This window comes from Scatophagus argus, chromosome 21, assembly GCF_020382885.2.
Source record: "Scatophagus argus isolate fScaArg1 chromosome 21, fScaArg1.pri, whole genome shotgun sequence".
Classification (NCBI taxonomy): Eukaryota; Metazoa; Chordata; class Actinopteri; family Scatophagidae; genus Scatophagus; species Scatophagus argus.
This window is the reverse complement of record NC_058513.1, coordinates 15,266,488-15,377,958: the sequence shown is the minus strand read 5'-3', so window position 1 is coordinate 15,377,958 and position 111,471 is coordinate 15,266,488. Positions and strand designations below refer to the sequence as shown.

Genomic DNA, 111,471 nt, shown 5'->3' with positions numbered 1-111,471 from the left:
GTAGAACGCTTGTGTGGATCAGAATGCCTAAATGGGTTTAGAAAGCCAATATTTCAATTGACAACTTATCTCAGAATATACAATACATAATTATTAAACAAAACAGGTAGGCTACTTTAAATATATCCAATAACTGAAAACACTGTTAGCTTTTGGAAAACGAACAAACAGGTATGGCGACATGCACACACTTATGTAATGTTTGTGTACGTAATGTTTAACGCTCATTTAAAGTAAACTACTCTCTGAACGCAGTATACCAATTTAAACACAAATACCATTCGACTTTACTACCATACAGTTTCTGGTCATACGCTTTTCTTTTTTTAAACATTGACCCTCCGTGCTTTCCGTAGCGCGGTATAAATACTTTCCAAACCGGAAGTTCCACCCCTTTTCATCCCCTCTGTGGCAGACTGAGTGAGTTTCTTGTTCACGTATAAACAAAAATCATGATTTCTATCATCATCCATCCTCTTTAACATTAGTAATTACATCCTTGTATCTGCTATTTTTTGATTATTCCATTCAGGTGCTAGATGACGAGATAATTATTTATTTACCATAATTTTTCTTGCCGTTGGTAAAACCGGTTTAATGACTCCATCTTTTCTTGCTTTTCCCCAGCACTCAGTCCGCTGACACGGCAGCATGGTAAGGATTTTTTCTCCTTTAAATAACTCAATATATGCGTCTGAATAGCTGACATTTCTGTATCCTATAGATGTGGGCTCGTTCTAATGTAAAATGTATTTCTGTGGTTCTGTATCATTCGACGGAAGACGTTTTGGAGTGACTAGCATAGGTTGTTAGCGTTAGCATAACGCTGCTAGCGCTATTGGGCCACCCGGCTGTGTCCTGTTTGAAATAGGCATGTTAAGTGGCCCGGAGTCGTAATTTCCTAAATCTAACAGTTAACGTTAAAACGTGTGTATTGTAGCCGTTGCGAGCCGATGCATGTTGTCATTGTTTTTTTCCCCTTGACATTAGCCGTGGGTTGGTGGTGACAGCTTGTTCACCTGAATGAGGCCATGCCTTTACCGTCAGCAAGACGTCCAAACATCTCAGGCTGATGTGCTCGTGATGCATTCTGTCTTGCTAGAATAATGATGGACCAAGTGCTGAGTTTCGCTTTGCAACAGAAACTTCAGTTCCACCGGTCCCCTGACATTAGTTTGCTCTTCGCTGGTCATCTCTTGCGTTTGATGGCGTGAATTTTAATCGTCTGCATTGTTCCCTAATTGTAGCCTCGCAAGATTGAAGAAATCAAAGATTTCCTGCTGACAGCCAGGAGGAAGGATGCCAAGTGTAAGTTAAACGCTTAACTGTCTCACCTCGCTGTAATGGTTGTTGTAAAGGAAAGCGATGTATGCTGTTAAAATGTAAACATATTTAAAAGATTGTGCATGAACATTTTCTTTTAAGGAGATTCGTTTTTCCTTCATCTTATTCCAAACCTCACAAGTGTACAAGTGCATTACCACAGTTTGTTTTGGAAACTGTACCAATGCCCATACATTCATTTGTGTCACTGATGTTTGAATTGTGATTTATTTTCACCTAAGTACGTGTTTCTGTTGCTGAGAATCTGAACTGGCTTGTTTGTTTTCCTTCAGCCGTAAAGATCAAGAAGAACAAGGACAATGTTAAGTTCAAGGTGCGCTGCAGCAGGTACCTGTACACCCTGGTCATCACAGACAAGGAGAAGGCTGAGAAGCTCAAGCAGTCCCTGCCCCCAGGTCAGTTTTTAAAAAATGACAAGATGACTGAGATGCAGCAGTCATGAATATCTTACTTTGTTTTGTTTGTTAAGAAGTTTGCATCTTTCATGGGTTTAATATAAAATGCCCTGTTGGATTTTGCTTCTATGAGTGGACACCTGAGTTTACTTTTCCATTCATATGTGCACAAGACTGCACAGGCATGGTATGATTGCATTAAATGACTAGTGGTAGTCATGCACTGTGCAAGAAAACGATATGCAAACACAAAAAGAACTCAAATGGAGGTAAGCAATCAGGTTCCAGAGCGCCGTCTCACTGTGAGAGACAAATGTTCAAAGTGTGGTTTTTCCACAATGAAAATGCAACTATTTTGTAGCATTTTCAATAGGACTCCACAGGGGGTACATATTAATTTCTCCTGGAAAATGACTAACTGCAGCTTAAAGCACAATTGCAGACACTGAAGGTATTTATAATATTTGAACAGTCTTGATACTAATGACAACACTCAAACTGAGGAAGAAGCCGTTTCAAAATGACCAAAATCCCCATCGGCGTATACAGTATATAAATTGGAGACAAGTATTAATTGGCCTACAGCAGGTTATGACTCACCTTGTAGTGATTGTGTGCTGTGTCCCAGAGCTGACACCCAAGTCTGTAGATATAACCTGTCCTCAGACTTGAATATTATTTCAGCTATGATTATTGACTTAACAGATTTTTATTTTTAAAGGTCACCTGTGAACCTTGTGTGCTTGTGGGGGATTAGCTGTTGAATATTGAAGCCGTTTTCATTCTGTTGATCTCATTGAGCTTGTGACAGAGCTGTTTTTCCAGGTTTTAACTGCTGTGTTCTGTGGTTAAAAATAGCGTGTGGGCTAAAACTGCATCACAACTGTTTGAGTTTCTGATAATGTAATTCTAGTCTAGAAGTGGTGATGCAGAATTAAGTACTAGAAGTCCATTAATTTGATGGTAGATGTTGATATTTGGAATAGTGTGTTTTTGAGTTGTAATTCAGTATTTTACAGCAAGTTTTAGGTCTCGGTAGTAGCAGCCTACCTGTTCAACTTAAAGTATTTCATGCAGCCTTTTTATGTAAAACCGAAGCCAGTCAGGATTGTCAGATGTTCAGTGAAGTTGCATTGATTGTGTTTGTGATGAAGGGTTCTCAGCTGTTCATTAGTGAGAATAGTCATGACACATTCCTTCACACAAGCAGTTGGCAGGTACTTTCACAAGAGGAAGAAATGGGTTGAGAGTGCTGGATGCAGAAAATGAGTGCACTTGTCTGAGCTGGTGTGATGTTTTGTGCCAGTGAATATTTTCTAACCTGTCGTCTTTCTGTCTTACAGGTCTGGCTGTGAAGGAGCTGAAGTAAATCCGTGATGTACAGATAATTGTAATAAAAAATTGGAAAACAGAGTTACTTGTCTGTACTTCTTCTTCTTGCTGTATTCTCATGCCATAATGTGAACATGAGAGATTGAAAACTTAACTTGCATCATGAATTATTAATCAGTATAATTTGTATATATATGTTGCATAGACAGCTTGTTAAAACAACATGTATAATCTACCCTGTTTAAACATCTTTCCACAAGATGTCAGATTTGAGCTATAATCAATGAAAGGTACATTTAAGGCACTGCCCTCCTGTACTAACACGTTAAGATGTAAGCAAATAAATTCAGTCCTCCTTCATACTTCATGTGTAAAATTTAAGTGCTTGTCTGTGTAATCAACAGTGTGTGTGCAGAAAGTGTATAAATCAACAAGCATACCAGTGAAAGCATTTTCTGTGCCCGTGCAGCACCACGTAAACGTGTCTTTAAAACATCAGTTTGTGCACATGGACACCAGAGTCAGTGAGGACTACAAAATGAGTGATGTGTGTTCACAGTGATGAAATTCAATATGAGTTGACCTAACCAGTGTGGTTACTGAGGATGTACGGATGTGGAACGGCTGCACAGAGACTCGCCGCCTTCAATTTTCCATAATTTGTGAAGATAGAAGTTACCCGTGTTTGACTCGGACGTCCCTTGTGAGGACTGCAGGAAGTAGTCTGTGTAATTGTCTCAACTGGCCACTAGGTGGCAGTGCGGCAACAAATTCCGCAAATTAATAAAACGACGCCTAAACAGTGAAACGCCGTGATGGTGTGATTTTATTCAGCAGTGAACGCGTGTGGTTTGAACAGTCATACCACAGACAGGTTTGCCAGACTGATGCCTCCAAAACTCCCTTGAGGGGGTGTCTCTGCGCGCTCCCGTACCTCCTCGTGTCCACAGTGCGCGCTCCCGCCGGTGACTGTGTTGGGAGCGTTTGAAGCAGCTGTCGGTCGGATAAGAGCCGTGGGTTGTGGGAGACATGGGTGTTGTGTGATTAAATCTTCTTTTCATGAAAAGTCTGTGTTGGATTTCACTTTGCGGCAAAGCTGCCGGCTCTGCAGGACCTCTCGGACGTTTTGCGCTCACGTGTGGCTCAGAGTGTGTTTCCACAGACGAGCATGCTTTTATCATTGTCTTTGTTTGATATGAGACGGGATTAAGGTCTCCGGCAGCGGACGCGACAGCTCACATTAGTAAAAGGAAGCTAATTTCGGCTGTAGCCTAACTTTTTTCCACGGGGCAGGGATGTCTTCGGCTCGGGTGGATTACATTGCGCCCTGGTGGACTTACTGGCTTCACAATTTTCCACATATCAACCTGAGATTTCAGCCCATTGACAACAGCTTCCAGCCTGAAGAGGAGAACTACCAGCAGGTCAGTAGTGGATGGGACAGGAGCCCAGTTGCTCACAACATAAGTTAAACAGTAGAGACATGTCATTTACTCACAAGAGAGTTTATGACGGTTTTGTATTGTGGGCAACCTCTCCTAATCCTTTAATCTATGGTTTATAATCTTTCTGACACTCCCGTGGTGTCACTTAAATCAATTGCAGAGTGTTAGTCGTCATTATGCTTTCTGCTGCCTTCAGATTTAGATCACGTTTTGCGTTATTGATGACAACAGTGATGTCTCTGTGAGCACACCTAACTGGCAGCCACCTCGAAGAGTTAAATCCAGTCCCACAGCTCAATGAACCCAGTCAGAAAGTCTGGATATTGATGTGGGGTATCAGTGCGGTCTGTTCAGTCTATAAACAATAATCAAGGAGTAAAACAGGAATATTGTTTGCCAGTACTCGACTGGCAGGTCACTTCGCCATTTCATTCGGCCTCTGTAAACCTTTTAATTCATTTTTAGGTTTGGTAAATAAGTTGTCTTTGTGTCAGTTGAAGAGACACAGAGAGAGGATCAGGAAGCACACATGTGGGTGGGCACAGATGTGCTTCACCCAGGGGAGTAAAAGTGGTTCCCATCTAACTCCAGAGGCGATGACTGGACTGTTTCACAGATCTGAAGTGGGTTGGGATCAAGTGCTGGATGACTAATGACCTGCTTGTGAACACATGTCAAGCGCAATGAATGTTTTATTATTTCACTGTTTAATTTTTCAAGGTTACAGCTTAGGCTCCGTCAGTTCACGTAGGTACATCACGCTGAGAATAAATGGCATTTAAACTCACTGCTGAAGCGTTGAGCACAGGGGTTTTCAGGGTGAGGTCAGAGGGCCTTCGGGGACCACGGCGGTCAGAGAGAAGACTCATGAAGATGTGGAGGTGTTTCATTTCAGAAGTGAAGATACAGACAAAATACTGTAGGGTACTTTTGGCTTTGACAACTGTAAAATACTTGATTTTACAACCCTACGGTTTGGTGATATTGTTTGATAATACTTTGCAATCATGCTTTTTTTGATAGATGGATAGATATTTTATTGATCCCGAGGGGAATTCAAGGCCCAAAACTGTACAACAGTAAGTTTGTTGGCATGTCTTCTGTAAAAATAATATCTGGAACTTTTTTGCCACTTGGGGACAGTGGAAACAAGCTATAAACACAGCACTGTCATATTAACATCTTTTAGCAAACAGTGGCCAGTGTGGAGTAACATTAACATTACCAGGGCTGTAGTGGTTCATGTATTTCTGCAGAGCCTTCAGTGTGCAGAAGTCATGGTATGTCAGAGTAATGATAATATAATGCACAACCAAAGTTCATAGGTGCAAAGTCCGACCATAATCTTTTTGTTGTAAGTGGTCAGTGCAGAGATTAGCACAACAAGCTAATTAGGGTTCGAACCCGAACCGTATGAGCCCAGCGATGGCTCCCGTCTTCCATTACAGCCCCACCACCAGCTCCTGAGGGAAACACGAGTCCCTGAGCTTCAAAAGACTCCGTTAGGCTCCGAATTTGAGGCTTCTTCCCAGATTTTTGGTGTTTGTCAGGGTCATTGCCTTCAACATTAGCTGTGATGTTACCCATTGCTTTCAGTTGCCATGTCTTCACTAAAAATGAAACTATTTTGATGCATTCATGCTTTACAACATATCAGATGGTCTGAATAATCAAGTTGGGCTTGCTGGTATCAGGAAAGAGAGAACAGAGATAGAAGTGAAAGAGATTTTTTTTTCTCCTCAAGCTGCCAGTTTTCATTCTGCACAGCATTGTGGAAGTAGACTAAGGGCCATGGGGCGTGGGAGGTGAGGGTAGTGAATCTCAGCAGAAGAGGAGCACTTCCTCCAGAGAAACTGTCAGCCAAAATCTGACATTCAAATCACAGGTTGGTCAACCCCGTCATCGCAACCATTAACCTCTCCTTTTCTCTATGACTTTTGTTGTTCTGTCTCTCTCGCTGTCTTGACTCCGACACAACAGTGCTCCGGCTCTCGTTGTCTGTGTTTCACAGATATAGGTCAGGCCCTTTGTGCTCCCACTTCGCAGAACAATTCTGTGTAAAGCACCAAAGCTAATGACTCAGTTCCAAGCTGATGCAAGGCTATTCAGGCCATTACATTTTCTGTCCTTTGTGGGCCGGAAAGCTTAATTCTGATCGCTACCTCCTTTTTTGCTGCTTCTAATGCATTAATAGCAGCGATAATATGTTGCATTGCAATCAAGGAATGAAAATCTGGGAAAACGAGTGATTTATTGCCCCTGTACTTGCATAGCTGTTAAGTTGTGACTAATACTTAAATTACTGAGGGACAGTGTCACTAATGAAGTGACTCATGCCAGTGTAATCAGTTTAAAAAGGGTCAGCATATTGTAAATTATATGTACACTGCAAAGTATCACACTGTGTGCATTTATAAAGTTTTTATCCAATTTGTTTCTTGCGCTGGGATGATTGCAACTGATATTTTTGCCGAGTTTCATTGAACAGAATTCAGTTTAACCGAACTGAAATCAAGCTTTACGGTCGAGCCCTGTAAATTGAATCCTTGTGAGTAAAATGAATCCACTCTTTTGTAAATAAATCACTGAATCGATGTTTAGTTGGCCGCTGCTGTGGACAGTATCGAGCAGTTGAGCCATGCCTTTAACCCAGACTGTATGCTTTTTCAGAGGAATTATAATTGGCTAGTTGTAGTGTGGGCAATCCTAGTGAATTCCTCTGTTGGCTTTGGGCCAGCAAATGTGATGGAATGCTTGGGGTTGCGATCTTTCACTGTTCTCTGTGTGCGTGTGTGTGTGTGTGTGTGTGTGTGTGTGTGTGTGGGGTACTGTGTTTCTCACCCTCTGTTGGATGCTGGTATTGTCAGTGAAGGAATGTCTATCAGCTGAATCACCTGACTTGACTTCTCCAGTTTATGTCCTCAGACATGAAGCAAGCTATTCTTCTTTATCTTACAGTCACAAAATCTCATCTGGTGCTGCAGTTCAGTGCAGCAGTTCAGTTAAGGGGTACCAACTAGAGTAGGTGATACAGCTTGTTGTGTACTAGAGCCAAAAGTGTTTGTAATTTCTATACCCGAAGGCGAAGCATGCATGAAGTCTGCCTCCTACTGGCTGCATCCCTGATTTCTGTCCAAGAACTCAGGACAATGTGGACATTTTTGGACATTCTGTCTGGTTTTGCACTCAGATATAGAGAAATCCAAACTGTGCCTAATTTCACTCTTCCATGTACATCTCCCTGGCCAATCAGCGCACGAAGTGAACATGACAATTGTGTGCTGTTTTTCAGTTGGAAAGGTGGCTTCAGGCAGATCCGATAAGCACTTTTGTTTTAAGCATACCAAGACCTGTACTGCCCTCTCACTCAGAAAGCAACACCCCTGCGTTGTTGGTGATTGCTTTGGGGATGCACACACTCCTCTGATAATCTGCTGATCTCCTCTGCGAACACTCAGTCCTCCTTAGCCAGGTCTGTCTAACATGTGGAACATATTTCTCTGCTCCTCATCTCCCTTTCCTGCAGCCTACAGGATGGAAAGAGGGCAAAAACGGAAAACTGAAAAAGCTCTCCACAAAATAGGACAGGGGCCTAGTTTTTATAATATTTGTGTGTGTGTGTGTGTGTGCCTGCCTGTGGGTGTGTATTTTAGCCAGACGTCATGTGTAGGTCAGCAGGTCCAAGTCCATCTGACTTCCCTTCACGTTTCCATGCTTTGTGACCCAAGCAAGTTCTTGCCAAATACTTCTTGTGTCCATCACATGGACATGCTGTTCCTCATCCAGCCAAGAGACTCTGACTATCCAAAGAGAACCAGAATTATAGCATTTTACTGCTGAAATAAAAACTGATCCTATTATGAAGTTTTTTGGGAGATATTGTGATTGCAGTGAGTAAATTTTGCATTCCCTTTTCACAGAAAAGTTTAAAAATGATTATGATTGGGATCTGTACCAAACAAGCATGTTCCTTTATGTCTGGAGATTATGATTTGTAAGCCAGGGCATCACTGTAGCACCACAGTGCTTCATTCATAATGGTATGTTGTGACAAATTTTACATTTAGGAAAAAAAAGAATACTGCTGTGATTTGGATCTTGAACTTGGCCATATTGTAATTTGCTAATATTTGTGATTTGAATTGCTCTGCCGTAGTTGCTTTTTCCAAAATCAATGAATAACGGACACTCTGCTCAGAACAATTCTGGATCCTGAGTAAAAGAAATTAATGTTGTGTGTTGAAATATCTCTACCACTGTGTTACAGACACTTTGTTAATGAAATAATTTGACATTCTGGAAAATACACACCTTTGTTTGCTATCTTGAGGAGAGTTTCAATGCTCAGTTTGCTTTGTTTTTTTGTACACATTAAACAAACGTAATATAGTAATTAGATTAGATTTTGTTACCTTTCAGACAGAGCAAAACTAGCTACTCAGATCTTTATGCTAGGCTAAACTAACCCTCTGCTTGTTCCAGCTATGATTCATTTCATTCTTGGTGTGAAAGCAAATATTATTTCCTGAAATGTCAGCTGGCTTTATTTCTTCCATTCTGTGTTGAATTTGGTTTGCAAATCTACGTGAAATCAATCTAGTTTTTAATTTTGGGCAAAAGCTTTACTCATTTTATAAGGTTAACGAGACCATGTTGCTGTAGCAGCAGACATTTCAACAATATCAAACATCTTTTTTAATTACTGAACATTCAATATTTTCTTGTTATTCTCTGTGCGTGATGCAGTATTTACTGAAAATATAGTGGGTGTATTGGTATACTCAGCTGTATGCCTGTCCAAGCACAAAGTAACGCAACATGTGCTGTGCTCTTGCTGAAAGAAAATGTGCCATGTTCTGCTCTCGCACCACTAAAACAGTCTGTGTTGTCAAAGAGCTGCTGTAATTTGGGTTTATGTCCTGAACATTAGAAAGCATGAAAAAAATGCTTTCATATACAAATTTATCATGTTTGTCTTTGTGTTTCAACTTCAAGACACTTTGTAAAACTGAGAGAGTAATGACTGTAACTCAAAAATAAATCAGTTTTATTACCTGAACAGCCATGGACATCATGGTAGATTTCACACATCCTGTACATAATTGCGAGTGATTAAAGAACATTTGTCGGTCCTCCTGCACACGAGAACAAAGACCTTGCCTTAAAAGCATCACCATTTGTCCTTGACAAAACAGTATCCACTTTAATGTTTCACCACTGATCACTTTAATGTCCAGCTCAGACGAGTTTCTTTTGAAAGCTTTTATCTTGCTATTACCCTGGCCAGGAACAATATAGGATAAAATGAATAAGACTGACGTGGTATTCAGTTACATCAGCAAATGCACAAACACACATACACACTCAGTCTCCCTGCTTCAGTGGCTTTTCTTACAGAGATTCCCTGGGAACAATGTTCCACCCGAGTGCCTGTAAACAGCCTCCTCCTCCAGACCGTTCTGTTTTTTTTTTCTGTTGTCTTTGTTTTCACTGTTTCTTCCTCTCTCAGTTTAAATTTCTTCTCTGTTCCTCAGCATTTCCTTCACCTTCCACTCTCTGGTCTTGATGTTAGACCTCAATCTGAAGGGATGTGCTATTGTGTGAGGGCTGCTCATGTGTGCAAGAGGGAATTTACATGAAATAATGAGTATAGAAGATGTGTTTGTTTCACTGTTAAGATAATTGATTACTGTGCATTATACTTATGTCATTATACTGATTTTTTTCATTTGACTTATAACATTTATTAGTTTTCAAATCTTAAACATTTGATTGTGCCTTTGCAGGAATCCATCTTCACATGATGTCGCTACAAGCGGCTTCATTTCACTGATCACGGGGCTCATTTTGCAGGTGTATGTGTGAGCTGTTGTCATGTTTGCTGTATTTAGTTTGTGTGATTTAAAATAAAATGGAGAATTATGCATAGCGAGGGCTGAAAATCCATTATCGCTTCAGCCATCACAAACCCTCTGATTACATTGGAAATTTACCAACTCCTGTTGCCTCCTCCTCAAGAAAATCAATCTTGAATGTTGCTCTTGATTTCCATGCTTGTCTCAATTCACTCTCTTCCCATTTGTGTGAATGACTGTGCAGCCTTATTGTTAAAACAGTGATTCACTTCAGCTCAGCCTTAATAACAATCATGATGTCTTTCTTTTCTTACGCAGGCATCTACTTTGTCCTGGTTTGAGTCATGCATACACGTAGAAAGACACGCTCACAGTGTCCCCTCTGGCTTTCCAGAAGGTCATTAACCCCAATCTGTCTCTGTAGTGCTTCAGCCAGTAATTAGCATCACCTGATTGGCTAGATGGTATGGCCAAAGTCTGTACTAACAAGGCAGCATGTCCATCCCCCATGCTGATATAACAACATGCATAATAACAGGATATGACAGCACAGCATGACTGTCCATTGTGCTGAGGGTTTGTGATTGTTTGTTCTGCTTTTCCTCGTGTCATGATTTTGGTTGGTGATGAAGAGCGCAATGAGAATCTCCAGCAGGTCACTTTGAATGTTTGTACCCACCAAAAGCTGCATGAACTGGGACGAGTGGATTCACGCAGCCACATTCCCCTCCGGCAGAAACAACAATGAAAGTCTGCTCCTCCGTGGAAGCGGAGGGGGGAGGGGGGGGGGCTCTCCTTAGTTGTGGGGGTGTAGCATCAAAACCATGACCCCTGACTCCCCTGAGGCAATGGTTTGGGCACTGGGTTCACAGAGGGTGTTAAGGAAATAGGGAGATAACACGCTTTACTGCACTCCAAAGATGTCCCAGTAAGCGCGGTCTGCACAGGAGCAGTTACTAGAAAGAGATTCATGGCGGTTTTACAGAACCACAAAAGCAAGCCAGACAAGAAAATCTTCAACAATGAGCAAGCGCTGCACCTGCCAAAGCTCCTGAGACCTTCAGTTTGTAGTAGCAAAGTGTTAGGGGCAACAAGGCGGCACAGCGTAACAGATTTAAAGTATCCTTTAGCATTGAGGCCTCCTCCTTCTTCTATCCATTTCCTCCTCCTCCTCTCATCCATAACCCACGGGTCACTTTGCTGGGACTTAATGGCGTCCCAGCTGTGAACACGGGCAGGCCCAGCGAAGTGCACTCTGCCGGAAAGAGCCCTGGTCCCCGGGGCACTCACCCGAGTGTCAGACTGGGACGGGCAGCAGCGGGGAGGGAGACAGTGACTGCTCCATTGATCTTTGGGGAGGGAGGCATTTCTTAAGGCGCTCAGAAGGCTTCATTCAACCCTTCATTATGGTACAAATTGATTATATATGGTGTTGTAATACAATGTACAGTGTGGTAAATGCATCACAGAAGGAAATGTCATAGGAATAAGTCTGGGCTGCTTTACAGTAAGATTCCTAAAAGGAATCAGTGCTCTTTAAAAGGGGCATTCCACCAGTTTTGAACTTGAAGTTCAGGTTACTCCCAGGGAGGAGTGCTGACAGTCTTCTGCGCTTCTAGATGAGTTTTGTTAAGTGTGAGAAAATAACTCTGATCACGTCATCAAGGATATTTCAGCTCGAGCTTGGGGATTAGAAATTTTACCAGAGCTCCTGCATTAACCACTGGGGGTGAGAGATTTGAGCAGCATTTTTAAAAAAAGTTGCTATTTCATTGCATTATGGGAATTGCATACTTGAATCTTGGTATCTCTGCCTCTGCTACGTTGATTTTAACCATTCAGTCCTCGGTGCTCCCCAATTTTACGGACGAGTAGTATTAAATCTCTGGAATAACCCTTTAAAAAAAAGTGGAGGGAATTCCAACTGTTAGAAAATAAAAAAAACTAAAACCATCTCTCAGGATTTCCAGCAGCATAAAGAGGCTCCCTGCTGCTCACTAACACGTTTGACTTTTAAGGTGGACTTCCTTTCTCTCTTTGTCCATGTCTTCTTCTTTCTCTAACTGACCTGACACACGTTTAACCCCCATCATCTTGAAGGAATGTCGCTGTCTGTTGAGGACACACTCGTATGGTACATCGGTGCACACTGCGCCTGGAGACCTTCTCCACCTACGCACAGCTGTCTGCCACCTGCTGTGGAGCAGCCATGTTTCCACAAGACATTTCATATCTCTTAGTGTGCATTTAGTGCCACTCCAAACTTGTGGAATTCCACTGTTACATGCCTTAGACCTGCTCGCTCATGCACTGCAACAGATGGAGGTGCTTACCATCTCCATGTATTAATTATGGTCACCACTCGTGTATTAAAAATGTATTTTCTTTTTATGGGCACTCAGCATAAGGCACAAACAACACACCACTTAGACTGACAAACAGCACATCATCTTCCATCTCCTGTGTTTTCTGTCTCTTTCCGTTCTGTTCCGATAAAGGACCATTTCTAACAGTGGAGAGCTTATAAAGAGGTACACAGTATTTTCAGGTCAGATTTTCTGGGTAAAACACTTTCTTTGTACATGGAGTCTGAACCTTTTTGAAACAAGAAATCACAGAGTTCCTATGATGAAATGTTCAGTTAAAGTTGCGTTACTGTGAAGATTTAAGCATCAACTATTGGAAAATATGGTTGGATTTATTTCTTTTCTGTTGAATTATAAATTATTAGCTTAATCAGTTAGATTAATCAGTTACTCTGCTGAGAGAAAATTAATCGGCAATTATAAATGATTAATTGTTAGATTGACATTTTTCATTACTCTCCATTTTATAGATAAAATTAATAACTGATTAATTGAAAAAGAAAAAAAGAAACCTCATTATTAAAATGATAATTAGTTGTAACCCTAACTGGATTACATTGGATTTAGTCCGTGAACTGGCAGCTTTGCATATTGTTGAATTCATACAGGGGCTGTGTGAGAGTGTTTGTGAGTAACAGACTTAAAACTTTCTTTCTTGTGTTAACCTTTCATTTATGTGTCATACCTTGAATTCATTTATGTACATTCAGCAATGGGATTCTCAGGTTTGTTCACTATTTTGGGAAAGTCGTAGCATTATGTAACGTTCCAGCCTCAGGGCGAAGCCATCAACAGTGGACTCGTAATATGAGAGAAACTGGGCCGTGCCCTGAGTAGGGAAGAGTCTGTCATGTGGATGAGTTAGCTGTGTCTTTGTCTTCCCTTTACAGACACAGACATGTGCAAACACACACTTTGTCATACAGGCGTTGTTTGCCACCCTTTTTTTTCCCCTTATTTCCCTTCGCTCTTTCTCATCCACACCCTGACGTCTCACGTTTTCATTCCAATATTCCCTACATAACTCTGTCACCTTATCTTCCTATTTCCCTTTAATCTACTCCCCCTCTAGTCCCAGATCTCAAGGACTGACTTTCCGCTCAACTAGATCTTCCTTCCTTTCTTTTGCCTCCAGCCTCATGCTCACCCCACCCCCTGTCTATAGGGACAATTGAGAGGGAACAAAGCAGAGAAAACAGCGGAATGGGCCTCTTGAGTTGGGAAAGAGTAAGTAAGGAGAAGGGTGTTAACATATCGAGTCTACTTTTATGGGAAACTACTCAGAGCTAATTTAGGTGGCAGTTAAGTGGTCAGAGCCGCCAATTTGATTTTTACCAAAGAGCGAATGCGTGCACACTCTGCTCGGTAAAAGATAAATGGTGTTTTTAAACTTAATGGAAGGTTGGAACACTGGGAAGTGATGGTTCCAGGATGGGGTTGTGGCATGTGTGTTTTTGTGCACATTCAGTCTCTGTGCGCGACCTTCCACTGAATGGATGCTACATAATTCAGAAGCCATTATTTTTGTGCCCTACTACTGAGAAGAAAAGACCGTGACGAGAGAGAGAGAATGATAGACAGGAAGTGGAGAGTGTTGTCTTGCCCATAGCTGCTTTTAAAGAAACCTTGGAATAAATGTCTCTCGTTTTTGAGTTCTTTCTCAAACCCCATGCAGTGTTTTTTTTAAACAGCGAATTTCAAGAGAATTTGCAGACCTAAACACCATGAAACAAACCAAAAAAAAGATAATATAAGCCACTCTTTTGATGCTGAGGTGCCTCAACTGTCCACCATTTTACTCACTCGTTCTCCCCCTTCTGCCACATTCCCTCCTTTCTCTCCATTGCCTGGCTGCAAGGGGGAAATCACAAGACACAGGCATGGCAATTTAAGGAGGCCTGTCACATGCTGCTTGATTCAAATGGGCTGTGGTAATTCGGCCTTTCACACGTCCTCCCTCCCTGACGCAAAGGCACCAACTAACCTGCACATTACCATGAGGACAAGAGCGGCAGGGTGGCCCAGTGTTTGTGTGTTCAGCAGGAGTCCCCCCTCCCCTTTCTCCTCTGTTGAGCAATCTGAGGCTGTCTCCCACCCATCCCCCACGTTCATATTATCCACCTGCGTCCCACATCTCCATCTCATTTACCGTGTTCACCTCAATTACACCCAGTTTATGCCAACTCTCATAGCGCAAAACCCCCACCCCACTTTAAGATGAGAGGAAGAGCTTCTCTCCTCCAGTCTTTGTCTCACCTTGGTGCTCGCTGTCATCCATCTGTCTGAGCACACCCATTAAGTCATTTACAATCCCATCTCTTAAACTGCAGCGCTAAATTTCTTCTAATTTCCACACCTATTTGATGGGGCACTGGTGAATATGAGAAAGTTGAGGGGTCAGTGGGTGTAGATTGCCCTGTCCTTCCTTTGACACATCTCCTGCATTTTCTTTTTTCCTTTTTTTGTTAGCAGATGTGCAGCCTTTTACATGAAAGGCATGCGGCCATGAAATGGGACAAGATGAGGCAATGCACCCCAACAGATGGAGCGAGGGAGAGGAGTGAGAATAGAGAGATTGATTTTAGGGGGAGGGAGCAAATAATTAAAACAAAGATTCATGGTACAGTAAGTGCAAAATGAGTAAACACACATAATAATTGTAATCAGTCATATTTTCACTCTTTTATTAGCAAGGTTGACAGCAGAGAGAGCGTCAGATGATATAAACAGCTGTGTTTAGGCTTCTGAAGGGTTTTTTTTTCTTTCTTTTTTTTCAATTTGCGATTTACATGTCTCTTTCATAGCAATCGTTGACATAATCCTGTGGATTCCTCCATTTTTGAATTTTAATCCCACTACTTGACTTGTGAGACTCATAACATCCCAGCATGAGAACAGATGGCTCAGCACCAAAAAGATTTCAGACAAACTAAAAAGGACGAGTAGGAGAGGAAAAAAAAAAAGAGGGAGCGAGCTTGAATAAACCCATCTGCTCACAGATGGATGCAGAATTCATTTGTGGCTGTTAGGACAGTCTTGTTGCTATTTTTGTCACAGCACTCAGTTTCTTGCAGAAGGTGGGATGGGGGCTAAAGGAGGATGGAGAGGGAAAAGTAGATGCAGAGATGTATGAGGAGGTGTCTGCTCTCCAGCTGGAGACAGTGGATGCAGCTGGCCTAGTTAGCTGGTGCAGACATATTTGTTTGTTCTTTATGTCTTATTACCGTAGTAATCATAGTAACTGTTGACACCGTAGCTTGATATTATTTGTTTGGAGAATACTTGACATTTAGCAGATGTCAGGAGGGTAGGATTTTTATTCCTCTGATAAGGTAATTTTTTTGTCATTTTGATATTTGGTACGGCCAGACATGTCAAAAGGAAGTGAAATAAATGTTGATGACTATTTTCTTTTGTGACACTGGCCTGTGATCAAATTAACTGTTCAGTCGTTGGAAAACATATGCTTTTAAGTCATTAATATGCCTCTGGTACGTCATGGGATCCAGTGCTTCATGCTAACACTTAAATTGTCTACACGTTAATACATGAATGAACTAATAGAATAAGCCCACTCTTCTTTATAATGAGTAATTTTACTTTTGTCACTTCAGTACATTTTCCCAACAGTATTTTTACTGTAATTTCACATAAATAGACTTTTGAGGGCAAAAGTTTTTAGTATTTTTATATGACTGTATTGCTAACTTTAGTTTTTCCACCACTATGTTAACTGTTATGCTGAATGCATTTTAATATAAAACTTAACTTTATTATTTACTTAAATGTGCTACACGCATGTATGTGATATATCAACAAAATTGCATTGTCTTGCCTTCAACAGGCACCTGAAACATCAAGCAACTTTTAGTTTCATTAATTTCCCTACGTTCTCAGTCAAAATGGTTGTTTGTTGCTCGAGGGAAAATTTTGCATCGTGTCATGTCCTCCAACTTGTCTCTCTCTCTCTCGTCTTACAGTCTCTCATATTCCTGGGCTGTGTGGCGGCTGCAGGGCTTGGCCTTAACCTGCTGTGTCTGGCCATCTACCTGAGCTGTTTGTGCTGCTGCCGCAAAGACGAAGAGGAGGAGAGCAAGAAGCCCAACTCTTGCTGTGTCACTTGGTCCGCCGTTGCTGCTGGCCTCATCACATGGTGAGAGGATCTAGATGTTACGGTTAACTGCTGATTGTAGTCCACACTTTGTTCTCCCATTTTCTTTACTCATTCGGTATTCTTGACGCGGAGTTGTAAACAGCAGGATGTTTTCTCTGCAGCGACTCCCAGTCTGTTTCTGCACATTCTGTATTCCCGCATGAGAGCTATGCTTATTAGTTCATGGTGCACAAGCTCTCTGTATGTTTGCCCGTACTCTGTCTGTTTGTCTGTTTCTGTTTTCCCATTTGTATTCTCAAGGTGTTCAGGTTCTCTCTTTCAGCGTCAGTCCACTTCTCGTTTGAAATACCCTAAGCTTCTATTAGCAGTACTGCAGATGCTTGTGGTTTGGATTCTCAAGAGCGTTGGCTTCTTATTTCCTGTCTTCTAATGAGACCAGTCTCTGATCTGTATTGGCTAAGACTCTTTTACCTCTGTGAAGACACTAATGTGGTTGAGGTGGATGAAATCTCTCTGATAGACCTTGAACTTATATTTTTGTATGATTTGTGGGTCGAAAACCAAATGTTTTTTGACTTGACTGGAAGGTTTTTGCTGTTTATACAAGCAGTGTTTTTCTTGGAACATCATTGTGGACATGTGTTTTTCAACAACTGCTTGATAAGCTGCTGCCTCTGGTTTGATCATTTCATAATTCACCAGGCCTGCGTTGACACTGGCTTAAAACAAAATAGCATTATTTAGCGTTCTGACTCTCCGGCAGCATCCTGACGGGGGTATATTATGAATATTCTGTTGACGAAGTGCAAGTTTGATTGTGCATTACTGCCTGTGACAGCCATCTAGCAGACGAATCTCTTCACAACATTGCATTGAACCTGTGAACAGGATGTGGCAAAGTTGACAAAACAAAATAGAAACATGACATATAGGAAGATAGGCTTATTATACACAGTGCAGTATGAGATAAATGCCACACACTGTCTAAGTCTCTTTTTCGAACCCTTACAATACTGGTAAATGACATTTCCTCCAGCTTTGTGCTTGCTTGAAGCAGCAGACTATAAAGTTTATCAAGCGTAGCCTATTTATGTTGTTGTTCTATTTTAAAAAACCTGTTTACATCGCTGGCTGAATAATGCAACCCACATAACAAAAAGCAGGTTACCACTGGTGAGTGAAACAACATTTTTCATGGGTCCCATTAGTGCAGCTCTTGTGTCACCCTCAGAAGACAGAAGAAATAATAATCTATGATGAATTTCAAGCTTTCTTCCTCACGTCTTATGCATTAGGATTTGTTCACAAAATTAATTAAATGAATGGCATGAGGATGTTTTAGAGGAGGAGAGATATTACCTTATTTTTAAGATGATATCTGACCCAGTGTTTGCCATCAGATTTCATAGTGAGGAGCGTTGCACTGGATGTGATTTGTTTTGGCTTGAGGCTGCTGGATCTCATCAAGTCTATGGTGAACTGAAAACTTTCCTGATGTGAAATGACATTATATTTAGCTTCGGTAAAGATTAATGATATCATTTTTATAGCCGTTAGCTGGTACACAGACAACCTGGAGCAGCTCATTATTTTTTTACTTTACTAACTTTTCATTCTGTTAATATTCTGCTGCAGTGTCAAGCTTTGAAAATCAACCCTCAGTGCAGCTGACAAACAATAACCATCACATCCCTCAAACTATAGGGGTGAAGACTCGCTTACAGCCTGTCATAAAGATTCCAACAGTGTAACACAGTCAGTCAGCACTTTTTCAGATAGAACCTGTTAAGTCACTCAGTGAAATGTGCTCTCCCACAAACTGGCTAATTGAATTTGTTGCCGCTAGAGTGGATACTTCTTTCAGCCATGTGACAGTCATGTTTAGAAAGCAGGGTGTATCATTAAATTAAGTCTCAAGCAGTATACTCGTACTTCTCGTACTTCTGTCTCTTTTCAGAAGAGGTTCATTGTGGAATGGGAAATTGGCGGTCTCGTGGTTTTGTAAAATATCCTGAATGCTCAGCTATGCAGGCTAAAGCTTGTGCTCTGTACCATCTCTCTATTACACTGAGATAGTGGACAGACTGGGTGTTCACCTCAACCACAAACTGGACTGGTCACATAACACTGATGCCCTGTACAAGAAGGGCCAAAGTCGCCTCCACCTTCTGAGGGGACTGAGGGCCTTTGGAGTGTGCAGGGCCCTCCTAAGGACTTTTTATGACTCTGTGGTAGCCTCTGCTATTCACTATGCTGTGATCTGTTGGGGACCGGGCAGCACGGACCGGGACAGGAAGAAACTAAATAAGCTGGTCAGGAGGGCCGGCTCTGTCCTGGGCTGCCCACTGGACTCTGTGGAGGAGGTGGGTGAGAGCTGACATCCATCATGGACAACAGCTCTCACCCTCTGCATCAGACAGTGGAGGCTCTGAGCAGCTCCTTCAGCGGCAGACTGCTACACCCTCAGTGTAGGAAGGAGCTACAGCAGCTCCTTCATTCCCACTGCTGTTAGACTACATCATTCAATGGTCTGGTCCTCCTTTCCTTCCTTATGAGGACTTGTATATAGCTGTATATTGTACTGTGTTTACTGTACTTGTAAATTGTTAATTTATTTTACTTCTATATTTTTTTGTAATTGTTTTTGCACACTTTTTGCTTTTTGCACTCTTTCTGTTCTTGTGAGTGAATTTCCCCACTGCAGGATCAATAAAGTTCATCTTATCATCTTATCTTATCTTATTAATCACAATGATTATTTATGTCACCTTTCTTTTTTGACATATTTATGTTCCACTGCCCACAGCTACTGAGCACAGTTTAATTAAGTGCAAATGGAAAAAGAATATAAATGCTTGTCACACAAAAAGACCTCATCCAGAATTCAAAAGGAAACATTTAAAATATTTCACCCTTTCAATCTAAACGCTGTTCTATAAAAGCATGACGATGAACATGCTGTGTGTCAAATAACCTTTGAATTACCACTCGGGAAAAGCATCACTAAAACACTAATCGTACAACACTTAGCTTGATGTTGCTCACATTTATTCAGTGGCTTCTCTCTGGTTAACGGCTGCTAATGGCTTCTGTTCCCACCAAGTCAAACAGTCTTCACTTAATCATTCATGTGCGCTTTCTGAAAATGTCGCCTCACATTAAAGATTTATGTTGCAAAATCAAAATTAGAATAGTGAAAATACAGCGGCAGGCAGCAGCTGGCGGAAGACAGGAGCTGTGGGTGCTGTTGTGTAATGACATACAGTATTTGCATACAGTACATTCAAGTCTGGTTGCATTTTGACTTGACAGATTTGGATGCTTATTTTGAATTGAACACCGGAAGATTTTAAACTTTGAAATGCGTCTTCGCCTCAAGACTTTGTGGTTTCGTTAAGCCCCACCCCCATTAGTTACTGTATGTCAAACCTAATGTTCTTGCACAGTACAGATGCGGTTGGCAGTCTTGTTGGGGGCGGAATTACAGCTCGAAATAGTGCGACTGACAAAAAAATGGTTGGTAACAAGGCCTCAGGCTGGTTCTAAATATAATGAAATACAGACTATAAATATAATCGCCAGAAAACAACCCCATTCTTCATAAATTCCATACTTTTCACATGTTTAACCTCTTCATGTATCAACAATGACTCAGTGTGTTGCCAAACTCATTTTGTGCAGTCACCATCCTATTTAAGACCACAAAACTAAAGAGCAGACTTTGACTTTCTGTCATGTTATATACTGTGAAAATACTGGGAAATATGTTGTGTGCATGTAACTCGAAAATCGTTTTTTCATGTGCACAAATCTTTTTTATCTCAACAGTAGTCCCATAAGAGCAGCATGTTTTGATCTGCAGTACGTTTAAAGATCTTACGTGGCAGGACTTGATAAGTTGTAAGAATTAATATTGTGAGACGAACGAAGTGCAAGGAAAACATCCTGTGGGAAATCAACTCTCCTTCATGTGATTCCCAACTTTGATTATGTCAATCTGGAGGATATGCCAGAGTGATGTCCCACTGGATTTTGTGTTGGACTTGGAACAGGGAAAACTGGCTTCGTTTTCCTCCCCACTTCTCTTCACTATCCTTTTATTTTACTTCCAGTCTCCCCCTCTTCCTCCTGTCTTTGCTTAAAGTCTCCCTCTAATCCTCCACTCTAATTATGTTTGACAGTGGCTGGAGCGGATACGCCGTGATGTCCATCCCAATTAACGATGGTGAAACGGGAGCAGATGTCACTCAGCTGTGGTTGCAGGCCTGCCGTAGTGAAGCACATTAACTGTGAAATTATACTGTAACTTCTTAAGCTGCTCATGCCGGGAACATCTGGACTGTAACGTACAATACTGATACAGTTTACAACAATACAGTTATCATGAATTACAGTTTATAATGTTACGATAATAGTTTGGCATTAATTGATTTCAGACTTGGAATTCTAACGCAATTTTGCTTTCTCGGAAATTAACATAATTAAGTAGAGTATTTCCAAAGCAGATTGCAAAATTAATCTTAGATCTTAAATCTTGAATGTACATTAAACATTTACGGTGTCCTCAGTTCCTCTCAGTATGGTGTGCTTCAGCCTAAACATATTGATCCCATGATGGGACAAACAATCCCGAATACCTCATTTCTCAAGGGGCACTTTGAGGGAAGTATGTTCACACGTGCAAAACCCCACAAATAACTGATTCACACGTATGAACTAATCAAAAAATACAAAATATGATAAAGGGACACAGGCCAACAATCAACACCAAGTATTTATTAATCTATTCACAAGATAAGACGACTGTTTCTTCTATACTGCAAAGTTTTGGACTTCTGGACTAAAACTTCCTTCTGGTTGTTCCATAAAGTAGTCATAAAACACATGTGGGGTCAGTGACAGCTTTACACATCTTTGTGAGGACTTGTTCAGCTTTAAGCTATGCAAGGGATCATTATGTTTTGCCAGTAACTTTAGAGCTGAGGTTAATGACGCCTTGCGGTCACTTTTGACTGACTGATGTAGGCAGGGAAGTAAATGAAAATGTAAAATACTTTTAATGGCAAGCCTTGTCAGTATTCTTCATTGTACTCCAAGTGGGCTTGATTTACACAGGCGGCAGAGACACTGCGCAGACTTTCTCATAAGGACAGCAGAAGTTCTTTTCCTCTCCTGGAAATATTTATTTGTGTTTGTTTATCGCTGTGATAGGTGTCTGTTGCCAATCAGAAAGTGGGAATGAGGATGGAGGACACGGAGAAAGGTAGAGAGAAATAAAGGAAGCCAGATAAACTGTCTGTTTACATGATATCAGTGTCCTCCATTGGATCTCGTATAGAAATGCTCTGGCACACGAGCAGCTTTTTATTGGATGCCTACAGTATCAGCAATAAAAACACACCAGCAGTGGTGGCTTTTTTGGGGTCATTTATTTTTAGTAGCTGACGATTTATTACTTGTTTTTTCCATCCCAGGCCTTAATTTAACTATGTTGGAAGTTTTCTAGCTCTGAAAAGAGACATGTGCATGAAAATTTTACAACGGGACTATTTATGTTTTATATTATAGGCCTACTGCATATGAGGGGGAATTTTGGGATTGTCCTTGTTGTGACTTCAGGAGAGCAAAGTGAAATCTAAAATTCTCTATCTGTCATCTCAGGAGATTCATTGCTGCCATTCAGGGGCAAACTCTCAAACATGACTGAATATATTCATAGTGGCTAAGGGCATTTTTCTGCTGCAGGCTAAAGCTTTTGGTTCCTTTCCTGCATTCTCTTCAATGTCTTTTGTCCACTTTGTCATTTATCAACATGACAGTTTGGACTTTTGCTCAGTACATGCCCACCCCAAATCTATGATATTCTTTCTCTTTGGATTAGACTATAGATATTTCAGAGAGAAGCTCTGAGGGAATTGGAAGGATTGAGAGAGTGAAAGAGGGCTAGAAGAGGAGAGATGCTCTCTCTCTTTGCACATGCCTATCTGTCCTAACTAGTTTCCTTATATCAATTATATTCTACCCTTAAAAAGTCTGCATGGTTCAAAGAAATCTTTGATTCTCTCCTTACTTTTATCCAAAATGTTCTCTGTGGCTGCGGCCTTAAAGGATCTGTTTAGACAGATGAAAGGATTGCATCTCCTGTGGTATGTTTTCTTTTGTAGATGATTTTTTTTTTGGTGAGGGACAAAAACATCCAACAAATAAATCATCATCAGTGCATTAATATTAAATGTGGGTGCACGAGGCAAGGCAGTTTGTGTTTTATTTGTTTTCTGCTTTTTCCTTTCCTGTCTTGCTCTGTTTTGTCCCTTTGTCTTGCTCTCTGCTTTAGTGTCTTATCGTTTGTTGCAAACCGTCTCTTTCTCCCTGTACACAGTATACACTGTCTGCTTGCATCACTGTCCGTCTGTCTCGTTTGCTCTGTGTCTGTCACTTCCTGTTTCTCTACAAACTGATTTTTCATGTCTGCTCTGTATTTAATGTATCTTCTTTTCCCTTCTTCCATGATGGTTATGTTAAAACCTGCAGAGTGGGTTGTTTACCTGCTGGGGGTCAGTTAATGAGAGTGTGTCCTTGTTGTATTAATTAGCCAAGTGGACCCTTACTCTGCTCAACGCTGCACTCAGTATTGACCATCACACTGCTGCACAGCTACAGCAGCTCTGTCAGGCTTCGGCGATTCCAGCCGAACGCCGCGGGAAACATTGTCCACTGTGGCTTTATAGGCCGTCTTTCCTGCTTAACACTCATCCAGAGCATCGGGGAGGACTCCACAAGGTTAAGGATATTGTTCTCGGTCTCAATTAGACCGACTCCTGCTTACCTTTCCTTTGGCACTGATCTGACCTGACTCTGGCCTTCATCTGAAGCACCTTTTGTAATGGCACAGTGGTGGTTTATAGCGTTTCCCAATCAGTTAGTAGTTGAAATGTTAGCTAAAAGTAACAATAATGGATACATGACATTTGTAGTCATGGAAGTAATGGATAAATTGTTGAAATATTTAGCTAAATAATGGATTTATCGTTTAACAGCTGAAATATTTAACTATATGCTAATGGATAAATGGTGACAACACCAGAAGTAGTGGACATTTGGTTGAAATGGGGAGCTGAAAGTGATAGACACATGGTTTAAATCTTGATGTTTTATGGTTTATGGGACCATAAACCCCATACTTATAAAACCTTGTAGAAATAATGAGATCATGAACTATTGATCTTTGATAATAAATTGAAATAGCCATATGCTGCATCTGCTCAACTCCAGGGAGCAGTGATCCTCCATGTTTTATATTAACTGACATTGATTATTAGATAATGTCCTGAGTTCTGTGTCAGTCTGAGTATGAGGTAACTATAGAATGTTATCCAGCACAACAGCTCTACAGCAATGAAGCTTATAGATGAGAGGTCAGCGTTCAGCACATAGTTTTTGCTGCTGATAAACTATTTCATCATACTGAAATGTGTTTGCTTATAAATAATGAAGTCAAAGGAAAAAAATGAATAAATTTGTGGGTAAACAATGATTGCAGATGCTTGTACTTTGTTTCGGTTCATCGCTGGATATTCTAAATTTTGACACTAAGATCCACTTAATTTCTTTTTGTCAGTATTGGCCCTGAACAAAAATATTGGAAGATGCCTCATACAAAATATTAGATTGAAAATTCTGTGAATTGTGTACTGCATAGTCACAAGATCTCAAACCAGTTTAACCAGGCTTTGGAGGTACTCTCCCCCAACCATCAAGACATCAGATGAGGTAATGCTTTTAGAAGAAAGTTGTTCATCACTCACATGGAGTTTCAGACTTTGTGCAGGATCTCAGCCAAGCAGCACTTCAATGAGCCTGGAGGCCCATGGGGACCAAACACCTTACTAAGACACTTGACACCTTACAAGTTGTTAAGTTCTTAATTTGTCGCCCATGTTAAGCTCAGTCGACACTTATGGAAATGAAGAGCATCTTAAAAATAGGATCCACTGCAGGGATGTTGAATCGGATTGGATTAAGTGCACTTGATAAACTGGCGACTCAGTGTGTGAATAGTTTCCCTCGGGAAATATGTCAGCAGAGGTTCTTACAGATCCTGACTGCATCTCATTTTATGATCAGTTTTGTGTGGTTGTGTGATGGTCTAACCAAAAGCCTTACTCATTACAGTACATTAATGGCCTTTGCTGTGTCATTTAGGGACTTGTTTCCCAAGGAGGTTAATGTTTTTTGTGATAAATGAGTAATAATTTCCTCTGATGTTAACATAGCTGGTCTTTATTTCAGACGAGGCTGCCCACTTCTGCTATAAAACACAGCAGCAAACCTTTCATTTTACTGAATCAGAACTATTTTTATTTGCTGTACAGGTGTGGCTTGTGACCTTCTTTACACAAGCCCTGATGTAACATCGCTGTCTTGAACCACATGTAGGGTTTATGTAGAGCGAACGATTTCCCAGCTGCTGTCGAATCTCATCATGTGGCTAAACTGTGCCACAGCATCTTAGGGGGAAGAATGAGCTCAGAGAGACCATTTAAGAGTGTGCGTTGATGTTGGTGGTGTTTTGTTTGTGCCAATGCTCCATCTGAACAAATGAAATCCTTGGATGACTAAATATGCAAAAACTGTTTCAAATTATGCACACACATTGTATTGTGGAAGTTCTGGTTGGCATAAATGAACACAGACATGTAAACAGTTTCTCGTTGCTTCAGTTCTCTATAGATACAGAATATTTGTTTTGCCTGCTGTAGTGAACCATTCAGTTCTGAGGTTTGCATAAACATGTCGATCAAAACGGGGTTCGCCAAACACAGATTTCAGTTTTAGTCATGAATCGTGATGTTTTGTTTTTTTTCGTAAAACAATGTTTTATCACATTGTACAAAAGGTAAAAGAAACACATCAGTCTTTGTGTTGGACACAGTGGTTAAATGTGAAGCACAAAAACATTTTATGGAAGACTCGCAAACTCTGAATGGGTCTAATTTTGTCTCTCCCACAGCCTTAATTGTCTGTGAAGTCGCCAAGATGCTCCCACCAACACACACACAGCAGCTCTGCCTTTCCAATCTACTGTCATTCAGTCTGTTTGAATCACTATGTTTACCTTGACAATTAACTATTGAAGGGACAAAATAACGTTTCTGTCTGATTGTCCCAAAGTGCCTTGTTACTTTTGATTTTTTCCCTGTTTATCCAAAAGTCAGGGTTGGTAAACAAAAAAAATAGATAATACTACTTTATGATAATGCCCAAATGCCCATGGTGAAAAATAAGACATGAAATATTCATAAAATGTTGTGTAGTTTTATGTTGTGCCACACTCCTTGTAGTTAGTATGTATCTGCCGCAGGATGAAACAGTATTTTACTACAGAAAGGAAATCCTTATTTTCAGGTTGTTATGCATTCATTTTTAATTCAGCAAGGCTTCTAATTATGGCTTTGAAGCTGACAAACTTTGAATTCAGTGGCTGAAAAGCACATCACCTCGGACGTATGGGATTTACAAGCCAAGCGGCGATGCTCGCTGCTGTACTCTGTTCCTCTCATTAATTTAACAAAGGCTTACCTGTCCCTCCGTGCCTTTTCTCTCCGCAGCGTCGCTGTGGGTGTGGGTTTCTATGGCAACAGTGAGACCAATGACGGCGTGTACCAGTTGACCTACTCCCTGTACAATGCCAATCACACGCTGGGCGGTGTGGACAGTCTGGTAGGTGAAACACAGACCTCCTCATATACGAAAGCATTCAGTTCACGTTGTGCCCTTTCATAACACACACAGTTTGTAGGTGAGAGATCCACCTAGCGAGAAACAAACAGCTCATGAAGGCTTCAGAAAAGCTGGTTGTGATGTATTCACATACACACACACACACACACAAAACACACTCAAGAGAGGAAGAAAGCCCAGAGGACTCAATTTAGTATGCCTTTAAATGTTTTTATGGTCTTTTTACAGCTTTTTACCGCTGCACACAAATTGACAGCATCTCCACACAAAAGCTTGTTCCTCTCAGACAGAAAACTCACACACACACACACACACACACACACACACACATACACTCACCATCCCTGCTCCACCTTCTCCTACCCGTCATGGCCACAGCAGAAATAAAGTGTCATCTTGTGTCTTTGTATGTATGCATGATCCTTATCTGTTTTTATCTGCCCACTGCCCATCTGGGAGACGCTCATCACACCGAATCAAACTGCAAATTTCACACTAATGACAAGGCTTTTTTTTTTTCTGCTTTTGGTCAAATGTCAAACTCAACCTGGCATCACTATCATTTAAAGGACAGTTCACCCCAAAATCAAAATTATGTATTTTTTTTCTTTTACCTGTAGTGTAATTTATGCATTTAGATTGTTTAGGCATTGCTGAGTTACTGAGTTTTGGAGATATTGGCTGTAAAAATGTCTGTCTTCTGTCAAATATAATTGAACAAGATGACACTTGACTTGTGGTGCTTAAAGCACCAAAAATTCATTTAATTCATTTCATCATTCTCTTTCCAGAAATCATGACACTGTTACTCAAATAATCCACAGACTTCTTTGCGAACAGTTTCATGTTGGACCTATTTTATACCGTACGACTGATCAGAAGGTAATGGATCTAGTTGTAGATGAGAGGTTAGCTAACTAAGCTAACTAAGGGAGCTAACAGCTTGGCTGAAGAGGACACCATTAATGCTCATGCCTGGTTGAGGCTTGTGCAGACTGATCTGAATCTTTCCTTGTGACTTCTACACCTTGACTTTAGACTTGACTGAAAACCTCTGCAGGTTAATGTAAACTGACTTGACAATAGAGCTGAGACTTGTAAAGCTTTTCTACAGACTTAAAGATTAACTTGAGACACACACATGATGATTTAAGACTTGGAAAGATGGGCTCAAAACATGAAAAGATGACCTTTCGATTTGTATGGATTGACTTGAGGATTGACTTGAGACCTGGCTTGTGACTTGACTTTCGACTTGCAAAGATTAATTTGAGACTTGATTTGAAACCGTGACAAACAAGATAATAATTTTTTCCCTAGTATTTGCAAACATTAGCTGTGTCTTGGCGGAGCGCAACCAGCAGTGGTCCTGTGATGATGCCAGTGCAGATCCTGGGTGACTTACTGTCAAAGAGTAGGGATTAAGTCTCCATCCGTGTTGATGGAGATTAATGTGGTCGTATGCGAGCCACTTAGTGTGGTGACTCGACGTGGCCTCAGTAATAGACACTTTGCTGAGAGGGTTTAGAGCCCACGGCTCACTCACTGCAGCACTGTGTGAGGACTTCTCAAGCTGATGATGAAGAACAGCAATCTTACATTTTAATGGAGAGTCAGTTTTTAGCTGTCTGGCTGTGATTGGTGCACTTTATAAATAATGTAAAGCAGAAACATGGAAGAGCTCCGACGTTACTGATGTTGGAAGGGCAGTAGAGAAGAGATTGTCAGTTGGGATTAGTTTTCACATGATGTGCGTTAACCAGCTAACAATTGCACACCTTTTTGATTTACCCCATTTCATCACATGTTAAGCTCGTACCGCATTAATGCACAGAGGTAAATGCATCTCGAGATACTATGACTCGTTCACCGATTGTCTGCTCTCGTGAAGCACTTTACCACATTCATTTGTCAAAGTCACATTAGCAAGAGGAGATAAATCATTAACATACAGCATATCTGAAAACTTGTCAGCGTGCACCTCTGAGATGTGTGAACTCGTGCAAACACAAAATTGGACATGTTGACTTTTATTTTAGTTCATCTTGTACGTGTCAGCATGCTCGTCTGTGTGTGTGTGCGTGAGTGAGTTCATTTCACTCTGCTATAGACTGTTAAGGAGTCTGGTTCTCGAGTAGGACAAAGAGCCCAGTGTGCCACACACAGTTCACAGACTCCCCCCACCTAATCAACCATGAGCCTGGGAGACAAAGCCATTTGGTAGTGAAGAACAAGGAGCAATGCTAGCCTGTCTGATTGGCAGAGTCGGGATTGAAATAAGTATTGAAACCATTGACAATGAAGGCCTCACTGTCGTTTGGCCCACACAAATGCCTTTTAGCTGAGTTCCAAGAAAGTTAAGAAGTGAGTCTGCTTCCAAGGAATCAGTATACAAGAGGTGGAAGGAAGGAAGTTGGACTCATTATCAGTGGATGTTTTTTTATTTTTTTTGTCTCAGACCTTGATTAGTTACGGTCTGGAATATATGCTTATGATGTGTTCATGAACACACACACACACACTCTCTCACACAGAAACACATCGTCTTTCATAGTGATCATGTGCATTAAACAAAGCAATTTCGTACTGACTGAGCTACAATTTGGAGACATTACTTCCAAGCAACAAGAAAGGGCTGTAAAATCTGAGCACTGGCCAAAGCAGATGTTTTTTTTCTATGCTGTAATAGACCTGATGTGACATTTGAAGTATTTAGCTACAGTAATAATAACTATTGTTTTGAGATGGGTCCTGGGTAAGAGTTTTGGCAGCCAGCAGTCACCCATTGGACTGGTTTGATGTCTGGGTCAGTCACTGAGCACATTTGGCCAGAACTCAAACTCAGTTTGGAAGTTGGCCCACTGCTTAATCACAAACATTCGTATTTCCACAGCATCCTCATAATAAGCTTTTTGTAATGATACAAATTAATAAGGTTTTCATAACATGAGGGAATGGTTATTAATTGCAAAACTTGACTGAATGGGTTTTGGGAGAGGTCAAATTATAACAGAGTGGGATGGTGATGAATTTTCTCCGCTTCTTTTTTCATACGGGAGGGAATTTGCACCAAAATGTGGAGAAACTCTACTCAGACAGTCCCCAAGGGACCAGGTGGACTTCAGACCTTCTTGCTGTGAGGTGGCAGTGCTAACTGCTAGCCTGCATGCTGTGTGTGTCTGTGCACATGCACGTTCACAGTCTGTTGTTGTTTTTTTGTCCAGGAAAATAAAAGATTTCTGAGAGATGGCACACCTCAAAAGGAGGTCAAGTAAATAAAGTGTGTGATCAACAGACAGATTGTGTGGCAGAGCTCAGATTAGTGATGGAGAATAGATAGAAAGTTGATGTGTATCTTCATCTCTCCTCTACCCTACAATTTGTTGTAGTTAGGAGTGTGCTGTTTCACAAAGGAGAGAAATTTGTCACACACTCAGTCTTCTCCTCAGTTGTTAAGCAGCTGCCTTCCCTGAGTGCAAATGTAAAACTATTTTGACACTAGTACTTCTGGATATAACTTCCTTACCCTCACATGACTGGATGGGCAGCCTCTCCTCTGTGTGAATTCCCATAAGAAATGAACAACGGACATTCATAGAGTTGTTGGAACTGCTGTCATCTGGTTGTGCATTCAAACACTTAAAGCAAACCATTTTTAGCGGGACAATTCCACTTCCTTCCTTCACTGTGTGGACCACTGAGTTTTGCGAAGGTCTCGATTTAATGCTTGCTCTGTGTTTTATCAACAAACCTATAAACACCTGCAAGTCCCTGTGCAGGATAACCTCTGAAAAGCTCTGTGGTCATCAAGTACCCGAGAGGATAAAAAGAGGTAGGAAAGAATATATTTTTAAAGAGATGTTCTGCTCAGCGTCATTAACCAGCGATGAAGATGGTGTCTATCTTTGGGGTGCCCGAGTTGCTGAGGCACTTCAGACCCATGTTCCATTTCATGCTCTAGCTCCCTCATTCAATTTTAATTAAAGAAAGTCTCTGCACTATCAAGCAGAGACAGTGAGGTAGAGCAAGGGGGAAAAAAAGGTCTAATCCTATATATCAACCTTTGTTTTCATTGAACAAATATGCTCATTGTTCGTTATTTATCAAGCAATTATGGGACGAGTAGAAATAGTTGGATTGTTGCTCAACAGCTAAATTCAGTGCAAATTGTTTCGTTGACTGAGAATTCAGTGCAGACGTGGGATGAGGAATTGTGTGTGCAATCGGTTGGTCTTTCACATACTTTGTAAAAGATCCCAAGTTAGGCTGTTTTGGAGACAAACAAGAAGGAACATGAAAACTTTGGAAAGAGATTTTCTGTTTCAACTCTGAGGTGGACGCTCTCTGTCCACGCTCTCTTTATTTTGTTCTCCAAGAGTCACCTCTGAAGCATCACTTTCTCCCAGGCTGTATACCAGCCCCAAACAGACTTAAAGATAGAGATCCAATTTTAGTGAAGGAAGTGGGATTTATGTTCTGTGGAGCCTGAGAGGGAATATTGTAATACTGGGGCTCAGACACACAGATAATTGAACAAAGAACCTAATCCTGATCTTGCCATATTAACTCTTATTAATGATAATACAATTAAATGGGATAGGACTGAGTTTAAGCCTCTGTGCAAATTTTAAAAAAATAATAAATAATTAGAGGTCAGATTTTGGCATTCGATAGTTCAGTCAATGAGGCAAGGAAGTAAGAATGTGAGGCTTACACACATTTCAAAATGAATACAAGTAAACAAGAATCTTAACATAACAATGATCTATATTTTCTTCCCTTTCCTCAAGCAACGATGAATTTGACAGAACCTTTTTTTCGGCCCAAGGCCACTTGTCATTTGTCACAGTTATGTAATTTTTCACAATTTGCGATTCGTGGTTTTTTGTGTGTTGTAAGCCCTCCTGTGTGTAGAAATGAATACCCTACAGTAAAGTAGCTTTGCACCAAACACAATCCACTGCAATTTGTTTGTTTAGAGATGTGAGGCAGAGAGCGCCTCTCCGTGCCCTCAAAGCATTATCCTGTGATAAAGACCAAAAAGACAGCAACTAGGATTCATATCTTCTTGATCGGTGCGGATCACTTACACGGCGAGGATCAGGCCAAAATGGAGAAGAGATGAGCTGGATTGGTCGTCTCCCCAGGCATTTTAGATAAGATTCTCTCATAGGAGGCAACGCTCAGATAGATGCCTTCATTTCTCATCTGCGATTTCATCTGCTCAGTCTGTGGAGGAAGCAGTTTTGATGAGTGATCAGATAACATGCAGAGCACCACAGGGCCGTGACTGTGATCTCGCTGTCTGCTTTGGTGCGTTTCTTTTTTTTTTTTTGTCATCTAAAATATTAAAGCCACTGTGTGATTATAACATGTTGACAATAATTCTGAAGGATTAATATTTTCTTTGTTGAAAAGTGAGTCATTTCTCAGTGATAGATCATTTCACTGTCTTTTGTAATACTGCTACTGGGGTCTCCACAGCCGGTTTTTCAGCTTCTACACATAGTGCTAATGTATAATGATTTCTGTCAGTGAAATAATGATCATAGGTGATTTTTTTTTCTTTTTGATCTAGGTGGAGAGACTACATTTCCAAACACGTGAAGCTTTTTTAGCACCGTCAACCCATAGCAAGAATATTCTTAGTGTGAATCTGCCATCCAATTGGGCCATTAAATTTGGTACACACATTCATGGTCTCAAGAGGTTGAATCAAAACTGATCCCCTGGCTTTTTCTTTGGCGCCACCATGAGGTTTGTGTTGCACGAAAGAGGCTGAATGCTATTTGCTATTGAAGGTCCCTAAAGAAAATGTATTAAAATTTTGGTGAGCCTGGAGCTTTCGAACCTGGTAAATATTACTTGCTAAACACCAGCATGTTAGCGTTGTCACTGTGAGCATGTTAGCATTTAGCTCAAAGCATAGCCGTGCCTCACAGAGCTGCCCGGGTGACTGTAGACATTCAGCCTTGTGTGCAGCCATCTAGTGTGGGCAGCACTTTGAATGCAAACCCAACTAATTACTTCCACCCAACCTCTCCTCGCCTCAGCTTCAGCAAAACCCATCCCTGACAAACGCAGCCACAATATGAGTTTTCTCTCCTGTGAATGTCAAGTACCCAGAGCTGAATGAAAGCATTTATTGCCCTTTTTTAATTATCAAATAGCAGGATGTCTCTGAATGCCATTTCCCTGTAAACAACCTCTCCCTTCGAGAAAAGCACAGAGTAATTAAACCCAAGAAAAGGGTTAGCTTCCACACAGGAGATGTTCACTCTTCACACATAATCTGTTCTTGCTGTATTTGGCCAACAAGATAAAAAATGTGATGTGTAAAAATAAATGACTGTGTTAGTTTTTTACTGTTTGCCTTAGAGGATCACACTCTCCTCTGGGAAATTGATTAGTTGCTATCTGATTACATGGCTTAAACGAGTAAATAAACTGTCAGTGTCATTAGTAAGGTATCAGTTTAGAAAAAAATCTCTGACAAACAGCAGCAGTCATGGAATACTAAACTACAGCACCAGCAACCCTACTATTTCACCTCTGAGCTCTCCAGTGTTGGCTGTTTTCCAAGCTGAACTGTTTACTCTAAATGGACCTCTTCACCGACACCCACATTCAGTATTCCAGCGCTCCCACTCGGGCCCCTCTATCCTCTCTCTGCTCTGCTGCTGATTGGCAACACAGACCGGCCTCATGTTAAGGCTAATCTCACCTTTGGCCAGTGTGCTTTTTTGGCAAACTTTCACAGCCAGAAAGGTTGTGAGAAGGACACCGTTCTGTGCTGAGCCTGACAAGTGTTATTTTAGTATAAGAGGCTGAGGATATGAAAACATTATTATCTGTTCAAATTGGTACATTGTACTCCTGCCAGCTGTACAAAACTTGTGCCTTACTGTTGCCAAATTGTTACTCACTCACAAATTATTTTACCTGTTACTTATCAACGCGTATTATAGCTCATGAATTGTTCATTTAATTATGTCATGGATTGAGTTTTGAATAAGTGATTTTCCGTCTGCTCTGGGAGGCATCGGCATGTTAATATGCTCACAGTGGCAATGCTAGCACTGATGCTGATGTTAAGCAGGTATAATGATCACCTTGTTCACTGTCTTGCTGTGGGTCCGCAAGGTTCTGCGCGATGTAAATTTTGTCGTTGGAGGATGTAAGCTAAGGAGCTGTGCCATCATCGAACCTCCAGGTTTTTGTGACAGTCACTCTGCTACAACCAGCTGCAGAAAAGGTTTTGGGCGCAGTTGGACCTGGTCCTCTAAGCAGATAGCAAGAAATCCTATGAGTTTGGATTACTGTGTGCCACATACACTCATATCTTAACTACCGTACATATCCTCTATACATCAGGCAAAAACTCTTCATTTCATGCTGAATGCGTTTTATAATTCTAAACTGATACTCTTGACTTTCATGTTTGATATTCCAAATCCGATCTCAGTACCATTGAACCACTCAACTAAACCTTCTTCTGTCCTCTTACGCCCTCCAGGTGACTGGCACCATGGGCAGCATGAAGAGCAACCTGCACCAGCACCTCGCAAGGCTGGACGAGATCTTTGCCACGAGGGGCGACTACGTGCAGACCCTGCAGTTCATGCAGCAGATGGCCGACAACGTGATCAAACAACTGCTTGGTTTGCCCGACTGGGAGGAGGCTAAAGTGGACCTGGCATCCATCGCTGATCAAACAGCAAACATTGAGTACTACAGGTGAGGAACAAAAAAGCAGAGGCATCAGGCTCGTGCGGCGCAGAACGCCAGGGGCACAATGCAGGTGATGCTACAGATGTGCAGGTTTCTAGTTAAACTGGAGAAAAACATGTTACTCATCTGAGAGCTGAGAAGACAACATTAAGGATGTTAGATATCGTTTACTGGTTCCATGAAAATACTGAACAAGAAAGTTCATCCACAGTTTGTTTTGGAGGCAAAAATGTATACATGCATTTCTAAATACAAATTAGTAGAAAGCAGATTTACAATTACCATCACTGTGGTGATTTATTTTAATGTGTGAGCATGAAGGATAATACATGGTCATGTATAAATAATAAAAAAGTAAAACATAGATATATTTGCTTATTAGAGACAAGCAAAAAATACACTTAAGCAGATACACTTAAGTTTATAATATCATGTCTCTTTTGTCAGCTGAACATGTAACTAAATAGATAATTCATGTGTCAGTAGTTACATTTTGCATGTAGTGACCTGAATATATCACATGATATTTAGTGGATGGGATGAAGTAATGTGGTTGCATGTGTTGGATCATCCACTTACGCCGCTGTGAAGATTGTTGCAGTCATGGCTCTGCTTGAAAATAGAGGAATCCTGTTAAAGCATGAGCAATCGTTACATCAATACTTACATCACGTCTACCCTAATGATGACAGCCTTAACGACTGCGTTCCACTGAGAGGCATTATCTTCTTTCTCGTCTCATTACCATTAAGCTTTTATTGTCTTGTCATCATAGAGAAACGACGTATGGCCAGTTGTGTTACCTTGATGAGTATTTATGCGAGTCTGCAGTAACAGGCAGGCTGGTGTGGTTGTATTGATCTGTAATGTGATTCTTCTGCTCTGCCGATAATTCAATACTCCACACAGCTCAGTGCTAACAGAGTAGGCAGACCGGAAGAAGACAGGCGGACATCGTAAGCTTTTAATGGTCTCATTATCACTTGTCCCACCACAACAGATAGTTTATGTGTGGCCAGGTGTGTGTGTGTGTGTGTATTTGCACAGTTAGTGATTTGGCTTTAAAAAACTGTAAGTGTGTCCGTGTTTAAGTTCGATATCTAGATTCAGTGTACTCAAACTGCAATGTTTTCTTTACCCTTCATGTTCGCTCACAAGTGTTTGTCATATTACTTTAAGGAATCACAAAAATGCAGAGCACTGATGCAGACCAACATTCGCTGAAGGAATCGGCCCAAATTCATTTCAACAGGAAGCTAACACTCTTTCTATTCTCATTCATTCTTTAGTATAATTTTCCCTCTCTACATTGAAATTTAAATACATTTTACATTTACATACATTTTTTTTTTTGCAAGAAACATTTTAAATTTCGACGCTCAGGTACCTTAAAACATGTTCTGTTTATTTTTTTAATACTCGCACATTTTTCACTGTGTTAGATATTTACTCTGTTTGTAAATGTAGATTTGATACTGAGGATCAAAATCTACATCACTTGAACTGTTTTAAAATGGATTTTTAAATTACTTGTTGGATTTTTAATATCTTTTGGACTATATTTGTACCATTTCTGTTGTATTTATTCATTATTTCATTTGATGCATGTCCATGTGGAGTAAAGGGTGCAGGAGATATGATGGATAAAGAAAAGATGAACAGTGATGGAGATAATATAGAAGTAAAGAGATTAATTTTATTAAATATATAGATAGAGAGATCAGAGTGTAAAGGTGATACACCTGACACCCCCCCCCCCACAGTTTATTGCCAGCATACACCATTCAGCCATATGGATTTGAGTCCAGGCATTATTAACCATCTGGACAGGCTCTCTGTGTCCGGTCACAGACTGACCACTGTTCACATAACAGATGGATACACTGAGGAGGGCAGTGATGGACAGGAGTGTAGCCTCAAGCACAACACACTCACACACACCTCAGATGACAGTTTGTGCATCTGTCGAGGTGGCAAAGAAGTGGGACACACTACCCTTCTGGCTTCTAGCTGCCATTTGTTTTCTCCGAGCCATTTCTTCAGTCATAGCGCTTTAATAAGTTAAAATGGAGTTGGTAACATCCAGTCCAGTATATTGTTGTCATACAGCTACTTCATCTCTCATTTACGTGTAAGAAAACACCTAACATGATATCAGTACTCACAGCTGTCAAGCATGTTTTGGCTGCACTTTCTCTCTTGTGCAAAAAGCTTGCTTATAGTCTTAGTACTATATCCACTGAGCCTTGTGGAAGACTGGTTATGTGGTTATGTGCAGTGAGGGCATGGGCAGAGTGTGAGTGGGTAAACACACAAGTCGTCCAGTTATTTGATTGAGTCATTTCGTCCAGTCATTTTTTTTTCTGTTTGTCAGGGCATTTGATTCATCAATTGCTGTCGGGATGTTGAGATCTTCTACAAATGTTACAACAAATGTTTCCAAAATAAATTAAGAACTGGAGATCATAAAGTACAGTGTTACTATTCCTGATAAAAATGAGGGCAAGAACTGCACCAGTAAGACCCAGGTTACATGTAACTGGAATAACCAACCTCTTCTTAGTTTGCCAAAACAGGCATTGAACAGAAGCAGTTTAATTTTCTGTCTCCGTCTGTCTCTGCAGGTGGCTCACCTACCTGCTGCTCCTCATTGTGGACCTGATCATCTGCCTGCTGGCCTGTCTGGGGCTGGCCAAGCAGTCTCGCTGGCTGCTCACCACGTGAGTCTGACTCGCCCTGTGAAACTGGGCTGCGAGAACTATAGGTTTTTTTTAGCAAAAGCAATCTGTTGCACGTTATGGTTTTTATGTGTGATTTTCTTATCTTCTTGTTTTCTCATATACACTTAAGTATTGGGACACCTGACCATTACACCAACAAGGACTTCCTGTTCCCAAAGGTGATTGGGGGGGTGGGGGGGCGGTTGAGGTCAGAGCTCTCTGCAGGCCAGTCAAGTTCTTTCATACCAAACTCATCTAATCATTGTTTTTATGGATGAAAAGTCATGTTAGATTAGAGAAGGGTCTTCTTCAAACGGTTGCCACAAAGTTGGAAGCATTGTCCAAAATATCTTGGTATGCTGAAACATTAAGACTTGGCTTCACTGGAAGTCAGGGACTGAGCCCAACCCCAAAACATGACCCCATGCCACACTGAACTGAATAATTAAGAGATACGTCCCAATACTTTTGTTCATTTCGTGCAATTTTTAATGGCAAAAAAACTTGTTCTTCTTCATGGCTAAACCCAGACCGAACCTCAAGTTTTTCTTCCAGTTAATCTGATGTAGATATGAAAGACCACCTGCACCGAAGAGGCTGAAAGCTTTAAAAACTGGTGTCTCTATTTACAAGAGCAACATGATCCATGCTTTGCTTTGCTTTAATCCTTTATATCAAACAGGAACAACAGATACGATACCTTTAGTTTTTGTTTAGAATTAGCATAAATTGATGTAGACGGAGGGAACTGGAGGCAGCAGTTTCTTCTCTTCCCGTGGGAAATTGCCAGTGAACGAGGCAGCTAAGTGTTGGATCACGTCCTTGTGCAAACACTGCCCTGATAGTTCTCTTGTGTTTCACCATTTGCCCTTTTAGCTTTGCCAGTGGTAGGTTGAATTCGCTTAGAGTGTTGCCGTCTCAATAGCTTTGCTCTACAAATTGGACAGGAGAGCTGTGGACAGATGTGAGCTGAGCCATTTGATTTTATCAGCAATGTAACTTCCTGATGATTGTTATTCCAATTTAACACTCGACCTGCTTTAAACAGCTTCAGTCATGAATTACATTCGATAACAGACACACCGCACTGCATACGGACTCTTGTATGGCATGTCATTAATTATTCAGCTTTGTATTTTTAGACCTTTTTTCCCAGATCAATATTTTATTGACTTTATCTTTTAGGAGTGACAAGAAAGCAAAAAAAAAAAAGAAAGAAAATAAAGGCTGGGTATATCAAAACATAACCAAACATAATGTAATCTAGATTACATTTAGGTAGGAAACAGTAATCGAATCAGTATATTTTTTGTTTTAAAAACAGGCAAGGAGTGAAGTAAATTTCAATGAAATGGGATGTTGGGATGACAGAATTATATAAAAACGCTCCCACACATCATAATACAAGTTAAACCGAAATATGACAAATGATGATACATTGCACACAAGCTCTGTACTGTATGTATGGTACAGCACAGTGTATCCAAGTAGTGTCTCTGCTTTTATTTAATCTCCTTAGCTTAAGTGTATCCATCTCCCCTGGAATGTTATTTTATTTATTTATTTTTCTTCCTGCTGTAAAGGAGCTTTCACAGGGCATGAAATCCACCTTCCATTCATCCAGCAGAGCTTCACTCCGTCTCTCTCAATCAGTCAGTTCAGGGTGTGAGCCGCACTAAAATTGCCCCACTAACCACAAACCCACCCCCACCTCATCCTCCCACCACTCTGCACACACAAGATGAGTCAGTGTCAAGAGTGTCTGCCCTCCCAAGGCAGGCCCTCTTCCAGCGGAGTGGAAGTGGTTGGAGGCTTTCGGGAGCAGATTACACTCCGAGGGCCTACCGACTCTTCCTGGTGCTTATAACTGGCTGGCTCGAAGTTAACGTGACACACAGTAACAGCTTAGACAAGAAGATACGCCCACACGTGTGAGAGGGAGAGCTATCCAAAGACCTCCCTGTCAGCGTTTCTTATCTGGATTTTTTTGTGTGTTTGTTCTTGGTTTGTGTTGCTGCAGAATTTTTCACCACTGCAAAACAAATTTTCCATGCACCTCCATTGTTATCAGCAGAAATCTCAGACAACTGACATTTCAGAGCTTGAATACAAAACACTGCATCTTTTGGGTGACTTGAACCTTAAAATGTCACGATGTACGTACAACATAAGCCCATTTCCAAGCTCAGTGTTACAGATTGCAAGATTGCATGAACAAGAAGAATTGTCATTTAATGACTGGGATTCGCTGAAATTATAATTAAACAAAATTAAAGTAAACGGAAATGGAAGAAAAATCTATATATTTACTGCCTGCAGAAAGGAGGTGGTAGTAGAAGCCCCGGGTGTAAAACAGTTTTACAGAAGAAACCAGTAACTTCAGTTCATTTCAGTCCCACTACCATTGTGGAAATACCTGGAGAATAATATAGATGTGCAACATATAAACTTCATGACAGTGAAATGCTTTGAATTCTGTTGAGGAAGAAAGGGCTCAACCTTCTCAAAATTCAGCCTTTTCAAAGCTCAAAGTTAACCTGTTTAACCATATATTTATGGTGTGCCACAGGGAAATGCACTTGTGCTTCTGAAGTTCAGTGCGTGTGGGTGCGTGCGTGTGCAAATGTATATATACCGGTATATGACCTTTTAACATGGTCTACATGGTTTACTAAATGCAGAAATCATATGTGTGGAGATGAGTCACTTTAGTATTCATTGAGTCAGCTGGAGGAGCAGGGCCACAGTTGAATAGCTGCAAATCCAGGTCAAAACAGATTGTTAATTTGAAAAGAAGCTGAATGGTCATCATCATATCAACTGAAGCTAAAGCTAAGACTTTGAGGAGATTGCACAGTGCTGTAAAGTGATATGACAAGGATACAATTTCTTCTAGTATACATGAAGTCAGTATATAGTGAGCACACAAACCACTAACAATTGTGCTGTTAGGAAAGGAGCCAAACGATCATTACGTGATTTAAGTCCATGTGTCCAGTTTTATCTCGATTGCAAGTCAAAGACACAATCTGAGGAAGCCGTTATGATTTGCTTTAGACACATGAACACAGTATGATGATGTGCATTCTGTTTGGCCTAATGGTGTCTGTGATGCCAAAATTAGAAGTTAAGTGAATGATGTTATTATGGCAAACTAATTGGTGATATGTTCCCATGTCTCCTGCGTTTGTGCTTTGAAGGTCACATCACTTACATTTCACTTGGTTTTAATTGACACATATAGTACAACAGTGCTTTGTATAATCATATAGAAAGCCATCACTTTCCATATCTTTTGCATTGATATTATCGCAGTTAACAGCAAAAGACTTCAGCTTTTTTCTTTCTTTTTTTTCAGCTAACAAGAATATCTTCCCCCCACTGATTTAACTCAGAGTGACTTGACCTCATCCTTGGTGGGTGTATTTGCCCTGCTCGCTGGCCTCTGTGACTTTTTCACTTGATGTGCTTTGCGTCAGGTTTACACCCGATTTGCTGTTATTCCGTGTAGCTCAGCAAATCCCCTTTGCTCACCAGAGCACAAAACCGAATACAGTTGCACTTGGTCTGGATGTGACCTGCCAGCACTGAGGGGGCGATCAGAGGGCATTTATCCCATTTATCCAGTCATCCAGTGTCAGAGTTAAAGAATCTCATGCAGTCCAGTGTCACAAACTCTGCAACAACAAGTTGTCAAATAGACACGACCTGGCAGACACATCAGCTGTGTGGTTCCCAACCTTTTTAGCTCATGACCTTTTAAAACAAAGCAATAAACATCTGAGAGCAGTTCACAGACATATTTTCCCTGCTCAATTTGTTTCATTGGAGCAGATGTTTAGGAGCTTAATGAGGTGATGAGTATTTCTCAAGAAAAAAAAACAAATAAACCATAAAATATGTAAAAGTCCAAATATGTGATACCCACCCCCCAGATTGCCAGTGGTTGGGAAACACTTCCATAAATGTATGTGTGATAGATACATGCACACAAACAAGTGGTAGAGACAAAAATAGCAAAAATGTATGGAAACATTTAGTACGTACTTATGTATTGTTCTCAGAAAAGATACTGGGCAGCTTTCCATGCAACCGTATGGAGAAACATACGAACATTACTGTGGCAAACCACCCTGAACCAGTAAGACAGTGGAGCAACTTTTGCTTTCCATTTTAAAATCAAGATAGGAAAGAAAGCAAGAATTCACAGAGTCCTTATCTGTTTCCTTGGTAAGTGTCAGGGCTTGTGAGAGGGGCTTTGTATCCAAAAGAAGGAAGGAGATAAAGAGGGTGGCAGAAGGCAGAGAAAAGATATGGGAGAGAGTGGTGAGGGAACAGAGAGAGTAAGGAACTGGGAATAAAAGATACAGGAAGAATGAGTTCGGACAAGAGGTGGCTTGTAAATTCGGTGTTGGGAACTCGGTATCTTCTCAGCACACTCAGTGTGTTGAAAGGTGGCCTGGGCCTGGACACGCATACCCAAATTAAATGTAAACGTGGGTTGACATGCTGTAAGCGGAATATCAGGAAAATGCGACAATATTTATATCAGCAGGAGCTCATCAGATTCCCTGGAGATTATTTCACCTAACGAGAGACGATATATGATAGGACCAGTGTTCATCTTTTAATAGGCATTGATCTTCTGTCTTATTGCATACACACACAGACAGGCACGTCCCCTCCATGCAGAAATGCTCGTCCAAATCTTCCCATCTCTCCCCCTTCATTGTGTCATGTCTCTGATGTCATTTTCTGTAACCATGAGACCATCGGGGAGGGAGCCCACTGGAAAAACAAAACCACATTTTTATGTTCTTATGGGTGCAGGGAGCAGCCATCCACCCAGGGGGCCGTAATCGAATGTATGCCAGCGGAGTGGATATGCTCTGATGCTCGTTCCTCGGTTCATAAAGCCGCAGCTCTGCAGCTGCGTGTTATGGCTGCAGAATCAGCTCCCACAGTAATAAACATAACCTCTGACTTTTTCTGTTGATGACAAGCCAATGAGCTCACCACTCCTGACCCTCGGGGCTCACTCCATTTCCTTTCAATGGTAGAGACTGTTGTGAAAATAGCTCTATTTGTGACACTGTACTCCCTCTGTAGGCTGCTGATAACGACATTAACACAGTTTCAGCTTTTTGTGCTTTAGTTTTGAGATGGCCCACACATTTGTTATCCCTGTATATTACATTTGGTCCTGCATCCTACATTGTGGTATTTCTTTCATGTTTATGAAATTTTAAATTACTACTGCTAATACTATGGTACTTGGATGTTAAAGGACTCATTTGTGGTGACGAACCCATTATCAGCACCTCTGCCACTTGTACCTTGCACTACAGACCTTTATAACATGTTTCAACACATTGTTTTGATATTCCCAGCTTGCAGTTTCCTGTTTTGATACAACCTCTCAAATGCCAGGCCTTAGTTGGCGTCTAGTTCACACAAGGCAGAGGAACATTGTGCAGCATTTAGCAGCTACAATCCCTGAAGTATGTTTGTGTTGATGGAGTACAAATAAGAGCAAAGAGAGAGTGAATGTTGGACTTAAGATGTACACAAACACAACTTTAAATGAATATTATTATCTATAAAGCAGCATCTGTTTAGTAGCAGTTTTGCAATATCAACTGTTACGTTCAGCCAAGGGGGAAGCTGTGCATGGCACAACAATGAAGTTCCCTTTCCCCAGCTCCCTCGGAGCGACCAGTTCACAACAAAATGCAGTCCAAAGCAAAATGGGTTTATCTTTCAATTTATCTTGCAATAAAATCAAGAAAATGTCAGGATGAGCATAGAGCAAAATAGCAAACAAAAACGATCTAGTTAAAGCCAGGGCTAACTTCCCTTGTTCACAAAATAAAACAAAAGAAAATCCAGTTCAGTGACCTGAAGAGAAAAAATGAAGCAAAATGAAAGGGCTTCCCACCTGTACCATTAGCTGAACTGCTTGCTAGCACAGGACTATTTATGGTATTTACAAAAATATATCCAGCTCGAAGGTTTCTGCAGTACGAAGTTCGCACATGAATCACAATCAGCTGGGTCATGTTGGGAGACAGGGAGAAAATGGAGTTCATCGCAGATGCTGACAGCTCCGTTTTAAAAGGCCGATCAATTTACGTACCCACCAATGACCATCAACCTCCTGCGGCTCCAGAAACAGAATAAAGAAACACACAAACAGCACCACCTCTGGGCAGTGAGGAGAATAACATACAATACTGTAAATACTATATTATGACCCTGGGTCCTAAAAAATGACCCTGGGTTCTCTCCACTTTTCTGACAATGTTAATTAATTAACGGCAGCCTTTACAATCAGTACAGATTATTGGAAAGAACTTAAGGCAATGTGGAATAAGTGTTGTAAATCATTAATCATTGGGTTTCAGGCTCGACAAATGACTAACTCCACTTCATTCTGATAAATGCCCAGCTTTCCCAAACCATCACATCCTGCTGGCTGAGGTTTTCAGTCAATCTGCATTTGACTCAATGATTATTGTCCCGAGCTGCACTCTGAACTTGCTGTTTCTTTGTGTCCCTGCAGGATGATGGTGTTCGGAGTGCTGACGCTGGTCCTCAGCTGGACTTCCCTGGGAGCTGACCTGGCCACTGCTGTGGTGAGCTGCTTCGTTTTCTCACCCGTCACTGGCTGACGTACTCCAATGTAAACCAGCATAAACTGGCCTGCAATCAGTTCTTGTCTTGCCTGACAGTGGTGATAAATTGATTTACCTACACGCACACTGCACTTGATAAATGTGTTTCAGTTTGTGAGTGTGAAGGAGAAGATTATACACTGCTGCACATGTGCATACACCTGCATTTATACACCAATGCTTCTAAAAGATCTACAGAGTGTCATTACAAAAGGATGGAAAACAATTCCCATCCAAATGACTGCATGCATTTGCTGCATAGCCACTAATCCAGGGCCTTTCCAGCCTCTCCTGCTTTAATCTAATTTTTTAGCCTAAATTTAAATTAATCTCAGTAAAATGTGTGTGAGCTAGAAACACATTGCAGCAATTCAGTGTCATCTGACTGCCCAATCTCAACCTCTGCTTTTGGTTTGTCTTTCTGTCACCTCATGCGCTTTTGATCTGTGCTGTGAAACGGCACACCTCCAAAAATATACCAACAAAAGAACAAAATCCCAAATCCACACCTTGTCAGCATCGTTATACAAGCATGAACAACTTGATTCAAAGTCAAGGATTGTGACAACTGGGATCCAGTCGTGGCTTTTAAAGTCTATCCTGCTGAAAAGGTGAATAATTTGTATTTTGCTCTGTTATGGACTGACACATAAAAAAACGGGGGGCAGCCGTGGCCGAGAGGATGGAGAAGCGGCTTGTGATCGGAGGGTCACTGGTTCGATTCCCCCACTGGACGGGCAGGAAAAATTAGCGGGCTGATGTGCCCTTGAGCAAGGCACTTAACCCCCAATATGATGCTGCCCACTGTTCCTGTGTGTGTTTCACTGCATGTAATTTGCCGGGTGTTGCATGTGTGTGTTCAACTAAGGACGGGTCAAATGCAGAAGACGAATTCAGTGTGCATATGTAAAAATATATATTGTTAATAAAGCTGATTCTTCTTCTTCTTTTTCTTCTAAAAACACAAAGTTTAAATGACCTCAAGGGTGTGGGTTAGAGTGATAAGTGAATATATACTTGAAAGAATGAAGATCAGATGGTTGAGCACCGGTGCTCGACTCACCTGCCTCAGGCATGATGCCGTTTTTCTCAGGTTTGTTGTTGGATGTTGTGTTTTGTCTCAAGGCTGCAGAGGACTGTTAACACGTGTGAACTTAAGTAAGAGATAATGAGCACCGGGTAGAGAGCAGCAGGAGGTGCGTTCAGTTGCTACACATGAGTCTCTGACTCCGTCTTCTTTTTTCATCTACCGGTTTAATGTCTCCTTTACAAATCTGCACTCTCCTCGGTCTCCGTTTGCTGGATCAATGTTGGATTCCTTATGATGTGACACACGGGAAAAGCATGCAGAGTTCAATAGACTGCAAAATGAAGAACTTTTCAACAAACATGTAGATGATTCAAAGTTCAGTTTATCTGCTACACTATGACAGATTTATGTTGTGCGCAGGTGGAAATGTGGGTGTAAGGATCCTGCTATAGGAAAAGAAATGAGATCACCAAAATCAAAAATCATAAATATTCATGAATGTTCAGTAACAAGTTGAGAGCTTAGTCTCAGGGAGCCTCTGAGGAGCATGAACGCATCCAGTGTTTTTCATTGTAGGTCAGGACAATGAAATGAAATAACTCAAATAAATAAATAATGATCTGTCCTGAGGCAGGGTTTCTAAGACTAAGGCTTAAAAGGCCTTAGAAATTGATTGGATGCTGTTTACTTTTATAAAGTTGCATTAATTTCAGTCCTACTTTTAAATGTCATTTTGGTGGGAAAAAATGGATTAATCATGATCATGAAACTACAATATAAAACTAAGGTGAAAAAAAGTTATGGACTTTGGGTCTTAAAGTTGTAGAGATCTTAAATTACATTCCTGATATGGGAAGACAGTAAATATCCACCATTTGGCCACCATTATTTTTCTGAATGCATTCATGACATGGGAAAATCATAACCATTGGGAAATGATCCTGTGGGGACCATGAATATTTAATATGCAAAATTTTACAATTTGACCAGCAGTTGTTGAGATATTTTATTCCAGATCAAAGTTAGTTGTGACTTGGCTCCCTGTGTTCTGCATCTGCACTTGATGAGTGATTTGGCCTGACTGCCGTTGCTTCACAGGAATCATTTTCACATTTTGTCCTCTCGGTGTGTGTTGCAAAATCGTGGCTACGTCGGCCCATTGCATAACCTGCGTGTCACGTGGTGTTTGGCTAAGGCTGACCCTGACTGGACTCTATGTTTGACGTCCATTCTGCCTTTAGTCTGCTCGAGAGCAAACATCACCTGAGCCTAAAAAGAGCCAGCAATTAGTCAGGCAGGGATACAAACAGTTGTGAAGTAAGCACTCAGATTTCTTGATTTGCTCCTTTGGATGTCACTTTTGTGTGTGAACAAATGTATGAGTTTGTGCCCATAAAGTAGTGGTACAGGAGTGTGTGTGTGACCTGCCCACATGAAGGTTATACAACGTGTGTTTGTACCTGTGTGGATGTTCTGCTCTGTGACTCAGGACAGTCTGCTCTGCTCTGCTCTGAATAACAAATGGCATTTTTCTGCCCATTAGACATAATGCTAGTGGGCTGTCAGGGTTGGTTTTTTTTTTTTGATTAATCATTCAGACTATAAACTTAAAATCCAAAGATATAAAACAGAAATCTCTCTTTTCAATTGTTCTGAAAGATTTTGCTTCGATCCAAGCTGACAATTCTTAGGATTTTGCTCTTTTTTTTCAATTTAGTTTTGGAGTTGTAGTTTAACTCTGACTTATGGCTTGATGTATGAAATAAACACCAGTCAACCATTTTCTTTTTGGGGCTTTCAGCGGCTACACATTATAGCAAACGCTAGATGAGTTGTTCAGTCTATTACGGGCTTAAAAGAAGCAGGCATTCACACCTGTGTGCAACTTTCAACATCAACTGGCTTTAATGGTTTTGCACTGTTGAGGAGAACAGGAGCTTGGGACTTGCCAGCTCTTACTTCACTCTCACCGAGCTGACTGAGGCCTGAGCCAGTGATGATGTTTTTTGCTGCCAGACTGCTGTGTCCCACTTTAGAGGAGAAGTTTGGTTGCTGTGCTCTAATGATGTCACACAACAAACCTGCATGCCAGTGTGCAGAGAGTGTGTTTGTCCTTCTGAGGATCTTCGTGTGTGGCTCTGTGTTGACAGATGCTACTGTCGGATGCTTGGCTGCAGATGTTTGTGTGTCTGCATGGGAATCTTCAAATTTCATGTGTGCGTGTGGGTGGGTTGGCGAGGGGCTACAGATACATTGGCGCCTTAGTTAACAATAAATGAATGCATAATGAATGCACCCCGTTCTCAGAACACTTAATTACAGACAGTGGGTAATCAGATCTCCGCGTTCTCACTGCTTTCCCTTCAGGAATGCTAACAAAACTTCCTCTCAAGTTTCAGAGCTCCACAGTGTCCCTCATTTCCAGCAAACTAGCTTGGGTTTGTTCAGGGAACTCTGCTTGCTTTATCTCATCTGTACACGGGGCTCATTAGCCACCCCCATAGAGGAGGCTGAGCTACACGCAGTGTGCTTGTCCTGAGCCCAGGGGACATTTAACATTCAGGCAGCACAGTTCAGAAGAGACCACCGCTCCTCACTTTTGTTATTTTGCCAAGGCAGGTTTCTTGTTAGCACTGTGCGGTGGAGTAAAATTGGTTGTGAGTGACGGAATAGAAAAGTATTCCTGTCTAGACACGTTAAAGGGGATTGAAAGAGCAACCCGTCCTCTTTATTTTCCCCTTTGTGTCGAGAAGCGATAAGGATGATAGTCATAGTTATTATTCGGCCTTGTCAGGAAGACTTTCAGAGTGTCAGTGCACCATTAATGACAGGTACTCAGTACTTATTATTTGACAGTCTAATTCATTACCTCTCTGAATGGTCCCTCTTGAATTTCTGCTTTTAAACCTCCTGATTTCGTTTGTCCGTTCGCGGCTCTCACACGTCTGCTGCTTTATTTCAGGGCACCAGTGATTTCTGCGTGTCTCCTGACAAGTACCTCCTGAGCCAAACAAAGGGTATCATCGGCGCCGGTGAGTGTCAGCATGAGTGATACAAATAATGTTGCCTTAATGGAGCTGTAGTTAATAGAGCATAAAGCTGTGGACACTAATTGCACTTTAGTTAAGTAAAGAAATTATGCTTGGAAATGCATTTAATCAGCTTTTTCTTTTTTTTCCTGTTTGTGCTTTTCACAGATATTGTTCATTACTATCTTTACTGCAACCAGACTCTCTCCAACCCCTTCCAGCAGGTAGGAAACAGGATGCCGTGAGTTCCTACTAAATGATGCCTGATGCCACTTAGTCAACATTAGTTTGGTGAATTGCAGGTCACATGACATCTAAATGTGTCAGTTAAAGCCAGGTATTGATTTAGCTGGACATTAGTTACCTCTGAGGACTATTTTTCTGGGATTTGGGAACATTGACGGGCAGACTGAAGTATGTTTGCACTCAGTATACTCATATTTGACTTATTTTAGACCAACAAAATGAATAAAGGACTTGGAATTTAGGGAATATATACTGTACATGGGGGAAAATGGAAAATGGGGCAGAATGGACAACAAAATACATCAGTGGGAAATAGAAAGTTTGATCAAAGTGCTTTAAATGTTTCCTGATTTCAATCAGGAAGTAACTGATTAAATCAAATCAGTTTTTGATACTTGATGCTATACATACATTTCGGTCAGTATTTAGAGTGTGTTAAGATTCGGTGTAAACAGTTAACTTCTTAAAACTTCATCATCAACAAAGGCGTTTCGTTCATTTTTAGACTTAATGTCTTGACATCTTTTGACCTGTAATGTATAAAAATCTGCACGTGATGGGAAGTTCATTTCTCTTCCCCTCAAGCCTCGTTTCTGTTACTCACTCTTTCTGTTCAGCCTGTCCATCTGATTTACATCCTCACTTCACCTCACAAGCCTGGAATGTCGCTTCAGCACTGTCTCTTTCTCCTTTATTTCTTCATTCTTTTGCCCGCATCCAGCAAACAAGCCAAAACATGCCAAAAATGGCGCTCTGCTGCTGAGACGAAGGCGATAAAATGGCATACTAGATGAAGCAATTTGGTGAATCTTCTTTGTCCTTGTTTTCTGAAGTTCTGTGAGGTTACTCTTCAGAGAGCAGGGACTGTGGGTAACATCGCTGACTTCTCCTCTGACATCAGTCAGCGGAGAAGTCAATTTCTGCAAGCTGTGGCCCAGCGGAGCTCAGATCTTATTATCTGGCTCCTGTAGACATGCCCTGAGGATAACAAGAGCACAGCAGCAGAGGGCACACAACTGTCACCCTGCCTGGTAAACAAAGTCAGCACTCCTTTCTCTGCCACACTGATACCCAACAGGTGCAAAGTTCACAAGCAAGCTGGCGGATACATGAATTCACACTGATTGGCAAACATACAAGCTCTCCCTCTCTTTCTCTTTCATGTCTCTGATGTATTCTCAGCTTGAACCGCAGCAGTGCCCTGCAGTTCCACCCTTTGTGCACTTGTGTTTCATGGCTCTGGGCATCACTGCTGCTTCTTACCACAGCTTCTTTTTCTATTCTTATCGTCGTCATTGCTTCTCCTTTTCTTTACTGTCTTCCTCCATCTACTTTCTCTGCCCTACTTTATTTGGCTCGGAAGAAGCTCACCCATGCGAAAATAAAAAATCTGATTGTGAAGCAGGGAGCAGTTTGACCCTGTATAGTCATGCTAACCCAGAAAGAATATGTCAGATCAAAAGGAAGCAATTACATTTATGGATGGTTAAGGTAATTGACCGTATCCTGTTTCAATTGAACACTGTGCCACAGGCCACTGGGGGGGTTCAAGGCTACGCTTGTTAGGTTGGGTGACTATGAAGATATAATTTTACTTTGGAGAAGTGGCAGATTAATTCATTTGTGGTTATACTTGAATGTGAATTGAAAAAGAGGCATGAGGTAGAAGGTGCCGTCTCTCAGGTAGGATGTGATTATTCACCCAAGTCGGGCTGATTGTGGAGGCTTATTTTGCCCCCTGTTGGTGAGAGCGTAAACCTACACGACCACAGTCAGACTCAAACTACATGTCGTGCGTTAATAGGACATCTATATGAGATCACTGCTGTGCAAAGCCATAGCCTGATAGGCCCAGTGTATTTGATTAAAGACCAAAATCTGACTGTTAAAAAAGAAGAATTTCACGAAACCTGAAAGCAGATGGAAAAACCAAACCACAGTAATACCAACTGAATCATGATAGTAAATAAGGTTAAGCTACTCGTGACTGCACTCCTGTTAGCCTGAGCTGAAGATACTCTAACAACTTTTTCTCCTGTAATTACAAAATCACTTTGGATGCTCCAATATCTCGGTAACTCACTTCCACGTCCAACCAAATGAATACCCACCACCTGTGTTTCATTAGTGCATGTGTTTAATACACACATACTTTGTGACAAACATCCATTTTTATTTGATTTTTAAGATTTCTGATTACAGCATTCATAGTATTCAAGACTAATTGGCCCACTTGTTGTTTTTGCTGTTAATTTATCTGTAATAAATGAACTACCAAATGAAATCACAGAAAAATACGATCCATTATGTAAGCTATTATGCTTTCATCCATGTGTTTTCAGTTTGTGGAAGGGCGAGAAGTCTGCACGGTCTTTTAGAAAATGCATTCACATTATGTCATTTGACAATAACTCAGTTAAAGAGAGAGAAGATTTACGTTCTTTCATTATGGTGCTTCTCTTAAGACTTCCATTAAGATCAATATTCATTCTTCATTTGCGTCCTCTTTACTCTGCACTCTCTTGTTTGCAGCCTTTAACCATCTTTCAGAGGTCCCTGACCACCATGCAGATCCAGATCCAAGGTCTGCTGCAGTTTGCTGTGCCTCTGTTCCCTACAGCTGAGGTATCACACACACACACACACACGCACACACACACACAATCACCAAACTTTTCTGAGTTTAGTATAACAGAGTCAGATTACTTTGGGAGCAGCAGTGGAAGGATTTTCTTGTATAAATAAGTATTTTTCAGTGATACTGCTTGTCGATGTCTCCACAGAGAGACCTCCTGGGTATCCAGCATTTGCTCAACTCTTCAGAGGCCAGTCTGCACCAGCTGACCGCCCTGTTGGACTGCAGGGGGCTCAACAAGGTTTGTTCACTTTATCCTAATTGGCATCACAGCAGCACAACTAGGTCAAGAGGAGAGTAAGTGGCCATGCAGGATTTCAGCATCAAAATAAAAGTGGAACTGGGATGAGAGGACAGCAAGTCAAAACAGAAGGAGTTTGAAATTTAATGAGATCCACTTTTCTGAGCAGTTTTTTTCTTACTGACATATATGTGAGTATACTGCACAGTGGAACTTTGCTATTGTGGCTCAAAACTGCAGCGCAGTTTACATGAATAAATTTTAACTTCTCACTGAATGTGGGATGCAAAAATGTCTTCCTGGAGACGACAGACACCAGCAGGACAGGAAGTGACAGGAAGTGTCTGCCTGTACAAGCAGTTTGTTTGTGCTTCTGCCTTTTTGTTTGTGTTATGTTGCGTGTTTGACCTCTTTAGGACTACCTGGATGCGATGGTGGGGGTGTGCTATGACGGGGTGGAGGGTGTGCTCTACCTCTGCCTCTTCTCCACTCTGGCAGCCTGTGCCTTCACTGTCATGCTGTGTGCCATTCCCAGGGCGTGGAGACAAATTGCCTGCAGGTCAGTTCGTTCTCTGCTTGTCTGCCTGCCTGAGCGTCCTCATTTCCTCATCCTGCAGCCATCACTATGCAGCTTCACATACTGTGTGAGCCAACCAGTGCATGTGTGTGTGTGTGTGTGAATGTAGGTTTTGTAACAAATACCAATTCATTTGTGTGAGTTTAGTACTTTGTGAAGTAGGTAATAATTCAGTCTAATTAATCAGTGTTTACTGCATGCTCCCTTCCCAAGGCTGATTTTGCACATTTTAACCCATTCAAATACACTATATAGACAAAAGTATCCAGACAGACCTCATTATGGGGCTGTTTCTCAGGGTTTGGGCTCGGCCCCTGACTTCCAGTGAAGGGGCCGAGGGAAATCTTAATGCTTCAGCATACCAAGACATTTTGGACAATGCTATGCTTCCAACTTTGTGGCAACAGTTTGTTGAAGGCCCTTTTCTATTCCAGCATGACTGTGCCCCAGTGCACAAAGCAAAGCTCCATAAAGACATGGTTGGATGAGTTTGGTGTGGAAGAACTTGACTGGCCCACACAGAGCCCTGACCTCAACCCCATCCAACACCTTTGTGGTGAACTGGAACGAACATTGCTAGCCAGGCATTTGCTCCAACATCAGTGTGTGACCTCACAAATGCTCTACTGCATGAATGGACAAAAATTCCCACAGAAACACTCCAAAATCTTGTGGAAAGCCTTCACAGAAGAGTGGAAGCTGTTACAGCTGCAAAGCTGTCTGTGTATTTAGAATGCAATGTAATTAAAGTCTGCTGGTGTAATGGCCAGTTGTCCTAATACGTTTGTTTATATACTGTTTATTATATTACCAATGAATACCATAGTTTTAGAATAATTCCTGTCCTTGTCATGTCACCTGCATGCACCAGTTTCACCAGTTCACCTCACACACCTCATGCCTTTCGTCTCCTCCTCCACGCCTCATCTGTCTCCTCTGCTGTTGTTCCTGTAGGGAACGAGATTACGACGACATCGACGAGGAGGATCCGTTCAACCCGCGGGCGAGGAGGATAGGCTCTCAGAACCCCAACCTCACCAACATGCACAGCTTCTGCAGTTACAGCAGCAGCATGGGCAGCCAGAGCAGCCTACACCCGCCCGCCCCAGCCGTCTCCAACGCCCCCATGTCTGAGTACATGTTAGTGAACGGAAATAATGAGCGGGGCAAGGTGTCGTTTCTAAATTTTATTTACTCGTGATTCCCCCAGCATCTGACTGGAGTCTTTGCTTCTTTCTCAGGAACCACACAGCTCTGTTCGGGGGAACTCCGCGGTACGAGAACGTGCCTCTGATAGGACGAGGCTCTCCGCCCCCGTCGGTGCGTTGGGTCCCAGAGGCCAAGTCTTTCCTATGATGTTACTTCTCTCTGAGCTAACCCACAGATTTAGCCTTTAAAGCACAGGAAATAGTTTTATTATAAATAACTGCTGATTATTTAAGACACATTTGCACTCTGATGCCTCAGGTCACTTCTTTCCTCAGATTTCACATTTACATCACTCAAATGTTAAGCCATATCTAATAAATTTTCTTTGGTTTGGTCAACTTTTTTAAGGGTTTCTTTTACAGACTATTTGACTGTACACTGTGCCTTCTTCTGCCACACATAAGTTACAGGACTCACAGCACCAAAGCAAGGAGAGGAGAAGTAATGTAGTTAATATTTAATCATGAACTGAACATCATTTAGCTTCCTTCGGGCCACATCCCCAAGAGGGAGTGACACGGGTCTTAACCCACAAAGGCGCTCGCTGTTGACACTAACGGTTTTCTTCCTCGTTGAATAAATTCAACCCCCCACTGGGCCACTTGTCTCCTGTTACTGTACATCACAGAGATAAAAATAGAAACCTTTTGGATTAAATATTCATTGGGCGCAGCCTCTTGATAAAACGATGCACAAGTGTGTGATGACGCTGAGCAGTTGAAGGCATTCTGTCGGAGCCTAATGCACTTAGATCAGTGTTTTGTAACCTTCTTTTTAAACATAATTTGGAGAGACAGTGTTGAGACCTTCAGATCCTGAAATGCAAACCAAATGCATTATTTTATTTATGATCAATTTTATTGGTAAAAATAAAAAAAAATGATAGCAGACATACACATCGATACATTCTCAATTTTTTTTTGTTAGCATTAGCCAGTTTTAGCAGTTGATTGAGAATATTTTCCAACATGAGTTGACCGAAAAATATGTGCTGTACTTTGCCTTACGATTTGAGTCCTAATTAATACCAGCAAGTTAATGTATAATTAAATTCTCCCTCATGACTACAAATGCACTGCCTCATGCAGCAGCCTGCAGCTAACAGCTTCTTTTATATATTTTTTGTTTGTTTGTCATGTGTATGTTTGTTTGTTTGTTTGTATCTTTCATTTCTATGCTTCCTCTTTTTCTTTTAATCAACTTTTGGAGATATACTCTCAGCAGTATAGAAACAGAGTAAGTCTTTTCAACTCTTCCTCGGGATTAACTCCTGCACTTTTCCTCCGTTTCATTTCTGTCGTTTACCTCTCCTCCACCTCACGTCACGTTTTTGGGGATTTTGTGCAGTCTTTTACTGTTTGGCATGGCTTTTACCTCACAACCTGTTGTCCTCGCTCCAGGAAGTCTGTCTGCGTTAGCGAGGGTTTGTCTGCCCCTGCTGTTCACAGGGTGGTTCTGTAGTTATGTCCCTGGATTTCCTCACAGTTTGCCTCCCTGTGCATGCAGTCCTGCTCCAGCCATTCGATTCTATAGCGTGTATGCCACAAGGTGTTAAAAACCAGGTGTGATGAGGTGCTATAGAATTCATTTTATCCGTGTACTGACAGATTTGGAGTGATGTTACACTTGCTCTCAATGTCAGGGTGACTGATATGTTGCTAATTGTGCATTTCATGAGTATTGAATTGATTTGTTTTTGAATTCGTTGAACAAATTCTGTCCCCTGGGCGAGTCTCTTACGTATGAGTTAAAGGAATACTCCGTAGAGCATAAACCTCAGCACCTGTAGGCTTGAAGGTGGCTCTATAAAGTTGATGATGGAGATTCAGATTCACAGCGCTTACAATGGATTCCAACTGCAAGCCAGACCCATGATAAAAAGGTCCAAAGGAGGCAAACAGCTAGCGTGGCTCTGAATGCAGGGATCAAATTCAGGCTATTAAAGCTCACATTTTATCTGTGCAAAAACCGAAGTATTAAAAGAACAAGTTTTGTTTTCATAGTGTCATTTCTCAGCCATGAGCTGTGACATCCTGTGCCTCTGTGCTGTAATTAGGTACTTACCTAAGTATTTCCATTTCATGCTGCTTTAGACTTCTGCTTCATTAGATGACTTATTAAAACTACTAAATCAAATTATGTAGTCATGCTAGTATTTGCATGACATCAATTTTGCCCAGTACTTCAAAATTTAATATCAATATCTGTCCAAAATGAACCTTTCTGCTAATATGATGATGTTTTACGAAAATAAGTGGATTTCACCATCGCCACTGGAGTCCCTTGTAACTTCTGTCAATCAGAGCTGAGCTTCAGTCTTTAAAGAGCCAACTTTCAGTCCAATGTGAGGACTATTCCTTTAAACTGCCATGACATTTTCTTTTCATATATGTATATATATCCTCACACGTAGCTCACAGAAACAGCTCATAATGTCCTCTGTCCTTGTCTGTGTGTTTGCCTTTCCTCCACAGTACTCCCCCAGTATGAGGGCCACCTATCTGTCCATGACTGAGGAACAGAGGAGACAGTTTGGGAATGACTTCCAGGCATAGAGACTTTCCACATCTGTACGAAGAGTGGAAACAGCATGGCACACAAACATACAGACAAAGGAGCATCGCAGAGGACGGTTCCAGCCTGTGCAGTCTCAGGACAGTGGGTCCACTTCTGTGCTGTCCTCTCTGTGTCCTACACTCATAAATGATTAATCACACTTTTCTGTCATTTGTGGGGGAACTTGCTAAATATTCCTGACGTGCACTGTCGGATTTAACCTGCTCTTAATACGTGTTGATGTGCTGGGGGAAATAAAGGTGTGAGGGCAAAGATTTGACTGTCTTGCTGAAGATGAAACTGAAGATTAATAACTTTGATGGAACGCAGGTGATAGACGCGATTTTGAGGATTCACTTGTCAGTGCAGTAATGCAAAGAAACGTGTTCACAAAAACGTATAAAAAGAAAAAAAAGAAAATTTAAAATTATTCGTCTCTTCTGTTCAAGGACTCTTTTTTTCCCCAAAAGTTCTTTCAGGTCTCCAAAGAGAAAATTGCATATTATTTTGTATGTATTTGTGAAGCACAAACACAGCACACAGCAGGAGGTTTATTGAGGTATAATTTATTTACATTCACCCACAGACATGCCTGCAAGTGAAGCTTTATGTGTCCGAAACCTCCCGAAGACGAGACTACCTGGACACCACGGCTTCTGTATATAAATGGTACAATAACAGACTGTTGTCTCATTCTGATGTGGTTTGTTTTGTTTAAACTATGTGCCATTTTTATATATTTTTTCTAGTTTCATGTGGCAATGCCACATAGGATCACTTTTTTGTATTTTCTAAAAGGGCCATTAATTCATGTTCTCTGGCTATCTAATCCAGCTAATGTAATTAAAAAAAAAAAAAGAGAGAGTTTCTGCCATAACCTGGAAACCTGTGCTGCTCTAACTACGATTACTGAGAACATCGAGGCAATTACTTCCATCAGTTCAAACCATTCAAAGAGTGCATTTTTGTAGTAACTAACCATGACTTTCTGTTGAGATTTAATTTTGTTTATTATTTTCTGAACTGATACTTCTTTCAGCATGTTACAGTGTACAGGCACTGAGAGTGGTGCTTAATTTTGTGTGTGACCTTAAACTGCAGGGTCTAAATGTGCGCTGAATAAATCGGTTTTGAGTACAACTTGACGTGTTTTCATTTTGTTGCTGTTCATCTTCCCGTGCTTATGTATTCTAAAAACCAGACTACTGCTTGAACTAAAGCTTGTTTGGTATTGATTAATTTGTTAGTGCTTAATAAACCGTGATTGGCTCCAAACAGGCCCTGAGCTCACAAGTCACGCTCCTAAATGCATGTGCTTCAACTCGCACAAAGAGATTTTCCCCTTCGGCAGACGAATAAGAAAACAGCCTTGTGCTGTCAAACTCTGCACAGTGAAGCTCAAACATATACATAATACATAAAGGAACAGCAATAACCAACACACGTTTGACTGAAGGCAGACTAAGAGATACGATAAATTTATGCAATGCAAATCTACACTATTAGAATATGAGCGCCATTATAGCACAACACAGCAGTCTAATATGGACAAAGTGTGGCTTTAAAGCTTCACAGATGCAAAATTTTGTCAGTTTGTTGTCATTATACAATAAAGGTTGATAGTTTAGGTCACTGAAGAGATCCTTAACGCCGTGAGGGTGGTAGCTCTTTCAGTGTGCTGCATATGTTCTTTTTGTTCTTTGTTTTTTAACATGTTCCTTTTTTTTTGTTGGTTGTTTGTTGTAGGAGTTGTTTGTGTAGGAGCCCACTTTTGTGGGTGTTTGTTTCAATTTAAAGGCATAACATGCAGGATTTGTCAGCTGTTGTTTTTAAACACAAACAACCCAAGACTGCTTTTCCACAATGTGCGATGCCCAGAAACACCTCCTGCACACAGCAACATAATGAGGAAGTAAAAAAAATACTGAGGGCTTTTTTTTATTATTTCAAATTTCTTTCTATTATACCTTTAAATATCCAATGGGTTTGTTTTGCTAACTGTAGGCACAAAGGAAAAGCAATTTTCGTTTCTTCCAGCAGGTGTCAGCAGAGTCTTGAATAAAGTGCTGCTCAGTGGGAGCTGCGTTAAAAACGCAGTACACCACAATATTTTTAGATTGATACGGAACGCCACAGAAAAACAACAAAGAAAACCGTTTAACTTAACCAACGGTTTGTAATTCGTGTAGCTGCGTTTGTATGTGTGAAGGAAAAGACAATCGCCTAATTAAAGGGGAAAAAAACGACAACAACATAAAACAAAAGTAAATCAAGGTGATATGTTTTTCAGGCGTAACACTTTCTAAAACGTTAAACAAAAAAAAGAGGAGTTCCTCTCATGTCACAGTCGGAAGTGGTTAACATTGTTTACTGTGACGTTCGCCTGCTCGCTGCTCGGCGGATCTCCAGGGACAACAGGTACGCACACACGCGCACGTTAAAGCCAACAGCAGCAGGACGGCGTACAGGAGCGAGGACAGACAGGCAGGTGGAGGGTAGATGGTTACCCACCTGTCTCTCTCTCTCTCTCGGCTCTTGAATTGGCCTACTCTTCGTGTTTCTAACCTGCGGAGACGAAGCGAAGCGGGGACTCGGCTCATACTGACACAGCTCGTTTAATGTTTAGCTCGGTTGTAGCTGCTGGTATTCTGAGGAGACGAGGCAGAGACCATAAGAGCCGAGTCGACGGGGACCTGAAGGTGGTGTTTGTTTGTTTGTTTGTTTGTTTGAGAAGAGGTGGCATGCAGGTGGAGACAGCGAGGAGGATGGTCCAGTGTCCCGTCCGGTGTTGACGCTCCGTACTCTCCACTGGGACCGACAGGGACCATGAAGGACACGGGGGAATCAAAGGACCACCAGCTGACTGTGAGTCCACACCGCAGACGGTCATTCGGGTGTTACTTTTGACTCCTGGGCGGGCAGAAACATTTTTATCGTTCAGAAGAAATCTGCTTCTTATTGCCCACTTCGTCCAGCAGTACAGAGTAATCTGTCGCGGCTGTTCTGCCATTAAGTTTACTTTTATGATGCCTGTGATGTTCAGTTGTTGTGAATTCACTTGTAGCTTTATTACTGGAGTCATACCTAAAGGTGTTTTTGTACTTAGTTACATTATATCAGAGGTGTTTCTAAACGCCTGTGCTTCCGATCAATGCACATAATGTAATGCAGTGCTGTACCACCTGTGTGACCCCAAAACCTAACTTAATTTACACTTATGACATGTCAAATGAAAAAAAACAACAACATTATTAAAGTACCATAAAATGAATGGCAGAAGAGTTGAGTATCTGATAAAGGGCATTTGTGTGTTTGTTTTTGAATTACTCGATGTTTGTTTTCATAATCCCTCACAGCAGGCACTTTTGGTGTTAGAATTTAGATTCTCCAGCCCTGCGTTGCCTTCACTGCGCTCTGCAGCCTGTGTCTGAATTATTGAAGTGGCTGTTTAAGTTGCCTGGCCTCTCACTCTCCTCTCTCCTGCCCAGCATGTTGATACGCGAACACAGCACACAGTGGTCTGGTATCTGCAACATGCTGACCAGTGCTCATAAGGGGAAGCTCATTTACCCTCCACAGCTACAGGTGTCTGTCTCGCACTTGAGACGAGTGCTACTGATTGTGGGAAAATGTCATCACTCCGGTTTCTTTCTGAATTTTTGCTGGAGAAATTGATTGTGAAGTGATTAAGAGTGGGATGTGGGGTTGAATTAGTCAGTCCGTTCATTAATCCTTCTGTTTTCTTTAACTTCTTATCACATTTAGGGTGCTGGCAGCATGTAATCCGTTCCACAGATCTAACACACATAGACAGTCAAACCTTTTTGTACTCAAATATATGGACATTCATGTATGTGGGCTGGAAACTAGAGAGACAAAAAAGTGAAATTTATCTTGTCGACCTTCTGAATGTGAGTGTTCATTGTTCGGCATGTGTGGTTGAAAAGAAACTTATATCCATTGCTTGACATATAAAAGATTATTATTCATGTCATTTTTATATTGCACCTCTATGAGTTTGGGCTACTGTAGAGCAATCAAAGATGTCAAGAATTTAATGATAAATTTCTCCAGATAAAAGTGCATGAGCACAGACTCCACACATCCTGTGCAAATGAGAACAAATTTACTGCAGGAGCTGGAGCGCTCGAGTGTGCTGTCAGTGTTGTTTATACCCATCAAGGCAGAGTGCAGTTCATTTTCTAACTTATTGTGCCGGGAAACTGAATATTCCTGTGTTGATTAAGTTCAAGGATGACTAAACTCAGTTTTCTCCCTCAGGTTGCTTTGAGGATTCGACCTCTCAGCGATGCTGAGCAGGAGGAGGCGGCTACGATTGTGGCCCACAGAGTGGACGACCAGGTGAGATGACCGCCCTTTACTCTGCTGCAGTGTGTGTCAGTAACCTGTTTACCTCTGTGCACATACAGTATGCATGCAAGTGTGTGAGTGATGGGGTCAGTGTGTATGTGCTCGTGTGGTGGAGTCTCTGTTTCAGAACTTCCTGCCTGTCATGAGGCTGCACAGATAAGGTATCTGCAGTGGCCCTGGTAAAGTCAGCTGCTCATTTAAAAAAAAATAAATTAATAAAAAGGTTATGTTCATGAAAATGACACATTTTATTATTAAATGAATGCTGATGAGTCAGACCTGTAGCATAGAGAGTGACCTTTCTGACAACTAATAGAAAGCTGAAAATTCTTTCATAAGCTGCCGGCTGAAAGCTTCGCCATGGTGAAAACCTGGGGTTTAATCGGACATCAGCAATTGCAGAGCTGTGTTACACTTCTGATAATCACGTTGATGGTAGTTCAACCCTGATGGATAAAGTGTGTATAGAAAATGGATGGATGGATAAATGAACGGTAGTTCAGTCTCTCAGTGAGTCAGTCTGAGGCAAATGCTCAGGCGTTACGACGTGGACAGTAAGTAGTAATCGTTACTGTGGTCGATTTGTTTAACCACGATGCTGTAATTTGTCCGTGGATTTAGCGTTTTACTTGACAACACTGTCAAACCGTCAAACTTTTTCCCTTTTCTTTCTTAAAAAAAGAGAACAAAGTGATGCAGCAGAACCAGAGATATCATCCTCTTTATTCTCAAATGTTGCTTTACACATTACCCACAATGCACCGCAACAGACAATAGTTCTGCCCGAGATCTTGTAAGATCAGTATTGAAAAGCTTTTGAAATGAATATGCTTTTGAAGTCATTAATGTCCTGCTGTGCACCAGCTAAAGACGCTCTTATAGAACAGGCAGATCAGCTGGAACCAGTGCCCCGTTATGGCCGTATGATACGATTCAATATCCTGCAGTTTGTATTGCAGACGTTCCATAGGCAGACGTTGAACATGCTTGTATCTTTCAATCATGTCATATGTTAACATTTGAAAGCAACAACTCTGTGCCTGACTCGGTTCACTCTCCCCTCTTGTGTCTTGTTTTTTTTTTTTTTTTCTGCTCGATATGAAATGGATTTCTGATTTATTTGGCAAATAAACTGCTTTGAATGGAGACATTATGCTAATTGCACTTTCCATTAGAGTAAAACACGACAGAAATGCGTCTGAATGAAGAGTATGTAGACTGGCCCTAATGGCCACATGCACTACAGTAGAAAGCTAGTGTTACACGTATTTATATAAATTACACCGGAGACATGGACTCTGGATTTGTTTTTTTTTTTTAAATAAAACAACCAGACCTGGATCCTGTCTTTAGGGCACGACCAGTGTGAGCGGTATGTAATGATGCTGTTACCATGTGACCTCTCATGAGAACAAGAGGATCGTGTTTACCAGCTGCCTTAGTTTTTGAACTGGTCCCTCTTGGAGACCATTTAGCAGTGCCAGTGGTGAGCGTGTGATGATGATGAAGGTAGTGCAAATGATAATGAGCATCGTGACTGGGAACCTGCTGAGGTGTCTCCTCGCTCAGTGCAGGCAGACTGAGGCAGTGGTGGGCACACCGGTTGGTGGGTGGCCTTTCTTAATTAACCAAGAGGAAGCCAGAAATGTGACAGCATAGCAACGACTGACATCGTGATTCAGTCGTGACCGGTGCTGGAGGGAAACATTATACTGATGCTGTGTTAGTTCATGCTGCTGAAGGCTTTTGCTTTCAGCGGCATGAGAACACTTCCAGAAACAGATAATCCACGGCGCTGAGACCTGACTTGTTTGTCTGTGGTCTTATGTTGTAAGAAGTAATTCAATTACACCAAGTCTTGAGCACAACATCAGCACTTCTGCCTGCCATGACATCATTAAAATAGGCTTGGACACAGGGGATTAGAGATAAGGTGCTGACACAGCCACCATAACAAGACTTTGTTATTGTCCTCAGCTTAACCAAACCTCAGCTAGGAAAAAATGTTTTTGTGTGTCTATTGCTGAATAGCTCGGTTCATGCTGTATTATGTCTGTGGAGAGAATTAGAAACTGACAGATATGTTGTCTGGTCTCTATGGGGTTGTATCATGTTCACCTCCCAGCAGAGGATTACAGGAGAGCACACTGTACAATACATGCTAGACAGAGGGATTGGGGGAATCTGCTGTTTACCTGTGTCTTGAGCTTACCTGGGCTTCCCTGAGATGGATTTATGGGATACAGTGAGTAAGGTCACAACAGCACAGGGATGTTGTGCAATTGTAGGCCTCGGGAAAGGCTGAATGTGTTTACCTGTATCTGTCAGTCCAGGTTCAGCCATGACATTCATACATACAGCTTGAGTCCTTTGCTCACTCTGCCCTCCCACAAATATACTAGATCATGCACTGAATACTTTGTTTGCGAGGCAGACACACATGCGATGACCATATGGCCAAGAGGTAGCGCTCAGACAGATTAGCGGGGTGCCATTGGCTGACTCGACCGACTGGGTAGGAGTACCCAGATCTGGCTTTCTTGGCAGAAAGCAGACAAGTCGAGTCTGAGGTAAGCCTGTGGAGATGAGCTCATTGGATGGGTTTTAGCTCAGGTTAAACCTCTTTCTCTCTCTCTGGCTTTACTCTTCCCCCACTCAGTCTCAGGGGATTCAGCCACTGCTTTTCATGGACCACCTGTTGCCTCTTGCGCTCAATGGGCTTTTCTTGTCCTTGAGTGAGTAAAACACAGGTCAGAGTTGTAAGGAGTTGGATTTGTGAATGAGATATGAAATGGCTCAGGTTTTATTTACTATTTTTAGATCATAATATTATGGCAAGTGCAGAGAAAAGTGGTGTTTATCCAAAACTGTGTAAATTATACAGGTATGATAAAAACAAAGACCTGAAGCACTATAATAGTTAAACATCTTAAGCAGGTTATGAACCTCGGCTAAAACTCATTTTTGTAGATTTCTTTCATAGTTTTGCCTGAAAGAAAATCATTTTAAAACTTGAAAAGGTTGGTGGAACCAAGATATTGAAATATGGTCCTTAAGTACCAGACTGATACCTAATTTACTGTAATTTTAAAACCTCTCATTTGTTATTTTTACAAAGTCTTGGTTTATACCAGCTCATACACAACATCTCCCACCCCACACTGGAGTACAAGACCATGAGGGGTGTTAACAACCCTCCTTAAGAGGCTAACAGGAGTGCTATGTTTATCCTCCGTGAGATAAAGATGGTCACTCAACCTTGTGAATGAGAAACCGGAGAGGACAATTTTATCTCACTACCAATTACTTACAAAGGACTGCTGAAGCCTTACATAGACGTGGAAGGAATCAAAAGCGTCCATTGTGTAGGATAACTGGTCAAAATCAGCTACACACCACAGAATACACTTAATTCTTCAAAGCATGTCGACTACATTAACACAGATCCCAGATTTCTTTTTCCTGAACAGTCTGTTTTCGAGTTTGTTTTGTCAGTGGTGATGTATCCAGTTAGTAGTTAGTAAATGTTTTCATACGCATGTGGATGAAAATACCTTCCTTGTAGAAGTGAGTGTTTACACCCTGCAGCATACGTCTCACTTAGCCCTCGAACTTGTTGGGCATGTCTTTGGCAGGACTCGCCTGGCAGTAGCACACAGTGGGGAGTGCTTTATAGCGAGGCCCCGTCTCCATGGAGACACCTCGACAAGGTCAGGGCCATTGTTTGTATTTGTTTTGTTGTTTTTTTTAACTCCTGGGCCCTACGGTTGTCCATATGGGAGAATAACGAAATGCAGGAGATGGCTCCTTTGTGTTTGTTTGTTTGTTTGTTTTGATAGAGCGTTTTGGGACTAACTGTAGAAGCAATAAATACATCACACAAAGTATTGATGGTGGCGTTTTCATGGACATTTCTGTCGTGTGCAGGTAATGGGAGACTTAAAAGCCCTTCTTCATGACAAGAGCAGCAGAGACTCTTGAAAAAAGAAAAGACTTGCCTCACATGCATTCATACGTGTGTTTAGGTGAAAAGAAAAGACTCTGAGCCAGGTGCTTCATTCTGACTCCTGAGAGAGAGCAAACAAAAGTGTACCATTTAGCCTCTCAGTTCCTCTGTAAAGGTCAAGGCCTTTAAAACAATACGCAGCATTTAGCCTGGTCCAAGTACAAGTCTACTTGATTACAGTATACAATGAATTTTCCTTTTTTGTGGAGTACAAAGCGCCTCACCTCAAGTACTCAGTGTAGAGTTTCCTCCATCCCCCTAAACAGGTCTGTCAGTAAAGGGAGATTCGAATTGCCTTCAGCTTTGAAGAAAACAAAATACTGTGAATGAGAAAGGCACTGCACCCCAAACAAAATCAAATTAAGTGCACCTGAATATATAGGAAATGCATTGGGGGGGGTCACTTACACTGACTAATTCTAGGCGGCAGTAAATTCAGATTTCATCTGGAGAAAGCTTACTGCTGCACTCAGCTTGAAGGAGAGTGAGTAACATGCTTCAGAAATGGTCAATATTTGCTTTAAAATGACCCAGTTCCCGTATTGTCATCATGTTCCCACACTGTCAGCTAATGGAAATGTTCTGTTCTGTGCACCGCTGCCCACTGGCATAATGGCCTAGTTAAAAATCTGGAGGACAACGTGAAAAAGGGCAGTTTGTCCATTCAGAGTCTTTTTTTAACGGGTATTTGAATGGGTTCATGGTTGGACAGAACTACAAACAGCCATGTCCTTTTTAGCTGTGAAGATTTAACCTCCACACACACAGAGACAGAGCCAATGGAGAGTTTATTTTGGGTTGCACACTGAAGGTAGTCCTACTTTCCTTGCAAAGCTAGGTTAATATGTCAACACAAATAGGCTGTCTGACCCCAGGAAATGGATAATCTTCACTTTCCTCATTTTCTCAGTCTCCACCGTGGCTTCCAAGTGACTCTGATTCCCCTGTTCTCTGACCCTCTCTCGAGTCTCTTTTACAACAAGGGCTGTTGTGTGCAGGTCTGTCCACGTTCGTGTTGAGTTGTATGCAGTCCCTCTCGATGCCCTCCCTGCTCTTCCACTCCAAATCTCAATGAAAGGGCAAGGCGTGGCAGCTCACCACAAGCAGTTTCTGAAGGAGAATACATGCTGGAGAGGCCCTGGTTGGTACTCAAGTAAACACACATTGACGTCCCCCTACTAACCCTTCTGGGCTTACAGCAAGAACGGCCAGAAGAGACTTAGGAATCAAGATGAGTTCATTATGCAATTTGATTAAAAACAGTGTTATATAATTGTGTTGTTTCCTAAAGATCGTATGTGGCACAGATGGGAATTACTCACACCATGCTGTGTCCTTGGGTGTCTTCTGAGTCAGTCCCCAGTCCACGGAGCGTGGGGGGATTGGTGGTGGTGGTGGTGGTGGTGAGGGGGGGTTGATAAAATGAAGGAACCACCCAAAGGGCTTTTACTGTTATCTCATTAACTGTGTTTCAGGTTATGCAAGCAGAACATCTTTTCCATTTCATGAAAAGCAAAACTGTGATGAGAACACACCCTGTGCTGTTCTATGTTCTGTGTTCCCCTGCTCACTGGCCACCTAATACCTCTTACACAAGCAGGAAGTTCAGGCCAGCTGTAGGTCCACCCAACGTGTTGTCTTTAATGGGCCTCTGGCCAGAAAGACAAGCAGGGATTGGTCCATTGTAACGTACTTATTAAGTCCTCAAGGTGATTTTCACAACATCCATACATCCACCAACAGCCCACAGACTCTCGAAATCTAGTAAGACACATCGAGACAAAAACATTTTGAGAGAAAATCAGGACAGGGGAGAGACTGGATTGCAGTTAGAGAATGAAGGGTGTTTACAAAGAAAACGTTTCTCATACGTCTTGGGCTTTCGGGAACTAGAGGGAGTGTGTCTCTAAGGGTGTTTTAGTGTAATACTCCAGTCATCACAACATGTTGTTTGTCTGGTAAGGCTCATCTGAGCGGCTGCCTTTCCAGAAAAATGACAACACCTGTGAAATCTGGAAATGAGGGAAATGTTTACTCATGGTACCTGAGCAGTAGTGTTACCCAACCATGCCTTATCCACAATATGGCAGATCAGAAAAAGCTGAGTCATCTTTAGAAAACTGATATGAGTCATGTTTTTTTTATATATCACTCGTGAATGAATGTAAATAACCGTGCTTGGAAATCGGAACGTCGTTTCGGAAGACGTTTCTCCTCCAGAGTTTGCCTGAGAATCGTCATATTTCTAACTTGTCTCCACAAGCGACTGTCAGACTGAAAAAAATCCAGTTTACACTGATTAGTACTTTTTCGTTAGAAAAAAATTAAAAAATGAGCAGTGTGCCAGTGGGGATGGATGATGAGTCCTTGGAACATGACTGATAATTAAACTTAGAAAAATATTTTTCTAATGCTTTTATACTGTTTGTTTTGCTCTCTCTGGTCTTCCCAGCGCCGTCTCATCTCTATTTGTACACAAATAATATTAGCAAGTTCAAAAATCAAGTAGATTACTCACATCTAAAGGTCTTTAAAAACCCACTTTGTGCGTCTGTTTTTCATCTGTACGACAATTTTGTTTTCTGTGTAATGGTCTTCATGGTCTGGTGGGGCCGTTAGCATTCGTGGCGATTCCATATTTTTCCTTCACTCTACATGAGTTCTTTCATCTTCAAAAAACACAGTACAGTGTATTTTTAAAACCCAGTGGAAAATTCGTGTGCTGTGGCCGCAGAAGACTTGAAGCCTACTTGGAAAGACTAATGGCTGCTTTTGTGTTTCGCACAGAAGACCTCTCCCATTCTGTAACATCTGATGGAAGCAAAATGGACTAAAATGTGTGGAAATAGCATGTTGTTTAGAACCATCCTGCCATTACTGATGTCATTACCTGTGGACATGGGCGTGAAGTTAACTTGACACTACTAAATGGATCCTTGCACAGTGTGCTTCTGCTTCCATCTGAAAAGAACCTCTTCCACACGGGCATTCATTACTTACCAAGGGCTCAACGTGGTTTTTTTTTGTTTGTTTTTTTGGGGGGGATTTTTTTCTGGCAACTCGGCAATGGCCGACTAGGTTGCCTGAGATCATTAGGAAACACAGACATGTATACAGTTTAACTCGCATGAACATGAGTGCAGACAGACAGTCAGACCCCGGGAGATATACAGTAAATATTTGCAGTACACCGTTGATAAGAAACCAGCGAGTGAAATTTGTTTTGGACTGATAAGCAGGGCTGAAATTAAAAATTCTTCCAAATTCCTTTTTAACCAGAATTTTGGAAACAGTAAATAGCATACAGATTTATTTCTTCCAAACGGATGGATACAAAATTTACATATAGCATATTTCTTAAATTCTTAATTTGCCTTAATTATATACAGTTTGAATTCTTTGTAACTGTAGCTCCAAGTTTATGGAAAGCCCATGGAAGTTATTTATTTATTGTTTTATTAATCAGAAAAAAAGTAAGTCTCTTTCTCTGTTGTCGAAATGTAAAACTGTCACCTTTTTTTGCATTCAGTCGCCTAGCAACAGCGTTCTCATGACTTAAACCACCTGAACGTCAAAAATAATAACTTCCATGTCGAAACTGGAGCCTCAACATGTTTCATTTCAAGGCAGCAATTATCCTGGTTCAGATGTGTGAGCGGACTCACGCAGCTGCTCTGCTGAAGCTTGTTGCAGACTCCAGCACCACAGGAGATACCTTTAGGTTTTGAAGGATCATATGAATCAAGGTCCTAAACTCACGGTATCTGAAACTCACTGATATGTCTGATGCATTTTTAAAGAGGACTGTTTCACATGGTAGCGGGCATCCACAAACATTTTGAACGAGGACATGTATGAGCCTGAGTAAAGGCGGGCTTCTCTTTAAGTTTCCACTTGACTTGATATTAACCCTGAGATTTCCTTTTGTGATCTCATTCTTTTGTGCCAAAGGCACAGCTGTACAGCTTCCTCTGTACTCTTAAGTTGTTCCTCTGGCACTCAAATAATCAGCCTGTGGCTAGATCTTGACCCAGAAAGACCACAGGGCTTTAACTCAGTTCTTTGTGGGGTGTGTTTGTGTGCATGTCTGTGTGTTGTTGTCCGGGTAATTGGTGATTGCCCTAGTTTGTGTGTTAGTGCCGATCTCCGGCCTCTGGCCTCAAGACTACCTCTGACCTTTAATGGCCAGCACTTTGAGCCAGTCTCCTGCATCCAGCTCCTGAGTTTTCCTGCCACTTGGCATGCCCTTGGATGTTTGTTGTTTGTGATGGATAAGTAATAGATTTGCAGGTAAACGGCCTAATTACCTCCGTCATAGAGGTTGTGCTTTTGGTTAAGCCTATGGTTCATTGGTGTGCAGGATATCACAAAAAGTTGTGAATTATGGTATGTTATAAAGACAAAAGATGTCATAAGATGTCATAACACAAGCAACAAGGATGAGGCGATTAGATTGTGGTTTGAGGTTGACGGTTTGATTTTGTGTGATTTTTGCACTAGTTTGAAAGGAGAACATCTAAAACATGAAAGCTTTTTCTCATTTCATGTTGAGGTCGACATTCGGACACGCTGCACCCTCCACATCTTCACACTTCATTGAGATTCGGGAGTTCAATTAATTGCTTTCATGGATGACAAATTGGTGCATTGTTCGTCTTATCCTTTGTAACCATCTGTGCCTGCGCTGTCCAAGAATACATCTGAGCTGCACGCCCTCCAAACTGAACGACTGACAGATGGTAGAAAGAAAGAATCTCCCGTCCAGTTCTTGATCTATAAGGCCACTTGTGTTGCGTAAGAGGCTGAGAATCCTATTGCAAGAACCCGTGTGTCTCTCTGCAGGTGCACATATGAGTGTCTAAGTTGGAATTACAGTTGTGGGCGTCTCATTATACTGATCTAGAATTCGTTTGCCACAACCAGACGTCTTATGTAACCTCAAAGGAAGAGCAGGCCTTGCTATCAAGCACGCTGTATCAGATAGACCATGATCCAACACACACCTCGATCATGGAGAGCCCCTGAAACGGGATATACTGTAGCATTGTTGGGGTGCAGAGAGGGCAGCTCTGAGGTTTTCTATCAGATAACCAGCCGCAATTGTGCCCGTTGGACTTTCCAAAGCTTCGGTTGCGTTTCTGAAAGACCAGCTTGAAAGGTTGCCCCGGTAAAGGTCACCGCATAGACCTGATTGTTTTCTTTTAGTGATCTTGATCCTTTGTTCTCTGTAGTATTTCTTCACGGAGCACACCGATGCCTTTGTTAAATGACTGCTATGTCATTGTGCAACCTAAAGATAAGCCAAGGGAAACGGTGAAGCATATGCAGATAGAGCCCAGCTGACACCACACACACACACACAGTCTGCACAAAAATGAAAGAACATTAAAGTGGTCTTCATGTATGTGTTGCAAACCCTAGTGGCTCACAACATGTACTTAACATGCTCATAATGTCTTTGCTAACATGCTGACGTAAAGCAGGCATACAATCTTCTCCATCTTTGTTTTACATTTGTTAATTAGCACTGAACAGACTGCGAGCTGCATGTGGCATTTCTATGGGAGTTTGCCTTCGATAATTATCAGTTATTATGATAAAAATGATTTTCCTTCACCCTCGTTCAGAGAGAGAGCACCGGAAAAATGCTGTCTTTCACCTCATGTTGGCACTGCAAAGGAAAAAAAAACAAAACAAAAAAAAAGAAAACATGGTGACCACGAATGTCTGAGCCAAATGGCAGAAAACCTTCCAGTAGTTGAAACCAAAGTGGTGGACCAACTCCCGTCTCTCTGCTGTCAATAACCAGACATATTTTCATGCTGATCGATATCGGTGGAGGTTTTTAAAAGTCTAAAAATTTTCTAGGGTTAAAATAACACAGTCTTGGTGGAGGCATGATGATGATGATGATGATGATGATGATGATCCCCGGTTCATCCAAATTCGTGAGGCAGTTGAAACTGAATTGGAAACATGCTTCCATGGTAACAACAAATGTCACATGGAGATGAGGGCTAACTGAGGATCGGTGTCTCAGGGGAAAAATAACATGTAGCTGGACATGCACTTTAGATGTGACACACTGATACACTGACCCACAAATACAAGTCTTAAATACCTTGTCTTAATCTCGCCAGTACATGCATGGTCAACCACTGTGAGCGAGGTAAAAAAACAAAAACATTAAAAAAAGGTTGTAACCTCATGACCTTTGACACCAGAGCAATAAAGAGAGGACACAAGTGTACATAATAAAAGGTGACATAGAGGTGGTTTGACGTGTTTCAGCCCTATCGCTGTGATTCAGACGCCACCTTCAGGTTTTTGTTTCAAGAGGGCTTATCTTTGTCCATCTGCTGCTGTTCTCCTCTCTGTGCGTTACTTTTTCTTATCTTATTGGTCTTTACTGTAGCTGTCCTCTTCATCTTCTTGCTAATTGCACTCAGCATATTAAAATTGTTTAAAATAAACAGGATATTTTATCAGTTTCCTCTTTCCTCTCCTGTCTTACCTGCTAGAATTGAGACCAGACGGAAGCTTGTTTGTGGTGACCATGAAGAATAAATACTTTCCACTTCAACAGTCTTCTCGTGAAACTTTGTTATTACACTGTCTGATCCAGCCAGTGAACTGTGGAGCCTTTATATGATTGAGATTTCTAATTGGGCTTTTAACATTTTATTAGTGATTCAAGCCATCATTTAGACATAATGAAACCAGTGCCTATAAAAAAGCGGTTGATGTCTACACAACTGATGACTTTTGTTAGCCACCTTGGCAGCATTTTCCACTTGGCACACGACAGTGGAGCGAGTCAGGGAGAACCAACCAGGGCAGGCTGGCCTTTGAAACAGTACCAGATCCAGGCCTTGAATTATGGATCCGCGCAGGGAGCTAGCAGTGCTATAATCAGCAAGATGGCCAAGCAAGTCAGCCCTGCTGCTTTAACGACCAGAACAGCAGGTGCTGTTGATTAGAAAACCCATAAGCCAAGAAGGGCGCCGGGCAAGGGTGCTTCATCGCACCCCATTGCTTTTTATGGTGTTTAGATAACTCCATCACGCTAATTGGTTTCATGTCGCTGCATAAGCAAGCTGTTGTTTTGACTTTGGCTGATCTTTGTGAGGATATTAATTATTTAGGAGCCTCGCTTTTATCATAGCCACAGTGTGTAAATTCACACTCTGACTACTTGTTTTGTCAGCCCCCCTGCCCCGGGGTCACGTTGAATCGAGTCAAGCCCTGCATCCAAATGAAAAGTGGATGGAGCATGTGATGTCCATTGTGAAAGGGGACAGCGTGATTAAACTGTTAAAAATGACACCTTGTTTACAGAGGCTGTCAACCAGGAAATTGCTTTCCTTTTCACCAGTTTCTGCGGTTCTTGAGTCCGTCAGGCTTCTGGCCCCTCATGTCAAAACTGACGTTTCCTTTAGTGGCAGCCATGAATTAGTAAGCGAAAAGGGGGGTGACTGGTCCCAGCAGAGAGAGCTCCATGATCCAATTTAGACCCCAGTGGAAAACCTCATCACTCACCGCTTCATATGTAATTGAACTGGACTGTTTCTGTCTTCTGTCTGAATTAGTTTCATCTGTCAAATCATTATTGATTGGACTGGCATTCAACATCAGAACTCGTATAATAATAATTATCGTCATAGCTACAGCTTGCCTCCTACTTTGTTCATTAACTTTGACACCAGAACCAGTCAGACATTTCTATTAACCTTATCAGGTTCTGTGTGTTTTGCTGTATTGCGCCTGTAGTGTTTGTAAAGCGGTTGCTGTGCAGCAGTCCACTGACTCACAACCCACTTCTGAGCCTTCTGAATTCATGATTCAGGCACAGTACATAACAACGATGGATTGATCAGCTTTTCTATTGCCAAATCTGTCAATTCTGACTGCCCGATGACAGTTTGATCAACTGGTCTTTGTGTTCGACTGCTCGGATCTCGCTGTGTGATAGGGTTGGTTAACCCAAAGTAAATATAATCATAGTCTTTACCCAAACAAAGAAACGACTTTGTTGTGTGTGTGCAGATGGACCTTTTGTTGCTTGTAGCATATGGCATAACACTTAACAAATACAAAGAATGAGGGCTGCAACTAACGATTGCCAATTAATCACTTAATATGTCAACAGATTGTTTTTAGAATCTTCTTTAGTACAATCAACATGTCAAAACCCAAAGATAACTAGTTTGCTATCATTAAAGAATAAGAAAAAATATTCACAACTGAGATGCTAGAAACAGTAAATGTTTGCTATTTCTGCTGCTCAAATGATTAATCGATTCTCGAAATGATAAATGCAACTAGTTCTGTAGATCAGCTAATCGACTGAACACGTCGAACAGTTGCAACTCTGTAGGACTGCTGCGCTCTGGATGATAAAATAAAATGTGTAACTTCTGAGGATGTTACAGCAATTTCTTCTCATGTTCATCTCAACATTTTGCCATTAAACTGTGCCGCTGCCTGAATGTTCTCAGTGTAAAACACCCATCAGGCGACACCTCGTCTCATCCACGCTACCTCAGCACACTGAGTGGGAATGTGCTGGCCTCAGCTCTTGTGGTCAGTCATGCCACTTGCCACCCTGCTTGCACAGACTTGCTCCTTCTGAGGACTTGAAATGCTGCTCTGTTAGTTGCTATGTGTTTACGAGTACATGTTTCCATGCAACTGTGTGAGAAAGAGAGGACGTGTGGGAGATTTGCTGGTTTCCATGAGACTGCCATGTTTCCAAAGGCTCCTTAACCTGTTCTGTACACTGGACATCAACACTTGGCAGCTAAGACTGACCTGTACTTCACCCCAGAGGCTTTGTTTCTCAGAAGCCTAACTGAACTCAGAGGACAGTCTGCTGTGAAGGGCACCTACGTTGGCAAAGTCTTAACTCAGAGAGGTTACCTGTAGTCCATTACAGGCATCAAAACCCTGAGTCACATGCCCAGACATCCAGTCTTATGTTGCCACACAGTGTACTGTCATTAGAGCCACACCTTAGAGTCTTATCAGCAGACTTTAAGAAAATTAGTGGTATAGAATCTGCCTGAGCAGCAGCTGCTATGTGCGAATGTTCAGGGGTGGAGCTGTGGAAGATATTGTAACTCAAGAAACACAGATGACAGCCGGGACAAGAGGTGTTATCAACACCCCCGGGCTTTAATGATTTTCCCAAGTGTACACGCACGGACACAACTATGCACGGATGCACACACTACTTGATACCCACTATACATGCATACATTGTGTAAGAGCATCGTGTCATGCCCATCAGCCCTCTCAACGAACACAATTGCACACAAACACACACACACGTCATGCATATAGTAGCAGGCGATGTTCACACTAGGCAGTCTAAATTGCCTCTCTGGGTGAGCCTTGCATCCTCACTTAATTGGCATTTTTCACATCACAAATCTGCAGTGGATGCATTTTTAAAACACCATTGTCATCTTTTAATGTGAACGAGGACTTTGTTGCCTTTCCAAAACGATGACGCGTATTCTAGACGCTGGAGGATGTCGCCTCCAGCTCTGTGGTGCAGGTCTCGCCATTGATCTGCATTTATGCTGTCAGATGACTTCATAAACATAAAATACTGACATGATTAAGGTCTTAATACAAAAGAGGATTACTGCTTGGCTTTATTTGACTTGCTGCGTTGACTCACTGTATGAGCCATGCTACATTACTGCTTTATGCTCTGATAGCAAAAACAACGATGGAAATAGCAAAATGGTGTTTCCTGTCATAGAACAATACATGCATTGTGGTGAAACAGAAGTTTACTAAAAACCGCTGAGACCAGTCAGTGCTCACCGGATGATGGTGGTAATTTACTGTTTTTTTTGTTTGCCAACTTGATTTTTAGGAATTTGTGGTTTTATCAGCAATCGAAGATTTAGGAAATGATTGCTAATGCCTCTGCTGATTTTATTTGTTTGGCCTGTTTGGCTGAAATTGACCCTGATCAGTCTTCTGTCGTAATCCACTAAGAACTTCCTTTATGTGTGTCTTTACACTTTACACAGTCTGATTTAATAGGCTAAGATATAATAAAACGGGCTGAGTTTTAAATGTGTTCTCTTTGCGTCAGTACCATCACACATCTGATAATGAGGTCCTGCAACACATACGATGATTCAACTCTACCTGGTTGCCCCTCTCACAAAGTGCTGCGAAGACAACATTTTGGGAAGTCAGCAGCAAACTCAGCTGAAAGATTTGGATTAGTCCTCATCTTTCTCTCTCTTTGGCCATTTTTTGACAAACAAGGTCTTCTGATTGTACATGTATTGGTTCTGAAGGGGTGATCAGATCGGCTGAGATTAGATGGCTTAAGTGGCTCTGACCTTAAGTGCTTCTGATACTAAGACAAGTGCTCCCTTGTTCACAATATCTTTCCTGTGAAATGCGATCAGAACTGGTACGTCACTGAGGCTGGACGGCATACAAAGTTAGAGGAGAAGCAGGAAGCTAAGAGGACGGGCAGAAAGAAGAGGAGGGTGTGGACGATTGGAAAGAGAGCAGCATCACCTGCTGCACATGCTACTCCACTCATGCCCTTCTTGTGTCACGCCGTAAAAAGATTTCAGCTCTGCTAGGGATAAAAAAAGGAGCATGAAAAGACGTAATTTGTGCCCAGTAAGGAGGTAAACTCGAGGGACAAACAAGTAGCGGTGTTGCATTCATTTCTTCTACCTCTCCATCTTTCCTCCCTCTCCCCAATCTCCCCTCTTGAATTTCAATTGAGAGGCTTCAAAGTGAGCGGCTCAGTGGTTGAGGGGGTCATCAAACAAGCCGGGTGCTTCAGCGTTTCGGGCCTCAGAGGACTCTCCAGGTCTACCGCTGAATGGAGCTGATCAGCTGAAAAACCTGGCAAACTCTTTCTTTCCTGACATCGTATCCAAAATGAACTCAAGGGTCCTCTGTACAATCTTGTTTTCTTTACTGTTAGTGACTTTTCCGCCAATTTCTTAGCGTGAGATTCAAACCCACAACACAGTTATGTTCATTAAGCTGTAAACAACTTGTCAAGCCAGTTTGCACCCACTCCTATTCAGTGATTTGTCAGCAGAATTATATTGTTTTCCTCTGATGTCGTGCTGTGCAATTTCTGTTCAGAATTTGTCCCTGAAATGTTCTTTTGGAGAGCTGTGATTTGCTGATGATTATGGTTCAGCCTCAGGCTTTGTCAAACACCACAAATGGAACAATGAGACATTTCAATCTCCATGTAGTCTCAAACAAAATGACTGTACTGTTTGGACTGTCACATACACAAATACGCCTTTTTAGCAGTCGCAACCTGCCGTTAGTCCCACTCCTCCAGATGCTCCAGTATGAATGCCCTTGACATGGGGGCTATAAGCAGGATTCAGACTATGGCAGATGGCTTGAGTGGATTCCCATTTGCATGCATGCATACATACTATGAAGTGTCCTTGATCTGAATGGAGGCTCTTTCTGCCACAAGGACTGCCTGTCATACATCGGAGGAGACAGCTTCCATTGACATGTCTTACAATTATTGGTAATTAAATGTTGTAAAACTCACTGAAAAGTTGAGAAGTGAACCCTTTTTTTAGAAATTATTTTTCTAATTTGCAAAAATCGCTTGTTTCTCCTCCCCTTACATTACGAGTGTCGGAAATTTTCTTGATGTGCCCCAGGTGTTTTGAACAGAAACAGACAGAGAGCCATCTGCGTTTTACACTGGCTATCTTCCACATCTGTCAGCTCTCTGCCTGTTTTTTTATCTCCCTTTTGCAGCTATGCATAACCCACATAGTAATTTAAACAAACAGATGATAACATTAGCTCCCTGTTTGTGATCCGTTTGACCCCTGCAGAATTTAACTGGGACGGTAATTTTGTATTCGGCCGTTTATTTCCGTCACCTCAGCTCACCTAAAGCAGGGCACGTTCGCTCATTATCCGAACTTTCCTCAGCGATCAACAGGAGACATCATCAAATTAATTGGCTGCTCAGACGTCAGAATGGGCTGCAGCACTTCACACCCACTCATATTGTGCGTCTCTCTTTTCGCTTTTTTCCCCTTCTTTGCCTTCAACTTCATCATTAGATGGTGGTTCTGATGGACCCCATGGAGGACCCGGACGACATCCTGCGTGCCAACCGCTCCAGGGAGAAGACTTACATGTTTGACGTAGCGTTTGACTACTCAGCCAGCCAGGTCAGTCAAAAGTAACAGATCAAATAAAACATTAAATGAAACAAATTTGATATTTGTGTTATTAGAATATACGCATGTAATTAAACCCCGAGTTTGTTTTCCTCTCCCCCCAGGAGGAGGTGTACCGAGCTACAACCAAAGGGCTGATTGAGGGCCTCATATCAGGCTACAATGCCACCGTGTTTGCCTATGGACCAACAGGTTTGTGTGTATCTGTGTTGCTCAGAAAGCACACACACACACAAAAAAAAAAACTTTGTCTGAATGAAGGTGCATCATCCACCTGTTACATGTGTCAGCTGGTGTGCGATCTCAGGCCAGACTCAGGACACTCCCGGGGGGGAAGGGTGACACATCTTATTCACATCTGTTTTGGTTTTTAATTTTAGTGCAGGTCCGATTAGAAAATGAGTCATGCTTTACCTCCCACGTTTCCTGCGGGTAGAGGCAGACTGTCAAAGACTAGTCGAGCGCTATTGCAAGTTATCCATCTGTCTCACTGACTTCTTCTGCCTCCTGTCTGTCCATCTGTCTCAGAAATTCACAGCTCTTTGGGGTTTTAGACACAGGGGTTTTAGTGTGTGTGCGTGTGTGTGTGTCTGTCTACGTGTTTGTGTGCACATGCAACTCTGTGGTGAGGCTAGCCAAGGACAAATTAAGACGGCACATCCTGAACCTTCAGTTATCAGGACACGGTGAACACTAATCTTTTAGCTTTCATAAGGTGTTTTGGTACAGACTGTGGTATTTATTTGACATTTAACAATTTTAAAAACACTGTGTACATGGGAATTATCTTTAAAATTGCATTAATTCAATTTTTTGACATATAGGGCAGGTTGTATACAAAGAAAAACAATAGTTTAACAACAATATGAAGTGACGACTGGATAAAATAACACCTGACGAGCTGTGGGTGCTTCATCTTCAGAGGGTATAGATGTGAGCATGACATGCCATTATTAAGTACTTGTTCTGTTTCCAGGCTGCGGGAAGACGTACACCATGTTGGGGACAGACAAGGAGCCAGGCATCTACGTTCGGACGCTGAATGACCTGTTCCGTGCCATTGAGGAGACCAGTGACGACATGCTGTATAGCGTCTCCATGTCCTATCTGGAGGTCGGTGCTTCACCTTCCACAACTTGTTTCCAGAGCTCACAGGAACATCTGCTTAACAACACATCTCCTAATCCACCCTGAAGTGGGGCTCAAAATGTTGCAGGCGTTGATTCGATCGCTTGGGCAGAGTTCAAAGATTCCTCCCGATTTCTTCACGTTGTCCTTATCCATCTCTGTTTCTGTCAGTGTCACAATTAGAGTTTCCTGTTTCGCCGTCATACGTTCACACTGATAAGACTTGAGGTTGTTAGCTAATGCAGATTGCAGGCAGATAACTGCTGGTGTCTTTTTACTTTGGTTTGGCATTCGCTTTCGTCCTCTGCCACAGGCCCGTTGGTCAACACGTTATTTCCACGCTGTTTTGGTGTGTTTTTATACTCTTTGTGTCTTATATCTCATATATATCTCATCCCTGTGGCTTCTTTATGTGTGGTGGAAAGTAATTAAGTGCATTTACTCAAGTAATGTACTCACGTTCTTACATTCTTGTACTTTAATTAAGTATTTCTTTTTGTGCTAGTTCATATTTTTACTCCACATTTCAGAGGTAATTGTTGTACTTTTTATTCCGTTGAATTCATTTTATCCTCACAGATATGAGTTACTTTTGACATTAAAACACATATGATATGTTTATGATGTGTTGCAGTACTATATTACTACCCAAAATTATACAAAGCATCTAAAATTGGACTGACGTTGACAAACTGCAACGTGACAATGAGTAATAAATAAATTAAAATGTGTAATTTTATGTTTGAAACTTACATTTTGCGATTATACTTCTGTACTTCGGTAACGTTTAGAATTCGGGACTTCCGCTTGTGTCAGATTGCTTGGTATTTCTGCTTTTCTCAAGTAAAAAATGTGAGTACTTCTTCCACTGCTGTGTATTCTATAAAATACTTTGAATTGCCCTTTGAATTGCAGTTGAGAGGTGCTGCCTTGCCTCTCGTTGTCTTGTTAAAATGGTTACCGCTGCTACCTTGAAAGAAAGTTCCCATCAAAATAACCATTTCTTAAAGTGTCACTGAACCATCATTAAACCATCGGCTGTAGTTTGGGGGGGGGGGTTTGTTTTCCTAACTGACCCCTACTGATGGCCATTTTGCAGCTTTGCCATGTTGTATTATGAGGCAATTGGTGACAGACAGCAAAGTCGAGCCGTAATTTCACCCCGCTATTCCTTTGCCATTTTTCCTGTCTGCTTTTTCTCAATTCCATTCTTTTATCGTGTTATCTTTTCTTTCTTTGTCCTTCACGGGCCAAAAACCACCAGTGCCACTCGAAACTCTCAAACATTCTTGGCTTTTATATTCTGAGTAGATAAAATGGCAGCTTATTTCGTTTTGTTTATCAGGCTTTGCTTTTGCTATAATTGCAAGTTTTAAATCGACCAGTGGCTTGAGAGGAGACTGACTGAAGACGTTACAAGAGGGCAGCAGTAATGATGATACCAAAACACTTCTCATAATGTTTGAAAGTTCACGGGATGCTTGTCTTTTTTTTATGTGAGGTGGATTCGTGCTTTTGTTTGTGGTCCGCAGTGCTTTCAGATGCTCTGTGGTCCTGCTGGCTGTGAAACATGGAAACTGACTGCTTAATTCAGGATGTATTTTTTTTTAATGATTTTAAAGTGACAAATTTTTCCATCACAGATTTGCTCCCTAAAGTCATTCTGCAAAACACGACAGCGTAATTATAGAGAAGAATGACTCGGATTTGTACGTGTTTGAGGTGTCAGGAAAGGAATTTGGTGACTGCAGAAAAAGAGAAAAGTGAAGGGAGCGAAAGAAACGAAAGAAAGGTAGTTTATGTTTTTTTTTTTAAAAAAAAAAGATCAAATATGAGAAAGCATCAATAAAGGGCACAATGTCAGTCAAATTTTACTTGCTGGGAGGAGGGTTTGCATCAGACTTTATAATTACGTTTCTTGTTTTTGGTGCCAAAGGCTGTCATTATTCAGTGATTGACAATGTTATTGAGGCATAGCTTTTTAGTAGCACTGTGGGTGGGCGGAACTGAAAATGTTCCCATTAAAATGCCAATCATAGAGTCTGGATGTTTTCCGACCTGTACTGAACTCCCGACACAAGGCTGCATGTGACGTGTGTGTTTGCCGTTTCCAGGGAGCAATCTGTTGCCACTGCCGCATCGCCACAAAGAGGTTAAACGCTGTTTTACAGCCTCACTGAGCGTTGTGCACACATCTGCTCCTTTTCTTGTACAAATCACACTCTCTTTCACATGTGCAATCTCTGAAACACACGTTTAGAAACACATGTGATGAATAGAAATAAATGTATCATCCACTCTACTGAACAAATAAAAGCCACCTTCAGTTATTTTTTGCCACTCACATGCATGCATTCATGAGGATGAATGACATCCAGCACCATCAGTCCACTGCTTTGGTCCGCAATGAAAACAAAAATTACTGAGATCAACCTCAACTGTACTTCATGTTAAGTGTCACTTATAAAAGTATTTTAAAACACAAAACTATGCTGAATATCATAAACACTGTATGCTCTAGTCCCGTCTTTATGTGCATGTTAGCATGCTGACATTAGCATTTAGCTCACAGCACTGTTGTGCCAAGGAGCACTGTGTCACAGAGCCACAGCATGGCTGTAGGCTGTTCAAACTTCACCAGCGATGAAAGAGTGCACACGGAAAAAATAATAAAAGGTAGAAGAACAAACATCCAACTGTCGCTGTCTGTAAAAGCATCCCTCTTTCAGAGTTTGTGGCTGGGGTCTGCTTGACAAATAAAAACTCTCTTTACAGCTCCAACCTCACTGTGCATCATCATCCTGTGGTCACTTTCCAGGATGTCACTTCCTGCACCGAGCTTTTATGTGGGCTTAGCCGCTTTCACTTCGCCGTCAATGTCAGTCTTGAGAAATCACCTGAATTCTCTTCTTGTGAAAGAAGAGCGCTGACAGCCTGCCACCCAGAAAGCTGTGGTTTCTACAAGACAGGCTGCCGAAAATATAGCACTCCATGTTTTTGTACCTGGTTGACCTAACATAAACAACCTCCCAGCTGAATCATGTCTATAACTCAAAGGAGCTTAACTTAAGGATGTCTGGCAGATACATGAAGATGTGAATTTATTGTACTTGTACTGTGTTTAACTGCCCTTCAATGAGACATTTGAATTTTATATTTCTATCCGTTCCTTTTTAGATCTATAATGAGATGATCCGTGACCTGCTGAACCCATCCTCGGGTTTCTTGGACCTGAGAGAAGACTCTAAAGGAGTGATTCAGGTCGCTGGCATCACAGAGGTGTCTACCATCAATGCACAAGAGGTTAGACAAGCCATGCGTGACCCGATTCCAGAGCTTTCTGATTTCATGCATCAAAACTGGATCAGGCATGTCAAGGACCTGTGTGACCTTGACCTGTGTTTTTAGATCATGGAGTTGTTAATGAAGGGCAACAAGCAGCGCACCCAGGAGCCAACAGCCGCCAATCAGACGTCGTCTCGCTCCCATGCTGTACTGCAAGTGGCTGTCAAGCAGCAGAGTCGGAGTCGAGACGTCCTGCAGGAGGTCCGCTTCGCGCGCCTCTTCATGATCGACCTCGCCGGCTCCGAACGAGCAGCGCAGGTGCGTCTGTCAGTCAGGAGGTGTCTAAACGTCTGAAATGAAGCTTAATTGGTAGTTCTACAGTTGGGCAATTTATTCTGTCTTTGTGTGTCTAAATGGGTGCATTCACTTTTGTGAACTACTTCTCTGCCAAACTCAAGTTGAAGTTCAAAAAGCTAATGTGGCATACTAATGTGTCAGTGACATACACTGCTTTGTTCAAGCCTGTATGGACACATTGCACATGCATAGTCTCAAAACTACAGGAGTCTGCTTTGTGTGTGTGTGTGTGTGTGTCTGGACTCAGCTGCAGTCTGCTCACTGGGGATGCTTGGCAGTGTGTCTTTACAACAGTCCAGAGGATTGAGGCTCCCATAAATCTCTGACTTTACTAAAAGACTTTTTTTTATATAAGCCATTATGGCCCGTGATGCAGCTTATTAAAGTAACACACCAGCCTTGTGGCAAATGTGGCAAATCAAGCTGTGGTGCAACACAACGCTTTGCAGCTTCAAGAAGGGAATATATAACATATTAATTTTAAAACATTCCCTTTACAAAGAACAAAATATACAAAAAAAATTAAATCGTGTATTGAAGACAATAAGCAGTTTCATGATCACCCAATAAATCATTAGCTGCTCTGTTGAGAATATCATCTCTGGTGTCACATCAGTGTGGTCGATATTAATGTGAAGCAGGGCAGGGCTGCGTTATCAGACACTAATACTGTCTGTGTGCCCATAGCATCAACCTTCTTTCTCTTTTTAAGCAGTTGAGTGAGGATGTTGAGAAGTCTTTGTTCACTTGGTGGTTAGCAGTTGAGTGTGAATTTCTCGGTCAGATGCACTGCTGGTCATCCCTCATGTTAACGCTGACGTCCGTGCGTGACACAAGAGCAACATGCAAACAGTCAATGGACGGGAGCACTTATTTACTATGGAGACTGAAAGGTTCACTGTCGTGCTATTGATGAATAGCACACATGTCCTCCATTAGTAATCGAGCAGAGCAGGGAGTTGTTTGTCACCAGAGGCCACCTGCAGCAGTTTCTCTATAGAGGAGGAGTGCATGTGGTCAGTAGAAGTTGATTTAGTCATGTATTAATAGGCCAAACATAGGAGGTGATGCCATCTCCTGGACATGAGTGGGAACATGACAATTACTCTGAAAGAAACAGCCAAGAGTCTGTATGTGCAGAGGATGGGAAGCCAAAGGGGTCTGACTTTTAATATTTAAATATTGCTCTGTAACATTAAATATTCAAGGCTTAACTCAGAATCTGCTCGGGCTGTGTGGGTTTGCATTGACTAAACTTGATCAACAGTGACACGACATCACACGCCAGATTCTGATTTGTAACATAAGCATGTAACTTCAGGTTTTCTTTTCAACTCACTGCAAACCAGAGGAAAAAAAAACATACAGAAATCTGTTGTGAGAAAAATAAACAACAAAAAAAAAATCAGAATTCGTTCTACTATGTTACTGGTTTGAGCTGGAGACCACTTGAATCTGTCCGTCTCTCTGTCAGACTCAGAATAGGGGTCAGCGATTGAAAGAGGGGGCCCACATCAACCGCTCCCTCCTGGCTTTGGGCAACTGCATCAACGCCCTGAGTGACAAAAATGGCAACAAGTATGTCAACTATCGAGACAGCAAGTTGACTCGCCTGCTGAAGGTACGGCAGCTTAAGATTTTACGCAGGACCTGCTGAGGGACATCATAATTTGTGATTTGGATATTATTCATGAATTATTCTTTCTCTTCTGATGCTGATGAACAACAGGACTCGTTGGGCGGGAACAGCCGAACGGTCATGATAGCCCATATTAGCCCCGCCTCTGTGGCTTTTGAGGAGTCTCGTAACACGCTGACGTACGCTGACCGTGCCAAAAGCATTCGAACACGGGTGAGCTCAGAACACTTAACATATTTTATCCTTCATTCGTCCTCCTGACAGTACTGTTACATTTTTTTACATACATACCATAAACTCATGTCTTTGTGAGGAAGAGTAGCTTGTTACAACTTGTCACTGCAGATTGTAAGCCATTTGTTGCTAGCAAAGCAGAACCAGACATGAAAGACATATTTGCTGTCTATGTCCACTGCCCCGTGTGAACGGCTGTGGATAAGAGGTACAAATGAAGCTACTTGCTGTTAGAAATTTCTTTTCTGTCTTTCTCATCACTGTGTGCTCCAGGTAAAGAAGAACCTGATGAATGTGTCATACCACATCGCTCAGTACACAAACATCATCTCAGACCTGCGCTGTGAGATCCAGCGGCTCAAGAAGAAGATCGCAGACCAGGCGAGCCGCCAGCTCAACTCAGACCGGGCCGACATCCGCCACGTTCAGGGTAAAGACTTGATCACGCTGCCTCCTGCAGCGCATGAAGAACATCAGCCAAATTAATTTGTTCTCTAATACCTGTATTCTGTTCCTCTTCATGACTGTTTCAGCGGAGGTCCAGGCCCACTCCAGCCAGCAGAGTCGGGCGGAGATGGACCATCTGAGGGAGCAGCTCCTGGATGCTTTCCGCCAGCAGATGGAGATAAGGAGGAGCCTGATAGAGCTTGAAAACAGCAACATGGAGATCCAGATTGACACCTCCAAACACCTGCTCACCATTGCAGAGTCAGTGTCCTCTCCTATCTGATAGCAAACATAGACAAATCTGTAATCCCCAGTGTGACATCCAGGAATCCAGTAAGTGGACAAACAGGTTAAAAATCAAGTGTATTAATTATACGTGAACAGTTTAACCACATTCTGTTAGTTCTCACTAGTGAAATTGACATAACCATGACAGACTGCAGGAAACCTTTGGAGCTGCAGAAAACTGATTATGACCTGCCTACTAAACCAGATGACATAATTAAGGCTGCCTTTTTTTTTTGTCTTTAAGCTGGGAGCAGGAGCGCAGTAGGCGCAGGAGGAAATGGCGGGCTGAGAGGAGGAAGGAAAGTGTCAATAAGGATGAAAGTGAGAAGGACTCCGACTCGCCGGAGTCTCCTCCGGACAGCACAGAGACCCATGAGGTTGCGATGGCCCGAGAAAACCTGGTCACACTCATGTCTGAACAGAAAAAGATCCACAAACAGAAGGTGAGATTCTTGATGCGCTTTTTCAAACAGAAGGGGAAAGGATTAACTTTTGGTTATTTCTGCAGAAGGTAGAAACTGAACACTTGCTTTTCATGCCTTGTTAACAGTTTGAGGCTTGGCTGTAAATGATTTTACTTATAACCGTTGTCCCCTCCGCCCCCGTCCTCAAGGCGTTGCTCGAGCGCAGATTTCTGGAGCTTCGCGATCGGGCCCAGCGCTTGGAGGAGCTGCTGCCCCGGCGGGTGAGCTCAGAGGAGCAGCGCGAGGTCTTGGGCCTCCTCTGCAAGGTCCACGAGCTGGAGATCGAGAACGCAGAGATGCAGTCCCACGCGCTGCTCAAGGACAACGTCATCCGGCAGAAGAACTTTGTGGTGCAGCGCTTCGAGCAGCACAGGCACCTGTGTGACGAGATCATCCAGCAGCAGAGACAGTTCATTGACGGTGAGTCTTTCAGCTTCACAAGCAACAGCAGTGAGATATCTGTGATCGCTGGATCTTTGACTTCTTGCAGAGGGGGAAGCAGGTGGTCAAAGTGAATAACAAGCTCTCCAAGTCTCTGATTGTCAACATTGGTGCCTCAGAGGGCTGCGTTTTGTCTCCACTGTCATACTCATTTTTATGCAATTTACTAAACAACTCCCACCCTCCTATCCATGATAGTGTTGTTTTAATTATGCAATATATTATTATTACTTCAGTTGCTTTTTATGTCCTAAGGTGTTCATTGTATGCAGGAGGTGTTGTATGTTTGTGTGGGCACCAACTCAAATGTCTATCAGCTACACTATGTGGACAAAAATATTGGACTACATTATGTATGTGCTTTGTGTTCCAGATCACAGTCTGCTCGTACCTCCACACCTTCAGGAGCTGTATGATATGTACATGAGGGAGCTGGATGAGAGGAAACTGGACAGAGCCATGGCCCTCGATAAGGTGACCATCAGAAACACCATCAAGGTAGCCCCGGCTAAAATCACAAAAATACTGACAAGGTGCCCCAGACGAATATTGTTACAAATTCTCTGCTCTCATTTCCAGGAGGGCTCTCTACCCAGGATCACCCTGCCTGGTCAGGGTCGTGACAATATGCAGGACGTGGACTCAGACCAGGAGAATGCGCGCAACCTGAGCTCTGATAATAGACGAGGCCAAGCCAAAATCCGCAGGCATACTTTGCCTCCCATTATGCCCGAGCTGGAGCTGTAAGAGCACATCTTGTTCCTATGTTTCACCATTTAGAATGTATACAAAGACTGCGTTTACAGTAATATTATTCCTCTTTCCCCGTGTCAGGGACAGTAACAGAGTTTTTAAGAACAGTCCTCACGCCAGGCAGATGAAGAACTCTGCAGTAATGACGCCGCCTCCCATCCACATTAACGGGAAGGGCAACAGAGAGGTGAGACCATTTATAACAGAAAGTATTTGTGCAGATTTATTCCAGTTCAGTAACTGTCGTTGGGAGGTGCATCATGCTTTGGATTAATGCAGTCTTGTCAAGTTTTCCTTTTCACTTAAAGCAGCATGGGTTCCTGATTGAAGTAAACTCACATTCCACTCCAATAGAACATTTTCATGTTTAGCCCATGCAGCACTATAAATATACTATAAAGGTTTGTGCTCAGCTTTCTATGCTGGGTTTTACAAACTAACAGAATTACATCTCTGCAGAGTTGGGATAATATTACCTCCATCTAATCTTTTTATGCAAATGTGTCAGGAGTGTGACTCACAGACAAGATGAAGTGAGAATTATGAGTGCTGGAAAACAAATGCCCTATTCAAAGCAGAAATGTAATTTTTGGAGAGGCGCAGCGGTGATTAATGCCATTCAATCTGACCTCGACTGCAGTGAATGTCTGATGATAATGTGGCCCTACGCATGTCGCATTTGCAGCTGCAGCCGCTGGCTCCTGAGGGCTCCCTGAGCTACAGCCATCTCAGCCACAGTGTCAGCAGCCACCTGGACTCTTCACCCGAGAGCAGTGAGGCCGGAGCTGACATCCCCCTTTCACGAACTGGTAAGATGTTCAGATGAGTATACATGCAGGATGGGTTAGTGGAGGGACAGTCGGGACTGCAGTAGGGTACAGGATACAGAAAGTACAGCCTTATTAGCCTTTTTGTTTATCTGTCAAATCGGTTTTACTCATGCAAATTTATCTGAAAGGAATTTACAAGCTATTCAATATATACATTCAGTATCCTTAGATGTTTAATTCACTTGTGAGTTGTGCAGCCCATAAAACATTTTTATTTATGCACATTTCAACATCTTTAAATTGGTTGTTTTGCCTGATCAGCAGCCCAAAACTTGTGTATTCCTTTTACAATAATACAAACAGAATTTTGAAGGCTGGAACAAGTAAATATTTGGAATATTTCCTTTAAGTCACAAACATGCGTTTCCACAGAGCGGCAGCAGATCCTAAAGGGGGTCCAGAACATTGTAGTAAAAGCAGCCTGTCGTCGGTCCAAAGCACTGGAGCTGGATGCCTTGCGGTTACCCCCTTCTCCCCTTGACCCCAAGAAGCAGAAAAGCAGCCTCTCTCTGAGTGAGGCGCCCCCCAGAGGTTTGCCAATGCGCCGCGGCAGGCAGCCAAGCCCTGAGCTCAGACACGCCACCTCGGACGATAACCTGTCCAGCAGCACAGGTGAGGGTCCCGGCCTGCAAGTGACCTGGACACGCACAAATCAACGCCAGGTTGCCACTAAGAACCAAACACCCCGTGAAGTGGACTTTGAGGCTCGCCGCAAGAAGAGGCGCTCACGTTCTTTCGAGGTCACCGGTCAGGCAGTGAGTATAAAATTATAGCAGTAAAAGCACTGTCCTTTTTATCCTTTATATTATCATTATGGACACAGCATACATAAAACACATGCCCAATGCCTAATTGTCAGTAAACCAAACTTTCAAGGGAATCACTCCTCACTTCATTGTGTTGTCGAAACAACACTGTAATATGATAAGCGATGCAACCTGACATTCGAGCTCGCTGATACACAGTATACATGAATGGACTGCATACTGTACACTATACACAAAAACAAATCAACAAACACGTCTGTATATCCAGCTTCGGATAATTTTTTTTTCCAGATAAGGTTTTTGCAAATTAAATGGGCAAGTAGTTCACCATTGTGACAGTAGTGAAATTGCGGATTTCAAGTTTATCTGGCTAACATGCGAGTAAGTCACCGACAAGCTACACATCTAGAAACAGACAACACCTTTTTAGATTGGTGCGGCATTTTGAAAAGGTTTGGGTGTCTTAACTTCCTCCTTCCCTCGCCCACAGCTGCCTCAAACCAAGACGACCACCGCTCAGAGGTTCCGTCCTCTGGACAGCACATCAGACCCCCATCTGCACAATAACACCCAGCCCCAAGCTCCCGTCCTCCGGCCCCAGTTCAGAGGGGTCCCACCTCTCGCCAAAGTCAGGCCACCCCACAGCAATCAGCAGACAGGTGACAAACACTGTCACTGCCAGTGTAGACCCAAGCGGCGTTCCTCTGCAAGGGTTTTTGTCACTGAACTTTGTCTTTGTCTTTGTACAGGCTCAAATGCAGAGTCCTCCTCAGCCCACATGAATAACCTGAAGCGGGGGCCCCAGCTGCGGCAGCCCCAGCCCCTCCTCTACATCACCACCACAGGCACCGGGGGCCAGCGCGCACGCAGACACTGAGCCGTTACCCACAATTATCCTCAACACCAGCACTGAAACCCCAAACTGGCTGAGCCCGAAGGGGAACTGCATCCTGTAACTGGAGAGAGCTGAGCGCACCAAAACTCACTGTGTAAAAATGGACCTTAACCCCTCAGTGACTCACATTAGTCAAAACCGTGAAGCAGTAGATGGACGCCTCCACTCTGGTCTCCTTTTGTGCTTTGTCATGCTGGATTACGTGTTATCGTCAAGTCAGGATGGTGTCAAGCTCACTGTGAATTCAACAGCGTACTAATGTTTGTGCATTATTAGTATATACAGTTTGCAAAATTTCATTGGTTGTTATGATGGCCAGAAACTGAAACATCAAGCTGATGGGGGATATCACACTAATGACCATGTCCACACTGTGTAATGAGGCCTCCTGTTAAATTGTCTCAGCATCATTTTTTTTTTTTTGCAGTGATGTTGTTTCAATTTAACAAACTAATATTTATGTACAAAACCTTGATTGTTGTGAACTTCTGGATTCAAACTCAATGTTGTATTCTCACGCGCCCCAGGTCTATGCCTTTTTTTTTACCCACATGTGGCTGTTGAAATGTCATTTCAGTGTGTGTGTAGATGTATAGCACCTCAAGTTGCTTTTCCTGATTAGTTGGCAGTGTATTTAATGAATTATTTAAATGTTGCCTTTTCTTTTATGTTGTCGTCATTGACATTGTTTTCATAATTACTACTTTCTATGCTTTATTTTGTACATTTTTTTTATTTGTACCCAAATAAATACAAATGAAATAAGTCTTTATATTCTGGTTCCATTCATAAGCTCATTTTAGTCATCCCAGTTCACAGTATCGCTACGACTGTGCAGCTTAGAGACTGCTGGACCAGGGAGCAAAACAACATATGAATGAGTGCATCAAGACAGCTTGGGGGTCATGCATCAGACATGTAATGTTCTAATCAACCACTAGATGGTGCATAGGAGCAACATTTTGGGCTGAAGATACTCGAACTACCTACCTGGCATCCAAACATCAGAAGGCCATCTGATGGACCATCTGCCTACTGACAACACAGAGGTTTCTCCTAAAAGAGAAACTTAAGGAGACAGCTTTGCTTGATTTAGTGTTTGCAACTCAATTTTGGGTTCTTACTCATTTTGCAAAGATTTCTATACTGATATTTTTGGAGATTGCGTTTATTAGCTTTAAGTAGTGTATCACAAGCAGCAGGTTAATTAGATTACACCCCTGAAGTTATTATGTCAGAACTATTTAAAAATCCAAATCAGCATAAACATAAGCTGAGATCAGTTATTCTGTCTAGTCTACACAGGTTGGTTGTAGGCAATTTGTTGATTTTTAACACTATTGGCTGCAAAACCACAATTACAGAAAAACTACTGTGTGACCATAAACCTTTCTGTTTATACATACATGCTGAAAGCTCTGATCTGCAGTCTTATCTATTAAATTATCTTAAAACAAGTGCCTTCAACACCACACAGCCTGCCCTGCTGGGAGATAAGCTGGAGCAGGCGGGAGTAGACCACCACCTCAGTGCCTGGACTGTGGACTGCCTGATGAACAGGCCACAGTATGTGAGGACGTAGAGCGGCGAGTCTGACATGCTTCTCTGTAGCACAGGTGCACCACAGGGAACAGTTCCCTTTATATTCACTCTCTACACTTCTGATTTTAGGTACAACACTCCAACCTGCCACCTGCAGAAGTTCTCAGATGACTCTGATCGCCTCCTCATGGACGGAGACGACCGAGAATACAGAGAGGAGTACAGAGAACTCATACAGGAATTCGTGGACTGGGGAACCGCCTCCAGATCAACGTTGGTAAAACCAAGGAGCTGGTGGTGGACTTCAGCAGGCGCCAACACACTTCATCCACACCAGTGAACATCCAGGGAATAGACATCGGGAGAGTCACCTCCTACAAGTACCTGGACTGGACTGACAACACAGACGCCCTGTACGAAAAGGGCCAGAGCAGACTCTTCCTGCTCAGGACTCTGTGGTGGCATCAGCCATCTTTCATGGTGTGGTCTGCTGGGCAGGTAGTATCTCTGCCTGGGACAAAAAGAGGCTTGACAGACTGGTGAGGAGGGCTGGCTCAGTCCTGGCTGCTCCCTGGACTCAGTGGACGAGGTGGGTGACAGGAGGACAATAGCCAAGCTGTTGTCCATGCTGGAGACCCCCCTCCACCCCCTGCTGGACACTCTGACTCTGGTCGACCCTTCCTGCCCACTGCTGTCAGACTCCACAACAAGCACAGCTGATAGCCTGGACGTTTTAAGCTGATGAATGTGTTAACTGGACAATAACACATGTGCAATAATGGGACAAAATGGTCACGCCAGACCTGTGCAGTAATACATGTGTAATAATAACTGTGCAATAATCTTACTCATGTAAAACACTGCTAAAGGGATTAGTATTTACTACTTAGATCCTGAAACAAGACCTGTGCAACAATTAACCATAACCTGAGGAACTCTAGTGTAAATAGTCTTCCTGTACTGTGTACAGTTGCTTGTTTGTTTCCTGTGTATTTATTCTTTTTAAATGCACACCCTGCTTTGCATGCTCTTCACCCTCTGTATCCTTGTAGCTGCTGTAACACTGTAATCTCCCAGTTATGGGACTATTGAAGGAGTATCTTGTCTTCTGTCATAGTCTGTCATATTGAAAAATCTCAACTGATATACTTTTTGATTTATGACCGACAACACCTGCGAGACAAAACAAAAACAAAATAAGAACAAGATTTCATCTCATTGTATGTGGATAAGCTTGAGTCGGAAATACCGCCTCCTTTGTTCTACTGACAGCGCTCCTGTCCAATCAGAAACCAAACCTTTTGTGATTGATGTGTCAATTGACCAATGAGCAGAGGGATTGCAGCTCTCAGGCGGTAGTGCACGTACAGCTGATTTGCAACCCGCCGAAGCAGCAGCAGAGAAGGAGAAAAAATGTCGTTGACTTCGACGCGGACCGTTCTAGGATCAGTGTCCTTTTAAGAAAAAAAAAATCAGACTGCAATTCGGTGAGTGGGACAGCCGTCACTGGTTGCATCCAAGGTTAGCGGTTAAATTTGGTCTGTCCCGTCCAGAACCGAGGTCACCCGCTTCAGTTTTGTGTCCGTTTTGCGTAACGCTTCAGGCCTGGTTCTCAGAAAAACCGAGCAACAGTCGCTCCTGGCAGCCATGATAAATTATAGTTCAATGCAGCGCTGTTGATCAAATTTGCATCGTTATTTGGTAGCTGAAAAGTTCATGTCTTTGCTGTGTTTGCCCACAGGTCAGGATCTACCGCTGTGGCAATTAAATGCTCATAAAACAGAGAACAGGGTAGGGACGCTCGTGTTTGGTTTCATTTTGAAAAGTTAGTAGGTTGCACATCAGAGGATGTCAACTGACGCACAGAGCGCGAGACTCAACACGTTTTATCACGCTCTCGTGTGCGCTGCACGTATTCCCCACGCTTTAAAAAGCTGACGTGAGTTGAGCTGGTTTTGTGGACACTGACAGACACCGTGCAGCTGTGTGAGCTGATGAACATCCTGTCAGGTCTGTTCCCGCGGAGCTGCAGCAGGTGACGGCCAGCAGACATGCAGCAGCGGCGACTGTTGACACACAAATCGACTTTAGAACTTGCTTAACGTTCATCAGGCTTTGCTTTCCTTTGCTGTTGTTGTGAAGCTGTGCGTCGTGCGTCTGGATGGCTTTTGCGCCACGACGCGCTCAGATCAGTACAAATAAAACTGTCAAAGTTGTGTTGAACAAGTCGCTGAGCTGCTGCGCCTTTGGACTTTGGACGACCAACGCCTGCTTGAGTCTTTTTAAGGGCCTGACCTTTCCACACAAACCCACAGTTTGGTAGGCTCAGTACTTTGAACAATATTCATTTCCCCCCTCAGGTTTCACTCATACCCTTCAACTTAATGCACAACGACAGTGTCTGTTTACTGTCAGATCCTGGTGTTCTGACAGTTAAGTGAATTCCCCTAAAGTGTCTAAACACAAAGTGTAGGCAGAAGACATTTTTTTTGTTACTTTTGTTATTATTTATTCAGTTTCCCCCAATTATTATCAATGCTTCAAAGACCCTCAGTTTGGTTTTTCAACCAGTTAAATGTTAATTTGGTAGAAATGGGATTGCAGCCAGGCTTCAGTACAGTTAGTGTAGTCAGTGGATAGTTTCCTGTTGACTTTAAGGCATTCAGTAAGAATTCTAGCTTTCAAGTGACCCCAAATCCTTTGACTGTTAGTTGCAAAGTTTTGTACTAATTTTTCTTTTTCACTGCTTTCCTTTCAGAATGAAGCTTGTTCTGTGGTGCTGCCATGAGTGATTCTTGGCTTTGGGAAACTGTGCAAAGAAAGAATATTTTCAGTTTTAACTTGGGAGGTTTTACCCTGACTTTAGAAAGAGTCGTCTTAAGTTCCCCTTTTGTCAGATCACTTTGACCCTAAGAGCACTGAACAGAGGGGTATTCTCTAACACTACATGGGCCTCTAAGGATAATTAAGCCTCTTGAGCCTCCTCTCTGTGCTGGAAAGGTAAAACTTATGTGAAGACATGGACCCATCTACTAGAGTGGTGGGTCTGGATGCCCAGGGGAACATGGTTTTCACAGTAGTAAAACCGGTCATGGGTATCTTTCAGGTGTCTTCAGAGCAAACAGGTAGTGCTTCAGAAGGGAGCATGGGGCTACAGGGTTTATCTGAAAACACACTGATCCTCCCCCAAGCACAAGGCCAGGCTCCGCTAGACCAGAGTCAGGTGGAAATGCACAGCATGCAGCCTCATATTCAGCCCCAGATGCAGATTTCTGCTCCACTTCACACTGAGGATATGTCCCAGAACCAGGACCTGACACCAGACTTGAGCATAAATTCACAGAAGACAGCCCAGATGCCTTTTGCTGAAGTTTCGTCACTCCTGGATCCCAACATGAAAGGATCTAAGGCTCGTAAGTGCCCAGTCGTTTGAAGATTACGCCTTCATCGATCTGCGTAAGCGCTGGGGTTTTGATCACTTGTTCCAAGTTGGTGAAATACCAGCCTTGAATCTCTCATATCCTCCCTTTTTATTTCTAATTTGATTTCTTCCGTTATTTAAGACGGCCTCACCACTTGAAATTGTTGAAAGTTGAATCTTAATAGTAATAAGAAGCAAATTTGATTTTCAGATTTGATAAAAGTAACACTGAATCCCAGTACTGCTGTGCTGATTCTCCTTGTTGCATCTTATTTTAGGAAAGTATCTCATCTCGTATGATGAGATTAAACGGCGCCTGCAGGCCCCGGAGAAGATGTCCCTGCGTTCCTTGGCAGCCTACACTCGGGTCAGCAGAGGCCCAGCCAGCAAGAAAACCCTTCTGGAGTCACTCGGTGTCCTCGGCCTCACGCCAAGCACCACCACATCTGTATCCTCGTCTTTCTCCAAACTCACAGAAGGTGACAGGATGATGTGTGTGAAAGTGGCCGAATGTTTGAAATTTGTGTCTTGGAAGAGAGAATTTTTTAACTTGCAAGAGACAAAACTGTGTTTTAATTTGTGTATTTGCGTAGGTGACACCGGAGCATTGTGTGAGGACATGAAGGACTTTGCCCATGACTACATTGACTACGGCAACATGGCCAAACAGCTCATCCCTGAGATAAATACAGTTCAACACTGGTCCAAAATCATTGAAACTAAGTACATACTATATGTGAACACAACCTTTAAGCTTGTTTTCATAAGAAACCTTGGATAAGGGTAATAACAGTCTCTCCTCTTCTCTCAGGAACCACCTTGAGGATATGAGAAAATGTTTCAAGGACCCGGCCAACAGCGGTGCATTTGACAACGTCACTCATGGCCTGGGTCTGGGAATGCTTGACGTTGCGCTGGACATGATCATTATGGTAATTGAACAACAGATTCGGATCTTGTCTGGTGCAGCGGCCTCAGATCCATCTGACTCTGGTCCGCCGATGCGGCGTATCCGCAGGCGGCACCGCAAAACGCGATTAACTGACAACGAGAAGTCTCACAAGGTGTCTGGAGGCGTCGATGAGCAAGAGAAGGTCATTTCAAAAGGCAAGGGGCGAGGCAGGGCCAGGAAGAATATGAGGCAGGAAACTGGAGCTGCTGGTCCTGTGGAAACCCGTGCAGAGCAGGGCAAGCAAGATGATGTGGAGAGTAACGTCCTTACCCTGGTTTCTGTAGGATATGAGACCGTTTCCAGTGGTCTCAACGCAGCTGGAACTGTTTGACACTGTCACATGACATGAGTCTAAAGAACCAATTAAAGTCCTATTCAAGGGGACACTCAGCAATGGGACACAAAGTCTGCACAAGCTGAGCAGGGTTGAAGTACTCACAGTTATGGTGAGCTCAGCATCAATGTGTCCAACTTAAAGGACTAGGTCAACATTTGGAAAATACAGAGGTTAGCTTTCTTGCTGAGATAAAAAGATTGATGCCACTCACATCTGTGCATTAAATATGTAGCTGGGGTGAGAAGCTTGTTAGCTTAGCTTAGCATGAAGACTGGAAATGAGGCGGAGGGACAGCTAGCATGGCCGTCTCCAAAGGTAACATAATTCAGCTGTTTAATCTGTTTTTACACTTTGGTTGTTAAAGTGCATGAAGATGTCAGCCTGAGAAGGCTCAGAACAGGTTGTGGCTGTACAAATCCGTTACCTTTAGGGAGAGCCTTGGCAGCCTTTTCCTACAGTTACAGTGTTTAAAGTATGAATCTTTTGTGTTTTGGTGAGAAAGCAAATCAAGACGTTTCCCAAAAAGTCAAAGTATCCCTTTAAGTGAATCCTCTGTTTCTTTGGTAGCAGATTTTTTATATACTTAGTCTGTGTCCAAGTTATATTTTATTTTTTTATGCTGTGTTTTCAGTGAACAGACAAAAATCCCCACTGATGTAAATGTAAATCTGCTCATGATGTACAGCAGATAATATCAGAGGTCTGGATTATATTTTTCCTGGTGGTACTATGTCTTCTGTTTCCCTGATGTATTTATTGTTTGGATTTCCAGTTCTGTACTAGATTGTTGAAAAGTTTGCTTAGTAAAATATAAAGATTTACTTTTCATAATTTGATTCTGTTATTGTCTTGTGATAGCAAGATGTGCTATTATTGATTACCGAGTAAAAACAAATATATTCATATTTCATTTGTTTAATTTCAGAGTCTTGGACAGAAGAAATGTTAAGGAATTTGTTTTATTAAAAAAAAAATCCACGTCCTAAACTGCGACAGGTAGATCATTTCCAGCCATTAAACTTAATGTGATGACCGCGATTGGTCTTGTAAAACATCAGTTTGAAGACTGCCATCCAATAGTACACTTGTATACTAAAACGGATACCAGATTGTCACCTGTCTGTTGTTCTGGATTTTCTAGAAGGTGAAAGGCATTGTGGGAGATTTAGGCTGGCAAGAATACACACAGCCGTGTCAGCCAAGTGTTAATACCTTAAACCACACACACACACACACACACGAAGGGAGAGGAGAGAGAACAGCTTTGGTGAGGATTTGCTCAGTATTAACCCTGAGAGGGAACAGAGAGAGACAGCTGCTGTGGAAGAAAAACAAACGAGTTGGACGTGTACGAAACAAAGACAACAGTTTCCCTCTGCACAAGATGAAAGTGCAAGATGAGAGGGGAGAGCAGCAGAGAGGCTGAGGTGAGATGTAGAGAAGGTTGAATCAGGTTCCCTCAAAGCCACGGCCAGGGAATCCAAAGACTCTAAAAGAAAGAAATCTGACAAGATAAAAAGCAAAAGGAAAACAACATGGGATGGGAAAAGTGCATGAAGACATCAACCTGAGAAGACTTCCATAGGCTGTCCAGAAACAGTAGGACGTAGCAGAATGGGACACCCCAATGTACCACTTATGTACACTTACTCACGTCCCCATCGGGACAAACACAGATCCAGTCGACTGCAACCCTGCACACCACACGGTGAGTGGAACAGAGTCATGACTGATGGTTCAGATCATCAGATGTTGGATCGTGATGTTGACGTTAGGCGTAAATGCGGTTGTAGCTTTCTTTCAGTAATGCTTCACTTTCACGCATGGGATCTACTGGTGCAACCACACTTTAACACTGCTGGCCACTGAGCCGCTCAATTAGACAGACTGAGGGCTGACTGTCAGGTACGAGAGCATTTCAGTAGTTTTTAAAGGGGAGAAAATGGGTTTCACACACACACACACACACACACACACATTTTCAGAGCTAGTGAAGAGATTTAACTGTTATCTTTCAGTGATTCATTCTTAAAGGACGCCGCCAGTACAACACCTAAATTCACCAAGGTTTTTACTGCACATCCTCAAATGCATCGCTACCAGTTTTACTTTTGTCAGTGTATTTTTCCATGTTTCTTGCAGCTGTTGTTTGCTGTTCATGTCTGTGCAATATGAAAAATCAATCAAACCTCAGTGCTGTATTCATTTCACATGAGTATTGTGTGCTTATGCAGGTTAAGTACAGGTTGATTGCACCACATTTGCTTTTCCCTTGAATGGATTTCACAATTAAAGTGAGGTTCAAGAGTCAGGTAATTGATTTTCATATCATATGGAAATGAATGGAAGGCAAGAGCTGCTGGAAAGAGTTGGAACAACACCAACGATTGTCAAGCAGCAGTACTGTTTGCAAATTGTTATGATTATTTGTAGCAAATGGGATAGAACTGAAACAACTGCTATAGTCCTTTAAGCCAATAATGTGCCTCCACATGCTTTGTTTTCAGTAAATTGTCTGGTGTTTGCTTAACAACTACTGAAAATGCAGTGATCACTGCTTCTAATCACTATAGGCCTCTGTATAAGTTAACTGTAGGACCACTCAAAAGAATTATGTGGGGACTGAAGGGTTTTATGTTTGTACATATCAGCTGGGAAAATCTGGCCAGCCAAGTTCCATCTACTGATAAAGTGTCCTTGACCAAAGCACTTGCAGTGCAGATGATCAAATCAGCAGTATGAAGCTGTTGTGGGCAGCAACTGTGTCTTAAACACGTCTGCATTCAAATCTGCTAGAGTCGTCAATTCATTCAGTGGAGTGAGAGCCAAAGTCAAGTACAAGACAGTTATATCCGGATCACACACTTAATGGTCAAAGTAGTACCTTACTGATATGGTTTACAGTTGGTAAGTACAGTCTGTCTATCTGGTCCAAAATGAAGTAACTTCACAAATTTACTGATATAAAATTTTATGTAGAAATTCATGATCCCAAGAGGATCAAACCGACTGACTAGATGATCTCAGTGTCTCAAAAATCATTAGATGCATTGCCATGAAAATTTGTCCAAATATCCTTGTACCTCTTGGGATGAACTGTGATGTCTTTGGAGAGTCGAACTTTTCATTTAGAGCTTTTCAACCTCAGGTCAGAATCCTAATTTGTCCAATACTTTAGTTTACGACCAAACCTCAACATGTTAGCTGTAAGCATGTTAGCATGCTAACATCAGCATTTAGCCTCAAGAAAAGCTCAAGAAAAGAGCTGACTTCTGGATGCTTTGCAAGTAGGATCTGTAGGAATAAAGTTTAACACAGTCATATTTCATTATTCTTAACTGCTTTTATGAACCCAGCATTTTCTTATTTGCACGTTTTCATGCCACTTTGTTTGTAACCAACTCTTCTCTCTCTCATCTGTAATGACATTTGTACTTCCTACACCCCCGTACAGCATTCACACCTGCTGTCCTTTTATTAGTTCCCTATTTTGTGACTCATTGCATCCATTTTCCCACTTCTTCCCACAGACAACCTGAACAATGCGTTAGGTGCCATCAGAGTCCTCGGTTTGGAACTGATTGAGGATGAACTTAAACCACATCTGAATACAGTGCTGATCAACATTGAGGAGAGGAGTGAGTTCCTTCACACTCTTTCACTCTTTGATATCTTTCTTCTCGAACGCATTTTCAGCTATGACACCATCTGCTTGACAGCATTCAAAAACACATCACCACATGCTGTTGATTTCATGGTATAAAGATGGGTTTCAGGGTTATATTTGTGTTGCAGTATGTCTTTCTTTTCATGTGATTTGAACTGCAACATGCAAACAGTCCTGCAGCCACATGCAATTTACATATTTATGTGTTTCCATATAAGTGTACCTCAAGACATTATGCCTCCCACTCAGCTCCACATTTTGGACAATAAAACATAGCAATAAATAAATCTCCCCAGTGAGGGATGAGGAGCTGGGGCTTGAGAGGCGGTGAAGGGATCAGGTGCCTGACAGTTGTAAGTCCTCAGCAGACGTTAAGCTGTATTTGTGTCTCCAAGCGAGAGAGCAACAGGGGGATAGATGGAGAGGCAGAGGAGGTGAAGGAGAGTCAGTCATGATTCATGTATTAAGAAAGGTTGGAAGAGATTCAGTTCATCACAATTATTCTCCTGATTAAAGGAGCATGTGTCGATTAAAATATATATATATATATATATATACTACAGCTTCATATACTTAATGCATTGTCATCTTTCAAGCCAAAGTTTTCTTTGGCATCTTACGTTCATTGTGCATTTACGTGTTGTGTTTACATGTGTTATTCCACTTGTGTCCAGACAAGGGCGCTGCTGAGCAGGTAGTGATCAGTGGGATCCTGCCGATTCTGGCCCTGTCTCTGAGGCACAGAGGGCCCCTCACACTGCTGACCGCAAAACTAGTGGCCGAACTTGCCAAGGAGTGTAAGCCATCCACGTTGGTCCATCGCTTCATTTTCTATTTATTAATGCAGTGTATGAGATCACTCTGTTGGCTGATCTGAAAATCTGCAAGATCTTTATTTTGTAGTTTTCCACTGATTCCTTGTGTTTTTTTGTTTCCTGTCAGCTGTGGTCCGTAAAGGTTTTGGTGATGCAGGCTTAGTTACGGCTCTGCTGTCTGTGCTGACCAGTACAGACCAAGAGCTGCTCCTTCATGCTGCAAGAGCCATCTCACGCATGACTTATGACAGCTGTGAGTGAAGTAAATCACTATACTTATGCTAATAATACCAATACATTTGATAGCGCAGATGTTTTCAAATGCTGCACACTAAACGAGTATTTTATATGTCACTGTTGCTTCAGCTAAGCTGCAGGAGCTGTTGCTGCGTAGAGGTGCGGTTCCTCGGCTTGTTGCCATCCTGCTCCGTTTTCCTGATGAGGAGGCCCTGGAGGAGGTGTGTCTTCTGGCCCTCTGTAATCTCAGTGGGATGGGAGTGGCAGAAGAGGCTGGCATGGTGTGGGAGAGGGGGGCGTCCGTGAGGCAGGGGGAGTCTGTTTTTCACGGCGTCTCTCCTCACACCTGTGGCTTTGCCTCCTCTGTGACTCTGGTGTGCATCTCTCAGTGGGCACCTGGTCAATACGCGGTGAACATCGAGGTGTTCCAGCGCTGCTCCTCCTCTTTCTGGAGCCTTCACGGGAACAAACGGATTGCTCGCTGGTTCCCCTTCTCCAGCTTGGGAAGCTGTTCAAATCTGTACAATGTGATCAAGTTCTCTATGAGGAATGTTCCCCGCACCAAAAGTCTGAAGACTCGCATGTTCCACACGTTCCTCTGACAGCTTTAATATGGCAAACATGGCAGCCTGATCTAACTTGCAAACAAAACTAAAGGGGGTTCTACAAACTCTGGAAGTACACCACCAAATATCAGTACAAACCAAACCAGGGTAATACTTTAACACTAAATCTGGACGTGTTCAAACTGCAGAGATCTCTCATGTTTTCTTTTTTAATTTTTGTTATTTTTGTGGGAATTCCTTCGCTCGCTTTGTAAGTTTTAAAAACACTGTTTCTTCCCAAAAAACAGTCGGTTGCTGCTTATTTCAGCAATTCTGCAATTATGGGATGCAGTGCCACAGAGTAGTCTGTGTCTTTTGTACAATTGTATCAAGCATAAGGACAATGCTAGAAATCAACAGAAAGTATATATGTAAGGATGAAAACCTTAAAAATTATGATGACATTGTTGCTGCTTATGTGCTCACAAGTGCTTGAAATAATGTGGATTTCTTTCCTTGGCACTAATACCAATGATATTCTTTTCTACAGTTAAGGTTTCTTATTTTTGATCATGGTTCTCTCAGTTTCACCCTTCATCTTTAATTATTTGCAATAATAAAAAAATCTTAACTTTCAATGTGTGTGAATGTGTTAACACTAGATGGCGTGCATGTGCTTTGTAGAAACCTTTAAAGTCTTTCCACAGGGCAGTATTAAATAAAGAGGGAGCCAGTTTGAGACTTTGTACGCATGCATACACACATGCATGGAGTCTAATAACTACAAGCTGTCCGAGTGCACATCTAAGGTGGATATTCTCATATATTTACGTCCATTTAACTGGTTAACATCCCTCTGCTGATATGAAAGCAATTTGTGATAGTTCTTAAGTTTAACTGAGCGTTAACATTAGCCCTTTGACTGTGCTTCTGTTAAATACAAGTGCTAACACAAAGATAGACACATCACTCCTCTCAGTCTTTTTCTCATTTCGCTTCCTCTAATTACCTCTCTTATTGGTTCCATTCAGCTCCAGGCGTCCAAACGCAGGGGCACGTCCTCTAATCAATCCTAACTTTATTACTCTGGGAGCCACTTAAATATTTGATGTGATAGAGATGAGGCTTTGGAATTATTTACTGGTAGACAAGAGGCACACACACACACACCTGTTCTTGACTAACTTGATTGGCCTCTGGTGGAGAATTTGGTGTTAAATGTTACCTTGGAGCAAAAGCCTAAGAAAAGAGTTTTAGAGACAGTTCAGCCATCAACATTTTCACTGAGATAATTGGTGCTGCAGTGTCTGAGTAAATCAGACCAAAAATGTTTTCACATGAAAAGCGTCAGAAAGAAAAGACATTCGGTGTGTTGAGGCTGAAACTGTTAACCAGAGGCGAGAAGCTCAGACTTGTTAAGACAGAACTGAAAGGTTGGGGCGGAGTGGATTTAATCTGCTGTCATCAGCAGCACCTGCAGAGGTCCAGATCTTTTTTTTTTTTAATTTGTTCTAGACCACACATTTAAAATGAGGCAGAATGTTACTCAGAAATGCACCTACTTAACATGCTGTCCTTGGTTTATTAGTCTGCGATAATTAATGTAAGTTTAAGCACAAACGGTTGATTTACAAAGAATTCTGGCAGGTACTTTGTTCTCAGCAATGCTTGTGCTTTTACACTCAAACAAAACATGATATTCATCCCCAGGCAGTTGTCATTACATAAATTACAAAGTCTTTTTATTCATTTCCAGACCTTTGTATTCTCCTATTGTCTTAAGAATTCTGTTATTAGAAACTCAGAAATTACAAAGAGCCTGTTTTCACTAAGTGGATCCTTTCTTTTCAAACTTAAAAAGTCTCTCTTAAATTTAAAAACAATCTCTGGAGTTCATAATGCCACTTATAACCTGTCACACCCCTAATCCAACCAAATGTATGAGAAACCACATTCATCTAATATACTCTGGGCAGATGTAATGATCTGATGAAGTGATACAATCCAGTGTTCAAGGTGAAGTAAACAGGAGTACAATGTCCAGTTGATTTAAATTCCTCTTCAACAAACTCCACCAATAAGCAACAACTCTTCTCAACACTATAATTTTACTATGTATTTGTTGAAGGCCCTTTTCTATTCCAGCATGACTGTGGCCCAGTGCACAAAGCAAAGCTCCATAAAGACATGGTTGGATGAGTTTGGTGTGGAAGAACTTGACTGGCCCACACAGAGTCCTGACCTCAACCCCATCCAACACCTTTGGGATGAACTGGAACGGAGATTGTGAGCCAGGCCTTTTGGTCCAACATCAGTGTGTGACCTCACAAATGCTCTACTGCATGAATGGGCACAAATTCCCACAGCAACACTCCAAAGTCTTGCGTAAAGCCTTCTCAGAAGAGTGGAAGCTGTTAGCTCTACAAAGCTGTCTTATACTTTTGTCTATATAGTATATTTTGGTATACAGCATACAATATAATGCCCAAGTATTTGAAAATATGCACAATTTCTAACTCAATTGCACAATTTCTAAGTGACATGAAATAACGAGATTGACTTTTTTTTTTAATTGGTTCCTTTACAAAAGTATACATTTCAGAAAGTCTGTTATTTAAGATCACACTGCTATCAAGAAACAATATTTTTCTTTTGTAGCTGTCGTAAACATGTGATGCGTCAGACGCATGAAGTGTTTAATCAATAGCTCCACTTCCACTCTGTAATAGGAGAGGCAGGGGCACACATATATTACTTTTAATATAAGACTTATTAATGATGCATGATGAACTTTGCATTATATGCCCTCAAAACCAGATAACATGGCTGAAGACTGTTTTATTGCTTGTCTTTGCAAATGAGTCATTTAAACTTTAATCCTCTCGTTGTTTTCTGCAGAAACAACTCCGTGTAATTGCTTTAGGACTTCGTGGCGCTGAGATTCTAATTACTGCTTTCGTCATTTCCCTATTGTGGTCTTCGTTATTCTTAGCCCGTAGCATCTTTCAGCTAGAAACAACGATCCACCTCATTGACTCACAACACACACACTTTCTCATTTGATATGGACACACAAACAAACCACATGATATAACAAAGTTAGAATATAATCCCATCATTTCACAGACAGACAAACAACATCTGCAGACACTTTCATAGACACAACATCTGCACACAGTACACACAGTACACACACACACACACACAGAACATGCAGGAGGTGTTTCATTTCATCAGACAACTAATGCAATCACTTTGATAGATCCTTTCTCAGGGGGTTGCTTCTTGTCTTTTAAGATTGATCGTCAAGCAGATCAGATGACGGAGCCCTGATTCTGTGTGTCTCCAACAACCACCTGACCAGATTCTTACTCACGGACCTCAGTGGCAGGTCAATGGCAACTTTCATCATCAGAGATTCAGGATTAGCACCGAGCAATCGATACCTCTGTCGAGTGGAAGTGAGTTTTTGGACAGATCTACTCGACTGTATTGTGTGCCCTTCTTGCTGGGGGACAGCAGTGGCCTCGACCTCAGAGAAAAGAGCTTGTAAGAAGAGTTCAAACCCACAGCCAGGGCATCAAAGTGACATCAAAAGTCTCATGGGTCCATTAAGCAAGATGCTTTTATGGCATTTTCACACAAGTGACGCAAGCATAGAGTAGATGGGCTGATACAAACACTGCCTGGTTCAATCAGATCGACTCCCTGGTCCTGAAAGAATTATGCATTTGTGTGACACGGCTGAATAAATTAAAGTAAAATGGGGAAAAAGCCTTCCTCTGCAAAAGACACTGATGTCTGTCTGCAAAAGCCTGTGGACAGAATCAGAATAAATAATGTCTGTGGAAACCTGTCTCCATCAGCTGTGACTTCTGTGCAGCTGGAGCAAGAGCGGCAAAATTCCCACGTGTAAAAAACAAATATCTTTAAGCTACGTGGTATTCTGGTCTGTTCAGATCAAGCACTGACTTTCAAGAAGTCAGAAAGTCTTTTTTCTCGCTTTCTACCTTTGTTACTCTGTGGGCGAATTTCTGCCATTTCATCCTGTTCCAATTTTCATCATCATCCTCTGCTTTCCCACCCTGTCAAAGCCCCTACATTCTGAAGTCGCCTTTTGCGACCAACAATCACTCTGCGCGCCGACTCCTTAGATGGTGATCTCGAAATATCTTTTGAATTCTGTCACTCTCTCTTTCAGACTCCGCTGTGGCTTACAGGAAGTTCCGAGAGATTAAACTGAAAGTCTCCATCAACCACCAGCATCTAAAATCCTGTCATATCACCCGCCTTCATATGGGCCTCCACTTAATGAAAACACTTCACACTGATTGAGTCTCATTGCCAAAGTGTGTTGCTAACCTCAATAAATATTGTTACAGACTGCCAGCTGATCTCTCCTTATTCAGTTCTCATAGTAGAAAATGCTGTTTGAATCTTCAATGGAGGAGTATGATGCCATTTGTAGAAGTGTGGTCTCTTTTAATTTTAAACAAAGTGTTAATCAGTGTTAGTGTTAACAGGTGAACTCAGTCCACGTGCTGCACCAACAACATCACTACCACAGCCTTCTGTAGCTCTGGAGTCTGTGACTGCCTCAACAGCAGCACTAAACCCTGATGAAGAACTGCAACATCATGATGTTGTTGGCTGGTTTCTGTCAAAATAAATCTGTCACGATTCACTTGTTGTTTTCCTGTCAATATTGCAGTTTTAGCCAGTCTAGTATTGGCCTTGGATTTTATTTTCCAAGATGTTTTTAACTGGCAACTTGGATTTCTTTTCTTTTAGTGAAATGAAACAAAAAAATAAGCAACGCATGTCTGCTGCCTTCTTGCTTGCTTTGCCTTCAACAGGCAAATGGTGTGTGAGCCTGAGAAGCCATCTTAAATAGGGAGTGGCTGTAAGCCTGCAACCAATCTACTGATTGTGTCCATTTACATACGCATGCATCGACACTGCATGAAGTTTAGAAGACCTGATGTCTATTGTATCTCTACATTTTGTCTAGCACTGGTTGTTAATTTGTCATTTGTATAAGCTTGAATTTCTCTGTTTTCTATAAGCATGGTTCATATACAAACTTTACCTGCTGAGGATATGCCTTTTTGACTGTGTGTGTTGGATTCATCTATAAGGATCTATTTAATTTGATGCAACCAAATTTGATTCATACATGCGTACTACGATAAGGTGTTTGCTTGTTGTTGTCCCATTCTTTGGTACTTGCCCTTTCTATTTTTATTTTAATTTTTATTTCCCTGTTCTATTTTAGCTGAATCTCAAAATCCCTCTGAGCTGATTGCAGTGTTATTCAGATCACCTGTTGCACAGGGTGTGGAAACTCCTGATGATGGGAAGCAGCTTGGTTTACAGTCCAGTCGGCCAATCAGGGTGTGACGACGCCTTTTCTTGAAGGCTTAAGAGAGGTGGGAAATGGCTCGCCCGCGTCAGTCTGATGTTTCCTTGTGAAACTGCACACCTTAACCTTACAAACTTTGTCAGTCAGAAACTCTGCTCTGTCTTGGGCCTGTAGAGATTTCTTTGCTGTGTTTTGTTCTTTCTGACTGAAGACACACTGGGTGTTCTTGAGCCCAGTTAGAGTAACCAATCACTCAAAATCACTTTGAACTAGCTTACCTGCTGTTTTAGTGCCATTTGTGCAAGAGACCTTACAAGACCCTGCTGCCTGCAGATTTCCTTTCTTTATCTTCACTGAATCCCCTTTAAAATGTCTCTCAGTTTGTTCATTTCATTTGGGGAAATTTTAGAGGGAGGTAAAAGGAGGAAGAATGTTTCAGTTTTAATATTGAAGATGCATGTTTTTACTGAGAAGAAAAAGAAAATATTTGGGTTCCCCAGTATTTTTTAATTAATGTGGTTGGGAACTGGTTCTTGGGTCAGCTGATGTCTAGGGAACCAGTACTGCCACACGCTCATTGGAATTTTGTGAGACCTCATATTTATTCTGATGGATTATGATAACATGACAAAAGAAATTAAGTGGGCTGAGACGGGATCTCCCCACACTCAACATACTGTGCTTTGGGCTCAGTGTCACTGCCAGCCATTGTGAAGCCAAATTTGTTCGTATTCTGGGTCATATTACCTCACCATACACTTTGGGGGCTTTTACTGGCACAAGGTTGTCTCCCGCATGACTTTTTTTGTTTTGTTTTTAAAAATGGGTCCACTGCATCTGAAGGAACGTAGCTAACAGGCATGACAACGTGACTGGCGTGATATTCAAATCTGGTCTTTTGCATTTTGATTTGCCATTTTACTTTTATTTAAATGAATTCTTCCCACTGCCTCTGGGGTCCACTGGGTGGTGTCCTGAGGCCCAGAATAGCTCCTCTGGAGTGTTTTGCTTTTCTAACTCAGGATACTGATGTTGGGAATTTATTTCTTTGTGTTTCACATTGGAAATGTAATGCGTGAATGAATGAAGACTTAGTCATTCCTTTTTAAGGCGGCTTCTCATTATCTCAAATTGCCTGATGAAGGCCTTGCAAATAAATGTATCTTAACAAATTAGACAGTCTGCTTGAAACTTTTGGATTTCAGCACATGGAGCAACTCAGATGCCAAAATTTTGAACAGAAGACAACCGGTTTTCTAACGATCAGAGAAATGAAATGGAACTCGACTGGTCGTAATGACAACAGTGGAAACAGTCAGATGAAATTTCATCCAGTCTCAGCTAACGCACCTGTGGTTGCCCTGTCACTGTGTGATGCTGTGCCACGTTATGACAAGCAGATGTTGAACTCGACGCCAAACACCAAAGAGCCCACCACATCCCAGACAGCTTATTTTTACCGAGGGATGTCAGAGAGCTGAATGGTCGGTTCGGCTCCGTCACTTCTATTTCTGTACTGACATCACAAGCGAACGCGGCACAGATGTAGCTCTCTCCTGCTGCTCTGAGCGACAGAATAAGGCTAGCACTGGAACAGGCGGCAACAACAACCACGACCGAACACTGAGGCTCTGCTTCAGGCGTGTGTGTGTGTGTGTGTGTGTGTGTGTGTAGTCATGGGTTGGTGGGAGAGGAGGCCATCTGTCCCGGCCTATTACGTCCATCACAGCAGGGCCTTTTACACACATACACACACTTCACAGTTATGTAGTAAGAGAGGACAGGGTGCGACTAATTGTGGACTGACTTTACGCACACAGCGTTTTGTTTGATGGCTGTTTTGAGGGAATATTGCATCTTGACATTATCGGCGGGGGGATGTGGGAACACAGAGAGGGGAAGGAGGGAAGGGCAGAGCGGCGGCGCACAGAGATGACACGGCAGATGGCTGATTGGAGATTATCACCGTGGGAGGAAACACCAGGAAGCCAATTAGAGGAGGGAACAGTGACGCACAGATGGAGGGAGAACCAATCAAAATCCTTCATATTTGATTGTGTATTTCAGACTTGGAGTGTAAATCTTGAGACTGATTAGGACAAAATTAATCCTGGAGTTGTATGATTTCTGTATTACATTTGTTCATTATCCAGAATTGAAAAATTAGCTGCTGTTATGATCACAAGTGGTGTGTGTGTGTGTGTCATTCCAGGTACGTGTGTGTGTGTGTTAGTCCATGTGCAGTGAGGTTAGTGAGCCCTGAACTGTAGATCTAATGAATAGTTTTAAGAGCTGATTATGGCTGAGACCTCTGGGACGTTCTTTTAATCAGTGATCAAAATGGCTGTGTGTGTGTGTGTGGGAGGCTTGCTATCAAGAGACGGTAACAGACTGAAACTGGAAGACAAAAAGGCAGAATGTAAGATGAGTCGCACGCAAACAGAAAAAAAAGAAAAAAGGACCTAGACAGGTGTGAAAATAAAGAGCTCACTTACAAAAAAACCATCAGGGGTCTTTGAACGTCTTCTGTTTTCTCTACTTTTACAGTTTTATCCTTTCTCTTTTTTTCTGCTGTCTGCGTCTGTTTCAGCAAAAGTCTCGACTCCGTTTCCCTCAGCTTGTGGGTTTACGGTGCATTATGTGTTGCTGTCATTCTGCTGAACGGCATTGGAGAGCACGACTATCACTTTGTTTGGTTGGAACAAACAAACAATGTTGGAACAAAAAGCTGATGGCAAGATGCACACACCTGAGCTGAGGCACGTCTGTTTTAGCCACAAGGCTTCCCGGGTACCTACAACCCGCCGCTTTGGAGCTCAAGCTAAAGGCTCTTAAACAAAACAAAATCTTCCGAACTTTCAAAGAGAAGTAGAATAGTTGTAAAAGTAGTAGCTCTGAAGCAAGCCAATTAGTCTCAACATGGAGGAAACGGGACTTGTCATGCAGTGACTGTGTGAAGGGCAGACGAAGGAAGTGAGAGAAGAGGGTTTATGCTAATGTGTGTCTCAGTGCTGCTCCTCGTCCTAGATGTGTTAAGGCCTGGAGGAGGTGAACCTGCGAGTGAAAACCCACATGTGACCTCTGGAGAAGCACTTTGCCTGACACTGGGATGATTGACTGCGCTGCTGCTGCTAAGAATATGCAAATTTATTTAACTTTTCCACAGTGCGAGGTTCAAATATAGCTTCGGCCAAATTGGACAATTAGCTTTGGAAGAGCGGAGGTGAAAAAACGGCACAGAACATAAATGGAGAAATTAAATTAAATGCACATGACGGTGATTACAATATCAGTATTATGCAGTGTTATACTTATGACCTGAAGGGCGATAAGGCCGCGCTCATGCACTGGCACATTATTATATCCAAAATTAAGAGAATTGTCAACCATTAAAACCAACCAATGCATGCGATTGTGAGGCTGTTTTCAGGCACTCAGGATTTTACAGCTAAATGCTAACATGCAAACAAACGCAACACTAAAATGTTGAGGTTTTTTCAAGTATGTTCTTTACCACCATCTTGGTTTAGCATGCTGGCATTCAAGCATTTACGAGTTAAGCACTAGTAATATTGACCCCAAGAGTACAGCTGAGGCTGATGGGAATATATGGAGTTTGCAGGTTACCTGATTGTGCCAGATTAAATATTAATGGTTCACCACAGTTACAAATCCTCCTGAGGGGAACAAGAATCTTCACACCAAATTTCACAGCAATCCATCCAATAGCTCAATATTTCACTCAGTTATACATGTTGACCAAAGGTTTGTACAAATCCATCTGGTAAATCCTGGATAAGAGGGGAAAAAAACTTGCTGGGCACCATGCATATATGTGCAAATTTTATTCCTTAATATTAAGGAGGAACCCATCTTTGTTCAAGCCTATGAACAAGGTGTGTCATTAATACATCTCTCCAAGTCAAAATGATGTGGCTGGTTGAGGCCAGACAGCAACCCTTCCTAGCCTAATTAAGATACTCAACTGATTGCAGGCTTGTCTGATTAAGCTGTTCATTATGTCTGCCCAGGGTGAGAGCTTTCACACCGGCTGCAGACAATCTTTGATATCACTGAACGACACCGGATGGACACAGGCTTAATGGAGCCTGTTGAAGCACATTTCAGTCTCCAATCCCTCTTGAAAACATCATCAACAAGTATTGGTGCTTTCTGTTCATACACAAGCAACACCCGAGCTCTTCTGAATTTGTTTTTCCTGCTGTCCCCACCTCCCATATCTCCCCATATTGAAAGACAAAGCTGCCAGGCTTCCCTTCTCGTCCTCCCCTCCTCTCCTTTTATTTCTTCTCGTCTCGCCTGATCTGTCAGCGAGTGTCTCCCAGCCATCACTCTGTCTGACAGGCCGACTATCTCGGAGTCGTCAGTCACTCCACTGCCTCACTGCAGCCGTCATCTCCAGCCGGCAGGGACACCCCCTGCAACACAGCCGTCACAGTGCAAATGAAGAGAGGCCCCATGTCTCCTGAAACGAGGGGAACATGAGAGGAATATTTCTGCTAATTAAGGAGCCTCCCTTCTCATGTGGTCATTACCATTGCTGTCAGTGGTTGTAAAGTGAATTTTAATTGTCGGGATGAGGTTTGACCTTGAATTTGGGGAGTGCATTTCTGCTTTAATCAGATGTAAGACACTCTGCCCCTTGAACTACAATAGCTAGACATATTGAAATGAAGTTTTACATCCTGTTTGGCAAAAGTAAAAACTTGATGACTTGGTAGAGAAGGCATGAATACCAAGATTTTCAGAGCTGGTTTTCTTTGCCTGATCCAAGAAGTCAGGTTTGAAAAAGAGAATTTCAGTTCCAAAACACATTTGTGCCATGACACAAAGAAACACAACCACAGATAAAGTGAGGCTTAAAAAAGCCCAACCCTAAAAGGAGAAAAATCCTGTTGGGAAAATCTGATTGACACAAAGGAATACTGCCTAAGACAAGAGTTGCCCGTTGATTTGTTGAAAATGAAATTTTTCCCTTGAGCAATGACTTTTTCTGACACAATTAGAAATGAGATGATGGTGCAAAAGTGGCAGAAAAGGTTCTGCTCTGTGATAATGGTTTGTAATTCTGCAGATGTTTGCTTCAGGTTGTGGAGGTAGGAAGTATGTGTTACCTCTGGACATTTTTTTCAAGAAGCGATTTTACAACAGGGCAAAATTTGTTCTTTAAAAAAATGTCTGCTGTCTCAAGCATCTTGGGCAAGATGGAAACATTTTTTTTCCAGCTGAGGGGACAGCTGAGTACATTAGTGCCTAAAGATCTGCAGCTTGAGAGGAAGTGATCAGATCACTTCCTCTGTCACCAGTGATTGGCTTCACTTTAAGGTGCTCCTTCCTTGCTGCCTTGTGAAATAATTTCTCCTTACTATCAGCAGAAAAGAACTTTGATATTTTACGATTCTACAAAACCATGGATAACATTAACTAATAAAATGGCTTTGGACTTTAGATATCAATCCTGTGTTATGTGAAATGTACATGATGAAGATGATTAGATGAACAGATCTGTATTTCAAATCAGTGGGCAGTAAATCAGCAACAGAAAGATACAAAAATGCCAAAAGAGGTTATAAAAGATCTAAATCTATTCCTGATAAATCAAGCAGCTGTGCTTTCTTGAAAGGTACCTTGCAGGAACTTCATTTGTATTAAATTGGCTTTCCTGCCGTGTTTTGTCTGCAGGTTATGACACTTGTGTTTGTGCCTAGAGGGGATTATAGGCTGCTGGAGTTTGCCAAATAACATATTTGGTTAAGCCAGTGTTCTGTCCCTCTGAGCCAACTCCCATTTAGACTGAGGCAGTCAGATGGAGATGTTTATCAATGTGTTTTCCCTCAAAGAATGACAGATAGCTTGCACCACAGTGGGGGCGCGGGACTACAAGCGCAAGCATTAGCATGTGTGAATGTGTTTGCATGACATTCTCTATAGATATGCCCACCAGTTACAATGATTAATTCCTATTTCTCATTTTCTCTTCTGTCTTTTTATCTATTTCTTCCCCTCTCTTAATTTTTCCAACTCCATCTCACAACTGTGCATATGCACCGTATGTTGATATACCTTGATAACACCTTTCCCAAATACAATATGCTCCTGGAAATTGTAAAAGGGAGTCTGAGTGCATCAGTTTTGTTTTACTGGAGAGCCCAATCAACTCGAACATGATTGCAAAGTGTGTTTATAGAGAGCAATTTTCAGTATCCTCAAGTAAACAAAGAGAGTAAACTGTTGTTCGCTGCTCCAGTTTGTCCTCGACCAACACAACAACAAAGTGAGTGGATAAAAATGGCCACAGACTCGACAGAGAAATGACAATTGTTTGGTGTGGTGTGTTGTTTGAAGTGGCATCACGTGCAGCTTCCAGTCCAAACACTGAACGCTGCTGCTCACACAGATGCCCAAAGTGACCTTGTTCTGTGTGTATCCACAGACGAGTGTGTGTGTGTGTGTGTGAGCTTCTGTATTTCCCAGGATCAGGGTGAGAGTGTGATGGATGTGCTGGTGTGATTCATTTGTTGATCAAAATAAGTTGTGCATGTGTTTGTGCGGTGTGAATGAAGGGGAGTAATGAAATGTAAAAACTCGTTATGCCACACTATTAACCTTTTTATTGTGAGAGTTACAGTAAATCATAAATATTACTGGCTTCACATCAAATAAAGTAACCATCTCATTAAGCCATATGCTGTATATCAAACCATAAACAGTAAAGCAGATTGTGAGACTTTTCTCTAAAAGGAAATTAATTCTCATAATGACAAAAGCAGCTCTGCAGCAGTGCAGGTGCTTGGGCCCAGTGTCACCAGTGATTGGCTGGTACTGCTGTGCTGTGATTGGCCAGCATTCATTCCCAGATGGTTTTCTGGCACAGGGCCTTTAGGAGGTCATGAGAAGTAACAAAGAGCATCAAAGTCCACATGAGGTTGTGGTTAATAGCGGAAATATTTTCATCCCAGGTCTTCAAACTATACATCACACTGTGCGGCTGCTCTGCTCATCTTATACTGATGTGAATGTGTTTGCATTGGAGGGGCATCTCATCTGTATGCGTCTGGATGACACACTAAGGGATTTGCCAAAACTTCCATGTGAAGCCCGGGGAAATGAGACCGAGCTTGAATGAATGGGCCAAACACAAGTCTGTCACCAGCGTCCATGGTATTACAGTGTGATGAGCCAAACACCAAGGATGTAGAGCTTATG

At 42.0% G+C, this 111,471-nt stretch overlaps 5 protein-coding genes across 11 annotated transcripts; all 5 read left to right on the top strand.

The window, feature by feature from the left end:
- The first annotated feature begins 347 nt into the window (after positions 1-347).
- Positions 348-3,149, top strand: rpl38 (ribosomal protein L38). Its single transcript, XM_046376222.1, has 5 exons — positions 348-420; positions 628-654; positions 1,248-1,308; positions 1,617-1,739; positions 3,083-3,149. Exons 2-5 carry the CDS (start codon positions 652-654, stop codon positions 3,106-3,108), a joined length of 213 nt encoding a protein of 70 aa, XP_046232178.1. The 5' UTR covers positions 348-420; positions 628-651; the 3' UTR covers positions 3,109-3,149.
- A 755-nt stretch (positions 3,150-3,904) lies between these two features.
- On the top strand, positions 3,905-56,385 carry ttyh2 (tweety family member 2). 2 transcript variants are annotated; one of them, XM_046376220.1, is made up of 15 exons: positions 3,905-4,495; positions 16,718-16,890; positions 26,460-26,571; positions 34,109-34,329; positions 36,948-37,043; positions 43,606-43,678; positions 47,710-47,779; positions 47,945-48,000; positions 50,555-50,647; positions 50,806-50,898; positions 51,315-51,457; positions 52,430-52,615; positions 52,717-52,795; positions 53,894-53,920; positions 55,159-56,385. In XM_046376220.1, the coding sequence occupies exons 1-15, from the start codon at positions 4,367-4,369 to the stop codon at positions 55,237-55,239; spliced, it is 1,632 nt and encodes a 543-aa protein (XP_046232176.1). In that variant the 5' UTR covers positions 3,905-4,366; the 3' UTR covers positions 55,240-56,385. The 2 variants fall into 2 exon arrangements, with proteins under 2 accessions (XP_046232176.1, XP_046232177.1); XM_046376221.1 differs by lacking the exon at positions 53,894-53,920 and having other exon boundaries at positions 3,908-4,495.
- Positions 56,386-57,332: 947 nt separating this feature from the next.
- kif19 (kinesin family member 19) lies at positions 57,333-88,131 on the top strand. 3 transcript variants are annotated; one of them, XM_046376217.1, is made up of 21 exons: positions 57,333-57,658; positions 57,975-58,105; positions 59,522-59,602; positions 75,719-75,829; positions 75,943-76,030; positions 76,815-76,951; positions 80,144-80,269; positions 80,375-80,569; positions 82,083-82,229; positions 82,338-82,460; positions 82,755-82,911; positions 83,015-83,189; positions 83,461-83,659; positions 83,830-84,100; positions 84,495-84,619; positions 84,701-84,864; positions 84,956-85,061; positions 85,560-85,683; positions 86,077-86,459; positions 86,962-87,130; positions 87,221-88,130. In XM_046376217.1, the coding sequence occupies exons 2-21, from the start codon at positions 58,067-58,069 to the stop codon at positions 87,346-87,348; spliced, it is 3,048 nt and encodes a 1,015-aa protein (XP_046232173.1). In that variant the 5' UTR covers positions 57,333-57,658; positions 57,975-58,066; the 3' UTR covers positions 87,349-88,130. The 3 variants fall into 3 exon arrangements, with proteins under 3 accessions (XP_046232173.1, XP_046232174.1, XP_046232175.1); XM_046376218.1 differs by lacking the exon at positions 57,333-57,658 and having other exon boundaries at positions 57,665-58,105; positions 84,495-84,595; positions 87,221-88,131; XM_046376219.1 differs by lacking the exons at positions 57,333-57,658; positions 75,719-75,829; positions 75,943-76,030; positions 76,815-76,951 and having other exon boundaries at positions 57,665-58,105; positions 87,221-88,131.
- A 2,107-nt stretch (positions 88,132-90,238) lies between these two features.
- Positions 90,239-94,449, top strand: si:ch73-127m5.2 (uncharacterized protein LOC561202 homolog). 4 transcript variants are annotated; one of them, XM_046377923.1, is made up of 5 exons: positions 90,239-90,395; positions 91,667-92,321; positions 92,608-92,808; positions 92,923-93,052; positions 93,141-94,449. In XM_046377923.1, the coding sequence occupies exons 2-5, from the start codon at positions 91,928-91,930 to the stop codon at positions 93,610-93,612; spliced, it is 1,197 nt and encodes a 398-aa protein (XP_046233879.1). In that variant the 5' UTR covers positions 90,239-90,395; positions 91,667-91,927; the 3' UTR covers positions 93,613-94,449. The 4 variants fall into 4 exon arrangements, with proteins under 4 accessions (XP_046233879.1, XP_046233882.1, XP_046233883.1 ...); XM_046377926.1 differs by having other exon boundaries at positions 90,276-90,429; XM_046377927.1 differs by lacking the exon at positions 90,239-90,395 and adding an exon at positions 90,436-90,943.
- A 253-nt stretch (positions 94,450-94,702) lies between these two features.
- Positions 94,703-99,368, top strand: si:dkey-21e13.3 (uncharacterized protein LOC100150043 homolog). The gene is made up of 5 exons (XM_046377492.1): positions 94,703-95,326; positions 97,149-97,256; positions 97,960-98,082; positions 98,228-98,353; positions 98,467-99,368. The coding sequence occupies exons 1-5, from the start codon at positions 95,233-95,235 to the stop codon at positions 98,937-98,939; spliced, it is 924 nt and encodes a 307-aa protein (XP_046233448.1). The 5' UTR covers positions 94,703-95,232; the 3' UTR covers positions 98,940-99,368.
- The last annotated feature ends 12,103 nt before the right edge of the window (positions 99,369-111,471 follow it).

Coding starts and splice junctions, on each gene's coding strand:
- si:dkey-21e13.3 (XM_046377492.1), top strand. CDS start 95,233: ATGGGACACCCCAATGTACCACTTATGTACACTTACTCACGTCCCCAT. Junction 95,327..97,148: donor GCAACCCTGCACACCACACG/GTGAGTGGAACA, acceptor TTCTTCCCACAG/ACAACCTGAACAATGCGTTA. Junction 98,083..98,227: donor GGCCGAACTTGCCAAGGAGT/GTAAGCCATCCA, acceptor GTTTCCTGTCAG/CTGTGGTCCGTAAAGGTTTT.
- si:ch73-127m5.2 (XM_046377923.1), top strand. CDS start 91,928: ATGGACCCATCTACTAGAGTGGTGGGTCTGGATGCCCAGGGGAACATG. Junction 92,809..92,922: donor TTTCTCCAAACTCACAGAAG/GTGACAGGATGA, acceptor GTATTTGCGTAG/GTGACACCGGAGCATTGTGT. Junction 93,053..93,140: donor TCCAAAATCATTGAAACTAA/GTACATACTATA, acceptor CTCTTCTCTCAG/GAACCACCTTGAGGATATGA.
- ttyh2 (XM_046376220.1), top strand. CDS start 4,367: ATGTCTTCGGCTCGGGTGGATTACATTGCGCCCTGGTGGACTTACTGG. Junction 37,044..43,605: donor TCTCGCTGGCTGCTCACCAC/GTGAGTCTGACT, acceptor GTGTCCCTGCAG/GATGATGGTGTTCGGAGTGC. Junction 43,679..47,709: donor CTGACCTGGCCACTGCTGTG/GTGAGCTGCTTC, acceptor GCTTTATTTCAG/GGCACCAGTGATTTCTGCGT.
- kif19 (XM_046376217.1), top strand. CDS start 58,067: ATGAAGGACACGGGGGAATCAAAGGACCACCAGCTGACT. Junction 85,684..86,076: donor CATCCCCCTTTCACGAACTG/GTAAGATGTTCA, acceptor GCGTTTCCACAG/AGCGGCAGCAGATCCTAAAG. Junction 86,460..86,961: donor TCGAGGTCACCGGTCAGGCA/GTGAGTATAAAA, acceptor CCTCGCCCACAG/CTGCCTCAAACCAAGACGAC.
- rpl38 (XM_046376222.1), top strand. Junction 1,309..1,616: donor CAGGAGGAAGGATGCCAAGT/GTAAGTTAAACG, acceptor GTTTTCCTTCAG/CCGTAAAGATCAAGAAGAAC. Junction 1,740..3,082: donor CAAGCAGTCCCTGCCCCCAG/GTCAGTTTTTAA, acceptor TCTGTCTTACAG/GTCTGGCTGTGAAGGAGCTG.